The sequence below is a fragment of the Ranitomeya imitator genome, chromosome 1 (genome assembly GCF_032444005.1).
Source record: "Ranitomeya imitator isolate aRanImi1 chromosome 1, aRanImi1.pri, whole genome shotgun sequence".
NCBI lineage: Eukaryota > Metazoa > Chordata > Amphibia > Anura > Dendrobatidae > Ranitomeya > Ranitomeya imitator.
In genome coordinates, this window is record NC_091282.1 from 110,133,911 (window position 1) to 110,278,089 (window position 144,179).

The following is a 144,179-nucleotide window of genomic DNA, read 5'->3' on the forward strand; positions in this document are numbered from 1 at the left end:
GGTGGAACTTGCACTATTGCTGACTGACTAAATACTTTTTTGCCCCACTGTATATACAAGAGAAGACATACAGGTGTATACTATATATAAGGGAGATGACAAACATGTATATACTGAGGTGAAAATGAGGGGTGTGAGGTGAAAATGAAAAGGTGTGAGTGCAAAATGAAAGGAGTGAGGGAAAATAGTGGAGTGATCGGAAAATGACAGATGTGAGGTCGAAATGACAAGTGTTAGGGGGGAATGAGAGGAGTGAGGGGGAAAATAAGAGGAGTGAGGGGGAAAATGAGAGGTGTAAGGGAGAAAATGAGAGGTGTAAGGGAGAAAATGAGAGGCATGATGGGAAAATAAGAGACGTGAGGTGCTATAACTAACCACAGATATTTACAATGCCCAGGCAACGCCGGGCTCTTCAGCTAGTTACATTATAATAACCATAATGTCTAGATTATATGGGAGAAATATTGTAGTCAGTTCCGACCTCCAGTTTCTCCTCCACCATGGAGCTCCATCAGAATCAGAAAGAAAAGGAACAAAGGGGGAGAAAATGACGTCTCGCTAAAATAACTACAAAATTAACCATTTGATATCTTCTAGTTCTCCTATGTCAGGTTTAACAGGAAGTACAGGAACACATAATGCCCTATAGCTAAATGATAAGGAATGCAATGTATGCAATGGTAATTAGCATAGGGAACAAGGGCACATCTAAAGCACAAAATAACAAGTGCATGGCTAATTCAGCTCAGAATTTGTGCCTGTATCGCTTTTTGGGGGCGCCGCCTCCTCTCTGTTTTGTGCCGTCACCGGCGGCTGCGCTCTGCAATTATTTCTCGGGCATTCGCCGTGCGCGTTGCCCTAGAACTTATATCAAGTGATGTAAGTAGATCACGCCTGCCCATAGCGCCAGATTCCCAGCCCCGCAGTGTGAATACATCATAACACACTGCGGAGCGGGATCTCGGGCCTCCGCTACACGCAGGCGCGATATCAGTACATCAGCTGATGTGAGTTCCAGGGCAGCGCACACGGCGTATGCCCGAAAAAGGAGAGCACAGTGCAGGCGCCGGTGACGTGAGGAAACACAGAGGAGGCGGCGCCTGGTGCACTGAGTGGATGATGGACAGCTGTGAGGCGGCTGATTCAGGGGGCGAAAACGTACCTCCCGGACTCACTACAGGTATGGCGCGCAATTTATAAAAGTGAATATTTCAGCGTCATTAGGGAGCAAAAACATAAGAGCCACCTTCACAGAATTCAGCCTTAGTGCTGAAAAAGGTGGCTCAATTACCTTAATAGGCCCTGGGGGGGTGACAGGTTCCCATTAAGTGTCCACAGTATAAGTAGTGGGTAATGTTCAGATTGGAGGTGCAGATTGGAGGTCTTCTGCCCGCAGTCAGCATTTCTGGGAGTTCCGACAGTTTCAAACTAAATTCTCTAACCTGGACTACACCTGCAAACAGGGACTTACTATTTTGTGATTGGTGCTGGAATCTGTGGGTCAGCCGTTGTAACAATCAGAACATTTTTGCACTTGGCTGGCTTCGTGCACTGGTCCCCATCACTGACGGGTGTATAATAGGAATGTCGTTACACACACTATTCTCATCCATAAAATGAGCCCCAACCATGCATGCTGAGATTTTCCCCACATGGACCTCAAAATCTCAAGTGCACTAGCCCATACAATTAGTCCATTTTGCACATGATCAGCCCAGCTTGAGAAAACGTTTGTACATGAATAAGACTGCCTAGTGCAGTCGAAACGCGTCGAGGGTCATGTCGACCATGTAAATTTTTCTTTTGCATGCACCATATTTTCTTTTGAAAAAGAAAAGGAAATTCCAGTCCTGTTGAGCCAGACTCCAATTGTTTCTATTATCCTTACTCTATTTGCATATCTGACCATTGTATATGTTTAACGACTGTTTATATAGTGTAATGTTTAGTGTGCCCTTAAAGTGATTAAAGATATACTTTAACCTTGAGCTGCTATTTTATCTCCATCCACGAAGCCACGCGTCCATTTCTCGGTTTAATTTTCCACTGGTGCTACAGGTGCTGATTTCTGGGCGGATATAACCCTGTTAACGAACCAGGCGTATATCGAACGAGGAACTGGTGGCAGTCCTACCAGGCTGACCAGGCACTGTTTCACTGGTGCTAGTGAAAGGAGCCTCTCAGCCTGTCAGGGTTGTAGGCGAGTGTGATGCCACGTCAGTGTCTGCCTGGGTCATATCCTATCACTTCCCGTGCCATTGTCGACAGGCAGTGTCTATGTAAAACTGTACCAATCTGACCTTACGTGTCCCCAGGGGGTGAGGAACATCACGTTGGTACAAGTGGGGAAACCTTACCATATGATCTCGCTGATGTAATATTGACGTCATGCCAGTTGGCGAGGTGCAGATCATTCAGAATAATGCACCCCCACAGTCATCCGTAAAGTATAATGCACCCCATAATCATCCAAAAAGTATAATGCACCCCATAGTCATCCATAAAGTATAATGCACCCCATAATCATCCAAAAAGTATAATGCACCCCATAGTCATCCATAAAATATAATGCACCTCATAGTCATCCATAAACTATAATGCACCCCCACAGTCATCCATAAAGGATAATGCACCCCATAGTCCTCCATAAAGTGTAATGAACACTATAGTCATCCATGTACTAGTATGGCCACTGATTTAAATATATAAATATATAAATCCTCGCCTTCATTTTGCTCCCTTGCCACGCGGCATCCTCTTGCGATGATAGAGTATGTTGTCACTGCCATGTGCCCCATCACGTGCACGCCGACGCAAGAAGTGTAACGCACGGACCCGATATTTCTGTGCACCGCAATACACTTCAACTGGATATGGACGCAAATGCAATCGAAGCTTCTGCTGGCATCAGCAGGTCCCTGACCCGCCGAGCCCGGTCGCAGCAATGACTGCGGTCATTACACCCTGTATGCTCACAGCATGTGACACAAACATTGTATGTTACACACACATATGTATAGTGGGCATGGAAAGTATTCAGACCCCTTTAAATGTTTCACTCTTTGTTACATTGCAGCCATTTGATAAATTCAAACAAGATCATTTTTTCTCATTAATGTACACTCTGCACCCCATCTTGACTGAAGAAAAACAGAAATGTAGTAATTTTTGCAAATTTATTAAAAAAGAAAAACTGAACTATCACATGGTCATATGTATTCAGACCCTTTGCTCAGTATTGAGTAGAAGCACCCTTTTGAGCTAGTACAGCCATGAGTCTTCTTGGGAATGATGCAACAAGTTTTTCACACCTGGATTTGGGGATCCTCTGCCATTCTTCCTTGCTGATCCTCTCCAGTTCTGTCAGGATGGATGGTCAGTGTTGGTGGACAGACATTTTCAGGTCTCTCCAGAGATGTTCAATTGGGTTTAGGTCAGGGTTCTGGCTGGGCCAGTCAAGAATGGTCACAGAGTTGTTCTGAAGCCACTCCTTTGTTATTTTAGCTGTGTGCTTAGGGTCATTGTCTTGTTGGAAGGTGAACCTTCAGCCAAGTCTGAGGTCCTAAAACATAACATTTAATAGACCCATTAAAATGACATACTGTAGCACAACATAAAAGACAAAACATGTATATTAACCAACAATTAATCAAATATTTATCTGACTATAAGTCAAGAGACAAAAGATATCAATTTTAAACAGACTAGTTCACTGCACTCCCCTAGCTGCCAAGGATAGTGTCACTATCCAAAATAAGGCCCTCAATCTTTCGCAGTAGGTCTGTCGTGTCTCGCGTATATGAACTAAGAGCCAAAATGTCTTATGTTGGGAAGACGATTAGAGAATTGAGGAGGAGGGTCGGAGAACACCTTAAAGACATCATGAGGAAGAGAGACACACCATTAGCAAGACATATAAACTCTGTCCATGGAGGTAATTTGACTGCGGTGAAATTTATGGGCATTGAGAAGGTTACAAAACCATTAAGAGGTGGAGATTGGGACAAACTGATCTTTCAACATGAGACCAGATGGATATATAAAATGGGCTCTATTCATCCAGCGGGGTTAGAATGAACAACTCTCCTTTGTCCCTTTCCTTTAAAAGTGGTTGAGGGTGCGTGTAGGGTGTTCTAGTGAGGGTGAGCCGCCATTGAGTGGGGGCGCCACTGCGCAGGTTTAGGGTGCCAACCTCCGCTGTCAGGTAGGGCGCATTAAGTTTAGAAAAAATACCAGGGTAAACTGTAGGCTTTTTTGTCTCTTTGACGCTTTTTTTTCTGTTCTCAATAGTGGCGGTAAGATAAAATCCTGTTGGAGCGGTTGCCCAGGTTTCCTCAATTTAAATACACTGTATGAACCCTCCCTCTCAGGTGTCCTTGTTCTTCTATGGCCAATTTTGTCTGTTAATGTTATATATGGAAGACCAGTCAAAAATACTCCAATTAAACACTGGCTGTTTCAATCAGTGTTTTCTATATTCTGCGGTTTATTCATATTTTGGATGACTCCAGAGTATGTTTTTTATGGCACAACTATCTAATACCTCTCATTAACAGCCCGGTAGTGCTCTTTCCTCATACGTTTAAGTCATTATTTGAGTATAAGGCTATTAATATACCTGAACCTGATTAAGTATGGATGAAGAGTATAGGTTTGAGTGAATAATGTGCTCATTCTCTTAAGGTGTTATTTTCATACACTCTTTGCTCTAATGTTGTGCGGAGCACGCAGTTGGAGTGAATATGGAGCACACGGAAAATATATGAGCAACAGATCTGTCATGCGGCTGTAAGATGCATTATGTGCTAGCATATACATATACAGTCGGACATGAATACAATGTTTAGTATTTTACTCCCCTATACCTTCCATCATATGGCGCAAATGTGCGTGATCAATATCTAGAAATGTGAGGGGCAACAGGCCTGTCATGTGCCTATGATCTATGTAAAATAAAACACATTGGCATAAACTGGCTTTCACTCCCATAGTGAGCAGCGCTGTGCGCGCATGCGCGGTTGGGTACTTTGTGTGCAGCATGTGGGTGATGTGATAAAAGCAGTGTGTGCTGTGAAGCCTTGAAGCCTGACAGCTGGCCGCGCTGCGTGCGCATGCGCAATTGAGCTCTTCATGTGCGGGACATTTGTGAAGCGCTGTGATGCCTGAATCCCCGAGTTCTGAGCCGAAAAAACGGAAATAGTCATAGGTAGGGTATACGCCCCTTCCGGTTGCGGCCCAGGACGATCATCATGCGTTTCAAGGATGCAGGTCTCTGAGTCAATGTGAGACCTGAGTGGTAACCCGGAAGTACTGCGCGCACCTTCCTGTGGCGTGCGTTTCATTCTACACACAGCGTGTCAGTGAATCAATTCTCTGAGCCACCAATGAGGCGAGAGTAATTACTGGGCACCGGCTGGGACGCCAAGTGGTGATAGGTTGTGGACCAGCTGGTGCTTGATGAGTGAGTATTACCCCTGGCATGAGTTCTTTATTTAAGAGATGTTTTTGTGGGAACTGTATTAGAGGCTCTATGGAGATGCCAGAGATGGTGGAGCACTCTATCACTAAGACCACAGACTGACTGACCTGTCCCCTGATGATTCCCCCTTGGGATGAAACGCGTAGGGAGGTGGTCCTGATTATGAACAGTCTATGGAATCCGTTATGATCCATTGGTTTTTTGGTCTAAACACAATAAGAGGGTACAGCTTCCATGTGGCAATTTCATCAACTGGAGAGATCGTTCTAATTTTTATGTAGCCTTATTTGTGTTAGCATACTTGGAGTAATCTTCAGTGGTACTGATATCTTTTTATGTATGCTGGTATTTAACAGTAGCATGAATATCGTTATGGATTTATGCAATTGGTTTGTCTGCTATACTGTTGTGAATTCTGTTGTCAGGCTCCCTCCTGTGGTCATGAATGGTACTTCGGCTGGTTCTGTCCATGGACTTTCTCTGGTGCCTGTGGGTGTTTCTGAGGTTCCTTCCACAGGTGACGAGGCTAATTCGTTAGTGGGCTGCTCTATTTAACTCCACTTAGATCTTTGCCCCATGCCAGCTGTCAATGTTGTACTATGGCTCTAGTTCGCTCCTGGATCGTTCTGAGTTCCTGTTGCTCCAGCAGAAGCTAAGTTCCTCTGTGCTATTTTGCTTGTTTGCTATTTTTTCTGTCCAGCTTGCTTTTGTCAATATTGCCTTGCTTGCTGGAAGCTCTGGGACGCAGAGGGGCGCCTCCCGCACCATGAGTCGGTGCGGAAGGTATTTTTCCCTGCACTCTCTGCATGGTCTTTTGTATGTTTTTGTGCTGACCGCAAAGTAACCTTTCCTATCCTCGGTCTGTCAGTAAGTCGGCCTCACTTTGCTAAATCTATTTCATCTCTGTGTTTGTATTTTCGTCTTTACTCATAGTCATTATATGTGGGGGGCTGCCTTTTCCTTTGGGGAATTTCTCTGAGGCAAGGTAGGCTTTATTTTTCTATCTTCAGGGCTAGCTAGTTTCTTAGGCTGTGCCGAGTTGCATAGGGAGCGTTAGGCGCAATCCACGGCTATTTCTAGTGTGTTTTGATAGGTTTAGGGATTGCGGTCAGCAGAGTTCCCATGTCCCAGAGCTCGTCCATTATTTGTCCTAACCACCGGATCATAACACTATACCTGAGCAAGAATTCTTTTGTTCAAAGACTGCTAGGGGAGTGCAGTGAACTAGTCTGTTTAAAATTGATATATTTTGTCTCTTGACTTATAGTCAGAAAAATATTTGATTAATTGTTGGTTAATATACATGTTTCTCTTTTATGTTGTGCTATGTCATTTTAATGGGTCTATTAAATGTTATGTTTTAGGTCCCTTTTTGCTATTTTCAACTTAATTTTGGGGGGTACCATTTTTTTCTTATATACTTGAATGGTAATTAATCTTTGGCTACGTAATATCAAGTCTGAGGTCCAGAGCACTCTACAAGAGGTTAAGAGGTTTTCATCCAGGATATCTCTGTACTTGGCCACATTCATGTTTCCTTCAATGGCAACCAGTCATCCTGACCCTGCAGATGAAAAACACCCCCATAGCATGATCCTGCCACCATGTTTCACTGTTGGGATTGTATTGGGCAGGTGATGAGCAGTGCCTGATTTTCTCCACACGTACCACTTAGAGTTATCACCAAAAAGGTCTATCTTCATCTCATCAGACCAGAGAATCTTATTTCTCATAGTCTGGGAGTCCTTCATGTGTTTTTTAGAAAACTCTATGGGGGCTTTCATATGTCTTGCACTGAGGAGAGGCTTCTATCGGGCCACTCTGCCATAAAGGCCCGACTGGTGGAGGGCTGCAGTGATAATTGACTTTGTAGAACTTTTTCCTACCTCCCTACTGCATCTCTGGAGGTCAGCCACAGTGATCTTGGGGTTCTTCATTACCTCTCTCAACAAGGCTCTTCTCCCACGATTGCTCAGTTTGGCTGGAAGGTCAGGTCTGGGAAAACTTCTGGTGGTTCCAAACATCTTCCATTTAAGGATTATGGAGGCCACTGTGCTCTTCAGAACCTTGAGTACTGCAGAAATTCTGTTGTAACCTTGGCCAGATCTGTGCCTTGCCACAATTCTGTCTCTGAGCTCCTTGGCCAATTCCTTTGATCTCATGATTCTCATTTGGTCTGACATGCATTGTGAGCTGTGAGGTCTAAAGGTACCTTCACACTAAGCGACGCTGCAGCGATACCGACAACGATGTCGATCACTGCAGCGTCGCCGTTTGGTCGCTGGAGAGCTGTCACACAGACAGCTCTCCAGCGACCAACGATGCCGGTAACCAGGGTAAACATCGGGTTACTAAGCGCAGGGCCGCGCTTAGTAACCCGATGTTTACCCTGGTTACCATCGTAAAAGTAAAAAAAACAAACACTACATACTTACCTTCAGCTGTCTGTCCCTGGCGCTCTGCTTTCCTGCACTGACTGTGAGCACAGCGGCCGGAAAGCACAGCGGTGACGTCACCGCTCTGCTTTCTGGCTGGCCGACGCTGACACAGGATGCAGGCGGAGTTAAGAGAAGCACAGCGCTGGAGACAGACAGCTGAAGGTAAGTATGTAGTGTTTTTTTTTTTTACTTTTATGATGGTAACCAGGGTAAACATCGGGTTACTAAGCGCGGCCCTGCGCTTAGTAACCCGATGTTTACCCTGGTTTCCAGTGAAGACATCACTGAATCGGCGTCACACACGCCGATTCAGCGATGTCTGCAGGGAGTCCAGCGACGAAATAAAGTTCTGGACTTTCTGCAGCGACCAACGATGGCACAGCAGGATCCTGATCGCTGCTGCCTGTCAAACACAATGATATCGCTAGCCAGGACGCTGCAACGTCACGGATCGCTAGCGATATCGTTGTGAAGTTGTTTAGTGTGAAGGTACCATTACATAGACAGGTGTGTGCCTTTCCAAATCAAGTCCTATCAGTTTAATTAGACATAGCTGGACTCCAATGAAGGAGTAGAAGCATCTCAAGGAGGATCACAAGGAACTGGACAGCATGTGACTTAAATATAAGTGTCTGAGCAAAGGGTCTGAATACTTATATCCATGTGATATTTCAGTTTTTCTTTTTTAATAAATATGCAAAAATTTCTACAGGTGTGTTTTTTCCAGTCAAGATGGGGTGCAGATTGTACAGGGTGGAGCGCGGTAATTTGCTGATTTGGGAATGAAATAAAAAAATTATGATCATTAGAAAAATGTATTTTATATTTTAATTATACTGAACAGTAATGGAATTTTTAAATTACATGGTTTTAAATAGTGTATCTGGCAAATGTCGACCTTCGCTATCCACACACTGCTGCATACGTTTTCTGAAGTTTTCATGAACTCTAACAAGCATGTCCACTGGTATTCTGCCAATTTCAGCTTCAATATTGTTCCTTAGGTCTTCTAAGGTGTTGGGACGGTTGATATACACCTTAGACTTCAGGTAACCCCAAAGGAAAAAATCGCATGGGGCTAAATCTGGTGAGTGTGCTGGCCAGTTCACATCTCCCCTCAAAGAGATAAGCCGTCCAGGAAACATTTGCCTCAAACAATTCATGGTAACCCTCGCTGTGTGTGCAGTGGCACCATCCTGTTGGGACCATGTATCCTCTAGTTCCATTGCCTCAAGAGCCGGCTGAAAATAATCCTGTATCATAGACAAGTACCGTTCGGAGTTCACAGTTATAGCACGACCATTATCCTGAAAAAAGTAAGGACCAATGATGCCTACTCGTGATATGGCGCACCACACAGTGACGCGGTCCGAATGCAGAGGTCTCTCGTGAACTTCTCTGGGGTTTGTTTCACTCCAGTAACGCATATTTTGTTTGTTTACACACCCACTGAGGTGAAAATGTGCCTCATCAGAAAAAAACACAATTGCGTCACGGGGTATCGTTGCTAACATGTCTTCACAAGAGGTCCGCCGTGTCAAATAGTCCCATGCTGACAAATGTTGACATTTTATATGGGTGAAAATTCAGTTCATGAAGAATCCGGTGGAGAGAACGTCTTGAAATGCCAAGAGCAAATGATTGCTTCCGAGCAGAGCGTTTCGGAGATTGCAGTACTGCTGCTCTAACTCTCTCGATGTTTTGTGGTGTTGTAATCCTTCTCTCAGGTCCCCTTCGTACACATGACACATTCCCTGCTGTTCTGAATGCATTCACCCAATTTACAATTGATTGCCGTCCAGGAACACGTCCGCGTGGAGGAACAGCGAATTGTAAACGAAAAGCACTCTGCACTGCAATGATCGAGTGGGCATTTGAAAAATACGCTTCAACACAAAATGACCTTTCCTCACGTGTCCACTGCATGATGGCAACTGAAAGGCAGAGGAATACAAATCTCCCATCAGCCACTGTAAGCCACACCCACTCTCCCCTCTCTTCGACCGACAGTGCCGCCACAGCATGCAGTGCAAAAAAGCAAATTACCGCGCTCCACCCTGTACAATTAATGTGTAAAAAAGCAGTTACTTAGGCCTCTTTAACACTTCCGTTTTTTGCCATCCATCGCAATCCATCGTTTTGGTAAAAAAACGGATCCTGCAAATGTGCCCGCAGGGTGCGTTTTTTTGCCATAGACTTTTATTGACGACGGATTGCGACGGATGGCCACACGTCACATCCATCGTGCAACGGATGCGTCGTGTTTTTGCGGACCGTAGTGATGAAAAAACGTTCAAGGGAACGTTTTTTCGTCCGTCGGATCCGCCATTTCCGACCGTGCATGCGCGGCCGGAACTCCGCCCCCTCCTCCTGATAGTGCTTAAAGGGACACTGTCACCTGGATTTGGAGGGAACAATCTTCAGCCATAGAGGCGGGGTTTTCGGGTGTTTGATTCACCCTTTCCTTACCCGCTGGCTGCAATATTGGATTGAAGTTCATTCTCTGTCGTCCATAGTACACGCCTGCGCGAGGCAAGATTGCCTTGCGCAGGCGTGTACTACGGAGGACATAGAATGAACTTCAATCCAATATTGCGGCCAGCATGCAGCCAGCGGGTAAGGAAAGGGTGAATCAAACACCCGAAAACCACGCCTCTATGGCTGAAGATTGTTCCCTCCAAATCCAGGTGACAGTGTCCCTTTAAAAAAGGTGGAAGGTGAAGACCAAGTGGCAGCCATACAGATCTGTTGTATTGATACCCCTGACCTGTCAGCCCAGGAGGTTGCCACCGCTCTTGTAGAATGAGCCCTCAGATCCCTCCAGGGTGATACTCACACTAGACGAGCAGGCCAAGGCTATTGCATCTTTTATCCATCTCGCAAAGGAACTCTTGGAGGCTTTGAGTCCCTTTCTAGGCCCCTGAAAGCCTAGAGCCTTCCATCCTACACCCGTGGGTTGACTCTAGGTACTGAACCAGACATCTCCTAATGTCTAAAGTGTGGAATCTTTCCTCTTCCCTATTCTTAGGGTTAGAACAAAAGGATGGAAGGACTACCTCTTGGGATATGTGAAAACCAACTGTTGTGAGGGAGAGTTACCGCTCTTTTTATCTCTAGGTTCCCTGTCCCTGAAGGGTGGATCTCCTGTCTCCTTGGTGCTGTCATAGGGGAAGGAGAAAATAAACTTATTTGAATTTACCAAATAGCTGCAATGAAACCAAGAGTGAAAAATGTAAAGGCATCTAAATACTTTCCGTACCCACTGTACTTTATATGGTCATCCTGGCTTTCACCCAATGTGTATGGCCACGATTGTGGCCAATTTAGAAGTACCCTTAAACTACTCCAATTGACTAAGTACCAGCTAATGGACAGACATATATTTATTGTCCTATTGACACAGGTTGATAAGACGGTGGTGGGTTCAGAATGATTGCTAATACAATTGCTCTGTCCCTAAACAGTAAGTTATTGTCACAATGACATTTTTCCTGGTAGCCTAGCAGTTCTTAATAGGGCTTCTATGAATAGGTTTCTAGCCGCTCTTTATACCAAATCTCAGGGGTTGCCCTTTACGCTTTATCTCCTGTAAATGGATTTGGACTTACACAGAAGCCCATGGGTTGAGGCTACAGAGTAGGCTGCTGACTGGTGAAGCAAGCTGGTGGCAAGAAAGGTCATTATGTGGTGTAATTATTGATAGGTCAAGTCAGGGACAAAATAGGAAAGCATATGGGTGGTCGATATACAGGCAGGGGTCAGAAACCAGAATAATCAAAATAGCACCACAAAAGCAAAGGGCAGGGATGTGGACCAAGTTAAGTTGAACTTTAGTAACTGGCAAAGGGGAACAGACACTCAAGATCTTCAAAAGCCAGCAGCCCCACCCAGGATTAACAACAAGAATACAAGACAAAAGTTACCCTCAAGCTCCAGGCCAATATGGTACAAGTCCCAGAGTCACACCAGATCACCACTTTGTTACTCCACATCACCCACGACATAGTTTCGATGTGGCCTGGTGAAGAAGGAAGAAACAGGGGTTATGGGCACTGACACGGATGTCCTGTTTACATGGGTCGAAGTGCTGCTGATAATAATTTATATGTATACATTCATAAAAATCAACTCATCCAAAGAACGGGTGATTGCCGACCTGTGCAGTAAGGTCCCGAGTTAAAATAAAAATCATGTATACTCGCCTTCTGCAGTGGTGCGGTTTCAGCAAAGTCGGCACCACTGTTCCCGCAGGTAACGTGACTTGTTGAATCACGTGCAGCTAATGAGCGCTTACTCGTTTTCCGCAGCATCTACTATTTCAGCCAAGTGGACGTCCGCCCTGAGGGAATATTGATGAGATGCATCCAGTGACATAACTTGACGCTCGTGGACAGTGAGGACCAATACAAAAATTCCAACAGGGCCCCAACTATTACAGGCTTTTAATAGTAATGATGTTTTCATATGGAACTTTTGGGCCCCAGGGCAGCCCTTGCATCCCATAAGTTGGGGTTATCCCTCCCTCAGCCCGCAATCTACCAAAACTGTTGTGCATGCCCTCATCATCTCCCGCCTCGATTACTGCAACACCCTCCTCTGTGGCCTCCCCGCTAACTCTCATGCACCACTCCAGTCTGTCCTCAACTCTGCTGCCCGGCTCATCCACCTCTCTCCTCGCTACTCCCCTGTTTCTCCCCTCTGCAATCCCCTCCACTGGCGTCCAATTCCCCAATGAATCCAGTTCAAACTACTAACACTGATCTGCAAAGCCATCCATAACCTGTCCCCTCCCTATATCTCTGAACTAATCTCCCAATATCTTCCCTCACGTAATCTTCGATCCTCCCAAGACCTCCTGCTCTCCTCCACACCTTTTCGCTCCTCACACAACCGCCTACAAGATTTCTCCCGAATGTCCCCCATCCTCTGGAATTCCACGCCTCAACACGTCTGATTATCCACCACCCTTGGATCCTTCAGATGGAACCTGAAAACCCATCTCTTCAGGAAAGCCTACAGCCGTCAATAACCGAGCTGCTGCCTCACCACCACCCGAGCTGCCACCTCACCACCACCCAGGCTGCCGCCTCACCACCACCAGAGCTGCCGCCTCACCACCACCAGAGCTGCTGCCTCACCAACCACCCGAGCTGCCACGTCACCAACCACCCGAGCCGCCACGTCGCCACCGCCAGAGCTGCCGCCTCACCAACCACCCGAGCTGCCGCCTCACCACCACCCGAGCTGCCGCCTCACCACCACCAGAGCTGCCACACCCCCGACCTTCTGTCTCTTTCCCATTATCCCATAGAATGTAAGTCCGCAAGGACAGGGTACTCTCCCCTCTGTACCAATCTTTGTAAATTTGTGTAATGTAAACAATATCTATAAATCTGTACGTAACCCATTTATCATGCACAGCACCATGGAATTAATGGTGCTATATAAATAAATAATATAGTGGTGGACAACCACCTGAAGGCTGGAGCTACCTGACATCAAATGGCCTAAAATCAGTCTATGCTGTTGCTTAATCGCAGCATGATGCAAGTGATTGGGGTAGCACTCCAACCCCCAAGATACTGTGACCCCTCAGATCAGAGGCCCACCCTGTATACCCCAATCTTATACTCTATGGGCCCCTCAGATCAGAGGCCTCCCCCAGCATACCCCAATTTTATGCTCTATGGACCCCTCAGATCAGAGGCCCACCCTGTATACCCCAATCTTATACTCTATGGACCCCTCAGATCAGAGGCCTCCCCCCAGCATACCCCAATTTTATGCTCTATGGACCCTTCAGATCAGAGGCCCACCCTGTATACCCCAATCTTATGCTCTATGGACCCCTCAGATCAGAGTCCTCCCCCCCTGTATACCCCAATCTTATACTCTATGGACCCCTCAGATCAGAGGCCCACCCTGTATACCCCAATCTTATGCTCTATGGACCCCTCAGATCAGAGGCCCACCCTGTATACCCCAATCTTATGCTCTATGGACCCCTCGGATCAGAGGCCTCCCCCTGTATACCGCAATCTTATACTCTATGGGCCCCTCAGATCAGAGGCCCACCCTGTATACCCCAATCTTATACTCTATGGGCCCCTCAGATCAGAGGCCTCCCCCTGTATACCCCAATCTTATACTCTATGGACCCCTCGGATCAGAGGCCTCCCCCTGTATACCGCAATCTTATACTCTATGGGCCCCTCAGATCAGAGGCCCACCCTGTATACCCCAATCTTATACTCTATGGGCCCCTCAGATCAGAGACCTCCCCCTGTATACCCCAATCTTATACTCTATGGACCCCTCAGATCAGAGGCCTCCCCCTGTATACCCCAATCTTATGCTCTATGGACCCCTCAGATCAGAGGCCTCCCCCTGTATACCGCAATCTTATACTCTATGGGCCCCTCAGATCAGAGGCCTCCCCCTGTATACCCCAATCTTATACTCTATGGGCCCCTCAGATCAGAGGCCTCCCCCTGTATACCCCAATCTTATACTCTATGGACCCCTCAGATCAGAGGCCTCCCCCTGTATACCCCAATCTTATGCTCTATGGACCCCTAAGATCAGAGGGCTCCCCCTGTATACCCCAATCTTATACTCCATGGACCCCTCGGATCAGAGGCCTCAACCCCCCCCCCCGTATACCCCAATCTTATACTCTATGTACCCCTCAGATCAGAGGCCCACCCTGTATACCCCAATCTTATACTCTATGTACCCCTCAGATCAGAGGCCCACCCTGTATACCCCAATCTTATACTCTATGGACTCCTCAGATCAGAGGCCTCAACCCCCCCCCCCCGTATACCCCAATCTTATGCTCTATGGACCCCTCAGATCAGAGGCCTCCCCCTGTATACCCCAATCTTATACTCTATGGACCCCTCAGATCAGAGGCCCACCCTGTATACCCCAATCTTATACTCTATGGACCCCTCAGATCAGAGGCCTCCCCCTGTATACCCCAATCTTATACTCTATGGACCCCTAAGATCAGAGGCCCACCCTGTATACCCCAATCTTATACTCTATGTACCCCTCAGATCAGAGGCCCACCCTGTATACCCTAATCTTATACTCTATGGACTCCTCAGATCAGAGGCCTCCCCCCCTGTATACCCCAATCTCATACTCTATGGACCCCTCAGATCAGAGGCCCACCCTGTATACCCCAATCTTATGCTCTATGTACCCCTCAGATCAGAGGCCCACCCTGTATACCCCAATCTTATACTCTATGTACCCCTCAGATCAGAGGCCCACCCTGTATACCCCAATCTTATACTCTATGGACTCCTCAGATCAGAGGCCCACCCTGTATACCCCAATCTTATGCTCTATGGACCCCTCAGATCAGAGGCCCACCCTGTATACCCCAATCTTATGCTCTATGGACCCCTCAGATCAGAGGCCCACCCTGTATACCCCAATCTTATACTCTATGGACTCCTCAGATCAGAGGCCCACCCTGTATACCGCAATCTTATACTCTATGGACTCCTCAGATCAGAGGCCCACCCTGTATACCCCAATCTTATACTCTATGGACCCCTCAGATCAGAGGCCTCCCCCCAGCATACCCCAATTTTATGCTCTATGGACCCTTCAGATCAGAGGCCCACCCTGTATACCCCAATCTTATGCTCTATGGACCCCTCAGATCAGAGGCCCACCCTGTATACCCCAATCTTATACTCTATGGACTCCTCAGATCAGAGGCCCACCCTGTATACCGCAATCTTATACTCTATGGACTCCTCAGATCAGAGGCCCACCCTGTATACCCCAATCTTATACTCTATGGACTCCTCAGATCAGAGGCCCACCCTGTATACCCCAATCTTATGCTCTATGGACCCCTCAGATCAGAGTCCTCCCCCCCTGTATACCCCAATCTTATACTCTATGGACTCCTCAGATCAGAGGCCCACCCTGTATACCCCAATCTTATACTCTATGGACCCCTCAGATCAGAGGCCCACCCTGTATACCCCAATCTTATACTCTATGTACCCCTCAGATCAGAGGCCCACCCTGTATACCCCAATCTTATACTCTATGGACTCCTCAGATCAGAGGCCCACCCTGTATACCCCAATCTTATACTCTATGGACCCCTCAGATCAGAGGCCCACCCTGTATACCCCAATCTTATACTCTATGGACCCCTCAGATCAGAGGCCCACCCTGTATACCCCAATCTTATGCTCTATGGACCCCTCAGATCAGAGGCCCACCCTGTATACCCCAATCTCATACTCTATGGGCCCCTCAGATCAGAGGCCCACCCTGTATACCCCAATCTTATACTCTATGGACCCCTCAGATCAGAGGCCCACCCTGTATACCCCAATCTTATACTCTATGGACCCCTCAGATCAGAGGCCCACCCTGTATACCCCAATCTCATACTCTATGGGCCCCTCAGATCAGAGGCCCACCCTGTATACCCCAATCTTATACTCTATGGACTCCTCAGATCAGAGGCCTCCCCCTGTATACCCCAATCTTATACTCTATGGACTCCTCAGATCAGAGGCCCACCCTGTATACCCCAATCTTATACTCTATGGACCCCTCAGATAAGGGGCCCACCCTGTATACCCCAATCTTATACTCTATGGACTCCTCAGATCAGAGGCCCACCCTGTATACCCCAATCTTATACTCTATGGACCCCTCAGATCAGAGGCCCACCCTGTATACCCCAATCTTATACTCTATGGACCCCTCAGATCAGAGGCCCACCCTGTATACCCCAATCTTATGCTCTATGGACCCCTAAGATCAGAGGCCCACCCTGTATACCCCAATCTTATACTCTATGGACCCCTCAGATCAGAGGCCCACCCTGTATACCCCAATCTTATACTCTATGGACCCCTCAGATCAGAGGCCCACCCTGTATACCCCAATCTCATACTCTATGGGCCCCTCAGATCAGAGGCCCACCCTGTATACCCCAATCATGTCCTCCCTCTATCTGAAACTAAACCTGTCAAAAACTGAACTCCTCGTGTTTTCTCCCTCTACTAACCTACCTTTGCCTGACATTGCCATCTCCGTTTGCGGTTCCACCATTACTCCAAAGCAACATGCCCGCTGCCTTGGGGTCATCCTTGATTCTGACCTTTCATTCACCCCCCACATCCGATCACTGGCTCGCTCTTCTTACCTGCATCTCAAAAACATTTCTAGAATTCGCCCTTTTCTTACTTTCGACTCTGCAAAAACTCTTACTGTTTCACTTATTCATTCTCGTCTGGACTATTGTAACTCTCTACTAATCGGCCTCCCTCTTACCAAACTCTCCCCGCTCCAATCTGTCCTGAATGCTGCTGCCAGGATCATATTCCTCACCAACCGTTACACCGATGCCTCTACCTTGTGCCAGTCATTACACTGGTTACCCATCCACTCAAGAATCCAGTACAAAACTACTACCCTCATCCACAAAGCACTCCATGGCTCAGCACCACCCTACATCTCCTCCCTGGTATCAGTCTACCACCCTACCCGTGCCCTCCGCTCCGCTGATGACCTCAGGTTAGCATCCTCAATAATCAGAACCTCCCACTCCCGTCTCCAAGACTTTACACGTGCTGCGCCGATTCTTTGGAATTCACTACCTAGGTTAATACGATTAATCCCCAATCCCCACAGTTTTAAGCGTGCCCTAAAAACTCATTTGTTCAGACTGGCCTACCGCCTCAATGCATTAACCTAACGATCCCTGTGTGGCCTATATTAAAAAAAAAAAAAAAATTAACTGGTTCATGCAGCTTTACATGAACACCCAAGCCTTACACTATGGCTGGTCCGAATAACTATAGCAATTGTTACCATCCACCTCTCGTGTCTCCCCTTTTCCTCATAGTTTGTAAGCTTACGAGCAGGGCCCTCACTCCTCTTGGTATCTGTTTTGAACTGTATTTCTGTTATGCTGTAATGTCTATTGTATGTACAAGTCCCCTCTATAATTTGTAAAGCGCTGCGGAATATGTTGGCGCTATATAAATAAAAATTATTATTATTATTATATTATAATCTTATACTCTATGGACTCCTCAGATCAGAGGCCCACCCTGTATACCCCAATCTTATACTCTATGGACTCCTCAGATCAGAGGCCCACCCTGTATACCCCAAATCTTACACCCCATGTACGGTGTGACGCAGGGCGGCTTCAAACACTCCAGATTATATTACCACTCACAGCAAATGTTTTACAAAAGGTTTTAAATGTTCTAAATTGGAAAAAAAATTGAATACATTTGAACTAAAATGCCAATGTCTGCAGATGATGCATCACATAGGTGAAGAGGTGCTGCAGCTGCCCTCCGCCGGACCCCTGCATTCTGCAGCCCCTTCTTCGCCATGTTCGGGTCACCGCCCAGTGCACCTTGTCACCAGCAGTAACAGAAGGGCAGAACTTTAGCACCGCGCTGACTGAGCTCCGGACATGCAGCAAAGCGCTGAAATCTTCCCCTGGAAACTCACACGCACATGGCAACAAGCCTGCTGCCCATTTAAAAAATGGCTCCTGCGGTCCCTCCCCCTCCGTGACGTCGCATCTATCTCCACCAATCAGGAGTTAAGCAGTAGAACTACTGAATGACAGATGTGTAAAGCAGACAGATGCGCATGCGCACTGAGTGATCTAACCGCATCTGTACGGCCCTCACTCACTCCCGCCCACCCGGCTGGCTGGCTGGGTCTCCTCGCCCAGTGGTGTGAGCGGCTCCTGTGTGTGCAGCGGTGAGGAAGGAAGGAAGACGGAGGAGAAGGACGAGACTGAGAAATGAGAGCAAGCTCCGGCGCCTCCGACTCCAGGCAGTCCCCGGGCACCTTGGCTGTGTGAGCGCCGAGCGGCTCCTCATTGCACCGACAGTTTCTGCTTTTTGGCTTGTAGAAATCCGCGGCGGCGGCGGCAGCATGAGCGCGGAGGGATATCAGTACCGGGCCCTGTTCCCGTACAAAAAGGAGAGGGAAGAGGACATGGAGCTGCGGGTGGGGGACGTCCTCACCGTCAACCGGGGCTCCCTGCTGGCGCTGGGCTGCGGCGAGGGCAACGAGGCCAGACCGGAGCACATCGGCTGGCTGAACGGCTACAACGAGAGCACCGGGGAGAGGGGCGACTTCCCGGGCACCTACGTGGAGTACATCGGGCGCAGGAAGATTAACCCTCCAACCCCCAAGCCCAGGCCACCGAGACCCCTGCCCGTGGCCCCCGGGGCCGCCCGAGGAGAGGCGGGGGCAGAAGCGCAGGGTGAGTGTGTGCTCCCTGGTGTCAGCCCCTATGTGCTGCCTGCACCGCGCTTTACATCACGGCTCCTCTCACTCAGCTTCCGGTCTATTTATTTCCTGAATCCAGTGTTCAGCCTTCTTTATGCCTAAAAAATGCACCGGAAAATCCGAAAGTGACCTCGTGTTGCTAGATGGTGATGAGACAGGTTCTTGCTTTTAAATGCATAGATCTATGGTCCATTTCTGGCTGCAGAATGAGTTAAGGAAGGATCTGTCAGTGAGCTCCAGCAGGAGAGCTTGTCACTGCTACCTGTCTGTCTCTGAGCTCATTTGTCACCACAACATGCAACAACATTAAGGATTCTCCACTGGAGTATGGTGATGAGCACCAAACAGTGCAAACAGCTGTGATGGCAGGAGAGAGTTCTCCAGATCCAGGTGATTGGGAAGATCTGTGTTGATGGTTGTGCTAACCCCTCCAGGGTATGGGCGTCCCCCCTGATGTCAGATAGCCGCCTCACAGGCATGAGCATCTGTTCCCCCTTCCCAATGTCAGATAACCCCTCACGGGTATGAGCACCCCCCTGATGTCAGCCCCCTCACGGGTATGAGCACCCCCCCCGGATGTCAATAGCCGCCTCACAGGCATGAGTATCTGTTCCCCCTTCCCAATGTCAGATAACCCCTCACGGGTATGAGCACCCCCCTGATGTCAGCCCCCCTCACGGGTATGAGCACCCCCCTGATGTCAGCCCCCCTCACGGGTATGAGCACCCCCCTGATGTCAGCCCCCCTCACGGGTATGAGCACCCCCCTGATGTCAGCCCCCTCACGGGTATGAGCACCCCCTCAGATGTCAGCCCCCCTCACGGGTATGAGCACCCCCCCAGGTGTCAGCCCCCTCATCGGTATGAGCGCCCCCCCGATGTCAAATAACCCCCTCATCGGTATGAGCGCCCCCCCCCCCTCACAGGCATTTGCATCTGTACCACCCCCCTTCCCAATGTCAGGTAGCCCCCTCACAGGTATTAGCGCCCCCTGATGTCAGATTTCTAGGATCTTTCTAACACTTCTCTTCAGCGTTTTGCAGGGATTGGCGAAGTGTCAGACTGGGCTGCCGGGATGGGACCTGAGCAGATGGGGAAAAGTCCCAGAACTATGGGCTGTAGCTGCTCCAGGGATGGCTGGATGTCCTCTGTGGCCGCTTCTCTCCCTGCTGGCCCTTGTAGTGCCACACATGTTGCACCATGCAGTGCGATGATCAGCCCCACATTTCCCCATTTGGCAGTGTTTACAAACATGGTGGTATGTGCCAGTGATCATTGCGTGGCGGTCCGGTGCCATCTCTTCTTACAGAACTGCCACTAATAGATCTGACACATGACCCCCGCAGGCCCGAGCCCTGTGCACCCATTGTCCCCTCCTGTAATGTGCCCATTCTGTGCCCTCACTTTATCTCAGCCCATTAGTATTGAGTGCAGCATTTCCCCAGGAGCCATCATGTTCCTGCATTTATTGTCCTGGACATTCTTGAGTCAAAGTCAACTGTGAACGTGGAATGTGCTGGCAGTGCACAAAGAAGTCCAGTTCCTGTCCTCCACTATTGATTTTTTTTTCTTCCCCTTTCTTTCCTGTGCTGCATGGAGATCTGCAGGCTTTGTGTCCAGGACAATGGAGCAGAAGTGTTTCTGTACCCAGGCTCTGGATCTGCGGCCCCCACGCACCTGGACCCGCTATGTGGCATTGTCAGTCCTAGGACATGTTTGGTGGCCAGTAGATTAGCATAGAGGACAGCTGGATTTAGCCCTATGAGGGGCAGGGGGCCGTGCAATGTTCTGCATGGTGCTAAGCACACTGTTTACATACTAATGGGGCGGCTCGCGCACACATTGAAATATCTGCCATGTTTGTTTGCTTGAGTTCTAAATGTTTGTAAATTCCTTTCTAACTTTAGTTTCTCCGTCCTGGAGCTTTCTACAAACTATTAGAACGATCTGTAGTCTTAGTTTTTTGTGTTTTATTTATTGCTCTGCCATTAATATTTGGTTCGATGCTTGCTGTGATCAGGATTCTCGCCTTCACTGATACAGAACATATTGAAACGAAACAAAATTAATTTATTTTCTCACTTTCTAAGGACTGTTTTTTTTTTTTTTAACCACACTTCTAATGCATTTGCAATGTGACAAGAAGATGAATCCGGTGAAGTTGCTTTTTGAGATGCAAGTGCCATCTACTGGCCTGGAATAACATGGGAGAGTGTAGAGCTACATGGGAGCATGTTCGGGGCGAACGCAAAGTTCACTTTCCATGTGTTTTGTTTTGTTTTTTGATTTTTTTTTTTCCCCCCTCATTTGTTTTTGTGCAGTTTTTATATATTTGTGCTGCAAACGACTGCATTGTTGTAGACACCAAAGTTTTGGTGACATTTGTGCATCTTGAGAGAGAGAGAAGGCTTTTTGCACCATGTTGATGACTTTTTGCAGAAGTAAGGCCGGGTTCTGGCAAGCACACGGGGTTTCTTTCGGGATCGTGCAGTATGGGGTTCCAACTTTAGCCCCAACTGAGTCGCTGTGGACACTCTGACCTCCATCCTGGCAATATTCTTCTTTTTTTTTTTTTTTTTAGACCTGCATAGAAGTGTGGTCTGCTACACCCTGTCCACAGTGACTTCATTAAAGTGAATGGCTCTATAGGGGTTCTGTTCTGAATCTGGGGATGTTCTTTTCTAGATGCATTACTTCTAGAGGGCAATTTGGTGACTACAAAGCAGCACTTGACTTAGACCAGGGTTTGGCATACGGGAACATGGGTACGATTTGGGGCTATACATGGTCCATCCAAGCTATTTTGTGTAAAGACCCATTGCCTCTTCTGACACAGCTGTTTTGGCTTTCACAGAACTCAATTGTGTTGTTCCTCTGCTGTTTCCTTTATCTCTTAAAGGGGTTGTCCACCACTTTAACTTTGGCCTACCCTTAGGATAGGTCATCAATGTCTGATCAGTGGGTGTGGGACATCTGGCACCACAATGATTATCTGTTACAGGTGTTGACGGTGGCCAGAACTGCCCAGTTATGAAGCTATTGATTTGTATGGGGATGGATATGTAGTACCCGACTGCGTCGTGTCTGCCATTTCCAACAGCGCGGCCGGAACTCCGCCCCCTCCTCCCACGACCTTACAATGGGGCAGCGGATGCGTTGTAAAACTGCATCCGCTGCCCCCGTTGTGCTTTTACTTCACAGCATGCGTCGGCCCAACGCACTGAGACGGGCCCGTACCAGCGCTAGTGTGAAAGTAGCCTTACACGTGTCAGGAGAGATGACCGATCCTCTAAGGGTTTATGTACATGGGTTGTTGGTTTTTTTTTTGCTTTCTAATAATGACATTTTCTTTTTACCAATTGGAAATGCAGTCCCACTGTTATTACTTGTCCTTTGCCATGTCGGAGACCAGTCAGGAGCTTTGATCATTGGGAGTCTTGGTGCTGAGACGCCACCATTACTGATAGTGTTGGAGGAGAGCCGCATTTGGCTCAGAGCCTTTGCTCCTTCATTTTAGCATTTGGTTGTGGGTCTTTACACCCCCAGCCAAACCTTTTTATTATGACAAAATTTGTGTTTGGTTTTTTTAAAACAATAAGGCTACGTTCACACTAGCGTTGCGCCGCCCTGCGACGCAACGCGCGACGCACGGAAAAACGTTTTGCGACGCGTGCGTCGTTTTTTGACAAAATCGGACGCAAGAAAAATGCAACTTGTAGCGTTTTCTTGCGTCCGACGCTAGCGTCTAAAACGACGCACGTGTCGGAAAACGCGTGCAAAAAGACGCACGCGTCCCCTATGTTAAACATAGGGGCGCGTCGCCGACGCGACGCTAATGTGAACGTAGCTTAAGTGGAATGTCTCTTCACGACAGCCCCTTTTAGTCTGAATTTGGCCCAGTGTCCATTTAGTCCCCAAGCTTCACAATCTCTCTCCTTTTGGATGCAGTTTTTGTGTGGATTGCACAGCGGTTTACACCTGCTCCTCCCTAGGAATCCACACAAAAAATGCAGGAAATCCACAGGTTATCCACAATGCGTTTTACCTGCGGATTTTGCAAAAACTATGCAGAAAAATCCGCACACAAATCCGCAACGTGTGCGCATAGCCTTGTGGCCAACCGTATAATGCATGCACGGTCGAGTCCTTCAGCGCCTCTTTATGCGGCCATAGAAAAAGGAGTTGTCTTCATTAGCCAGCCCATTTGATACACGGCTCTTGTTCAGACTGTAAAGTCTCAGGCTGCTGCTGTTATGTTGCTTTATAGCTTATGATCTTTGCTTGGCGGCAATGGTGAACAGATACGGTACTTAAGCTTCAAAGCCTTAAGGGCCATTAAATGAAAAGATTTCACATTTTCAGGAACCGGGCATCTAGCGAAGATGTCTCCTGACATTTGGAGTTAAGCAGCGCATGCCGTGACATTTTGTGTGCAAGTACATGGGCCCATTATGAATCTCTATGCTTCGTACACTTGTATGTAGAAGTTTTAGGGATCTGCATAAGTTATTTGTATGAATCTGTAGTATTGGCGCCTGGCCGGCCCCTGACGCCGCACAGTAAGACCATCCTCCACCTGGATGTTGGTAGTCTACACCTCACAGCACATGACGGCCTTTTTTCCAGTGCCCGCTGGGATCCCAAAGTGGATGGACTATAAGCTCTTTGCTACTGGGTGATGGCGCCTATTTTGATACCTTGTGGCCCAGATTACTTATTTTGTAACGGTGCCATTGTGTAATTGCCAGTAATGAAGCCATGCGATATCCCCCTCCCCACTTAAAGGCTGATTACTTACTCCGCCAAATCTCCGATGAGCCCTTAACAGGCGTTAATGAGGATAAGAGCTAAAAGGACAGGAGTTTAATTGCTTGCTCCCTTCGTAATCCATATGCTTTCTAGATACATTAATCAAGACGTACTTGTGTATGGTTGCACTTGTGTCATCCAGTAAATATTTTCTCAACTGGTAAAAATTGTTCCCGTTTTTTTTAAATTATCCAAACTTTCATTTCCCAGACGGGTTCTAACCTGCGCCCCTCACCTGTAGCCTACATTGCTAGATGAGGGTTGCGTTCTGACACCTAATCTCCAGTAATCTCCACAGACTATGATATCATACTTGGCACACAGGTAGTGTCTTTTTTTCCAGAGATGTTTGGTTAGGGTAATGAATTGCTTCTTGGAAAATCATGGGAGCCTTTAAGTCAACAAAAGCTGGAGAAGCATCGGGTGCATCACGTCCTTCTTGGCGGTGCATCCATTGAATACACACTGCCAGGTGACACATCGGCCGTCCCGTTCCTCTGTGCTCCTCTAAGTCACTTTTGTAGATTTTTGCCTCGTTTATTGAAATGTCGCAGTTTTTTTTTATCCCCCTAATTTTAATATAATTTTTTTTTTTTTTTTTTTAAATTAAAGAGCAACGTTGCATTTCATCATCAAAATGAAACTGATGACATAAGATGTGAGGAGAAGCAGATGCGTTCACCAGGGCTGTGGAGTCGTAAGCCAAACCTCTGACTCCGACTCCTCTAAAATGGGCTCCTACTGCACGACGCTCCAGCCCTGACAGCGCTGTGCAGTCGGTAAGCCAAACCTCCGACTCCACCGCCACAGGTTTTCACCAAGCTATTTTCTGGCGGTCGGGGCATTCTAGGAGTAGTAGTTTCTCAACAGCTGGACAGCGACAGGTTGGAGACTGCTGATGTTTAGCGAACTCTGGTTGTATTGGATTACAACAGCGAAATCTGGTGTTGTATGGCTGCATTGGCAGATAAAGGGCTTAGGCCACGTTCACATGGTCAGTATTTTACATCAGTATTTGTGAGCCAAAACCAGTAGTTTTTGTTTAGTGTAGATCACTATAATTATATGAACCTAGCCTTAGATATTCATCTGACATATTTTTCCGACCTTGTGGCCCTGCTTTGCCCATACTATGCCCATACTATCGATTTAATCTATGGCACTCGCCCTTAAAACAGATCTGTCACCAGACTTCAAAAGACAAACCGCATACGTTTTTACACGGATCTTGGTCCCATTGATTCTCTTGTTCTTACTGTAAAAACCCATCTCTGTCTGTGTAATCCGAATATTTCCGTGAGCATTTTGTCAGATCAGCTATAGAATGAAGTAACCTGTGTATGCCGGCGCACCGCAGCTTGTACTGAGCAGTGTGAGATGGCAGCAGCGAGGACGGACACTGAGAAATTCAGTCAGGGTGCTCGATGATTGATTTAAACTTTTGTATATGATTATACGGCCATTTCTGACATGGTTTGTCAAAGTAAGTACACTAGCATCATTAGGTTTGAAAGCTCTAATGCCGGACGCTGGTCCTGCGGCCATGTTTTATAGTCCATGGCTCTAGGACCCGAGCACCTACAATACCCCGGGTGCCTCTTCCTTGTAGGACACAACGTGCATGATGTGCAAACTATGTCCTAACCTCATTGGTTACCACAGGCCAATGCTCCTTTTCCGTTTGCGCCAGTGTTGCTGAATCTCTCCCATTCTCCTCCATGCCGTACTGTCGGGGCGGTGCAGAGACCTGAGCGCTCGGCGTTGTGCTGCTCTCACTTCCACAGTTGTAGGGATAAGCTGCAGGCTGCGCCGTAACCGGATGCCAGAAGCAGCCCATCTGAGCCGGGGCAGTCCTGCTGGATCCGGAAATGGCTAATCCAGAGAATGATGCAAGACTGCTACAATATCACAACTTTTCTTTTTAGAAAAACTGAATTTGTCTGGTTCATTTGCAGAATTTCCTCCACTCATGAAAATTGGGTAAAATCGTTCCTTATGGAAAGTCCTTTTCAGCAGTTCAAATAATGTTATGTTGGATTTGTCTGGCAAAGTTAGGAACATTACCACCATGTTCCGACTTTTTATGCTCCTTCTTTCCTCCTCCCTTCTTTCAGTGTCTGCAACAGAAGCAGAACGGGGGCTTGTAACTTAAATCTGCAGTGTGGAGAGGGGTGCGAACATGTCTCAACGAGGGCGGAGATAGCAGGCTATTAAAAATGAGGAAAGCGCATGAAGCTAAAATAAGTAGACTATTAGAGCTATGATCATGCATGAAAGCAAGTAACGATGGCAGCCCCCTGGATACACACATCCAGCCTATATTACTTGGAGAGACACTCCAAGAGAAAAATCTGATTCTTGCATCAGGCTGAAAATAACCTGTTTGGGGTCTGAAAATGTGTAGCTAAAGGTAAACATGTAAAAATACGGTACTTTTTTTTTTTTTTTTCATGGTCTACCAGTTTCAATTTTCTTTTTTTTGTTTATCGTTCGAGTGGTGCCACTAATCTTACGTTTTCTGCACATAGTATAGGCTGCTAGGGCTGTGGGTCAGTAAACCTCCAGACTCCTCAATTTTCCTGACACTGACTCCACAGAACTGGTCACTACTGAGCATGTACATAAAGTGCAGCACAGATTCACCTCCACTGACTCCACAGCACTGGTCTCTACTGTGCATGTACAGGTCATTCTCAAAAAATTAGCATATAGTGTTAAATTTCATTATTTACCATAATGTAATGATTACAATTAAACTTTCATATATTATAGATTCATTATCCACCAACTGAAATTTGTCAGGTCTTTTATTGTTTTAATACTGATGATTTTGGCATACAACTCCTGATAACCCAAAAAACCTGTCTCAATAAATTAGCATATTTCACCCATCCAATCAAATAAAAGTGTTTTTTAATAACAAACAAAAAAACCAACAAATAATAATGTTCAGTTATGCACTCAATACTTGGTCGGGAATCCTTTGGCAGAAATGACTGCTTCAATGCGGCGTGGCATGGAGGCAATCAGCCTGTGACACTGCTGAGATGTTATGGAGGCCCAGGATGCTTCAATAGCGGCCTTAAGCTCATCCAGAGTGTTGGGTCTTGCGTCTCTCAACTTTCTCTTCACAATATCCCACAGATTCTCTATGGCGTTCAGGTCAGGAGAGTTGGCAGGCCAATTGAGCACAGTAATACCATGGTCAGTAAACCATTTACCAGTGGTTTTGGCACTGTGAGCAGGTGCCAGGTCGTGCTGAAAAATGAAATCTTCATCTCCATAAAGCATTTCAGCCGATGGAAGCATGAAGTGCTCCAAAATCTCCTGATAGCTAGCTGCATTGACCCTGCCCTTGATGAAACACAGTGGACCAACACCAGCAGCTGACATGGCACCCCACACCATCACTGACTGTGGGTACTTGACACTGGACTTCAGGCATTTTGGCATTTCCTTCTCCCCAGTCTTCCTCCAGACTCTGGCACCTTGATTTCCGAATGACATGCAAAATTTGCTTTCATCAGAAAAAAGTACTTGGGACCACTTAGCAACAGTCCAGTGCTGCTTCTCTGTAGCTCAAAAGTGGCTTTACCTGGGGAATGTGGCACCTGTAGCCCATTTCCTGCACACGCCTGTGCACGGTGGCTCTGGATGTTTCCACACCAGACTCAGTCCACTGCTTCCTCAGGTTCCCCAAGGTCTGGAATCGGTCCTTCTCCACAATCTTCCTCAGGGTCCGGTCTCCTCTTCTCGTTGTACAGCGTTTTCTGCCACATTGTTTCCTTCCAACAGACTTACCATTGAGGTGCCTTGATACAGCACTCTGGGAACAGCCTATTTGTTGAGAAATTTCTTTCTGGGTCTTACCCTCTTGCTTGAGGGTGTCAATGATGGCCTTTTTGACATCTGTCAGGTCGCTAGTCTTAAGGTACCGTCACACTTAGCGACGCTGCAGCGATACCGACAACGATCCGGATCGCTGCAGCGTCGCTGTTTGGTCGCTGGAGAGCTGTCACACAGACCGCTCTCCAGCGACCAACGATCCCGAGGTCTCCGGTAACCAGGGTAAACATCGGGTAACTAAGCGCAGGGCCGCGCTTAGTAACCCGATGTTTACCCTGGTTACCATCGTAAAAAACAAACAGTACATACTTACATTCAGCTGTCTGTCCCTTGCCGTCTGTTTGCTGCACTGACTGCTGGCCGCAAAGTGAAAGCAGAGCACAGCCACAGCGGTGAGTCACCGCTGTGTGACTCACCGCTGTGCTGTGCTTTCACTTTCACTTTGCGGCCAGCAGTCAGTGCAGGAAATAGACGGCAAGGGACAGACAGCTGAATGTAAGTATGTACTGTTTGTTTTTTACGATGGTAACCAGGGTAAACATCGGGTTACTAAGCGCGGCCCTGCGCTTAGTTACCCGATGTTTACCCTGGTTACCAGTGAAGACATCGCTGAATCGGTGTCACACACACCGATTCAGCGATGTCTGCGGGGAGTCCAGCGACGAAATAAAGTTCTGGACTTTCTTCCCCGACCAGCGACAGCACAGCAGGGGCCTGATCGCTGCTGCCTGTCACACTGGACGATATCGCTAGCGAGGACGCTGCAACGTCACGGATCGCTAGCGATATCGTCTAGTGTGACAGTACCTTAACCCATGATGGGGGTTTTGAGTAATGAACCAGGCAGGGAGTTTATAAAAGCCTCAGGTATCTTTTGCATGTGTTTAGAGTTAATTAGTTGATTCAGAAGATTAGGGTAATAGGTCGTTTAGAGAACCTTTTCTTGATATGCTAATTTATTGAGACAGGTTTTTTGAGTTATCAGGAGTTTTATGCCAAAATCATCAGTATTAAAACAATAAAAGACCTGACAAATTTCAGTTGGTGGATAATGAATCTATAATATATGAAAGTTTAATTGTAATCATTACATTATGGTAAATAATGAAATTTAACACTATATGCTAATTTTTTGAGAAGGACCTGTACATAAAGTGCAGCACAGAATCATCTCTGACTCCACAGCACTGGTCACTACTGAGCATGTGCATAAAGTGCAGCACAGATTCATCTCTGCTAAAAGCCGAGATCCTTAGATCAGGAACAGAACAGACATTTATAGGACATTTTATAACTTCCCCAAATTATTATGGAAACATTACAGCACATCGTGCACTGAACTACTGTACCCAATGTATTATATATTTTAGGAGTCAGTCTATTTTGTACCGACTCAACCAAAATTGACACTGCAACTCCACCACCCTTTCAGCTGCTGTCTTCTTTTGCTATCGGCGCCGCTCCAGTCGTCTTCTGCAGGTTACCTGGTGGATCGCTCCAGTGTTTGCTGAGTAAGCCGGAAGTCACAGCTCGGCGTAAGTGTACAAGAGACAGAACAAGGTTCTCGTAGACTTGCATTGAGAACTTGTGACAGTTACCTCTGACTTCCGGTCAGTCAAACAATGCGGTCAAAAGATGGCAGCGCTGGGAAGAGCAGAAGACTGCTGCTAGTAAATATAAGGCTATGTTCACACGTTGCGTTTTTAATGCAAATTAAAAGCTGCTTTTTACAGTACCTTCAAAAGCTGTGAGATTTCAGGAATCCCATACATACACATTGGTTATTTTTCTGACCACTTGCATTTGTGGCATCACTCCTATTCCAGTGTGCAGTAGGTATAATAATAATTTTCTTCTTATTAGCAAATACCTCCAGTTAGATAGATATGTAGTATAGTTTTTCTGATTCGCTGTGTTCTTCATGTACAGGCATTGCAGGACCTTAAATATCCATGGTTACGACTGCTAGCAACCAGCTGTCACTATATCAGTGGTCGTAACCAAGGATACTTAAGGCCCTGCAATGCCCTGGACATGAGGAAAGAGACATAGCGAATCAGAAAATCTATACTACATTTGTAATTGTAGGAATTTGCTAATATTATTACACCTACTACATATTGGGATGGGACCTTGGAGATGGGAATACACCATTAAGGATCAGATGGTTGGGTTCTTTGACTCACTGATTTGACTACAATATCTGACACAGTCCTTGGACCCCTTGGTAGTTTTCTTGCTTTGGACCAGTAGACTAGCGCTTCCTGCGCTGCTCCGCGTACAAGCTGACAAACCCATTATTCGCCTGCGGGATCTTCTATAAGAGCCCCCCATGATGCCAGATTGAATGGAGTCCAAATACCTCGATCAGGAGATGAAAGGCGTTTTATTATAGTCACTATAAATACTAAAATATCGCCCCGTGTCTTCACGCCAATGAAACCAGACCCGCGTTTGGCGCAGAATTTCGTGCCTGCGTGTAATTGATCCCATTCTGGGCCCTTGATCGGTGTATTATTATACCGCAGACAGTGACCTGAGATGCCTACGGCGTGCCTAACAAGAGCCTGGGGTCATCCCCTGAGATATGGCCACTTGGTTACTATGTGCGGAAAGTGTTGACCTTCTACAAATTGCACAGCGTAGCCGGTTATTCTGGCTGCGGAGTGCTACTTCAGAAATAAAGTGGCTATTGTTACCGTCCTTCCTAAACGCCACGTTGACCTGTGTGCTCCTAGAGGAGGTCTGGGATGGTTACTGGAAGGCTCTTGGATGTTATGAATTGCACTGCAAAGTTTTCCAAAATGTAATCCACGTGGCAGTAAGGAAGATTTTCTGGTTAAGCCGTAACCAATAGAAGAATTATTGCCGCTGTTTGGCTGGAAAATGCATTTGTCGTGAGCTGGTCCTGCAGCAGGAATGTTCCAGCCACAATCCCCGTTCTCCAGTTTCTAGTGCACTGACTTCTCTATTGACCTCCATGTAAATCCAGAACAGATGTCAGTAGTACAGGTGGCTGGGGAATCAATCACATATGCTGATCTGGTTTTGGCTGGAATCCATAGTCAATCTATAGGACTTGTTTAAGAAGGAAAAAAAAAAAAAGATCTGAGTCATTTCTCCTTGGGAACAGCCTTGCATCTTTATGGCACGTGTAAATTATAGGCTTTATGGTGGGAGAGGCTTCAAGAGAAATGCGACCTGTCCTGCAAAAAGTGCTGATGCAGATCTCTAATTGATGCGACCTGTCTTCTCTCCCTCCGTGCCGGTGTGACGAGGTTATGTGCAGATCTGAATCTGATCAGCATTAATCTCCAGTAATGTATAGCGTTACATGTCGCAGATGTCTCAATGTGTCTGCATTAATACTTTATATTTGCACATTTACAAAATGTATCTGACCATACATCTTGGATAAGAAGTGTCAGCCAGACACTTGTGCGGCTCAGTCTCCAGACTCCCCCCATACACATGAATGTTCAAGCAAACGTTCTTGTGTTTTCTATGGGGAGAGCAGAGTAAGTCAATGACAGACTCCTCTGGCAGCGGCTTATTTGTCTGCAGGACAAAAGTAATATTCGGTTACGTTCAAACCGTCAGATACTTCTCCCCCCAGCAAGAGTCCATAACTACCCCCCCTTCCCATGGTGAGGGTCTCTATCTCCCCCCCTCAGTAAGTGTCTCTATCTAACCCCCTGGTAAGGGTCCCTTACTACTACCCCCCCCCGTAAGGGTCCCTATCAAACCTCCCCATCCCTAGTAAGGGCCCCTATCTACTAACACCCTCCCCACCCGTTAAGGGTCCCTATCTACTACACACACACACCCGTAAGGGTACCTCTATCACCCCCCCACCCCATAAGCATCCCTACCTTCCTTCATAAGGGTCCCCTTACACAAAAAGGTGGTCTGCTGAAATAGCCCTGTTCAGGTATCTTTTATTTCTCTGATCGCCCATGACGGCACCACGGAGAGAGGGGATCCGCCCACCAAGGACAGGAAACCTACGGATAAAAAGGCGGTACCACTCCCCTGCATCAGTTGGTTTCCTGTCCTTGATGGGAGACCTACGGACTTACCAGTTCGTCGTTGGATCCGGGGCCAACCAGTCCGATTCAGGCAGCTGGGGTCCCTCTGCCTCGGCTAGGGTGGTGACCCGAAGCGCCACCGCTGGGAGCCAGTGGGCCGACAGGGTGTGCGGGGGAGGTGACAAGGAGTTCGCGGTCACCTCCCCAGGTAAGATGCAGCAGCGGCAACATCCAGGGGGGTCCCTCTGTGGTTGCGGGAGGTGCAGCACGACCCTCCCTAAATCAAGCGTCAGTCTGCACACTGCATCGCCATCAGGCGTGCAGGTATTGTGCTACTGGGGCTGCATAGGACCGGGGGTGCCGGTCAGCAGCGCATATCTGCTTCCGGGCGCTGCTTTGCGCAGGCCCGGTATCCAGCTGGGTCTCGCGAGGTCTGCAGAGCGCCGGTATGCGCAGGCGCCGGCGGTGCTTCCGGCCGGGCGCTTGGTGCGCTCTGCGCAGGCGCCGGCGTGGCTCCAGCCGGGCGCTTGGTGTACACTGCGTGGGCGCCGGCGGGGCTTCTGGCCGGGGCGCGCTCTGCGCAGGCGCCGGCGTGGCTCCAGCCGGGCGCTTGGTGTGCATTGCGCAGGCGCCGGGGGTGCTTCTGAAGCCGCCGGTATGTTTCGGCGGGGCGCTTGATGCGCACTGCGCAGGCGCCGGCGGGTCTTCCGATCGGATGGCGAGGATTACCGCTAGAGCGTGTTTTTTGAGTCGGATTACTGCGCAGGCGCCGACCGCTCCTCATATGATCAGTCGCTACTGCGCAGGTGCAGGGAAGCGGCGGGAGGGTTCAAATAGTAGAACCCTCATCCTCTTGGTGGCTCTGCAGTAATAGGCAGGAGCTTCAAGGGGAATAGGAGCGACAACTCAGCCGAGTTCAAGGCACGCAGACCAGCAGCAGTATGAGTGACCCAGCATCACCTCCGCCCGAATCACCTCCACCTGCAGTATCGCCGCAGCAGCAGCAAAAAAGGCGGCAGCAGAAAGTGCACCAGGACACCAGCAAAGAACGCCAAAGGTCTCAACACAGTAAGGAGTCCAGTACGGCGTCGGGGAGAAAGCCAGAGGCAGAGAACCCCCAATCGGTATTTATGGGTCCTGGAGGTGGTAAGTGGATCTTCGTGAATGTCAGAGACAGTAAGATTGTTATTTGTCTCTTTTTAGGGGAGGAAAAGCGTAGCTAAAACTAAACACAAAAGTTGCGCCATCTGTAGAGAGGACCTTCCACCTACATGTGATAAAAGACTATGCAATACTTGCATTCAACAAACTGTGTCTGAAAACCTTCCAGGGTTTGCTTCAGATCTTAAGAGCCTAATTAAAGAACAAGTAGAGGACACTTTTAGGTCACTAAAAAGTGGAAAAAAAAGGAGAAAGACCAGGCATAGGTCTCCATCTCCAGCCTCAAAATCCGAAAGTGGTAGTGAGAGTTCAGCGTCCTCCGTCTCCTCCGACTCATCCTCATCATCTACTTCTTCCTCGGGGGGACATAACTGTTTCCCACTAGAGGATACTGATGGCCTCATAAAGGCAGTAAGAAGCACCATGGGGTTGGTAGACTCCCATCCTAAAAAAACAGTACAAGACATTATGTTTGGAGGCCTAGAACAGAAAAAGAGGAGAGCTTTTCCGCTTAACGAAGCAATTGCAGCCCTAATTAAGAAGGAATGGAAAAAGCCCATGAGGAAGACTCTCTTAACTCCAAAAAGGAAATATCCCTTCGAGGAAGAATCGTGCTCCTTTTGGGAGAAGGCCCCGAAATTAGACGTGGCAATTGCTAAAGCCTCAAAGAAATTCGCCCTCCCGTTTGAGGACATGGGGGTTCTGAAGGACCCAATGGACAAAAAGGCAGATGCATTTCTCAAGGGCTCTTGGGAGGCAGCGGGAGGAGGCCTGAAGCCGGCAGTTGCAGCTGCATGCACTTCGCGCTCCCTGATGATCTGGCTGAACCAGCTAGAGGGTCAGTTAAAGGGGAAAACTTCCCGAGACTCAATTCTGGATACATTACCCGTAATGAGGGGGGCTGCGGCCTTCCTAGCCGATGCCTCGGCCGACTCCATCAGGCTATCCGCCAGAGCAGCAGTGTTTGCTAATGCGGCCAGGCGCGCCCTCTGGCTTAAGAATTGGCCAGGCGACCTACAAACGAAAACGAAACTCTGTACCATCCCCTGTGAAGGGGAGTTTCTGTTTGGGTCGACTCTAGACGACATCTTAGAGAAAGCCGGGGACAAGAAAAAGTCCTTCCCCTCTCTGGGTCTCCCCTCTTATCGGAAGCCCTTTCGGAACAAGAGGTTTTTCCGTAAGAACCCAGGGAAAGGCCAGGGGAAGTGGGACGATAAGAAAAATAAAAATAAAGGATTTATCTTCAATAAAAACCTCAATGACAGCAAGAAACCTCCACAATGAAGGTTCACCCCAGGTGGGAGGGAGATTATCTCTCTTTCTCCCAGCCTGGAAAAAGATCACCTCCAGTCATTGGATCCTAAACATCATAGAATCAGGACTGAGGTTAACATTCAAGAGGTACCCTCGTCCCTCCTTCAAGGTAACATCTACCAGATCCTCAGCAGAAGAACAGTTAACTCTAGAAAACGAGATTGTGGGGTTAGTAAAAAAAGGAGTACTCCTAGAAGTTCCCCCTCAAGAAAGAGGGCAAGGGTACTATTCCCCTCTATTCCTGAGGAAAAAAACAGATGGTTCCTTCAGGACCATTATCAATCTGAAGAATCTAAACAATTACTTAGAGGTTCAAGCATTCAAAATGGAAACGATAAAGTCATCAATCAAAATGCTGTTTCCTCAGTGTTTCATGGTGGTCCTGGACTTGAAGGACGCATATTATCACGTCCCAATACACAAGGATCACCAGAGATTCCTCAGAATGGCAATCCACATCAAGGGAGTCCTAAGACACTTCCAGTTTACAGCTCTTCCATTCGGCCTAGCAATAGCCCCGAGGGTTTTTACAAAGCTGGTCGCGGAGGTAATGGCTCACCTCAGGGAAGAAAACACCCTGATCGTTCCATATCTGGACGATTTCCTGGTGATAGGCTCCTCCCAGCAACATTGCAAGAATCAGCTAGATTTAGTGATTCAATCTCTAAAAAACCTGGGCTGGCTAATAAACCTAGAGAAATCCAAACTGGTGCCTTCTCAGGTTCAGGAGTACCTAGGTCTCACTCTAGACTCCAGAAAAATGGAATGCCGGCTCCCAGAGGGCAAATTACAAAAGATAAAAAGCTTAGCATCAAGAGTACAATCTCTCCCCTCTATAACTCTCCGACAGGGCATGTCACTGTTAGGCTCTATGACCTCTTGCATCCCGGCAGTCCAGTGGGCCCAACTACATTCCAGGGATCTCCAATGGCAGCTACTGTCCGAGCAAATCCGCCTAGGAGAGCATTTAGACGGGCGGTTAACATTGTCTCCTCGCACCAATCTCTCTCTAACTTGGTGGACATTGCAGGAAAATCTTTCACAGGGAGTTCCATGGGTAATCCCGATATCAAAGGTCCTAACAACGGACGCAAGCCCCTCAGGGTGGGGGGCTCATCTGGGCGACCTTGTAGCTCAGGGCATTTGGTCCCCGTCCCTTGCAAACAATTCCTCCAATATGAAGGAACTCCTGGCAGTAAAATTTGCCCTTCAGGAATTCCTGGGGGTCCTTCAATCTCACCATGTGAGGGTGATGTCGGACAATCAGGTGGTAGTATCGTATATAAACCATCAGGGGGGTACCCGTTCCAAAAGTCTAATGGAAGTGGCCAACTCGATCCTTCAGATAGCCGAAAACAACCTTCTATCCCTGACAAGTCTACACATAAAAGGGATAGACAATTACAAGGCAGACTTCCTCAGTCGTTCCAGCCTAAAACAGGGAGAATGGGAACTAAATCCAGGCATATTTACCCAGATCACTCAGAAATGGGGGGTTCCCAAAATAGATCTCTTCGCGAGCCATTTAAACAAAAAAGTAGCCGCCTTTTGCTCTCTATCTCCCATGGGGAACCCAGTAGCCCTGGATGCTTTCCTGATTTCTTGGGGTCACCATCTGGTCTATGCCTTTCCTCCTCTCATTTTGATTCCAGCAGTGCTGAGGAAGATTCGGGAGGACGGGGCGTTGGTCATATTAATTGCCCCGTTCTGGCCGAAGAGACCTTGGTTCTCATGGATGAGAAAGATGTCGATATCCGACCCTTGGGTATTGCCAGACCTACAGGATCTGTTGTCACAGGGCCCAATCTATCATCCGCGGGTCAAGAACTTACACTTGACAGCCTGGCTCTTGAGAGGAAAATATTAGAAAGCAGAGGGTTCTCTTCAGGGTTAATTTCAACTCTGTTGAAAAGTAGGAAGCCGGTTACAACAAAACAGTACGGCAAAATATGGAAAAAGTTCCTGTCCGTTTCAGGCGCTAAAATAGGGAAAGAAATTCCTATTAATGCCATTTTAGAGTTCTTGCAAAACGGGTTGGAAATGGGGTTAGCCACCAGTACCCTAAAAGTCCATGTGGCAGCATTAGGTGCTCTATTTAATTTTGACTTGGCTTCAAATAGGTGGGTCTCTAGATTCATTAGGGCGGCAGGAAGATCTAGGCCTCTGCCAGTAAAAGTGGTTCCTCAGTGGGACTTAAATTTGGTCCTTAAAGCCCTGACTAGTCCTCCATTTGAACCATTACATGAATCTACAATAAAAACGCTATCCCTCAAGACAGCTCTTTTAGTCGCCCTTACTTCTGCCCGTAGGGTCAGCGACTTGCAGGCCCTTTCAGCCAGGCCTCCTCACACACAATTTCTAGAGGATAGGGTTGTTTTAAAAACAGACCCAGCATATCTCCCGAAAGTGGCTTCAAAATTTCACAGGTCTCAAGAGATATCTCTTCCCTCCTTCTGTCCCAATCCTAAAAATGAGGAACAAAATCTACATACACTAGATGTAAGGAGATGTCTCTTACATTACCTAGAAGTCACTAGAGAGAGTAGGGAGGATTCCTCTCTGTTTGTGTGTTTCCAGGGTCCCCGGAAGGGGAAAAAAGCATCTAAAGCCACCATAGCAAGATGGATCACGGACGCCATCAGCCTAGCATACTCAGCAAGTGGGATGCCCGTTCCCGGGGAGGTTAAAGCTCACTCAACAAGGGCAGTAGCAACTTCCTGGGCGGAGAAGGCCGGAGCTTCCATAGACCAGATATGTAGAGCTGCTACCTGGTCCTCACCATCCACATTCTATAGGCACTATAGATTGGACCTAATCTCCTCTTCAGACCTTACTTTTGGTAAAAGGGTTCTGGAGGCAGTGGTCCCTCCCTGAATGTACTATCTATGTAATTCTCTCCGTGGTGCCGTCATGGGCGATCAGAGAAAAATATAGTTCTTACCGATAACGGTATTTCTCTGAGCCCATGACGGCACCCGTACATTCCCTCCCTTCACTTATGGGTGCACACATGGAATAGTGCCATAGTCTATTATAATTTAAAGTCACGCGGTATCTTGTTATGCTAAACAGTTAAAATTGTTACAAATGTCTTAGTAGTCTCCCATCATTATCTATGTAAACAACTGATGCAGGAGAGTGGTACCGCCTTTTTATCCGTAGGTTTCCTGTCCTTGGTGGGCGGATCCGCTCTCTCCGTGGTGCCGTCATGGGCTCAGAGAAATACCGTTATCGGTAAGAACTATATTTTTCACGTGTATGGCGCCCGTTTGGCCTGACTTGTTCTCTTTTCCTGGGAAATACATGTTAACATTTGTATCTGGGTTTTCTGGATGGAGAATCTGCGCTGTGCTATAATAGCAGTGCTATGTGTAAGATTTTAGGAAATGATGTGTACTTTATGGATAAGATCCACAGCAAAAACTGCTCGGCATTCCGGATGTGAAATCTGCAGAGGTGATTACCCTTTGCAGTACAGAGCAGCGGACGTGCTGCCAAAATCTGCTTACTGGAAGGGAAAACGCTGTGTAAAATAGGCATGGTTTTGTGAATGTTTCTTGATGAGTTTTTCCCCCCGCCCCATTCATTTGAATAGCTAAGAAATGCTGCTAAAAATCGCTGCAAGAATTGACGTCCTGCAGATGTGAAACCTGCAAGGAAAAAAATAAGCAGCAAGTGCATGAGATTAGAGATGCATAAAACGCTATGGATTTTTTTTTCCACATGTGAACAAGCCCTTAGACTTTTCATTTTCTTGGTGATGCAGTTGCTGCTGTAATACATTGGGAGCAGCCCTGTCTGGGCCGTATACATAGCTAGAAATGGTTGGAACTTTATAATTTTATTTACCTTTTTTCTTGAAATTTACATGTTGAAAATACAATTTATGCACATATAGAAGAGCCTAACACTTTTCCTACCTGTAAGTAGAGGTACGAGGTTGCACATGTTCATATCCCCGTGTGCCGATCACAGCGAGATGACAGAAGGGAAGACTCAATTACAGGCATTTATTCCTTGTACAGATGCCTCATGGTGACGCTGCCTTCTGTCTTCTGAAGTTCAATCTATAATTATCAGCATTTCCTTTGATCACGTCCAGGTATATAGTGAAATCTGCACTTTACAAGGTTACCTTTACAGTAATTACATGCATTTATGATCAGCTTGCGTGCTAGGTCTTAGCTGCTCCTATTGTCGCCAGTTTTACATGGCCGCCATTCATGACTAGGCGACACATGTATTTTACTCAAAATGGATGGAAAATCTGGGTTCCATACATCCAACGGGGGAAATGTATATGGTGTGTGAAAAAAGTGTGTATATATGTGTGTATGTATATGTATGTGTGTATATGTATGTGTGTGTATATATGTGTGTGTATATATATGTATATATGTACATATACCGTATATATACACACACACACACACACACACACACACACACACACACACACACACACACACACACACACACACACGTGTGTGTGTGTATATATATACACACACATACATACATACATACATACATACATACATACATACATACATACACAAAATCCGCAACGTGTGCTCATAGCCTAAGGATTTGTCCCATACTGAGTAATTCATTGCAGAAATCAGCAGGGCTGTGGAGTCGGTAAGCCAATACTCCGACTCCTCAATTTCCATGACACAGACTCCACCAAAATGGGCTCCGACTCCACAGCCCTAGAAATCAGTGTCAGGCTACGTGCACACAGAAAGTCCTGCGGATTTTTCCGGACTGATTTTGGTAAACCGCACTGCGGATTACTGAGGCTTTACCGTGTTTTTTGTGCAGATTCCACCTGCAGTTTTACACCTGCAGATTCCTCTTATGGAGCAGGTGTAAACCGCTGTGGAATCCGCACAAAGAATTGACATGCTGCGGAATAAACAACGCTATGTTTTTGCGCACTTTTTTTCTGCAGCATGTGCACTGCGGATTTTGTTTTCCATAGGTTTATATGGTACTGTAAACTCAAAGAAAACAGCTGCGGATCCGCAGCAGCCAATCCGCTTGGGATCCGCAGCGTGTGCACATAGCCTCAGCCTTGGGATTCTGCTTGGGAAATTAGAGGGGGAAAAAAAACCACATTGCATGTAGATCAACGTATAAACGCATGTTCACATTAGCTTTTATGCTATTTTTGATCAAAAACAGTTACTAAGAACCCTATGTTACTTAAATGCTCTCATGCTTTTTACTTAAGGTACCGTCACACTGAACGATATCGCTAGCGATCCGTGACGTTGCAGCGTCCTGGCTAGCAATGTCGTTCAGTTAGACACACAGCAGTGATCAGGCCCCTGCTGTGATGTCGTTGGTCGCAGCAGAAAGGCCAGAACTTTATTTCGTCGCTGGACTCCCGCAGACATCGCTGAATCAGCGTGTGTGACGCCGATTCAGCGATGTCTTCACTGGTAACCAGGGTAAACATCGGGTTACTAAGCGCAGGGCCGTGCTTAGTAACCTGATGTTTACCCTAGTTACCAGTGGAAATGTAAAAAAAACAACAAACACTACATACTTACCTTCCGCTGTCTGTCCTCCGGCGCTGTGCTTCTCTGCACTGTGAGCGCCAGCCAGCTGGAAAGCAGAGCGGTGACGTCACCGCTGTGCTTTCCGGCTGGCGCTCAGTCAGTGCAGAGAAGCACAGCGCCGGGGGACAGACACCGGAAGGTAAGTATGTAGTGTTTGGTTTTTTTTTACATTTACACTGGTAACCAGGGTAAACATCGGGTTACTAAGCGCAGCCCTGCGCTTAGTAACCCTATGTTTACCCTGGTTACCAGGGGACCGGCATCGCTGGTCGCTGGAGAGCGGTCTGTGTGACAGCTCTCCAGCGACCAAACAGCGACGCTGCAGCGATCGGGATTGTTGTCTGGATCGCTGCAGCGTCGCTAAATGTGACGGTACCTTTAGGTTACAGCAGGATTTAAGCTCATTTTGTTTCTTGTAAGTTTTGGGGACATTAGAGGTCGGGTTATATACAATGTTTGAATATGCACCAAGCCCAGACTCCTATATCAGTGTTGGTCCAAGATACCTGGACCGATGTGGGTCTCTTGACATGAACCAGACGGCCTCACCTCAGTTTATGAAGCTGTCGAGTTCGGGTCCGGACTCCCCCAGTCTGTCCATGCGCGGACCACAAAACACAAGTGTGAATTCGTCCTGTCACCACATCTCCGGGCCTTTCCTCAGCAGTAAGAGCCACTCAACGGGGTGACCTCAGATTAGTGTGGGCTTTCTGGCTTGGAGCATTATCCCTCCCTGCATGGAGTCCCCTGGTCCTGAGCTTAATCCTGAGCCGATACCACTGTCCCTTGTTTCATGGCTTCTATAGACACTTGCCGTCCCCAGAGACAATTGGAGACCCCCACTTACCTCCTCCTAAATTTTTACCTTCTCATATCTTTTAAACTTTGTCTTATTACCGCTCTGTATATTGTATATATCTTGCATGACGCGACATTGAAATCTGTTCCCGTTCCCCAGCAATGTTGTCTCTGCAGTGAGCCTGAGCACTTGGCAGTGTCTGGCGGCTCTTCTCCCGAGGGGGCTGTCAACTCCTTGTCTCTCCTGCTGTAATTAATACATAGTGGATGCTTTCCTGAAACGGAAAGTACTTGCAAGCAGCATAATACAAAGAATAGCAGGTTTACCCAGAATCCTTTGCAGTAGGCGGAGCTATGCAAATCATCTCTTTCCACCCCTGTCTAATCCACAGCGCTTGGAACCGCCAAGCGTGCAATGCTGCGGATTAGTTTCTAAATTTACACAGCCAACCAATTCCTACCTGTGGACACGTGTTTCGGGCTTTAGGCCCTCATCAGCACAGGGCTGGAATTGGTTGGCTGTATGGAGTGGGGCTCGGTGAGCAAGCGATACATATATGCTAGCCACCTTAGGGAGAGACCCAAGTTGGGCTAAATGTAGCGGGACGCTACATTTAGCCCAACTTGGGTCTCTCCCTAAGGTGGCTAGCATATATGTACTGCTGTAATTAAGACATTTTCCCCCTCTTGTTATAGAAACCGCTCCAGAATTTCTAGTTGTGTCTGAAGCAAGTAGTGCTTTCCGTCTTGCATTTCCTCGCTTGACTTGTGGACTAGTCGCTTGTGTTTTACCAGCCCAATTGGGCATGTCTGTTCTCGTCAAAGAATACAGCCTATTGTCTGCTGTCACCACAGCGTTGTGCCGGCCTTTGTGCCCTTTCTCACACTTAGCCTTCAAAAGGAATATAATGCCTCTAGCTCTGAGCAGTTACTTTGAGTTAAAGTTTCCATCTGCAACTTTTTTATTCCTTCTTTCTTTATTAAACCACTTGATCTTCCATTTGTATCCACCCAGACTTTCAGACACTTCACACATGGTGGTGTCCCTCCCAGTAATACATGCTGGATGTGAGGTCCAGGGTGTTTCCTTCACTAGCTTGACACAGAATGTTACGCTTTTTATCACCATTTATCCCCCAATACTCTCGGAAGAGTTGGCCATAGTTTCTCTGCACACTTATGCACAGTTGTGTAGTATAGGACGGTGTGTACTTTCCTCTCTATAGTTTGATACAGTTCAGCTTGTGCGATCTTCCCGCCATGAAGCCTTAGGCTTCTTTCACACTAGCGTCGGAATCTTCCCGTCGCAATGCGTCGGGGAGAGATTCCGACGCTAGCGTTTGCTGCATTGCACAATGGAGGCAGCGGATGCATTTTTCCGGCGCATCCGCTGCCCCATTGTAAGGTGCGGGGAGGTGGAGGCGGAGTTCCGGCCGCGCATGCGCGGTCGGAAAAAGCGGTCCGTCGGGAGAAAAAAACGTTACATGTAGGGTTTTTTTTCTTCCGACGGTCCGCCAAAGCACGACGCATCCGTCGCAAGACGGATGCGAAGTGTGCCAATCCGTCGCAAATGCGTCGTCAATAGAAGTCTATGGGGAAAAAACGCATCCTGCAAGCACTTTTGCAGGATGCGTTTTTTCTGCAAAACGACGCATTGTGACGGATTTAAAAAAAACGCTAGTGTGAAAGTACCCTTAGATGCTGTATCTCCTCTAATTACAGATCTGAAAATACTCTCCTTGTCTGATGCAATTGTTTAAGCCTGATTAAACAGTAATCTAACCCATCAATTTAGACCTGTTCGACCGACAGTCCTGTGCATGTTGGACCTGACTCTTTCTCTTCCCCCCCCTTCCCCGATAGATGATTGTGGAGCAGATAAGCATCTGGCATATCCGTTTTTTGTTATGGAGATGTTTGGAATCAGTGACAGTAGGTCTCATGAAAAAGACAGGAGAGGCAGGCATGTTGGAACCTTTGTTTGACGGTTATCTATGTTGTGTGCTGTCCGTTCACATCACATCCATTCATTGAAATATGAGTTGGACCTGCTCTGACTTGTTTTCTTTTTTTGGTCCAGTGTTGGAAAAAGTATATGTAAAAGCTTAGGTGTGCACAGGGCTGTGCAGTCGGTGTCTGTGTCCATTTGTTGGAGTCGGTATAAAATGCATTGACTCCTAAAATATATCGTAAATTTGGCTACAGTAATACAACGCAGGATATTCTGTAAATGTTTTCATAATTTGGGAAAGTTCTGAAATGTCCTATAAATGTCTGTTCTGTTCCTGTTCCAAGGATCTGGGCTTTTAGTTGAGATGAATCTGTGCTGCACTTTATGTACATGCTCAGTAGTGACCAGTGCTGTGGAGTCGTAGAGGAGATGAATCTGTGCTGCACTTTATGTACATGCTCAGTGGTGACCAGTGCTGTGGAGTCATAGAGGAGATGAATCTGTGCTGCACTTTATGTACATGCTCAGTAGTGACCAGTGCTGTGGAGTTGTAGATGAGATGAATCTGTGCTGCACTTTATGTACATGCTCAGTAGTGACCAGTGCTGTGGAGTTGTAGATGAGATGAATCTGTGCTGCACTTTATGTACATGCTCAGTAGTGACCAGTGCTGTGCAGTCAGAGGAGATGAATCTGTGCTGCACTTTATGCACATGTTCAGTGGTGACCAGTGCTGTGCAGTCAGGAAGTTGAGGAGTCAGTCTGAGTCGGTACACGAAAAGGAGGAGAGCAGACACAGCATCCTATATCGGTGTGCTTTTGGATTAACATCAGACTCAGAAGGACACCCATCTAGGTGAAGGGTTTAGAGAGGTGCTACAAAAGCAAAATGGTAGAATTTTATTTATTTATTTATTTATTTTAAAGATTTGGATGTTGTTTAATTTTGCATTTGAGAAATGAATTTGGTCTGAGGTGAAGTATCTGAGGCATGAGGCTTTGTGTACCTAATGTATCATTTCATACCAGTTCTTAGTGATTTAATGACTGGAATCTGATCCCACCATTAGGATAGGAATTTGTGGCAACCTCTGGGTCTCCAGCTGTTGCAGAACTACAAGTCCTGTCATGATGAATGGTGTGCAGTCTCTTCTACAGTGAGGGTCATTGTCCTTTTGCAATTATTAAGCATACAAGGCCACTTTCTGCAAGTCGTTTAATGAAGTGTATGGAAAGTAGTGTTTGTGTTGTACATTTGCTTTCCATGTCTTTCCTTCCCCTCCCTCCCCCTCATTAGGACTTGTACATTTTAACTGCTGGCACATTCCAAAACCAGATGGCTATAGAGAAAGAAAAAGTCTTCATCCCCGTCTGTATGGAGAGGGCTGATTTATAGCTCCCGGTGGTAAGGTCAGGGTTGCCAGTACACACAGTGAACCTCTGTGCCAGATATCTTGGTGACTGCGCTATTCAGGATTTCACTTGCAATTCCTGCTCTGTATTCTGGACACTTCTACTTCTCCTCTACGTGCTTTAAGATTTGTCTGTTTCATTTAATGACTCCAGCAGATCCAAGCTGTGATCTTTTGGAATCTACTGGCCACGATCCATCAGTGAAGACTTATGTCCCCACGATACAGCTGCCTGGCTTGGCAGTCCCTAGAATCATGATCATTCATTGCACAACACAAGCGATCCATGTGCCAGAATGACACCGAGCTGGTGTGCCGCAAGACCTGGGAACATGATGGAGATTGGGAATACACAAAGTTGGCTGTACAGTGATCAGCACAGAAAATGTAGATGACACTCCGCCTGTTGGGCGTTCATGTGCAGCTTTACTCTGTCCTCCTTGGTCTGTTTTCTAATTTATGGGCAATTTTGGCCCCTTTATGTTTAAAGCGAACCCACAAACTTCTCACCATTTTCAGAACTTATATAATATAATAATAATAATTTTTATTTATATAGCGCCAACATATTCCGCAGCGCTTTACAAATTATAGACGGCAATTGTACAGACAACTGTACTTATGATCAGCATTGAGAAAAACCCTGGGTGTGATTGTGCTGGTGGTGCCACATTAATACAGACCAGTGCTACCAGCAGATTGGGAGACGTGGCAGCGTTGGCCACAGAGGAGTAAGGGTACCGTCACACATAACGATATCGTTGCTTTTTGTGACGTAGCAACGATATCGTTAACTAAATCGTTATGTGTGACAGCGACCAACGATCAGGCCCCTGCTGGGAGATCGTTGGTCGCTGGGGAAAGTCCAGCACTTTATTTTGTCGCTGGATCTCCCGCTGACATCGCTGAATCAGCGTGTGTGACACCGATCCAGCGATGTCTTCACTGGTAACCAGGGTAAACATCGGGTTACTAAGCGCAGGGCCGCGCTTAGTAACCCGATGTTTACCCTGGTTACCGTTGTAAATGTAAAAAAACAAACACTACATACTCACATTCCCGGTGTCTGGTCATGTCCCTCGCCTTCAGCTTCCCGCACTGACTGAGCGCCGGCCGTAAAGCACAGCGGTGACGTCACCGCTGTGCTTTGCTTTACGGCCGGCCGGTGCTCACCAGTCAGTGCGGGAAGCTGAAGGCGAGGGACGTGACCAGACACCGGGAATGTAAGTATGTAGTGTTTGTTTTTTTACACTTACAACGGTAACCAGGGTAAACATTGGGTTACTAAGCGCGGCCCTGCGCTTAGTAACCCAATGTTTACCCTGGTTACCGGGGATCGTTGGTCGCTGGAGAGCTATGTGTGACAGCTCTCCAGCGACCAAACAGCGACGCTGCAGCGATCGACATCGTTGTCGGTATCGCTGCAGCGTCGCTTAGTGTGACAGTACCTTAAGGTGTTAACGGCATGCTTGGGATGTCTGAAATGCCTGGACATAAGCTCACAAGTCTAAAATATTTTTTATGATGCAAGTTCAAAATGGTGTATGCGCATCCTGATGGTACACGCTGCTAGGTAGCAGCAAATAAACGTGTTATCTGTGATTAAAAAAAGAAAACAGTTGTCGGATATTGAAAATTTTACTTCCTTAAATATCACATCGGTTTCGGGTAGGTGGGGGTCCGCCAGCCAAACGGGCCGAGTCACTAGTTTCAATGGAGTGAGTATCTATGGCACTGACGGGCATTGCCGGATACTCCGCTGTGGTTAGGTTATGTTTTCATTGTCTATGGAGTTTTTAGAGAATTCTGTACCACAAATTATTCCACCATCATGGCACTGCCATGCAGCAAAGGTGACGTTACCAAGTCGCATAACTGTGACTAGTGACCCCATGTTGCCCCTCGTGGTGTGCATTCCCCACCCCCGGATTCGTTTGGGCCTTTCTGGTGCTCCACAGAGGAGGGAGATTGGGACTTTTTGCAGCATTTGTGCATGTTGTTACCCTTTTTGCCGTGGATTATTTGTTTTGTGAAACCTGTAAGATGTTGTCGTCATGATGCTTTACATTGTGGTCAGCCACATGAGGCGAGACAAATGTGTTGCCAAATTATAAGAGTGCTAGGTGCATCCTGTAAAGCTGGTGTGCCGGGTACGGTCTGTCCAGATGTGAGCAACTCGGCAAGATCTTCACACGTAGTTCCGGAGAGTATCACCTCTATTGATTGGCTGCTGCTGGTTGCTTCAGGCCATGCGTTTTCTTAATTCCATGGCTAATACTTAGGGTATGTTTCCACGGGCAGAAACTGGCAGTGCCGCGTGTGTTCATTGAACTGTGCGGAATCACCACATCCAATACATTGTACGGGTGATATTTATCTTGTGGAGATGGAGTGTCTCTGCAAGATAAATAGACATGCTGCAGTCCAGAAAGACGCGCTGCATGTCCTTCTCCCAGGGAAACCAGAGACATCCTGCACGCATAGTGGACATGGGATTTCATGAAATCCACTGCGCTGTAACATCTGGCCGCTGCGGATTAGATGGTGCGACTGTATGCAGCGTCCAACCCGCAGCGTTTACGGACCATGGGAACATACCCTTGTTTTTCCATTTAGATAAGCTTGCACACTGTCACTTAATGACTTACGGTATGTTTTGAAGAAATGACTTAAGTCTTATGACATCCAATTATAAACTTTGGCTGAATGTATCAACAAGTGATACTTTATTCAATAAATCCAGTGTATGCAGATGCATATTCGTTTCGATCAAAGATCTTTTTCAAGAATTATCTGTCTATGCAGGGGTCTGAGTATGTGGATCTCCCCGTACCATAGAATCCATAGCGCCACTAGATCCACATTCTCAGAGCTCTCCGCGGACAGATAAATCTTGACAAAGATCACCTTTGATGGAAACGTTGAATATGCACCTGTCTGATTTATTGAATAATGCATCACTTCTTGATACATTCATTTTATTATTCTATTTGTCATCTGAAGTGGATTTCCCATCCCCCCCTTTGCTGCCGGTGGGCCCCTTTCTTTGTGGACTCATTTTCTCTACTATTAGATTTTTATCTTTTTGTTTTAAATAACAATTTTCCCTCTTCTGTAAATTAGCAAGAAAGATCACAGCCCTCACTACAATTTCCTACGACCAATCTTCATCCTTCCATTTTCTGAGCATCAAAGCGCTGTTCCTCGATGACGTGCGAGATCCTGGAGAGTCCTACAAGGTATAGATGGTTCTTCATGAGAACCAGGTAGTATCCAGTCTCCTACCAGTATCATATAATTGGATAGTAACAGGGGCTCGTGTTGTGGGTTCTCCAGACCCATCCTTACTATTGTGCTCATTGCGTTGTTACAGGACGTGGTTTTCTGTAGGTTCTCAGTGTGTTAATAATACTTGGTGGCGAGAGGTCCGGCCTTCACACTTTTGGTCAGCGACTCATTGCGCTACAACCATTGTGAAATGACCGCTCCGAGTGGGTTTGGCAGGATTTTCTGCATTAGGAAGAAAGGGGCCATGTTTTTCTAATCTTGTACGACACCTTTATGTCCAGCCCGAAAAGTAGTATGATATGCAGCCTGCTAACATGGACTCTCTCCTCTCCAGATACGAGCTTCGGTTCCCGGGAGCTCTTTCCTGTTTATTTTTTTTATTTTTTTTTTGAGGGGTAGGTAGTTACTTCAGCCGCCTTACCTGGCACATACATTCTAGGGGACTGCTTATAGCATGTGAATTGAACAGTCCGCCATACTGAATTTTTCTGAGTCGGAAGTGCAGCTTTCAGGATCAATACTGATACTGGAGATCATTGCATGTATTTTGGCCTAAAGTCACTTTTACTAACGTTTTTTATTATTATTATTTTTAACCCAATTTTAGTTTGCCTTTAGCTTTTTTTTGCTTTTCTTTGTCTATTGTTTGCTGCAGAATGAGTTATCAAAGAGCTTGTTAGTGATCTCTTTATGATGGAAAAGTTTAACGCCTCCACTTACATTGTAATACTGTTATGAGTCGGCATTCCCAGTAATGTTGATTTCACGGTAATCTTGCAGTGTAAATAGGTTGCCGATCACCCAATGAAGAATGATCGTTCATCGAGTGAAATGATCTTTTATGCTACACAAGAAATCGTGGCTCAGCAGCACATCGTCCTGTGTAAACAGGACTTGGGCTGCCGAACAGATGGGCAGCCTGTACGCACTGAGGGATTTATTACGTTGGAAGTGCAGACTGCCTGATAATCGAGCAATTATACGACTTATCGGTGTTCGATTGTACAGCTAATGACCACAAGCCACAGTAACGTTGAGCTGAACTTTCATAAACGGGCTGAGGAGCTCAGAAAAAGACAGATAAGAGTTATAGATGCTCCGATACAGCAAAGTGTAAGCAAATAAAAAGCCTTTAAGAGTTGAAAATACATGCATTTAAGTAAAAATTTGCACCCAAAGGTGTCCTTATTAGTGATGAGTGGACGTGCTTGGATAAGGTGTTATCTGAGTATGCTCGGGTGCTAACTGAGTGTCTCGGCGTGCTCGAAAAATATGTTCGAGTCACCGCAGCTGCATGTCTTGATAGGCAATCCCTGCATGTGTTGCGGCTGTCTAACAGCCCCGGGAATCGAACATATTATTCGAGCACGCCGAAAACACGCGGTCAGCGCCTGAGCATGCTCAGATAATTACTTATGCGACCACTTTCGCGCATCACCAGTGCCCATCCTTTTAAGGAGGTTGGATTTCTGCACGATGGCGCCAAGCCTGCAGTTTTATCTGGGTGTTGGGAGAGCTAGATGTATGCGAAGCTCTAATGCAGGGGTCCCCAACTCCAGTCCTCAAGGCCCACCAACAGGTCATGTTTTCAGGATTTCCTTTGCATTGCACAGGTGATGCAATTATTACCTGGGCAAGACTAAGGAAATCCTGAAAACATGACCTGTTGGTGGGCCTTGAGGACTGGAGTTGGGGACCCCTGCTCTAATGGATATAGTCTGCATTATGTCTAATAGGGCATAGAACAACTCCTCTATACCAAGCTTTAACACATCGGCTGTCTCATTTATCAAAACCGTCTAATAGAATATCTGGCTGCGTCGTCCGTTACAACCTATCATGTAGCAGCTATGCCAGTCCTTGCTGTTTTGATAAATGAGGCCCATTATGTCTTATTCCTTTCCCATTATTGCTGCTTTATTTCGCGTGAGGCAGTTGTCGGGTTATGTGATGGGGCTCAACCAGTAAAACCAGGTTAAATTGCTTCTGGAACTAGAAAGCCGATAGTCGGTTCTTCTAGATGGTGATATCAAGAAGGCAAGAGGGCGTATACGGCACTTATCCAGTTTAGCAACTGTCTGGCATCAAATGCTAAGCCTATAGGATTAACCTCCATGGAACGGATTTAGCGAATCAGTCAGCACAGAGGCAAGAGGGCAGTCTGGTACTCCAGCTCGGAGCAGTGCACTTCTTTCCTCCCTTTTCCCCCTTCTGCTTTTCGGTGCTACTTTTAGTCCGTAGAATGGCGAGGGAACGTTCCCCATCTCCTCCCCCCGGAGCGAGGATTGTGCAATGGTTTAGCTGAGTTTAAGAAGTTCTCATCTGTCAGATTCGTGCAAGCGAGTACATGTGCCTTTCATTATTTAATCGCCTGAGGAGACTGCTGCTTAAGTTGGCAAGTAGCTTTCTTTTTTTTTTTTTCTTATTACTTAAGAGGGAAAAAAAACAGCAAAGCCTGTCTGTTGGCGAGATGACAGGATGCCAGAGAGGATCGTCCAAGTGCTGAGGAGAATTCACCTCTTCTCCCTATCAAGACTGGGGGCAATATTCTGCCTCTTACCAAGGGTGGCGTGTGGGGGTCCTGCAAAATTCAGAGGAAAAAAAAGCGTGGGTCCAATATGGTTTCAATTTGTTGTTCTGGGCTTGAGATGATAGTGCTTCAGTAGTAAAATATGTACCGAGTTTATTTCCAGATCCAGTGATTGTGGAAAACAAGGCCGTCGCCGGCAGTGTTGTTGGCAGCCTCTTGGTGGCCATGATGATTTCACCTCCTTTTTGGTGTCAGCCTGGAATCCAATACTTTGCATGGCTGTGAGTGAAATTTAGAAGCGCCCCACTGTTTTTATGAGCTTGCAGGTTCACAAATCTCCCCCATTCTGCCCTCTGACAGAAGTGGAAACCACCGCGTGTTGTTCCCCGTGGCAGCAGGCGGCTGTACACGGCAGATACACGCTATCTTGTCATCCTTATCTCGTACAGGCAGACAAAGATTTAACGTGACGGTTTGTTCTGTGGTTGTGACATTGAAATGCGGCCTCTTGCTCGGCCTCAGGCCGTCCTCTAATCCCGGCGCTAGACCTAGAGACCGTATACTGCGAGCACCATTATAGGATTCTGGAAAAGGACAGTTTTCACCCACCAGTGATTGAAAGGGGGGTCTTACGATCAAGCTTTACCCCTCCTGATGACCAACGATAACTCTCAGACCTGATAAGCTCATTCAGATGAGCTCTTTGCTGAGCGGGTATGCAACCAACAAAAATGTAAACTGCATTGGTGGGTGTAGGACAATCTGTCACTGACTTCACATAAAACACCCTGTAGGTGTTTGATCTCTTGGAGTGTGTGCACAATGCGTTCATTTGAAGAGTTTTTGGATCAGAAGCTCTACAAATCCCCCCCTCCCCCCAAACTCCTCAAAAACTGAAAATTCTGCAAAAAGACTGCATATATCCTCAGAGTTCAATGTAGCATACACAGGGCTTCTCTTTAAATGGTGGCTACCTAATCCGCATTCTGCAGGACATCATGTACCTTTGTTAAAAATATTGCAGACAGTAGTTGCCCACCTCTGATCCATGCCAGCTGCTGCTCCGATGGACCCTTAATGGTGGCATCAGCAGTCCTGCAGCCATTTTTTGTGCAAATTTATTTTCATATCCTTTCTGACATAAGCGGATGGTGAGCTGTTTGGAGTATTGGCCAAGTGGAGACAGGCTACAAAAAAAGTGTTTCCCCCCTTCATGCTGTGCTTTCACATTGTATTGGGATTGTTTATAATTTTCAATGTTGGACCTCTCTCGCCCTTTGGGGGCACTGTAGGAGAAGTGAGCACAAGTATTTTCATTCCTCTTGCTGGTAGGTTTCGGTCTTGTGTTTTTTGTTTTTTTACAGGTGCAGTTTTCACAGTAATCTGCTCAGTTGTTTTGTTTTTGTACAGTTAATGTTAATTTATGAGGTAAAAGTATGACACAAAAGCAGAGCATCTTAGAAAGTACATGATTACAGACTAGTGAGATCACTATGGAAAACCCTTTGAGACGAGGTAACACGACGCAGAAAATCAAAATCGAGTGGAGGGCCTCGAGTGGAGCTGACCCGTTGGTGTTTGTCATTGCACCAGTTATTTTTATTGGGCTTCACTTTCTGCGCAGCACTCGGGTCACCTTCTCTTATCCCTGCTCATGACTGCTGGCCTGTGCTGCAGCGTTGGCATTTCAGAGAACAGATCTCCTGTCATCACCTTTTTAGGCAGCTCCTCAGATCTTTAGCAGGTAAAGAGAGATTCAGGAACGTTTCCACCGAATGTAATCCGAGGCTGGCACGTATGGGGCGGCTATAGAACCGGTATATTCCCGCTCCATGTACATAGCGAGGCCGGACAGTGCCGAAGACGCTACTCATGTGGTAACGCATTCCGAAGAACCAAAAGACCTCCAATCCTCCATTTCATCACACAGCCCCCAAACAAGGAGTTTTCTCAAATGGCTCCATTTATTGCCATTAACACTCCTATGGCTGTCTGCTATAATTTGATTGGCATAGGGCTATTTCTCGAACACCCTTATAGAAAGGAAAATACTTAGAATTGAGAGTCCTCAGTGGTTGATATCTCATAGAAAGGAGTGCTTGACTTGACCAAACTTTCACTTTTTTTTGGAAGGGGAAAGAAGAAAGCCATTGCCACAAATTTAACAGTAAGGATCGGATGCTGAAATTCCAAATCCCCGATGCTTCTCTCCCGCTACATAATATGTTGGGTGTCGGGGAAAACCATATACATCCTATGGTCGACCAATGCTGCCAAAATCAGCAGGTTTAGCTCACACTAGGTGCTGTGAGCTTCTGAGCGTCCTTCACATCCACTCCCAATGGACCTAGTTTACTATATTGGACATGATCAAGTTTCCATCATATTCCTGGGCAGAATCTTTCACCGCTCCTCTTTTTTTTTTTGTCTGACATTGTGTTCACATGGATGCTTCATTGCAAATTACAATCTAGTTTACATCAGCATCAACTTCTAGTCCTCATTAGTGCAAGATATGAGAGCCACAGTGGTTGAGGTTTTAGTTCAGCGATGAGTTCCTACTGTATAGTAAAATGTACACAGCGATTTTCTATTCTGGAGGTCTGTGATCTGTAGCCGGACCTCCCGATTGGGGCTTGTTGATGTCCATTTTTCTCCTATGGGGTCTTTGTGTTTTGTTCTAGGATGGCGCTGGTACTTCCTAAAGTGTATCGGGCTGTTCACTTGTCGGGTTATTTTTGCAGCCAAAATTATCCTGACAACAACACGGAGACACGTCCGATTTTAGATCAGAGTCTTGGATCAAACTCGTTAAAGCAAGCCTCGGTCTGTGAAAAACTGTCCACCTTCAGATGCCTTGTGTGGTGCCCGTCTGTCTTTTATGGACTGTTTTGTAGGAGAAGTTTGAGAAACCTCAATTTCATTTTTTCATCTTAGAAAAACTGATGACATTTTTGATAAAAACTGACCAAACGGAGTCTGAATGAGGCCATAGAGCAATACACCATGGGAACTTCACTTACATGTTACATGGCTGTTGTGACTTCTTGGCAGAAGTTGAGGTTTTCTCTCAGCTTTTCCAGTATATAGCCGACATTATGCTCCGTAGACGATCTGACAACGCAGGAGGTATAATCTACCAAATGTTAATATCGGACTGCGAATACAAAATCTGACGGTCATTCTGGTTCCCATACTCTGACAGCTGACTTGTCTCTTATCTTGCCGCGCGGCTGACATTATCGCAGACTCCTTACACTCATGATGTCCTTCACCAGCACGTCATGGTGGGAAACTTCTTCTGCGGAGACTTATGTTGGTTCTGTGCTGATAAATGAATTCTAGAAACCAAAATGACTTGTAAGGACTAATTAAAGGGTCTTCAAGTGTAGAAAGCCATGGCTAGTCAAAGTGTGCAAAGAACCTACGTAGAAAAAAGAGCGTGCATGACTTTTATTAGTCATCTTCACTCCCCCCTCTTCTTTTATATTAAATAGTATTTAGTTGGCACAGCCGCAGGCTTCGTAATGCTAAACAGACATGTAGGGGGCAGCTTTAATTCCTTGGGGCTTCTTTCCAGAAAGTGTCTCCGCTTTGACTGGAGCCAACAAAAGCCATCTGCTATCTTATTTATAGCTCCTATTTCTAAGAAGTATATTCTATAGCAGGTAAAGCGTGTCTGACAGGTCATAATTCACACGTTTACTGAGGCTTGGACTGTCGGGACATGATGTACAACGCCTCAAAGACCGTTCACCTGCATTGGCTAATTAGGAAAACAGCGGTTATCGGACTTTGTCAGCTGCTGTAGCATGCCGCGAGCTTGGTACCGGACTGTGCCGGGAGAGGTGTGCACACATGGGGGGAGCACATCACTTGTGCTACGTCTCATTGTAGAGAGTTGGGATGTCTGATCTATTTTATTTCTTTCTTGTACGTCAAGTAGAAAGTTAATTGTCAATGGTAAGGCCTTACTAAGTTCTGATATAGAATTGTGCCTCCTGTGATAGACTGGGTGGTGAATGTACAGACATTTCCATTTCCTGGGATAGCAATACCCACAAGTGCAGGTACCTGTCATGTAACACAAACACTGACATTAGACCGTCATCCGCAAGGAATTTGTGTTCTTCAGGGATTTTCTGATCCTCGATGGGGAAACCAGATCGGAAACTACTCGGGTCTGATACAGGCGATGCTTATCTCTCTGTTCGAACAAAAGGCACTACCTGCCGAGTTTAGGGCATGGTCACACAGTTATTTTATTTTATTTTTTTTTACTCTTGGATATTGTTGCATGCCTGCTTAAAAAAAAATCGCTTTTTTTTGTCTTTTTGCAAACATTTCCTAATGGTTTTAATGGGAAATACACGTTTGCTTTTCCATTTAGCAAGTTTTTAGAAGGGGCGAAAATGTCAGTCGGCGCAGGGTGGAGGGTAAAGGCAAATTGACAGGCCTTTGATGCAGAATTTTTGTGGAATCCGCTCCAGTTTTGACACCAGGAAGTCAAAAGGCTGCAAAACCTTTTTTTTTTTTTTTTTTTTTCCTTCAAAAACTGAAACTTTGTAAACATGTAAAAAAAAAAAAAATTTTATTTATTTTTTTTTTTTTCTAAACCGTATTTCATTTTTCCAGCTCGGTGAATACATACCCTTATATTTTTATATGCTCTAGCATGGTGCTACAAATCGAGTGGTGAAAATGGAGACCCTCGAGTTCATCCTGAGCATTGCTTAGGAGGACGTCACCACATTTCCTCCTTCCTTGAGTAAGGTGCAAGTTTTCAAGTGTAGGGTTTATCCATTTCCCAAAAATTGGAGCATGTCTGTGGCAGACTTCATCTACCCCCTAGGTACGGGTCACTGCACACAAGCCCATGTTCTCCAGAACCTTTTTTTCATCCAGCAGACAGAAGAAAAGCTCTTACTCCGGTATGTGTGTCTGGAACAAATCTAGACGCTATAAGTTTCCACTCGGCCGTGCCAGGTATTGGCTTTATAGTATATCTTTCTGCGGAGGACCTCTCCAAAAGGTGCAGCTGCGAGCCGGTTTCATCTTGCACTGTGCAGCAATGTTGGCACGGCCTTCAATGTAAGGTATGCTGTCGGCTCCAGCGTCGCTGTTCAGACCTGTCTCTGTTACCAAGACACAAGAGCCCGGGGATTGGAGGGCATCTCCAGCTATGGAGCCTACTGATTTGCTGCCGCTCCATGCAAGTAAAAATAGACTTGGTGGAAAATGCTGCGTGGGTGACATGTCACTGACAGGCTTCTTGTACTACCTGCCGGAGGTCCCACCGCTCACTCTCGCCCATGAGGAGCATCTGCTGGTGCTCGGACACTGACCTGAACGCCAAAGTCCGGCCAAGGGGGGACGAAAGATGATTGCGCTCAGCGAGAAACTGATTGAGGACTGTAGCAAGGGGATCAACAAGGTTGCCAAGTTTCTGAAAGGGGGATTCAGCGCTCCGAAGCTGCAGGCTGTCTTTCAGAACAGCTGCAAGAAAGCACACATTCTGGTGGCAGGTACAAAACATGTAATGGGGTCTCGTCTAGACACGAGGGGCTCTTTTCTGCCCCTGCCTTTCTTCTATGTTTGCATTACTCGGTGGCTTTAATCACTGGTAAGAGGTGGGCAGTGTGCGCTACCAGCCCATCCGGCTTCCTGCTTCTGCTCTGTGGACTTATTTATTCGTGCCGGGGACTTCTGCATTTTGATTTCCCCTCCTTTCCTTTCCTTTTTTTTTTTTTCCAAGCCTCGATCACACATCCTCTGCCACTGAAAATTTAGCAATTACTATTTCCTGTCTCCCTTCCTAAAATAAAAAGGGGCCATTCACCGTCCCGCCGCAGAGTTCAACATTTGCACTTTTCAGCTCCAAGCAGGAGGTAGAGGGGGTTGTTACTCCTTTCCCAGCTCAGAATGAACACGTCCACCATAACTGTGAAAGTTCCGTAATGGCACAGATGCCCGCTAGTCTGATCTGTGGCCAAGGAGACAGAGAGGGGGTGCACAAAATCAGTTCTGCTGAATCGGCATTTACCTTTTTATTTTACAGCTTTTTACATAGAAGTTATTGAAGCATATTCATTCTTGTGTATTTGGTGTGTATATCTTTTGTTCCCTGGTAGCAGCCATTCAAGGCTGAGTAGAGTCTGGAGCCTGTGCACTCCTCAGCATCTCCCGACTCCTCCAGCTGTTGTAAAACTACAACCCTCAGCATGCCCTGACACCATATGACACGCCACCTCTTCTAAATCCACAACCCTCATCATGCCCTGACATCATATCATACACTACACCTTCTAAAACGACAACCCTCAGCATGCCCTGACACAGTATGACACGCCACGTCTTGTAAAACTACAACCCTCAGCATGCCCTGACACCACATGACCCTCCATGTCTTGTAAAACTGCAACCCTCAGCATGCTCTCACCATATGACACTCCACGTCTTGTACAACTACAACCCTCAGCATGCTCTCACCATATGACACTCCACGTCTTGTACAACTACAACCCTCAGCATGCTCTCACCATATGACACTCCACGTCTTGTACAACTACAACCCTCAGCATGCTCTCACCATATGACACTCCACGTCTTGTAACCCTACAACCCTCAGCATGCTCTCACCATATGACACTCCACGTCTTGTACAACTACAACCCTCAGCATGCTCTCACCATATGACACTCCACGTCTTGTAACCCTACAACCCTCAGCATGCCCTGACACCGTATGACACTCCACGTCTTGTAACCCTACAACCCTCAGCATGCTCTCACCATATGACACGCCACGTCTTGTACAACTACAACCCTCAGCATGCTCTGACACCGTATGACACTCCACGTCTTGTAACCCTACAACCCTCAGCATGTCCTGACACCGTATGACACTCCACGTCTTGTAACCCTACAACCCTCAGCATGCTCTCACCATATGACACGCCACGTCTTGTACAACTACAACCCTCAGCATGCCCTGACACCGTATGACACTCCACGTCTTGTAACCCTACAACCCTCAGCATGCTCTGACACCGTATGACACTCCACGTCTTGTAACCCTACAACCCTCAGCATGCCCTGACACGTATGACACTCCACGTCTTGTACAACTACAACCCTCAGCATGTCCTGACACCGTATGACACTCCACGTCTTGTAACCCTACAACCCTCAGCATGCCCTGACACCATATGACACGCCACGTCTTGTAACCCTACAACCCTCAGCATGCTCTGACACCGTATGACACTCCACGTCTTGTAACCCTACAACCCTCAGCATGCTCTGACACCGTATGACACTCCACGTCTTGTAACCCTACAACCCTCAGCATGCCCTGACACCGTATGACACTCCACGTCTTGTAACCCTACAACCCTCAGCATGCCCTGACACCGTATGACACTCCACGTCTTGTAACCCTACAACCCTCAGCATGCTCTGACACCGTATGACACTCCACGTCTTGTAACCCTACAACCCTCAGCATGCCCTGACACGTATGACACTCCACGTCTTGTACAACTACAACCCTCAGCATGTCCTGACACCGTATGACACTCCACGTCTTGTAACCCTACAACCCTCAGCATGCCCTGACACCATATGACACGCCACGTCTTGTAACCCTACAACCCTCAGCATGCTCTGACACCGTATGACACTCCACGTCTTGTAACCCTACAACCCTCAGCATGCTCTGACACCGTATGACACTCCACGTCTTGTAACCCTACAACCCTCAGCATGCCCTGACACCGTATGACACTCCACGTCTTGTAACCCTACAACCCTCAGCATGCCCTGACACCGTATGACACTCCACGTCTTGTAACCCTACAACCCTCAGCATGCTCTGACACCGTATGACACTCCACATCTTGTAACCCTACAACCCTCAGCATGCCCTGACACCGTATGACACTCCACGTCTTGTAACCCTACAACCCTCAGCATGCCCTGACACCGTATGACACTCCACGTCTTGTAACCCTACAACCCTCAGCATGCTCTCACCATATGACACGCCACGTCTTGTACAACTACAACCCTCAGCATGCCCTGACACGTATGACACTCCACGTCTTGTACAACTACAACCCTCAGCATGCCCTGACACCATATGACACTCCACGTCTTGTAACCCTACAACCCTCAGCATGCCCTGACACCATATGACACTCCACGTCTTGTAACCCTACAACCCTCAGCATGCCCTGACACCATATGACACGCCACGTCTTGTAACCCTACAACCCTCAGCATGTCCTGACACCGTATGACACTCCACGTCTTGTACAACTACAACCCTCAGCATGCTCTGACAGACTCCAGTCGTTAGAAGACTAAACGTTTGGCATTCCCTGACAGCATGCGACACTCTCGCTGCTGTGAAACTACAACCCTCAGCATGCCCCGGCACACAAGCTGTTGTAAAACTACAGCTCTTAGCATGGCTGGACAGCATGAGACACTACAGCCCCCAGCATGCCCTGAGGATCCGCAGCGCTCCAGCTACCGTGAAGCTACAACTCCAATCAGGCTCTGATGGCATGTGACACGCCAGCTGTTGTGGGACCACAATCCCCAGCATGCCACGACGGCCTGCGGTGCTCCAGCTGCTGTGACACCATAACTCCCAGCATGTCCTGGCAGCGGCTACACTGCGCAGCTTGCTGACCCCTGTCCTAGACGTCGGTACCCTATTACTGACATGATAAATGAGTGTCCCCATATCTCCTGGGAGAGCCGGGTATGTAAAGCATGAGGGACAATCCCCGGATTTTTCTCTTTGGCCGACATCAAAGCTGAAGATTTTGCCGTCTCCTGGATAATCCATGAAATATCTGTGTGCGGAATTTCCAATCCATCATGTGGCGGCGATTAGCATCTCCTCCCGTGGTATTAATCTGGCAGCGTCGTGCCCGCACTTTGCCCTTCTCCTCCGCTGCTGATTGTGCAAGTCTACAAGAAGGGAGAGATTATGTGAGCGGCGGATTACGCGGGGTTACTCTTTAATTCCTGTAAGCGGAGGATTAATTGTTCTCTTGTCCCTGGCTGTAATGAAGGCTTTTTATATGGCGCTTTGCTTTTGTTTCATTCGGATGCCTAAACTATAAACCGGGCTACAGCGCAGGGAACGCCGGGCAGCGAGGGATAGTTTTAGCTGAGATTTCTTTTTATTTTTTTTTTACTTTTTTTTTTTCATAATAAGGCCATTGTTTGATTTTTGGGTGGGTTTTTCTGGATTGATTTTGCTTTGATTCCTGTAATGCTGACCGGAGGGGGTTAAAAATAGCCGATTTCTCCGCGTCCGAACCGAGCGCCCGAAACCGATCCTCTTATTTACATTCCTTGCCGGATAAATGCAGACTGGTTTTCCACCTGTGTGTGTGAAGTCCACTAATGGCGGCTTTTAAGGAAACGGTGCGGAGACCTCGCAGTAATCCTGGCCATCCGCACCCCCTGCCCTTGTTGCCACAGCTGTGCACTGCTTATAATGTCCCGTCTCGCCCTAAAAGCTTCCAGTGTGTGAGCCTTTCCTGCTCCCGCTATGTTATAGTTGGATCCGGCTCGTCAGCGCCTCTAAAATAAGCAAATGGAGCTGCACAAGCCGCTGAGAGTGCGACTTTCCTTTTTTTCTTTTGCCTGCTTAAATATGGCTGCTCTCATTCTCCACTCCTGCAGTGAAAAAAAATAAATCTCAGCCAGCTGCTGCCTTTTTTTTCCTTTTTTTTATTTTCTTTTTTCGCCTTGTAATTGTATTCTGGTATGCGTGTATGAGTATTTAATTAAGTTGAATATTTGTTAATATTCTCTAATTAAATACAGGATGGATATAAAACAGCCTGGGGTTTAGAATTGAGAACTTTTAACCTTTCCTGCTTTCCCCTCCCTATAATACCTGCAGAGACCTTGCCCCAAAAACGCAGCAGTGCGCAGACACTTCAGCATCGTCCATTACACCCTCATCTCTGGCTCCCCCTAGTGTCTTGAGGCTGTAAGCGCACCCTCACTTATGGCAGGTGATGACACCGCCTTGTCTCCCGTGGCCATCTCTGATTTATGGAACATTTGCTCAGACTTGTCAAATATAAAGTGTTTGCTCAGAGTTTAAACTTTAACTCTCTGGTTTCTAAGTAGCTGAGAACTAATGACTTTTTTTTTTTTTTTTTTCCTTTTTTTTTCTCTCCTGCAGCTTTCATGCTTCCTGATCTGGCCGAACAGTTCTCATCACCAGAGCCGGCCCCACCGGTCCTTGCCAAGCTGATCGAGACCATAGAAAGAAAAGGTATGTAGTGCATTCATCATCCTGACTCCCTCGATCACGGTGTATGCAGCATTGGTGTAGCGGACTGTGAAAAAGGCGGCAGAAAACGTATACAGTATATGTATTATGGCCACTAATGAGCTAGTATCGGGAGCATAGAAAATCCGACTCTGCGGCTGTAAAACAGGTTACGGTCATATAGGCGTCAGATGAGCAAAGTATCTGACCCGTAAAAATAAAAATCTTTCTGATCGGAGACTTGCGCCCAGTGTTGCTCATCGCTCTTTTTTCTTTCTTTCAGGCTTGGATTCCACATCATTGTACAGAACCCAGAGCGCCATCAGCGTGGCCGAGCTCCGCCAGAACATCGATTACGGTACAAAAAACAAAAGGATTATTGCATCTTCAGGACTTAAACCCAGGACTCCAGCGCTGCAAGGCTAGAGTGCTAACCACTGCGCCACCGTGCTGCCTGTAACCCCTTCATTACAGCATAATGCTACTCCATGGAATAGATGGAACATTCAATGTCCTCCTTTTCTGATGGGGGAAGATCTTTAATTTGAAGGGCTCATCCAGCTCCGTATGTTTTAGGATGCTATAAAAAAAAAGTCATAGACCATGAAAAACCCAAGAAATACCGGAATCGAAGTATTAGGGAATTTCTGTTTTTATATTTTTTTTATTTGTATAGTATTATTTTAAAACCTTTTATGTGGTGTGAAGAATGTTTCTGGATGTCCCCTTTACCCTATTTGCTAATGTCAGGCTGTCATGTGAAGAATGAATAGTTTCCAGTGTGATGTGAATGGGTGTGATCATGACCAGTTTAAATATTTCCGTCAGGCTGTTCCATTTTCTGCCAATAGATGGCGCCAGAAACCACACAATCCAGAATTCGCTCAGATTCCTTCAGGTTTTCCTATGTGTTCTAGTGAAAACTTCAGACTTACAAAATCTCGCCCACTGCTGAGTTTTTTTTTTTTCTGTAACCATTATTTTATTTATTTTTTTTAATATTCATTAAATTATTTTTTTAATCCATGTCTTAAAAAAAAAAAAAATAGCATAGGCATACTCCCCATTCAGAGCAGGCAGCTTCGGAGGTCTGCTCCGGTAGTGGGTTCTGCCCCATGCAGAAGTCACAGCGCAGAGATGTTTCTCCAATCATGTGTTCTTTTTAGTTGCCTGCGCTGGACCCACGGTTTAATATTTTTAATCAATCCATGGCTTTTAAAAAAAAAATAAATAAAAAATAATATTGCAGTCGGACAAACCCTTCTAATCACCTGCCTTCATTCTGCCCCCTCCACCCGCGGATGGAAAGAAGGCTCTGTATTTGCAGAAATCTGAAGCTCAATGTTTATTTTTTTTATATATATATATTTTCTGCTCACGTTTCATGAGCCTCCTGATTTTTTTTTTTTTTTCTTTTTTTTTTTTTGTGGTTCGCTTGCCTTACCCAGAGCCTTCCCCTCCCTTTAAAAAAAGCCGGTGTGTGTTTATACAAAAATATTGACAGGCAAAACACGGACTTGTTAAAATCGCCTTCTATAACCTTGTCGCCGGCTCCTTTACAGCCAGTATTGGGTCTCGGTGTCCTATGTCTGCAAACGATCATTCCGATCCAAGTGAAAAATCGAAGAAACGCTGGGTAGATTTACCCTTGAGCCCCTCCATTGTGATGCATGATGTGCTTATGGCAATCTCTGTATTTCATCCATTGATCTATTTTTTTTTTCTCTTTTTCAGATACAGCTCCGACCGATTATGAACATTTCGACGTCCCAACTCTGAGTGACGCTGTGAAGAGGTTCCTGTTGGATCTGCCGAACCCTGTCGTTCCCGCAGCCACCTACAATGAAATGCTCTCTGCCGTCAGAGGTGAGGATCCTGCCCGTCGCGGCTCTTTATTACATCCGGCGTCCGTATTGTGTTTTGTTTTTTTAAGCCTAAATTCTGAGGAGGCGGCGTGTAATGGTTAACGATACGAAGGTCTCCTCTGTCAGTGTGCAGAGAGAGGTAATTGTTAACCTTTATCAGCGCTGGCAAATGGTGTGTATTTGGGGAGGACGCGGTGTTCCAGGTTCTGGAGCCTCCGCAGGATTCGACACCTGCTGCTCGCTGCGACTCTTATCTTTTCACAAAGTCCATCCAGAGCAAATGTAAGGACGTTCTTGGTATCAATCCACAAACCTGGCGTTCTGTCACATGCGGCCGGACAGGATGTTGATCTGATAACCTCCGTAGAGGACAGGAGCTGTGGGTGTCGCTCCTCCTAACTCGTGTGGTCTATATAGTCGCAGTTTCAGGTCAACTTCTTCATCTTTGCCGGCGGCGCTCAGAATGCAGGAACTTGTGTGACTTTTGGACTAAACCTCCTCTTCTTTTTTATTAATTTACCTGCCAGCAGAATCGGTGAACTCTGACGACTACGCTCAGCTGCTGCGGAAGATCATCCAGTCTGCGAATGTGCCCCAACAGTACTGGCTCACCCTCCAGTACATGCTGAAACATTTCTTTTTACTTAGTCAAAGTTCCAGCAAGAACTTGTTAAGTGCAAAGCTACTGGCCGAAATCTTCAGCCCACTTCTCTTCAGAAACCAGCTAGGGAGGTAGGTAACAGCCTTACGGAAGGGCTCGGCGCCATTCTTACTGATGCTATAGGATCGACAAATGCCCGATGTAACACTGACTTTGCTTTCTGTGCTTTGTTGCAGCACGGACAGCCCTGAATACAGCACTCAGATCCTGGAAGTTCTTATTGCCAGTGAATGGAACGAGCAGCAAGCAGCGCCAGGTACGGCCATTCTTCTCTTGCCTACAAGATTGCAGTGAAATCTGCCTTTTGGGCTTCTGCTTGTAAAATTCTTAGAAAGATCATTGACTGCCAGAGGGGCCAGCAGCTGCACGATGCGGGTCCTTGTGGGTGTGGAATGGCTTGTGGCATACATCTGTGAACGCCGCATATAAGTGGAGTAGCTGTTTGTTCTCGCTTTTTGTGGCGGTTACTTTTTATTAATCCTGATGCTTAAGGGCATCAGACTTTTGGCTGAAAGGCATTTTTGGGTGTCTAAGGTTAGATGCGTTAAAGGGGCAATCCCACTTTGAACATTCACGGCAGATCCATAAACATCTGATAGCTGCAGCTTTCCACCACACACAATGTGAATGCGCACCTTGTGCTGGCTGGAGTGCTGCACTCTCCATACACTCACAATGTGAATGCGCACCTTGCATCTGCTGGAGTGCTGCACTCATCGTACACAATGTGAATGTGGGCTCACCTTGTGCCGGCTAGAGTGCTGGACTCACCATACACTCACAATGTGAATGCGCACCTTGCGTCTGCTGGAGTGCTGTACTCATCGTACACAATGTGAATGTGGGCTCACCTTGTGTCGGCTGGAGTGCTGCACTTATCGTACACCCACAATGTGAGTGCGGGCCCACCTTGTGCCGACTGGAGTGCTGCACTCAGCATACACTCACAATGTGAATGCGGGCTCACGTTGTGTCAGCTGGAGTGCTGCACTCTCCATACACAATGTGAATGCGGGCCCACCTTGTGCTGGCTGGAGTGCTGCACTCTCCATACACCCACAATGTGAATGCGGGCCCACCTTGTGCCGACTGGAGTGCTGCACTCACAATGTGAATGCGGGCTCATGTTGTGTCGGCTGGAGTGCTGCACTCGCCATACACAATGTGAATGCGGGCCCACCTTGTGCTGGCTGGAGTGCTGCACTCTCCATACACCCACAATGTGAATGCGGGCCCACGTTGTGCTGGCTGGAGTGCTGCACTCTCCATATACCCACAATGTGAATGCGGGCCCACGTTGTGCTGGCTGAAGTGCTGCACGCTCCATACACTACTATGAAAGTTCTGAAACTTCTTTAGTGCGTTACATAGCAATGCTGAGTTTGCCCATTGATAAGAGGTCACAGAGGTGGAATATGTCCCAGGTGTTAAAACCCCTTGACAACTAATGTAATCTTACAGCAGATTATCTTGTAGATTAAGAATTTGTAGCTAGGTGCTGGCTACATGTATGTGTGAGGCTCATTAGGCCAAATTCAGACATCCATGATGTAAGGACCGACCGCGGGTCTTCCTATCCGACTGCAACAGCCACGTCTAGTCTGGGTCAGGGGACACCCATGGCCGGTCCGTACTTCACCTGTGTCTTCACAGACATCTGAATGACGCCTTCAGCGCAGAGGATTTGGTTTTTACCGAATCTCAATTTGGTAGGCTCTTTTTCTGCTTCGCAATGTTTCACTGCTTGCACAAGTTGAGAATGAACTTTGATCTGTTCATGGAGCAGTACGTGGCGATGTCTGGCAGTCCTCCCAGGCCGCTTCTACTTTTTATGAAATAATTAGAGGCTCCCTGCTCCTCCGCAGACGTCTGTTCTCGTGCATCTTGTTAAATCCTGTGCACGTCACCAGAGAACGTGCAGAAGACCACATGGATTATTGCATGCGTGACTGCCAGTCTACAGCGCAGGGTGAAGTCAGCAGAGTAATGTGGGCAATAAATAGAATATACCGCATTACATTTTATCGTATTTTGGCTTTAGTTTTTGGGAGCTTTTTGGGGCTTTGTCTGTTAATCTCTGATCCCTGATGCCGGGAGGGTGATGTCTGGCGGCTTCTCTTTTTTTCTGACCTTTTCGGTGCAGCCCCTCCATCACTACTGGTCCTTTACACTGCTGGGTTTGCTTTCTCTATTCCTTTTTGTAAATCTTTTATTTTTAACTTTTTGCTTTTGCTGAAAGCAGAATTGATCCCGTTAGTCGGAAGTAAAAAAACAAAATAAGGAAATACAAGTGGCACGTAAAGTCCTATAGATCAGGTGGTGTGGTTTCTAAGGTGGATCATTGGGGTCTTGGGGTCTCGTTCTGCAATGTGTGCGGCATTGGCATATATACCCGTGTTATGTATGGGGGGTCTGGACTGTTGTGCTGGGAACAGCCCTCCATTGTCCTGGGTCGTTGTGGAATCTGGTAAGTTTTCGGAGACGAGCATTGTGACTCGTCGGAAACTTTGCGGCGGGCGTGGATGTTTATGGTGTCGCTGTTTGATAACACAGGCCGTGTTGTGCCTTCGTACTTCAGGCCAGTCAGCAGATGCACTTATATATTCTTAGTCCATATCATTTGCATCTATAATTGAGCTGTAAACCAAGACCTGTTTGTACATATTTTCTGTGTCGACCTGAGACGCGCCGTACCGCAGGGTGAAGCGTCCATCCATCTGTCCTCGGGTGCACCTCCGCCGAGTGGAGAGTGCCACAAGGTTATTTTCTTAGTCAAATATTCATTGTATAAGTCATCAGATACTTTCCTCACTTTTTTTTTTTTTCTTTCTACCCAAGATATATACTTAATTTTTTTTTTTCTTTTCTTTGCTTCGTCATCATTTTTTTTTTTTCTTTCATGTATGAACTTGTCTCAAAATGATCGCTTTTAATGTTTTTAAACCATGATGTTCAATATTCAAGTCATTTCTGTTTGTGATTTTGTACGCAATGCTCCGATTCTTATGTTTTTTGCACACTTTTTACAATGACGTCATTTCTAGATGCAGTTAGTTTATAAGTGCGACCAACTACTTGTACCGGTCATACTCTCTGTGACCACCAGAGGGAGCCCTTTAGTAAGTGTCGTCATGTTGGAGCCTTTGTTCTCAGGATGTGAAATCTTTTCCAGTCTCCATGATAGAACCGAGGCCGCCAGCTGCTGTCAGTCCCTGCTGCTTTATTAACTGCACAAATACCGTCACTTTAATTCTTTGCCGTAGAGGCTGCGGTTGGTTATGTAGTGCAATCATGTGTTTTTTTGGTTTTTTTTTAAATATGTATTAAAAAAAATGTACAGACGAGTTAACATCTTGGATTCGTTGGTGCCGTACATTGGGCATCTCAGTCGGCTGTTTTGTGAAAGTCTTGTCTCCTTGGTTGGTGACATCTTGGGCAATGTCTTACAATTCCCCATTCTCTGCCATGATCTGTGGCTTTTGCTTATGGGATACAGACATGTGGATGGACTTGTGACAGTGACTGTAGAAATCCAATATGGCGGATCAACTCTGCAACAGATCGGCTGCTGTCTGTTGTCACAACATCCAGGTTTTGTGACATACTGCGGTCACAGGCGTGAGGAGGATTGGGATCTATGTGGCAACCTCCATCTGCAGCGCTGTCGCGTGTGATATCCGTGTTTTATGGCGGGTCATTTATCGCAGCCCCGTCCTGGCAGCAGGTCAGTTAGGCCATCTGCCGGCGTTCAGCCCTGCCACAGATAATCGCTGCACATGGCGACACGAAAACCTTGTGACCGCTGATCTACATGGCAGATCCCTCATATTAATCTTGGTGGCATTTGTCCTTTGTCATAAGAAGATAGCAGCGCTATTATACGGCGGGATCTGCAGGATGCACAGAGCGGCTGGCACGTGATACGGGCATACGGGCAGAACAATGCACGTCTATGCTCCCGCAGTAAACTGATTAGTCACGGACGGCAGGAATAGCTGGGTGCCGGGCGGCAGTGCAGGGGTTAACCAGTCGCAGAGTACCTGTCCTTGCCTCTGGCTGGTTTCGCAGTGGGGGGGCGGAGATGTGTGCAGACTTGTCAGTCTTTCTTAGAAGCAATTTTTCGTTTGGCTACAGAACCAACTTCCTGAATGTGGTCGCTGTCAGTGTGCTGCCCTGCGCCGGAGCCCTGCGCTCGCAGTCAGCGACAGAGGCTATTTTCAGTCCCCGCACAATGGTCGTCTCAGTTACTGAGCTAAAAGCAGAGCTGCTCCCTGCACCAGCCACTTGTTAGCTGATGACAGCCCGGCCCGGTGATTGACAGCCTCTTCTCCGTCCTCCCCACCCCCCACCTCCCCAAATCCCTAGCTCAGCAAATATTTGAACCTGCTTGAGTTAATCATGAAACTGAGATCTTTATCTGTGAGAGACGTGCAAGCCAGAGTCTCTCCCCCTCCCCTCCTGGCAGCCAGCAGCGCTGCACCGAATTCGCCTTCACTTTTTAATCATTAACTGGAAATGAAGGACTAGATTCCAGCGCACCCGGCGCCCAGGTCTGATTTCTGAGCCGAGGGGAGCTGCCGCTGACACTCTGCCTGCGGGATCCTTCAAGGAATTGAACTTGGGATTATCCAAAGCACTTTTTATTTTATTCTTCCTGGAAATTGCTTGATTTTTTTTATTTATTTATTTTTATTTTTTTTCCTTTTTTTTCTGGATTATTTTTTTTCATTGTATTTTTTTGGGAGGACTGATAAAAGCCGAGGACCATGCACGATATCCTGAGTAAGTACGCTGCGCACCCCGATACTCGCTCTTTGTCTGCCCTCCTTCGTGCGTATGGCTCCTACTAGGCTGGAGAAGGGGTTAACCAGCAGTTCTGCGCCACCTGCGCCCATCACTTACCTGTCTCTTCCCTTGCCCAGCTTTTGAACACTTTCTAACAAGGAGTGCGTGCCTTCTCCCCGTTGTCGCCCCCTATAATCCTGGGCTGTTTTATTGAGGTTCAGGTTAGGATCCATACCTGGAGAATCGCTTAGTTTTCTAGGGACGTGAAGACTTTTGCAATTTCGCTAGTTTTAAGTTGCAGTCAAGTAGATTGTAGGGGAATGATGGCAATTGCAAATATTCCTGCACCTTTTTTTTTTTTCTCTTCTGTTCGGCCTTTGTCTTTGTCTCGCCTTCCGGGCTCTTGGCTGCCTGCGTGCAGCTGGGGCTCTGCTGGCCGTACATGTGCGAGAAGAAAGGAAAGTGTCAATGGTACGTGCCGCAGGAGATCAGCTCATCGGGCTGCCAGCCAACGGACCGTACCATGTCAGTCGTAAAAAATAGGGAATTGCATTTTGCAAGCGACGTTATCAGGTGCAGCAGCTACATTAAAAAAAAAAAGAAAAACTTTTATTACATGCGTGTTATTTTTTTTTATTTTTTTTATGGTGCTGTCAAATCTCCAGTGTAAAAATCTGCCTGCGAGAGACAGGAGTGGCCCATTACTGGTCCAATGGATTGGACGGCTCTGATGATGATGTAATGGGTTTCTGTGCAGCCCCTTAAAGGTTTTAAATGAATTCCAAGACACCATTTCATCGGAGGGCTCTGCTCTCCTTACAATGTGCAACGCTATGTGGAGCCTGGATGAAGGGGTCCCACAGTATGACAGCTCAGACTCGCAGTTTGGGGGCGAATTGATGTTTTACATAGAGATGGATGCTCCAGGTAATGGGTGCTGCACGTGCGGGTGGGTGTGCGCGCGCTAGTCCTCTATTGTGTCCTCTCTGATACAGTTCTTTGTTATACCGAGCGCTGCTGCACTTGTTCTCCTCGGCTCTGGCTCCCCTTTTGTCAGCCCTCCGCATAGGTCGGTCCTACGGAGCCTATTGTTCTGGGGTTAGGGAGCGATTTAGGGGTTAAACCCAGTGCTTTTTCGTTGCGTTCAGCTGCCGCGATGATACTGAGCCAGATTAAAGTGTCGTCTTTTATAGAGATTAGTGCCAGACGTATCTGGGTCACAGATTGAGGCTTTTATCAGCGTGACTCAGTGCAGTTATTATCAGTCATTTATTTATTTATTTGCATTTTTTTTTTCTTTTGTTCAGAAAGTACTACTTTCAGCCCCCGCGTTGTTCACCTGCTTTGCAATTCAATGAAGGCAGGATCTGCCTAGCAACGCGGATTTTATTCTGTCGCTTGTGGTATATTAGATCGTGACCTCGTTTTATTTAACATTATTTATTGTATTTTTTTTTAATCTTTTTCAGCACTGCCTCCAAAGCCTCCCAAATCCACCACTGCTGTAACAAATAACGGTACTAATCACAGCATGTCGCTGCAGGACGCTGAATGGTACTGGGGAGATATCTCAAGGTAATGCCAATCCCATTGTTTGCCGCTTTTGCCTGCATGGGCCCGTGCTAGGTCTAAAACTTGTAGAATCAAGCTCTGCACATCCTCGAGTCTTCTTAGAGGAAATGCAGTAATTAGTTGGGTCTCTAGACGTGTGGAGGCCACGAGCGGTGGCTGACAATACTTAGAAATGCTGTAAATATAAAAGTTTCCATGCAGCCACTCGGGATTCCAAGTAACACACACTTATGGGTTAAGTGTTGGGGTCCTTGACTGCCTTCAGGGTCCTTGACTGCCTCCACAGCCGGGGTCCTTGACTGCCTCCAGCTTCGAATGCTTTAAGTGAATAGTCAAAAATAGTTGTCAAAATGAGCATTGTGCTCAAATGGCACTATCCTATTGCAACGACCCTGTCTAGGTGTGTGACTAGTGTCTCCATTAATGCTTCTCTTCAGATTTCTAACTTAATAAATGTTTTTTACAGGGAGGAGGTAAATGAGAAACTTCGAGATACCACTGATGGTACCTACTTGGTACGAGATGCATCTACAAAAATGCTTGGGGATTACACACTTACACTAAGGTGAGGAGGATGTTGTGTGTGATGTCTCCTGGCATCATCTGATGTTTGGTCTTACTCATCTTTTCCATATCTATGGCTGACATTCATTCCTTTTTTTGTTTTTCAGGAAAGGGGGAAATAACAAACTAATTAAAATATTTCATCGAGATGGCAAATATGGCTTCTCTGACCCGCTGACGTTCAACTCAGTGGTCGAGCTGATCATCCACTACCGAAACGAGTCTTTGGCCCAGTACAACCCTAAACTAGATGTTAAGCTCTTGTATCCAGTATCCAGGTTTCAGCAGGTAAATATAGAAGTTGTGGCCGTCCACCTGAAGTTCCTTTTTGTTGAGAGCATAGAGAAGTCAACATTATCTCTTTTATTTTCTTTAAGGATCAAGTGGTGAAAGAAGACAGTATTGAAGCTGTTGGAAAGAAGTTGCACGAGTATCACCTCCAGTTCCAAGAGAAGAACCAGGAATATGATAGACTGTATGAGGACTATACAAGAACTTCTCAGGTAAGGCTGCACATTTTCTACAAGCTGCAACTTTTCATGGCCATTTCTTTGCTTTGGTTACCATGAAATATCCAGTTAAGAGTTCTGAGTTTTTTTTTTTTTGGTGTGGATTTTAAAGTGGATCCTCTTCAGAATCTACATCAAAAATTGAGTGAACGAAGGTTCAGCAGGTGATATATTTGCTAATGACCGAATCCGCTTTGGTTTTTCCAGGAAATCCAAATGAAAAGAACCGCCATCGAAGCATTTAACGAAACCATTAAAATATTTGAAGAACAGTGTCAAACCCAGGAGAAGTATAGCAAGGAGTACATCGAGAAGTTCAGACGGGAGGGAAATGAGAAGGAAATTCAAAGGTACGTTGCACAACAGAAGTAAAGTTTCTTCTTTGAGGGTTGTCTACAGACCATGAAGAACTGGAGAACAGAATTTTTCTTTCTTAATAATATCTTTGTTGATGCAGATTTCTGTCAAAAGTAACTTATTTTTTTTTCCCTTTCCTATTAGAATCCTTCATAATTACGAAAAATTAAAGTCTCGGATCAGCGAGATCGTCGACAGTAAACGAAGGCTGGAAGAAGATCTGAAGAAGCAAGCTGCCGAATACAGGGAGATAGATAAACGTATGAATAGTATAAAACCAGACCTGATACAGCTGAGGAAGACCAGAGACCAGTACTTACTGTAAGTCCTGCTTCACCTTTACCTTCACCTGTCTGCTCGCTGTGAATATAATAACCTCCGGTCTCTTGACTCATTTTTTTCCCCCCTTTTCTTTGTGCAATAGGTGGTTGACACAAAAAGGAGTAAGACAGAAGAAGCTGAACGAGTGGCTGGGCTCGGAAAATACAGAAGAGTAAGTGTCCTTAGGTTGTAATCATATGGGTAGGGGGCTGCTAGGCTTAGTTAATGTGCCCTTTCCGAAAATACATGACCAGCCAGCGAGGCCTAAAGTTTATTACCTTAGAAATGTCCAAATGAGGGCCCAGGATACGTTACCAATTGAGATTCTTTTCATTCTGATGACTGAAGATCATACCGAATACATTTTCTTAATGAGGGTGAAATACACCTGATGCAGGGATTTCCAACATGAGAACAGGTTTAGCCTTATAATACAGCCTGGGTTCATAGTCTGTCTAGAGGAATGATAAGAAACGTGTGCCTTTATCGAACAGCTCTGCCAGTCACCAGAACATGTCATTACACAATAGCTGGACAGCCAGTCCGGGAACACAGAGCCAGGGGTATATCGCGATGTACATGTCCTCCACTCTACCTGTGGATAGAGGGCCCAATGCCGACCACTGATGTCCACCTTTTGAAAGCCTTTTAATTAAATGAGTTGTTTTCTTCCCCATTTAGCAGTCAGTACTCCGTGGTGGAAGACGAGGATTTACCCCACCATGACGAAAGGACGTGGAACGTAGGGAATATTAACAGAAATCAAGCCGAGAGCCTGTTACGTGGAAAGCGAGATGGAACATTCCTTGTGCGGGAGAGCAGCAAGCAGGGGTGCTACGCCTGCTCTGTGGTGTACGTATCTCTTCACTACGCATCCCCAATACTGATGGATGCCCTTCGCGTACATCGCCCATTTGTACTCATGATGTCACTTTTTTTTTCCTATTGCAGAGCGGATTCGGAGGTCAAGCACTGCGTCATCAACAAAACCCTTACCGGCTTTGGATTTGCAGAACCGTACAACTTATATAATTCTCTGAAAGAACTGGTGCTACATTACCAACACACGTCACTCGTACAGCACAATGACTCTCTGAACGTCACACTAGCAATCCCAGTATATGCACAGCAGAGGCGATGAGCACCCAACAGACTCTGGAGTCTATTCTCGTGTCGACAAAGTTGATGCCAGTTTTCGGCAAAGGAAAAACAAACAAAAAAAAATCCTAAAAGCTCCCTCGTCCGCCTTCTTCACAAGATTGAGCTGCAGTATCAAAGCTACCTTCAGATGAGATAAGAGCTTTTTTTCGCCATGGAAGCAGGAGATGAGTGTTAAGCTGTGAATGTATGTTTCTAAGCTATCGTGCTTGCTTTGCAAGATCGAGAAGCACAGCGACAGAAAGATATGCTATTATAAGCCTATCTCCCGGCCTGCAGGTACCGCGAGGCCTTCACCATGGTGCTTGTTTACGTTCTATTGAAGCTTTACCAGCTTGAATGTTGGTCACCGCCGATCCAAGAAGCCAAGGTGTCTTTTTGCTAGAACAGTACTGTTGGGTGGTTTTTTTTTTTTTTTCTCTTTTCGTTTTTTTTCTTCTTTCTCGTCGGGGGGAAAATACCGTTCCATAACATCATTTTTCAAGGACCAGTGACATATTGCTAAGTGGATCTACCCACACAGCCTTGTGGATTGTTTCATTTTGTTTTGTCCCCCCTCCAAAAGATTACAAATGTAGCAGAACGGCACTTTGGGCGAAACTTTTGGATAAATGGAACTTTTTACAAACTTGCTTCAACCCAAGCAGAGTGCCAGGAAGTGTTTTTACTAAGACTTTATCGTCTAAAGAAATGATTTCTGTTCAGAAAACCTATTTAATATGGACGATGACAGGATGGAAACTGATAAATCGTATATATATAGATATATATATGTACATAGCAATGGGGACAAGCTATCGAGGAAAGAAAAAGAAACTTATCAATACCAAACTGTCTTTTTATTTTGCTGACTGCTGAATCCTTAATGCTATGCAACATCCGTTTTCTTTAAGCTGTTTTTTTTTTTTTTTATTATTATTTTATACGTACCAATAACATGAATTTTCTGTCCACGAAATGTTACTTTTTTTTTTTTGGTTAGTTTCTTTGTGTTTAGGAAATGTGCAGTATGTCGTTTAGGGGTGTAGAGGTGGAGATGGTAATAGCCGAGGTGAAGAGAAGTGACGGGAATTTAAACAAGAGCTATTTTACCGTGACCCTTGTATAGAGTAACTTGGCGTTGGGCCCAAGATTAAAGAAGAAGAAGATAACTCGGAATTCATTAAAGATATTTGATTAATGCGTTGTTGGGCAGTGCCTAATGAGCTTCAAAGCTGCTTTTTTAAGGAAAAAAAGAAAAGAGAGAAAATAAACCATAAAAATATATAAACATAATAAATCAGAGTTTGACAGTGTTTTATTATGGGTTGTTTCTATGGTACTTTGCGCTTCTGACGCGTTCTTGTCCTCTGTCCTTACTGTTTGTTACTAGGTAGAAAGCCCGCACAAAACTTTCTGCCTTCCGCTCAATATGAACGTGATAACCCCCCCCATCATTTCAATTGTGTAGCATGCTAACCCTGCCATACGTAACTTCACTGCATTGGTTTTAAATAAACTTTTTAAGGCTTTTAGGAGGAGGGGTGGGGCAAATTTGTAACTTTTTTTTTTTTTCCTCCTATTTTTTTTTTCTTTGTATGTAAATTTCTGCCCCGTTAAAGTCTTCTTGGAAAAGATTGCAAATGAGCATGGTAATACTGTGGGATACAAACGTCATCTTGCGTACCGTTTTTGTTATTTTCCTGGCACTTTTTCCACCGCTTGTTCACAGGCCAATTTGTGTTGTTTTTTTTAAGACACAATGGCTCTGGAAAATCGGTGACACGTACTGCTCCTCGAGTTTTGTATTCTATAGTATTTGCGATTGCCTGCCTTCGTAGTATTTGCTGACGTTATCCAGTCCGCCTAATGTGACCATCTTTACCATTTTGTCCACCCCCCTATACATTGCTTTTACCTTTTTCGACCAGGATGAATCGTGCTCGGTACTCTTCATCCAAGATCGTTGAATTGTCGGCCATCTCCAACTTTGTAATACTCGAGAGATGAGCTTTATTAATGACGTATTCTGAAAACCAAACTGTTCTTTAATAATAGCAGGTCTGACCTTTTTTTTTGTCCCAGATTCCGCGGAATTTTATAAACCTTTTGTTGTAGAGTCTAAGTCAACGTGATGTCGTCATGTTTAAAGCGTCATCAAATTTTTTTAATCTGCAGACTTCCTTGGAAATCATGCAGCCCGGTAATTGAGCTTGATAAGTTGCTCCATGGCTATGAACTATTTGGTACTTGGAATTTGCACCACGCGATTATTTTATGATTATAAGACTATTTCGTATGCAGTTGGGTTTTCTCCTTAAGTCTCCGGGATAAGTATAATTGACTTGTTTCCCATTCTAAGCCATATTTTTTTTTTCCATAACTCTGTTGTAGTTTTTATTATCTCTAGAAGAGGTTTTTTTTAAGATCTAAATTAAGTTTATGAATTGCACATGCACTATTCTTCAGATCCAAGGTACACCAGGCTGATTTTTTTTAAAGCACAAGAAAATGTAAATTCAATGTATAATATGTTTGGGTAAGTGTAGAGAAGGATTAATAGGCTGGAAGGGGTTTGTTTTGAAAAAAAAAAAGCCTCGAAACAGCACAACTACTGCTTGCGGGCTGTCTGGTATTACTGTTTAATCCCGCAGAGCTGTAATACCAGCTGCAGCCTCTTATGAGGAGTGGCGCTGTTGAGGAAGAAAAACGACCCTCTTTAAGAGAACATCATTATTATTATTATTCGTGCGGTAGGAATGATATCTGGGGCCACCAAATCTACAATACAAGTTGATTCAATGGGAAAAAAGGGCTTTTTTTTTTTTCCATTTTGTGGAGAACCTATGTAAATATCAGCCCTCGATCTAGAATACAAGAGCATTGTATATTGTTCTAATGTTGCATTTCTCGGTTTTCTTCGAAAGGCAACTTGTATTTTGCTTTGGTGGTCTTCTGGTAGAGACAACCTTCAGCACTCGAGACAGCGCTGAACTACGATCCTTTATGGTGCTCGCCTCAATGGTGCTGACCGCATGTAAAGCAATTAGTGGAGTGCCAAAGCTTACCTGTCCCCTACTGTGAATAGTCCTTTCAAACCCAATGTACCCAAAACCTCTACCCCTCTATATGGAGAGAACGGGCGGCGTCAGAACTTAAAATATCCGAACGAACTCACTGAATACAAAGCCATTGTGATCGTTATCCAGCCGTACGTTTCCAAAATGGCTGATTTTTTTGCAACGTTGCCTTTAACCCTGCTGTTGTCTTCGGTCAAAAACGACCGACCTTGAACTTCAATATTCTTTAAAATATTCAAGATGCGGCTCTGAAACCCGTGGCCGACCGACCCATCCTCATTTAAGTCAATCAACCACAAGTTTCAGAACCGCATCTTGAACACTCCAAAAATACCAAAGTTCAAAATCGGTCTCCCCAGACCGAAGACAACAGCAGGGTTAAGAAAGCCAAGAATCTTTCAGATATCTTCAGTTTTGGGAAGTTGCGGAAACATTTACATATATTGTATATATTTGTGAATGGCAATAGATGCTCCTTCATGTAAAGGCTTTTATCTTTTAGGTTACATTGAGCTAGAATTGTTGAAGTCTCTACTCATTTTCCAGTCTTGACAGATTGCTGCCCATGATATTGGCTTGGTCATGCGTGGTTGTCCAATTTTTTTCCTAATTTTTTTTTTTTTTATTTGGACAGACCTCTTTATGTGGTGTTCTGGATCTCTTTTAGAAATGGGTGGCAGTGTGCTCATTGCCTGGCAGAGGCGAAACATGCCAAATTTTCTATCCTGAAACAACGGCTTGATGCATCAATATTTGCGACTCGCTATGTCAATGACTTCATATTATTTGTCACCGTATGACTGCATTAGCTGCCCAATGTGCTGCTATTTTTTTTATTTTTATTCCTATTTCAGATGAAATTATGTTCATTGTTTATACAACATTAAAAAAAACAAAAATTATGACTTTGCTAAACATTAATTCTTTGGTCTTTTGTTGGGGAGGAAAAGGATGGTTAGTAGTTATTTGCCTTTACAAGGCAATTAATAAAGTTGTGCCTCTGAAACTTTTGAGCTATAGCTTTGATAAAGCTCCGTGTCTCGTTTTAAGTTGCTTTAAAACATTGTATTAGACCTTCAGACAAAATAAAGATTGTTTTGAAAACTAACTTTGGCTTGAACGACTTATTAATGCTGAGTTAGATTGTATCCAATGCTACGGATATCGTTTTGTAGGCAGCACTCCTGGAAATATTTATATTCAGATTTCCACCACCCACTTTTTTTTTTTTTTTTTTTAAATGTTTTATGTTTTCATGGGACAACACAGATGACACAATGATGCAATGTAAAGTAGTCAGTGTACAGCTTGTATAACAATGTGCTCTCTAAATAACCCAACACACAGCCATTAATGTCTAAATTGATGCAACAAAAGTGAGTACACCCCTAAGTGAAATGGCCAAATTGTGCCCAAAGTGTCACTAGTTTGTGTGGCCATCATTATATTCAAGCACTACCTTAACTCGCTTGGGCAGGGAGTTCACTAGAGCTTTGCAGGTTGTCACCGAAATCCTCTTCCACCCCTCCATGACGACATCATGGAGCTGGTGCGTGTTGGTCATCTTGCACTCCTCCACCTTCTGTTCAAGGATGCTCAATAGGGTTTAGGCCTGGAGACATGCTTGGCCAGTCCAGCACCTTTACCCTCAGTTTCTTTAGCAAGGCAGTGGTGGTCTTGGAGGTGTGTTGGGGTAAGTTATCATGTTGGGATGCTGCCTTGCAGACCAGTTTCTGTAGGGAGGGGGAATCATGCTCTGCTTCACTATTTCACAGTAGATGTTGGCGGTTAACTGTAGCTTCCCACGGCTGGCAGCACTCTTACAGCCCCAAACCATGACACTCCCACCACCATGCTTGACTGTAGGCAGGACACATTTGTCTTTGTACTCCTCACCTGGTTGCTGCCCCACACGCTTAACACCATGTGAACTAAAGTTTATCTTGGTCACATCAGACCACAGGACTTGGTTCCAGTAATCTGTGTCCTCAGTCTGCTTGTCTTCAGCATAGTGTTTGCGGGCTTTCTTGTGCAATATCTTTAAAAGAGGCTTCCTTCTGCGACAACAGCCATGCAGACCAGTTTGATGCAGTGTGCAGCGTATGGTATGTAATCGGAAATCACCGCACATTCTTGTTTAGGTGATGCAAGAAAATCAAATTTATTGAGTCAATGAAAACAGAAAAAAAAAAATGGGTAAAGCGCAGGAAATAATTGGAGCGACTACACTACGTTCAATTGCAGACGTTTCGACCCGTCCTTAGTCTCATTATGTTGCTGTAAGAAAGAAAGGTACATAAGTGACACGTTCACTCACAAAAAACATTAGATAGCAACGAAAAATATTCAGAACACTGGTCTACAATATAGAGTCCACCTGTCCCAAGTATTGTGAAGTAGGTGGATAGGTGGCAAACGTAGCCGACATGTAGTCATGAAGAATGCTTACTTGTATATTGTTGGGAGATAAGGTAACCGTGGTTTGTAAAGAGACGGTCCCCAGAATGGGAGATTGTGCGTGGAGAGCTGTAGGATTCAATGAGATGGATAATGTCACGCAATGAAATACCTGTATAGTCCTCAGTTCAGTGGGGATGTTGTAACATGCTGTAGGAGTAAGTAAATCTAGTTAGAGGATTATCCCTTTCTAACTATATGCTGTACTCCTACAGCATATTACAACATCCCCACTGAACTGAGGACGATACAGGTATTTCATTGCGTGACATTATCCATCTCATTGAATCCTACAGCTCTTACCTCTACAGCTCTCCACGCACAATCTTGCATTCTGTGGGCCGTCTCTTTACAAACTTATTTTTCTATTCGCCACGACAGCACCCACTAGAGAGAGGGGATCCGCCCCTAGGAACAGGAAACCTACAGAGAGATAAAAGGGGCGGCCCCCCCTCGCTCCTCAGTTGGTTTCCTGTTCCTAGAAGGGAACCCACAGAGAAGCTCTATGGTGCTAAGAGGCTGGCATCAGACATCATGGAATTATCAGAAGGTCATCTGCTATCACTGTCAGCTGTGCACATCAGGGGCACAGACAATTTTCGTGCAGATTTTCTGAGCAGTCACACCCTTCATCAAGGAGAATGGATGCTAAACAGAAAAATTTTCAAGATGATAACAGCTCGATGGGGTGTTCCTCAAATAGACTTGTTTGCCACAAGAGCCAACCGACAGGTCAGGGTGTTTGCCTCTCTAAACAGGGAGGACGAGCCGGACATACTCGATGCCCTCCAAGTACCATGGACTTTCGACCTGTCATATGCTTTTCCTCCATGGAATCTACTGCCTTTGGTAATAAGAAAAATAAGGGAAGAAAGAGCAAAAATTCTATTAATAGCCCCGTTCTGGCCCAAAAGGCCATGGTTCTCATGGCTGAGGGCGATGTCAGTGTCGGACCCGTGGATTCTGCCTCAGTCCAAGGACTTGCTCTCTCAGGGTCCGTTCCTTCATCCTCAGGCAAAGGGCATGAATTTAACTGCATGGAGTTTGAAAGGCGGTTACTAAATCTCAGGGGGTTTTCTAGTGGGTTAATAGATACTCTGATGAAAAGCAGAAAACCTTCAACTACCAGGATTTATGTTAGAATTTGGAGAAAATTTCTTCAATTTCATACTACACAACTTTCAGCTGAAATTCCTATATTTCCAATATTGGAATTTCTACAAAAAGGTCTGGAATTAGGTCTTTCCGTAAGCACTCTGAAGGTTCAGGTGTCAGCCTTAGGAGCTCTGTTTAATTATGATGTTGCAGGTAATAGATGGATATCTCGGTTTATATCTGCCTGTGAGAGATCAAAACCAATTAGCATACCTCGGGTTCCTCAGTGGGATCTATCGATAGTCCTAAATGCATTGACACAACCACCTTTTGAGCCTCTCCATGCAGCCTCACTAAAGAATATTTCTTTAAAAACGGTATTATTAGTGGCATTAGTTTCTGCTAGAAGAGTTAGTGATCTTCATGCATTATCTATAGATCCTCCCTTTTTGGTGGTAACATCAGATAGGATACTTTTAAAAACAGATCCGTGTTATCTCCCTAAGGTGGCCTCTACCTTTCATAGATCCCAAGAGATCTTGCTACCTACCTTTTATGAGAACCACTCAACTCCAGAAGAAGATAGACTTCACACCCTAGATGTAAAAAGGACTGTCTTAGCCTATTTAGAGAGAACTAGGGACTGGAGGAAGAGTAGGGCTCTCTGTGTCTTTCCAGGGTAAAACCAAGGGTGCCAGAGTGACAAAGAACACATTATCTCGCTGGATCAGAGAAGCCATAATCTTGGCGTATAAAGTGGGAGGAAAAGATCCTCCAATGCATGTAGGAGCGCACTCTACAAGAGCCTTGTCGACTTCCTGGGCAGAAAGGGCAAATGTACCAATAGACCTTATATGTAAGGCTGCAACTTGGTCTTCACCTAACACCTTCTATAAGCATTATAGATTAGATCTATCCTCTGCTTCTGACCTGACCTTCGGTGTATCGGTCCTTGACTCAGTAAACCCACCCAGTCTATAGTCTCTGTAATTCTCTCTAGTGGGTGCTGTCGTGGCGAATAGAAAATACCGGATTACTTACCGGTAATGCTCTTTTATAGAGCCCACGACAGCACCCGTTCACATCCCTCCCTTTTCTGTATATAGTTGCACATGGTGCTTTTTTGGTGAGGTGTAAATATTAGAAAGATGTAGTATGAGGTTGTAAATATGTATATATATATATATGTACAGTGGGGCAAAAAAGTATTTAGTCAATCAGCAATAGTGCAAGTTCCACCACTTAAAAAGATGACAGGCGTTTGTAATTTACATCATAGGTAGACCTCAACTATGGGAGACAAACTGAGAAAAAAAAATCCAGAAAATCACATTGTCTGTTTTTTTAACATTTTATTTGCATATTATGGTGGAAAATAAGTATTTGGTCAGAAACAAAATTTCATCTCAATACTTTGTAATATATCCTTTGTTGGCAATGACAGAGGTCAAACATTTTCTGTAAGTCTTCACAAGGTTGCCACACACTGTTGTTGGTATGTTGAACCATTCCTCCATGCAGATCTCCTCTAGAGCAGTGGTGTTTTTGGCTTTTCGCTTGGCAACACGGACTTTCAACTCCCTCCAAAGGTTTTCTATAGGGTTGAGATCTGGAGACTGGCTAGGCCACTCCAGGACCTTGAAATGCTTCTTACGAAGCCACTCCTTCGTTGCCCTGGCGGTGTGCTTTGGATCATTGTCATGTTGAAAGACCCAGCCACATTTCATCTTCAATGCCCTTGCTGATGGAAGGAGGTTTGCACTCAGAATCTCACGATACATGGCCCCATTCATTCTTTCATGTACCCGGATCAGTCGTCCTGGCCCCTTTGCAGAGAAACAGCCCAAAAGCATGATGTTTCCACCACCATGCTTTACAGTAGGTATGGTGTTTGATGGATGCAACTCAGCATTCTTTTTCCTCCAAACACGACAAGTTGTGTTTCTACCAAACAGTTCCAGTTTGGTTTCATCAGACCATAGGACATTCTCCCAAAACTCCTCTGGATCATCCAAATGCTCTCTAGCAAGCTTCAGATGGGCCCGGACATGTACTGGCTTAAGCAGTGGGACACGTCTGGCACTGCAGGATCTGAGTCCATGGTGGCGTAGTGTGTTACTTATGGTAGACCTTGTTACATTGGTCCCAGCTCTCTGCAGTTCATTCACTAGGTCCCCCCGCGTGGTTCTGGGATTTTTGCTCACCGTTCTTGTGATCATTCTGACCCCACGGGGTGGGATTTTGCGTGGAGCCCCAGATCGAGGGAGATTATCAGTGGTCTTGTATGTCTTCCATTTTCTAATTATTGCTCCCACTGTTGACTTCTTCACTCCAAGCTGGTTGGCTATTGCAGATTCAGTCTTCCCAGCCTGGTGCAGGGCTACAATTTTGTTTCTGGTGTCCTTTGACAGCTCTTTGGTCTTCACCATAGTGGAGTTTGGAGTCAGACTGTTTGAGGGTGTGCACAGGTGTCTTTTTATACTGATAACAAGTTTAAACAGGTGCCATTACTACAGGTAATGAGTGGAGGAAGGAGGAGACTCTTAAAGAAGAAGTTACAGGTCTGTGAGAGCCAGAAATCTTGATTATTTGTTTCTGACCAAATACTTATTTTCCACCATAATATGCAATAAAAATGTTAAAAAAACAGACAATGTGATTTTCTGGATTTTTTTTTCTCAGTTTGTCTCCCATAGTTGAGGTCTACCTATGATGTAAATTACAGACGCCTCTCATCTTTTTAAGTGGTGGAACTTGCACTATTGCTGACTGACTAAATACTTTTTTGCCCCACTGTATATACCTGAACCTGTTAACTAAAACCTGGCGGTTCCTCCTATTCTCTGTAAAACAACTGAGGAGCGAGGGGGGGCCGCCCCTTTTATCTCTCTGTAGGTTTCCTGTTCCTAGGGGCGGATCCCCTCTCTCTAGTGGGTGCTGTCGTGGGCTCTATAAAAGAGCATTACCGGTAAGTAATCCGGTATTTTCCCTCTTTTTACTGAGAAATCATTCATGTTTGTTCGAGCTGGTGTGTATGGGCAATATAGAGCAATGGTATTCGGCCAAACGAATATTCAGCCAACCACTGTCTGAGGGAAGGTATATGACCCCCTTTTCGCAGTTTCCCAAAAGGGATTCATTTTGTAAGTTGCTTTTTTTTTCTTTTTTTTTGTTAAAGGGTTTTCAAGCTTGGGGCTTCTTTTTTCTGGCATGGTAGGATGGCACAATTTACCAGTGTGTAAGATGAACACTGTTAGGATTCCGCTCTACTTGCCGATTCAAGCTGTCAACACATGACATGTGATTTGCTTACTTGTGCTGACTGGCTTCTCTACTAAGAGAAGCTAGCCGGCATATGACCACATATGAGCAGTCATGTCCAGGGATGTGATGACCCTCAAGCTGCCCAGCACTCTAATATTCACACTGTTACGATTCTGCTCTGTTATGATTCCGTATGTTACATTGTTGGATGAACATTAGCCTTGGTCTGGAAAACCCCTTTACAAACTGAAATAAATTATAATTTTATTTCTATAGCGTCACCATATTCCGCAGCACTTTACATTTATAACTTTTTATGGCTCAAATCATTATTATAAGTTGAGAATTAACATGATTTATTGGCTTTTCGATCGCACATCACCAGTGGAAATGGTAGAAGCAATTCACCAGGTTTGAGAGTGGGTTCAAGTGATTCACATTTTGGAGATGGGAGGAAGGCTAGAAGTTTTAGTGACGTGCTCATTTTTTTAATGACCAGTTGAACACTCCTAAGTTTTGAAGGACATGACCAGTTTTTACCTAGGAGACATCATACTAATGCAATGGTGTTGGCAGGGATTTCTGAACAGTGTCCTTCACCTGTTTGTCACATGAACTCCTGGCATGTAGGAAATCTTTCCTAATCCCATGAAATACATTCTAATTCACTAAATAAATACAGCAAGTGGAGTTTGGCTCAAACATGAAAAAATTACTGGAATCCAGGGAAGCTTCCAGATAAATCTGATGTAGAATTCAGTTAAGATATGTGGGTCAGAAACTCATCCCTATTGGAAATGTAAGAATATCGAATGAAGGTGTTAATTTTTTTTCCTCTCATTTTGGTTAGTTTCATAAAACGATTCACAAGGTGGAGAACACATACTTGGCTTAAGGCCTCTTTCACAAAACATGTTTTTTTTTCCAAGTACGAGAAAAAACGGACCGAGTTTCACCAGTGTTGAAAAAATGGCCGGAGTTTCATCAAAGTCTGATTTTTATCAATTTTTCTCGATTTGTGGGAAAAAAAAACCTTCACCTACTATGTGACAGTCTTTGAAAATTGGACCACACTCCGTTGATATCAGAGTGCGGTCTGATTTTTCTATGGACCTATAGACTTGCATTGTCAGTTAGGATTGGGCTGGTCTTGTTTTTGCAAGGAACGATTGTTCCCCGAAAAATCATGACGTGAACTATTCCATTCTCATGATGAGGTTTTGGTGCGTTTTTTTCACTGCATCTTACAGTTCCAGCATAGTGGAGTAGATTTATTGAAATTTCAATCCCCTGAGGCTAGCAGGACAAACCTCTGTAACAGTTCTTCCACTGCTTCTGGCTCCACCTCCTTTAGAGCCTTCACCTGTGTCCTCAACCTCTCCCTTAATCCAACACACGTTCCAACATTGCAGATACAATCACCCCCACCTCCATACTTGGCAGCCATGGCTCACCGCAATCAAGCAGTGTTTAAATTGAGTTATTTTTATTTATATAGCACCATTAATTCCATTGTGGTATACATGTGAAAAGGGGTTACATACAGGGTTATAGAACAAGAGTTATGGACAGCTATCTATACCGAGTTAGAGCAATGGCTGTCTCAACTGAACCTGGAGCCAGAGAAGGCCGTGTACGATATTGGTGCAAACCTGGTGGTGGCCCTACTCTGGTGCAACCTCATACACGCACATTGCATGGCTCACATCCTCAACTATCCCAGCCTGGATGCGCTACTGCAGTAAGCACGGTCACTGTGTGCTCACTTCTGTCAATCGCACCCCTCAGGTCATCTTTCGGCCTATTGGTTAACCGTTTGATTTGCGATGTTCCGACATGGTGGAATTCCCCTCTGCACATGTTGCTACGACTGGCAGCAGCGACGAGCCCTGGTGCAGTATATCCCTTTGCATAGCCTGGGCCAATGCAAAACGTACGTGGTGCAAATCACGCTTGTGTTGTGGGCACAGATGAAGGACCTCTACACCTTTCTGCACAGGTTCAAAATGGCTACTAAGATGGTTAGTGCTGACGATGCCATCATCAGCATCACTATTCCGATCATATAGATGCTGGAGCACACTTTGAATAGTCTGCATGAGGAGGTGGTGGTCTCAGAGGAAGAGACTATAAGGAAGGTGACGGGCACAAGAGGGCATTCTTTGCGTCTGGAGGAGAGAAGGTTTTTCCACCAACATAGAAGAGGATTCTTTACTGTTCGGGCAGTGAGAATCTGGAATTCCTTGCCTGAGGAGGTGGTGATGGCGAACTCAGTCGAGGGGTTCAAGAGAGGCCTGGATGTCTTCCTGGAGCAGAACAATATTGTATCATACAATTATTAGGTTCTGTAGAAGGACGTAGATCTGGGGATTTATTATGATGGAATATAGGCTGAACTGGATGGACAAATGTCTTTTTTCGGCCTTACTAACTATGTTACTATGTTACTATAGAGGAGAATGCAGAAGGGATAAAAATATCTCAATTTTCCAGACTCTGGTCGCACAGGCGGGTGCCATGGGAGAGTGGCTTACATCGATCGAGGCTCAGTTCTACACATCAAACCCGGGAACATCAGGGTGCCATCGCAAAAACAACAGCAGCAGTTTAAGTGGCATAAGCAATTTCTGTGAGTCGTTTCACACTTTAGTGGTGTGTGACACTAATTTTTCGAAATGTGGAGACTCCAAGTTGGGTCTCCATCTGGTGGGTTGCTTGCGGTGGAAGGTATGTCAGAGGTCTTTTATAATATTTCTACTCTGTAGAATTTGATGCCACTTTAGTGGTGTGTGACAATTATTTTTTTGAAATGTGGAGACTCCAAGTTGGGTCTCCATCTGGCCTGTGGTAGAAGGTGTGTCAGAGGCCTATTATACTGTTTCTGCTCTGGAAATTGAGGCTACTTTAGTGCTGTGTGACTGTAGTGCATCGGGGTTCGTGTCATGTGGCAGGCAGGGACCATAGGAAAGTTCACAGCAAATGTGTTTAATGTCCCAACAACTCACACAATGAACAGCACATGTATCCTCCGGATCGCAGCTGGGGCGTCACTACAGTCCATATATGAGACCTGTTTCCGAAGGCGACTGCACCACCGTTTCATGCTATTTGGTGCCAGACGTTAGCTGCTCTTGGCTCTGTTACCTCACACAGGCTGGACGCTGCAGAGCCATCTGTTCTGCCACTTGCAAACAAACACTGACACACCCAACCCTTTGCTGCAGGGTTTTTAAATAGAATCTGTGGCCATGGGCCACTTGTAAGACTCGGTCCATAGGAAGTGAACTGCCCCACCACCATCCTATAGTTTACTCCAAAAATATGAGCCCTTAACGGGTTTTCCTGAACATTGCCTTGGTCACTCGACCAGGTCCACACTTACTTTTATTTTGCACTGCAACCACAGCTATGCCTGTGCCCGCTGTGCACTCCAGAGGATTTAATATTCTATGCGCATCCTGGGAGATACATAGCGACCCTCGCATATAATACCTGTCACTGCCTTAGAGTGACAATAATGTTTTGAAATGTGGAGACTCCAAGTTGGGTCTCCATCTGGTGGGTTGCCTGTGTAAGTAGGGCTCCCAGACAGGCAGGCTTGTACTTACTTTCAGTCAACTACATGTGTTACTTTCATTACATTTGTCTACTGTATGAAACTGATGTTTGCCCCATCTGAGTTTGGCTGGAATAAAAAAAAAATTGGAGGTGTGAGGTCTCCCAGCTAAGAAGGCTTACACTGTTCTCTTAACCACCAGGTCCTCATTGAAACTTCAATTTCAAGCTGTTAATTCTGGGCCAGACCCTGATACCTCATGCATGGCCCATGGCTGACTGCTGCTGTGCCATTTGCAAATTTCTACTGTGGGTCAATTGTTACCACATTTCATGGTGTCTGCCCCTAATTTTAGTTGTTTGAGAACGTTTTTGTCACCCCTTAAGGTGATGTGTATATGTTTGGTTTGGCCTCCCATTGAATCAAATGGGTTTTGTGTACTTTCGCTGAATCTTTCGGCGAACATGTTCAGCAAATCGAACCGAACCAAACCTTGAAAGGTTTGCTCATCTCTAGTACCAGATACCACAGGACACTCTCCGAGTTCTTGTAAAGTCCACGTCCATGCCCAGGCAGGTCAACACTATTTTGGTAACATAAGTAGAAACCTCGCAATAACATACTATATATGGCAACATCTAATATATAAAGCTGAATGTGTGTGTGTATGTCCGGGATTGGCATCTGCACCGTCGCAGCTACAGCCACAAAATTTTGCACAGTCACACGTCTAGACCCTGAGAGTGTCATAGGCTACGTTGTGAGGCGAAATTTTAACCCCGCGCGATCCAATTCACCAAACAATTTGCCCCTATCTACATAATGGGGAAAAAGTGAAAGGAAAAGTGTTGGAGGCAAATTGACAGCTGCCAGATGTGAACAAGGGGGACTTAAAGAATGAGAGCGATGGCGCCAAAGAGTATATACCATACAGTTGCTAAGTTGGGGCCCCGACATGGGATACTCACCACACACGGGGATATGAACACACACAAAATGCGCCACACCCTACCACGTGCTTGAACACATATCACCCTCAGCACACATTTCACCACACATACACCAACCTCGCCACATAAAAGTCGAAACACAAAAGTCGCCGCTCAAAACTCGCCACATGCAAAACTAGGCTCACGCAAAACTGGCCACACGTGCAAAACTCACCTCATGGAAAACTCGCCACATGCAAAACTTGCACATGCGGAAAAATTGCCACATGCACAAAAGTTGCAATACATGCAAAAGTTGCCTCACACAAAACTTGCACATACTCAAAACGCACCACACATAAAACTCGCCACGCGCAAAACTCGCCATGCGCAAACTTTCTGCACACAACTTGCTATACTAACCTGTCACATGCAACTCGACACAAAAAGTCGCTACATGCATGTCGCCACATGCAACTCAACACACACAACTTGACACATGAAACTCGCCCTAAAATACACACAAGTCTGAGCAACAACTGTACCATATAGGAAATACGGCAGCTGTCAGTCACATGACCTGTCTATTATGTGTATGTGTGAGCTAATATATACTGCCAGGGCTTCCTGATGGCTGGGGATTTATCAGGCTGCCATTTTAGCTTACAAATTCTGAGGTAAAAATATTGAGCAAATAACGTGTGAACGAGGTCTAATACAGGAGGAGATGACACACAGATATATACTATATACAGGAGGAGATGACACACAGGTATATACTATATACAGGGGAGATGACACACAGGTATATACTATATACAGGAGGAGATGACATACAGGTACATACTATATACAGGGGATATGACACACAGATATATACTATATACAGGAGGAGATGACACAGATATATACTATATACAGGAGGAGATGACACACAGGTATATACTATATACAGGGGAGATGACACACCTATATACTATATACAGGAGGAGATGACACACAGGTATATGCTATATACAGGAGGAGATGACATAGGTATATACTATATATAGGGGACATGACACACCTATATACTATATACAGGAGGAGATGACACACAGATATATACTATATACAGGAGCCGATGACACACAGGTGTATACTATATACAGGAGGAGATGACACAGGTATATACTATATACAGGAGGAGATGACATACAGGTACATACAATACACAGGAGAAGATGACTTACAGGTATATACTATATACAGGAGAAGATGACTTACAGGTATATACTATATACAGGAGGAGATGACACACGTATATACTATATACAGGAGGAGATGACATACAGGTATATACTATATAAAAGAGGAGATGACCCATAGGTATATAGAGGAGGAGATGACATACAGCAGGTATATACTATATACAGGAGGAGATGACACACAGATATATACTATATACAGGAGCCGATGACACACAGGTGTATACTATATACAGGAGGAGATGACACAGGTATATACTATATACAGGAGGAGATGACATACAGGTACATACAATACACAGGAGAAGATGACTTACAGGTATATACTATATACAGGAGAAGATGACATACAGGTATATACTATATACAGGAGATGACATACAGGTATATACTAAATATAGGAGGAGATGACATACAGGTATATACTATGTACAGGAGGAGATGACATACAGCAGGTATATACTATTTACAGGGGAGATGACATACAGGTATATACTATATACAGGAGATGACACAGGTGTATGCTATATATAAGGGAGATGACAAACATGTATATACTGAGGGGAAAATGAGAGGTGTGAGGTGAAAATGAGGGGTGTGAGGTGAAAATGAAAAGGTGTGAGTGCAAAATGAGAGGAGTGAGGGAAAATAGTGGAGTGATCGGAAAATGACAGATGTGAGGTCGAAATGACAAGTGTTAGGGGGAATGAGAGGAGTGAGGGGGAAAATGAGAGGTGTGAGGGGGAAAATGAGAGGCGTGATGGGAAAATAAGAGAAGTGAGGTGTTATAACTAACCACAGATATTTTCTATGCCCAGGCAACGCCGGGCTCTTCAGCTTGTAAGTAATATAGTAGTACATTGTACTTTTAAAAGCCGTTGTCTCTACATATCAAGTCATCACCTATCTACAGGATAATTGATAACTTGCTGATGGTTGTAGGTCCCACTTCTGGGATCCACACTGATCCCAAGAATGGGCCTTTCAAATGCCATGCTGTAATAGAGTAATGGTTCCCCGTGCTTCCTCCAATGATCATCAAGCTGTAACCTATTCTGTGATCACTTGGCATGTTGCAACGACCCCTCTAAAGCCCACAGGTTACATTTAACACTTTGTGATGAGTAGCATTAAATGACTGCCGACTGTCAACATGTTTTTGCTGGTCAGTGGTCATTTAATAGCCTGTTTACACAGGATGATCTTTCTTTAGTTGCATACAGAGTGATCTGTACTAGATCTGTAACAGATCGCTCAGTGCGCATAGGCTGCCATTGTTCTCTGCAGCACAAATAATAATGTGCCGCTGAGAACGATGATATTTTGTGTAAACCAATAATCAATTCCCCTGATGAACAAGCGTTTTGCTCGTTCCTTGGCTGCATACACTGATTGGGAAATGAGCATTCCTAGGAGCATAAGTTCACGTACATCGTGCAGTATATATAGACCTTTATCAGGCACAATTAGGAGTGTTTATGAGATGACGCTGTGTTCGGGTTTCTGTACAGCAGGTTCAGTATGTGCTGTGTTATGTACATGCAGTCTAGACATTAACTTTATAACCGAGTTAACGTATGTGTACTGCCATATGGCAAATAAATTGCTTTACAATATTAGACTTAATTCCACTCATGCAATGTCTCAGGTGACTGTATATTGAGAAATACCTGCGTTCTGATATACAAAAGATAATTCAACAATCTCGACGGCAGTAGAGTGCCCTCCGCCTTATACGGGACAGCGTATTCTTAATAAAAGCTTTTTTTTTTTTGCCATGTTTAAACTGAAATAAATCGTTGCTCACCTCTCGCACCCGTGCCATTCCAGTGATGTCATCGCCTCAGTAAGATCGCGTGACTTTGTTATTTCACGTGAGCGCTGCAGCCAATCAGGGCCAGAAGTAGGCTGCAGCTGCCGTCCTCACACCGCCCCTAACGCCCGCGTTTCGTCTGAGGGAAGAGTGAGCGCTGTAGCCCATTAGCAGCTGCTAACAACGGGGCATAACAATGTCACACACGTGCTGGGAGGCCCGATGGCAGCATTCCTGAAATGCCGGCGGTTCAAGAGACAGCATTTAAAGGAGTTGCTCACTGCTAGGAAAAAGGGGAAATAAACAAAATATACTAATGTCCATTGGTTATTCCCAACACTAAAAGGTGTCACCTATCCTGTAATCTTTGGAGGTCCGTCTGCTGGGACCATCACTGATCCTGAGAATGGAATTCTGAAATATTCCGTTGGAATTGAACAGTAATCGTACATGCCCACTGTCAAGGATAACAGCCGGGGGATCGCGGAGATCCCACCACTGTCTCCACTTTGCCACAGATGACACCGGAGAGGTCACACAGAACCCAACTCTGTCACTCATATGTCAGGGGACGCAACTAGGCTGCCTCCAATCATCAGGGCAATTACACCATTGGCTGAGAAGTCATGAACAATGCCGCAGCTGCTTCCACTACTAGACTGATTATTGGGGAACCAACAGTGAACATGTGGTATATATACCTCCGATTCTAACGCATGGAATATATGTATATACCCCAGTGTGGTCACTGCCAGCTCCACAATAGCACAATAAAAGAACCACTACTAGGTGCCACCACCAATAGTATAAACAGGCCTATTAGACACCAATTACAGGTAGCGTGTGGCTTCAGGTGTGTGATTTACAGAGCTACTAAATTTTAGATATCTAATCTGGAAAAGTAGGCAAAGACTGAGACCCAAACTTTCATTTCGATTAGCTCAATGCTATGCCCACGTACTCTGCTTGATGAGCTCATGTGAGGGTTGATTGTGGGATTTGCTAGGTCTTTCCAAATTTTATGAGATCCCCAACTTTCAAGATATCTTTACCCCTGGAGGTCCAAGGCGGTAGATATTGTTGCCATGTTTCCTATTGCGATTTTATGTTTTTATAGAAATTAAACATGATATGGGTAGCACTTTCCCCAATGACACCCACCACCAATCCATTCATTGTCTCTGGGACGGAAGAGACAGTCGAGTATATAACTCGCCTGTTTTCCTGGAGTCCCACGGACAATGAATCCATGGAGTTCAAGATTATCGGACCCCCAATGATCACAAAGTTATCACATATCCTGCAGTTAAGTGATACTTTAATATTGGTGAGACAATATGTCATTAACCCCTTCCCGACTAGTACGGCTCTGTGGGAACTGCGTACCCGCAAACAGCAGTACTAGTACGGCGCACCAATTGCGCGGCCTCACGCTGAGCGCCGCGGCGATCAGGTGCAGGTGTCAGCTGTTTGCGACATATGGGATATCGGTGAACTCAGGAGAAATTGTACAACAAATTTTGGGGGCCATTGTGAAAATGCAATATTTGATGCAAAAAAAAAGATTTTTGTGGAAAATATGTGATTTTTTTTTTTTATTTTCATGGCTTATCGTTATAAACTTCCGTGAAGCACCTAGGTGCTCAATACACATCTAGATAAGTTCCCAACTATTTCACTTGTTGGGGGTTTCCACTATTTAGGCACATTGGGGGCTCTCCAAATGCAACATGGCGTCCGCTAATTATTCCAGCTAATTTTACAATCAAAAAGTCAAATGGTTTGTTGTTCTTGCCATCCATGGTATTGATAGCGTCCTTCCCCAGCACCACATTTCAAAGGCATCGATTCTTCTTCTGTCTTATTTCCTTATTGTCCATATGTTACCATGGAAAAGACGAGACTATGTACGAGCCCTTTTTTTTCATCACCAGTGAAATGTTCCTCGATTTGAAGACCTTGAAAAAATAAGGAAAAAATATATTCTTTTATTTTTTTTTTCATTTACAATTATATTTAAAGGGGAGTTTGTGAAATGATAGGGTTGCATTACGCCCACATTTTCTTGGATTCCTAAAAAGTTTCCCCGCACTAGTTACCCCATTGCTTTCTTTTTCTGCCTTAGGTTAATATAGGACAGCTGGAATCTGATCGCTCTAGGTAACACCTTTTTCTATTACCTCTCATAAATCTGTGTGATACCAGCTGAGCTGATAAGGAGGCCTCCCTGCTGTCCTGCCCACAGAGCGCAGATATTACTAGTATGTGTTTAATATCATATTACAGCCGGGACCAGACAAGTCTGGAATATTGAATTCATTTTCCTCTGGTGTCTCTGAAGGTTAATGCTTTCACTGAATGTAACACAGAAATAAACTGGATGACATAATCTTTTCTTTGAATGAATCATTGGCTTTATTTGCCTACTGTGAGATATCGAGTCATAAAACTGAGCACAAAAAAAAATTGTTTTACATGCTTATCACGGAAAGCTTTATATCCTCATCACTCCACTTGTTAGATAGACGGTGATATAAGCGGCGATATCTACTGCAGACATCCACTGGACTGGTTATAGGTGCTCCACCTATTATATATAGAATATATACAGTATATATATATGCATTCATATATTATTATTAGATACTGCAGTGCATTGGAATTGCGACTTGGCATTGGTCAATAGGCCCCTTAAAAAATAGTGAGGAAAGAATGGTTGTAGATGACGAGGAAAAAGCTAACATATTAAACACCATCTTCTCCACGGTATTCACGGTGGAAAATGAAATGCTAGGTGAAATCCCAAGAAACAATGAAAACCCTATATTAAGGGTCACCAATCTAACCCAAGAAGAGGTGCGAAACCGGCTAAATAAGATTAAAATAGATAAATCTCCGGGTCCGGATGGCATACATCCACGAGTACTAAGAGAACTAAGTAATGTAATAGATAAACCATTATTTCTTATTTTTAGGGACTCTATAGCGACAGGATCTGTTCCGCAGGACTGGCGCATAGCAAATGTGGTGCCAATATTCAAAAAGGGCTCTAAAAGTGAACCTGGAAATTATAGGCCAGTAAGTCTAACCTCTATTGTTGGTAAAATATTTGAAGGGTTTCTGAGGGATGTTATTCTGGATTATCTCAATGAGAATAACTGTTTAACTCCATATCAGCATGGGTTTATGAGAAATCGCTCCTGTCAAACCAATCTAATCAGTTTTTATGAAGAGGTAAGCTATAGGCTGGACCACGGTGAGTCATTGGACGTGGTATATCTCGATTTTTCCAAAGCGTTTGATACCGTGCCGCACAAGAGGTTGGTACACAAAATGAGAATGCTTGGTCTGGGGGAAATTGTGTGTAAATGGGTTAGTAACTGGCTTAGTGATAGAAAGCAAAGGGTGGTTATAAATGGTATAGTCTCTAACTGGGTCGCTGTGACCAGTGGGGTACCGCAGGGGTCAGTATTGGGACCTGTTCTCTTCAACATATTCATTAATGATCTGGTAGAAGGTTTACACAGTAAAATATCGATATTTGCAGATGATACAAAACTATGTAAAGCAGTTAATACAAGAGAAGATAGTATTCTGCTACAGATGGATCTGGATAAGTTGGAAACTTGGGCTGAAAGGTGGCAGATGAGGTTTAACAATGATAAATGTAAGGTTATACACATGGGAAGAAGGAATCAATATCACCATTACACACTGAATGGGAAACCACTGGGTAAATCTGACAGGGAGAAGGACTTGGGGATCCTAGTTAATGATAAACTTACCTGGAGCAGCCAGTGCCAGGCAGCAGCTGCCAAGGCAAACAGGATCATGGGGTGCATTAAAAGAGGTCTGGGTACACATGATGAGAGCATTATACTGCCTCTGTACAAATCCCTAGTTAGACCGCACATGGAGTACTGTGTCCAGTTTTGGGCACCGGTGCTCAGGAAGGATATAATGGAACTAGAGAGAGTACAAAGGAGGGCAACAAAATTAATAAAGGGGATGGGAGAACTACAATACCCAGATAGATTAGCGAAATTAGGATTATTTAGTCTAGAAAAAAGACGACTGAGGGGCGATCTAATAACCATGTATAAGTATATAAGGGGACAATACAAATATCTCGTTGAGGATCTGTTTATACCAAGGAAGGTGACGGGCACAAGGGGGCATTCTTTGCGTCTGGAGGAGAGAAGATTTTTCCACCAACATAGAAGAGGATTCTTTACTGTTAGGGCAGTGAGAATCTGAAATTGCTTGCCTGAGGAGGTGGTGATGGCGAACTCAGTCGAGGGGTTCAAGAGAGGCCTGGATGTCTTCCTGGAGCAGAACAATATTGTATCATACAATTATTAGGTTCTGTAGAAGGACGTAGATCTGGGTATTTATTATGATGGAATATAGGCTGAACTGGATGGACAAATGTCTTTTTTCGGCCTTACTAACTATGTTACTATGTTACTATGGCTGCTTTTCTTCTGTGAAGTTTTTTGATTTTTATGTTCTTTTCAGTCGTGGGAGATGAGTCCAGCAGCAGTTGAGGACTTGAGGTGCATGCATTGCTGTCAATGGACTCACATCTCTGGTAAAGTGCCAGCCAGTTTTGACAGGGGCATTGTTATGGATTGACCTGGTTTTGGAGTAGTGATATTGCAACCACTAGGGGCAGCATCGGGAGGTAGCGGAGTCAGGGATAGCCAAGGAGTCAATACACAGGAACAGCAATGTAGTTTGAAGGAATAGGCAGTAATTGTAGTTAGGAAAGACAGAGGTCGATATCAGGAACAGCAGTGTAGTTTGGAGGAATAAGCAGCAGGTGGAAGGAAGCTCAGCTAGAGGCTGGTAGCTCAATAATCACACAAGGAAATGAGAGCAAGGTCAGGTTTAAATAGGATGAGCCAATCAGGAACTCAGGGTGGTAACCGGCAGGAAACTCAGGGTGGAGACATCAGCAACAACATAGGTAGAAGTATTTGGGTTTGCAGCACTGAACTGTCTAGCGAGCTGAATAGCTCATTGGAAAGAGATGCCATCTTGTGCTGCTAGGTTCGAATCCTGACAGGCATGTTTGAAATTCCCTAGGTACCTAAAGGGTTATTCTCATCTCCAAGATCCTGATAAACGAGGGGCTGGGGGCAGAGACATTATACAAAGTTTACTTGATGTCTGTTATCAAGGAAAAGTAAAAGGCATGTATAGGGGCTATAAACACAAAGCATAGCTCATCTTTAATTTAGATTGGTTAAACAGGACTGTTGGGAACAATGCAGTCACATCTCGGCTCTGTTGGACTGGGAACTCAATAGGAAATGGTACGTGGGACCCTGTGTGATCCTCATATTGAGGATTGAAACATTGCTTATTCTTAAATTGAAGGGAAAAAGAGCTAACACTCCACATGACACCTGTTGAGATGCGGCCCCCTGTTGTGAAAAGGTAAGTAGGTTATCTGATGGAGAGCAGACGTAAAATCAGACACTTTCTTTGCCTGGGTAAATAAGTTTCCTTTCTTCAAAGCAAAACAGGCCAATGATCAAACGCTTTGTACAGGTGCCCTGTTATGAGTATTGCTTTTTTTGTGACAAGTCTAATAGATTCTATAGTTATGAGAATTATATTTTCAGCGTCGTGACAAAGTAGCAAACGTCATGCATTTAATTACATCAATGTGCGGTCTGAGCATCAGCCGCAAATTAATATCGGCCCTATGGATAGCGGTATGTATGCCATATTTCCTATCTATTGAAAGTTAAAATCATGATAGGAAATATGGCATTCATATTTTCTGCTTGGGACCTCCAGGGGAGGCAAATATCCTTAAAGGGAACCTGTCACCCCCCCCAGGCGTTTTTAACTAAAAGAGCAACCTTGTGCAGCACTAATGCTGCATTCTGTCAAGGTGGCTCTTTTAGTTCTGGTCCTTGCCACTGCTGCAATAATCGCTTTTATAATGTACTCCTCATACCTTGAAATCGCCAGGGGGGCAGGTCTTTCCCTCCTAACACAGACGCACCACAGCCGTCACTCATGGCCTCTGTGCGTCGGGCGCCACCTCCTCTTCTTTCATTAGCGTCCCCGGCGCCTGCGCTGTAAGTTTTTTTTTCGGGCATGCGCAGTTGTGCTGCCCTTCAAACTTACAGTGCAAGCGCCAGGGACGCTAATGAAGGAAGAAGAAGCGGCGCCCGACGCGCAGAGGCCATGAGTGATGGCTGTGGTGCGTCTGTGTTAGGAGAGAAAGACCTGCCCCCCTTGATAGTATGCAGCATTAGTGCGACACAAGGTGGCTCTTTTAGTTAAAAATGCCTGTGGGGGTGACAGGTTCCCTTTAAGGTTGGGGATGTGCTAATTTTTGGGGACCTGAGCCACATCCCATTGACCAGCTCCATATGAGGTCACCAAGGGGAGGTATGTGGGAGTGACACTTATGTGATAAAAGCAGATTTTATTGTTATTGTTTAGTGCTGGAAGACGCAGCTTGCTGTACGACTGTACCATATTCCGATTGGAGTGCTCTCCTCCATAAAGATCCGGCACCACTTCAATGACATCAGATCTAGTAGTTTTCTTTTGTTATCCCTTTTTATTTTATGTTAGTGTATGTATTGTATTGTATTTTGTCCCTTTTTGTAATATCTTTTGTATATTTTTATCAACACTGGCAAAAATTAAGAGGCCACCATATCAAAACCCTGTCATGGGCAGCCCAATCTCCAGACCTGAACCCCACTGAAAACCTCTGGAATGTAATCAAGAGGATGATGGATAGTCACAAGCCATCAAACAAAGAAGAACTGCTTACATTTTTGCGCCAGAAGCAGTGTGAAAGACTGGTGGAAAGCATGGCAAGACACATGAAAGCTGTGAATAAAAATCATGGTTATTCCACAAAATATTGATTTCTGAACTCTTCCTGAGTTAAAACATTAGTATCGCTGTTTCTAAATGATTATGAACCTGTTTTCTTTGCATTATTTGAGGTCTGAAAGCACTTGGTTTGATTTTTTAATTTTGACCATTTTTCATTGTCAGAAAAAAAAATGCAAAATTTATTGCTCGGAATTTCGAAGACATGTTGTCAGAAGTTTATAGAATAAAAGAACAATTTACATTTTTACTCAAATATACCTATAAAGAGAAAAATCAGACAAACTGAACATTCTGCAGTGGTCATTTTTTGCCAGAGCTGTATATATAGACATATACAGCAGATACACATACAGGTCCTTCTCAAAAAATTAGCATATAGTGTTAAATTTCATTATTTACCATAATGTAATGATTACAATTAAACTTTCATATATTATAGATTCATTATCCACCAACTGAAATTTGTCAGGTCTTTTATTGTTTTAATACTGATGATTTTGGCATACAACTCCTGATAACCCAAAAAAACTGTCTCAATAAATTAGCATATCAAGAAAAGGTTCTCTAAACGACCTATTACCCTAATCTTCTGAATCAACTAATTAACTCTAAACACATGCAAAAGATACCTGAGGCTTTTATAAACTCCCTGCCTGGTTCATTACTCAAAACCCCCATCATGGGTAAGACTAGCGACCTGACAGATGTCAAGAAGGCCATCATTGACACCCTCAAGCAAGAGGGTAAGACCCAGAAAGAAATTTCTCAACAAATAGGCTGTTCCCAGAGTGCTGTATCAAGGCACCTCAATGGTAAGTCTGTTGGAAGGAAACAATGTGGCAGAAAACGCTGTACAACGAGAAGAGGAGACCGGACCCTGAGGAAGATTGTGGAGAAGGACCGATTCCAGACCTTGGGGAACCTGAGGAAGCAGTGGACTGAGTCTGGTGTGGAAACATCCAGAGCCACCGTGCACAGGCGTGTGCAGGAAATGGGCTACAGGTGCCGCATTCCCCAGGTAAAGCCACTTTTGAGCTACAGAGAAGCAGCACTGGACTGTTGCTAAGTGGTCCCAAGTACTTTTTTCTGATGAAAGCAAATTTTGCATGTCATTCGGAAATCAAGGTGCCAGAGTCTGGAGGAAGACTGGGGAGAAGGAAATGCCAAAATGCCTGAAGTCCAGTGTCAAGTACCCACAGTCAGTGATGGTGTGGGGTGCCATGTCAGCTGCTGGTGTTGGTCCACTGTGTTTCATCAAGGGCAGGGTCAATGCAGCTAGCTATCAGGAGATTTTGGAGCACTTCATGCTTCCATCGGCTGAAATGCTTTATGGAGATGAAGATTTCATTTTTCAGCACGACCTGGCACCTGCTCACAGTGCCAAAACCACTGGTAAATGGTTTACTGACCATGGTATTACTGTGCTCAATTGGCCTGCCAACTCTCCTGACCTGAACCCCATAGAGAATCTGTGGGATATTGTGAAGAGAAAGTTGAGAGACGCAAGACCCAACACTCTGGATGAGCTTAAGGCCGCTATTGAAGCATCCTGGGCCTCCATAACATCTCAGCAGTGTCACAGGCTGATTGCCTCCATGCCACGCCGCATTGAAGCAGTCATTTCTGCCAAAGGATTCCCGACCAAGTATTGAGTGCATAACTGAACATTATTATTTGTTGGTTTTTTTGTTTGTTATTAAAAAACACTTTTATTTGATTGGATGGGTGAAATATGCTAATTTATTGAGACAGGTTTTTTGGGTTATCAGGAGTTGTATGCCAAAATCATCAGTATTAAAACAATAAAAGACCTGACAAATTTCAGTTGGTGGATAATGAATCTATAATATATGAAAGTTTAATTGTAATCATTACATTATGGTAAATAATGAAATTTAACACTATATGCTAATTTTTTGAGAAGGACCTGTATATATGTATATATATATGCAGTCAAGGTGAGGGCATTGGCCGCCAGATATTTACAGACTGTTGAGGTGATGATACACAATGGTAGACATTGCCCTGTCTCAACTTTTTTTATTCTTGTTAATTTCAAAGTTATTTTTTCTCAAACAAAATGGAAAAATGTTTAGCTTTCACATTCTGATGTGTTTTATGTTCTGTTGAGAATGAAATATAGCTTTAACCCCTTTTTGACATTAGACGTACTATCCCGTTGAGGTGGGGTGGGCCCGTATGACCACCGACGGGATAGTACTTCATATGCGATCGGCAGCGCTCACGGGGGAAGCGTGGCCGATCGCGGCCGGGTGTCAGCTGGCTATCGCAGCTGACATCCGGCACTATGTGCCAGGAGTGGTCACGGACCGCCCCCGGCACATTAACCCCCGGCACACCGCGATAAAACATGATCGCGATGTGCCGGCGGTATAAGGAAGCATCCGCATGGAGGGGGCTCCCTGCGGGCTTCCCTGAGACCCCCGCAGCAACGCAATGTGATTGCGTTGCTGCGAGAGTCTCCCTACCTCCCTCCCTGTAGCAGGCCGCGGCATCCGGGTCCTGCAGGGAGGGAGGTGGCTTACCAAGTGCCTGCTCAGAGCAGGCGCTTGGTAAGCCTGCAGCGCTGTAAGTCAGATCGCTGATCTGACAGAGTGCTATGCAAACTGTCAGATCACCGATCTGTGATGTCCCCCCCTGGGACAAAGTAAAAAAGTTAAAAAAAAATTTCCAAATGTGTAAAAAAAAATTTTAAAAAAAATTCCTAAATAATGAAAAAAAAAATTAAAATATTATTTCCATAAATACATTTCTTTATCTAAATAAAAAAAAACAATAGAAGTACACATATTTAGTATCGCCGCGTCCGTAACGACCCGACCTATAAAACTGGCACACTAGTTAACCCCTTCAGTAAACACCGTAAGAAAAAAAAAACGAGGCAAAAAACAACGCTTTATTATCATACCGCCGAACAAAAAGTGGAATAACACGCGATCAAAAAGACGGATATAAATAACCATGGTACCGCTGAAAATGTCATCTTGTCCCGCAAAAAACGAGCCACCATACAGCATCATCACCAAAAATTAAAAAAGTTATAGTCCTCAGAATAAAGCGATGCAAAAATAATTATTTTTTCTATAAAATAGTTTTTATCGTATAAAAGCGCCAAAACATAAAAAAATGATATAAATGATGTATCGCTGTAATCGTACTGACCCGAAGAATAAAACTTCATCAATTTTACCAAACGCAGAATGGTATAAACGCCTCCTCCAAAAGAAATTCATGAATAGCTGGTTTTTGGTCATTCTGCCTCACAAAAATCGGAATAAAAAGCGATCAAAAAATGTCACGTGCCCGAAAATTTTACCAATAAAAACATAAACTCGTCCCGCTAAAAAACAAGACCTCACATGACTCTGTGGACCAAAGTATAGAAAAATTATAGCTCTCAAAATGTGGTAACGCAAAAAATATTTTTTGCAATAAAAAGCGTCTTTCAGTGTGTGACGGCTGCCAATCATAAAAATCCGCTAAAAAACCTGCTATAAAAGTAAATCAAACCCCCCTTCATCACCCCCTTAGTTAGGGAAAAATTAAAAAAATGTATTTATTTCCATTTTCCCTTTAGGGCTAGGGTTAGGGTTAGGGCTAGGGTTAGGGTTAGGGATAGGGTTAGGGCTAGGGTTAGGGTTAGGGCTAGGGTTAGGGCTAGGGTTAAGACTACAGTTAGGGTTGGGGCTAAAGTTAGGGTTGGGGCAAAAGTTACGGTTAGGGTTTAGATTACATTTACGGTTGGGAATAGGGTTGGGGTTAAGATTAGGGGTGTGTCAGGGTTAGAGGTGTGGTTAGGATTACTGTTGGGATTAGGGTTAGGGGTGTGTTTGGATTAGGGTTTCAGTTATAATTTGGGGGGTTTCCACTGTTTAGGCACATAAGGGGCTCTCCAAACGCGACATGGCGTCCGATCTCAATTCCAGCCAATTCTGCGTTGAAAAAGTAAAACAGTGCTCCTTCCCTTTGAGCTCTCCCGTGTACCCAAACAGGGGTTTACCCCAACATATGGGGTATCAGCGTACTCAAGACAAATAGGACAACAACTTTTGGGGTCCAATTTCTCCTGTTACCATTGGGAAAATACAAAACTGGGGACTAAAAAATAATTTTGGGGGGAAAGTTTTATTTTTATTTTTTTACGGCTCTGCATTATAAACTTCTGTGAAGCCCTTGGTGGGTCAAAGCGCTCATCACACATCTAGATAAGTTCCTTAGGGGGTCTACTTTCCAAAATGGTGTCACTTGTGGGGGGTTTCTACTGTTTAGGTACATTAGGGGCTCTGCAAACGCAATGTGACACCTGCAGACCATTCCAACTAAGTCTGCATTCCAAAAGGCGCTCCTTCCCTTCCGAGCCCTCCCATGCGCCCAAACAGTGGTTCCCCCCACATATGGGGTATCAGCGCACTCAGGACAAAATGGACAACAACTTTTGGGGTCCAATTTCTCCTGTTACTCTCGGCAAAATACAAAACTGGGGGCTAAAAAATAATTTTTGTGGGAAAAAATTTTTGTTTTATTTTTACGGCTCTGCATTATAAACTTCTGTGAAGCCCTTGGTGGGTCAAAGCGCTCACCACACATCTAGATAAGTTCCTTAGGGGGTCTACTTTCCAAAATGGTGTCACTTGTGGGGGGTTTCTACTGTTTAGGTACATTAGGGGCTCTGCAAACGCAATGTGACACCTGCAGACCATTCCATCTAAGTCTGCATTCCAAATGGCGCTCTTTCCCTTCCTAGCCCTCCTATGCGCCCAAACAGTGATTCCCCCCCACATATGGGGTATCAGCGCACTCAGGACAAATTGGACAACAAATTTTGGGGTCCAATTTCTCCTGTTACCCTTGGGAAAATACAAAACTGGGGGCTAAAAATAATTTTTGTGGGAAAAATTTTTTGTTTTATTTTTATGGCTCTGCATTATAAACTTCTGTGAAGCCCTTGGTGGGTCAAAGCGCTCACCACACACCTAGATAAGTTTCTTAGGGGGTCTACTTTCCAAAATGGTGTCACTTGCAGGGGGTTTCAATGTTCAGGCACATCAGTGGCTCTCCAAACGCAACATGGCGTCCCATCTCAATTCCTGTCAATTTTGCATTGAAAAGTCAAACGGCGCTCCTTCCCTTCCGAGCTCTCCCATGCGCCCAAACAGTGGTTTACCCCCACATATGGGGTATCAGCGTACTCAGGACAAATAGTACAACAACTTTTGGGGTCCAATTTCTTCTCTTACCCTTGGGAAAATAAAAAATTGGGAGCGAAAAGATAATTTCTGTGAAAAAATATGATTTTTTATTTTTACGGTTCTGCATTATAAACTTCTGTGAAGCACTTGGTGGGTCAAAGTGCTCACCACACCTCTAGATAAGTTCCTTAGGGGGTCTACTTTCCAAAATGGTGTCACTTGTGGGGGGTTTCAATGTTTAGGCACATCAGTGGCTCTCCAAACGCAACATGGTGTCCCATCTCGATTCCAGTCAATTTTGCATTGAAAAGTCAAACGGCGCTCCTTCCCTTCCGAGCTCTCCCATGCACCCAAACAGTGGTTTACCCCCTCATATGGGGTATCAGCGTACTCAGGACAAATAGTACAACAACTTTTGGGGTCCAATTTCTTCTCTTACTCTTGGAAAAATAAAAAATTGGGGGCGAAAAGATAATTTTTGTGAAAAAATATGATTTTTTATTTTTACGGTTCTGCATTATAAACTTCTGTAAAGCACTTGGTGGGTCAAAGTGCTCACCACACCTCTAGATAAGTTCCTTAGGGGGTCTACTTTCCAAAATGGTGTCACTTGTGGGGGGTTTCAATGTTTAGGCACATCAGGGGCTCTCCAAACGCAACATGGTGTCCCATCTCGATTCCAGTCAATTTTGCATTGAAAAGTCAAATGGCACTCCTTCGCTTCCGAGCTCTGTCATGCGCCCAAACAGTGGTTTACCCCCACATATGGGGTATCGGTGTACTCAGGACAAATTGTACAACAACTTTTGGGGTCCATTTTCTCCTGTTACCCTTGGTAAAATAAAAGAAATTGGAGCTGAAGTAAATTTTTTGTGAAAAAAAGTTAAATGTTCATTTTTATTTAAACATTCCAAAAATTCCTGTGAAGCACCAGAAGGGTTAATAAACTTCTTGAATATGGGTTTGAGCACCTTGAGGGGTGCAGTTTTTAGAATAGTGTCACACTTGGGTATTTTCTATCATATAGACTCCTCAAAAATGTGGTCCCTAAAAAATATGGTGTTGTAAAAATGAGAAATTGCTGGTCATCTTTTAACCCTTATATATCTCTGTGATTTAATTGCATAAAAATTCAAAGTTGGAAAATTGCAAAATTTTAAAATTTTTTGCCAAATTTCCATTTTTTTCACAAATAAACGCAGGTAATATCAAAGAAATTTTACCACTATCATGAAGTACAATATGTCACGAGAAAACAATGTCAGAATCACCGGGATCCGTTGAAGCGTTCCAGAGTTATAACCTCATAAAGGGACAGTGGTCAGAATTGTAAAAATTGGCCCGGTCATTAACGTGCAAACCACCCTTGGGGGTAAAGGGGTTAAGAGATTTTCAAATAATTGCTTACTTATTTTATTTACAATGCACACAGCATTCCAACTTTATTTGCAAATGGGAATTTTATTTATAGACAGATACATTAAATTCAAACTAACGAATACAGCAGCCTCTGTAAGCGCTAAGATGTACACAAATATTGAATATATGAGATTTGGACTGCATTACTGTTAGACGGAATATACGTCTAAAATGAAGGCACTTAGGCCAATTTATGAGATAAGTACTTAAATTTTTATTAATGTATTTTAGATAACAGTTATGCAGTCCAAATTTCATGTATTGAATGCTTATGTAGCGCCGTTATCCCCTCCCATACTTCCTTCTTCTCCTCCTCTGGCTACTGCACAGCTCGCAGATACTCGGGAACTGTTCTTAGGGCTCTTAAAGGAACAGGGCGTGCCATCCTAAAGTGGCCCCAGCCAATGGATAGGAGACACTTATTATTTAAGACACCTCCACCTGATGGGAGGTGCCTGAGCAACATGGTTAATCTGTTCCTAGCACGCTTGCTAGTTCTCAGGTTTCCAGTTTGTTAGTATCGGCCAGTATCCGATAGTTCTGCTACTGTCTGCCCCCACCTGCCCATATCCGCTTGTTGTTGCCTGACTCCTTCCTGTCCATGCCTGTGTCTTACAGCATACCTGCCTGTGCCTGCCTGTATACTAGCCGTACCCACCTGTATACTAGCTGTTCCTGCCTACACCTGCTTGTGCCCACCTATATACTAGCTGTACCTGCATGCACCTTCCTGTGCCCACCTGTTTACCAGCCATACCCACCTGCACCTGCCTGTGTCCACCTGTATACCAGTCGTACCTGCTTATACCTGCTGTGCCCACCTGTATATCAGTCATACTTGCATACACTAGCGTGTGCCCACCTCTAAACCAGCAGTACCTGCCTGCACCTGCCTGTAAGCACCTATATACCAGCTGTACCCACCTGCACCTGCATACCAGCCGTACCTGCCTGTACCAGCCAGTGCCTGCCTGGCTACTAGCCGTGCTCACCTGTATCTGCGGTTCCTGCCGTGCCTGTAGGTACCAGCTGAACTTTCCTCCTTGGCCGTTTCAGTGTTCCTGTCCCCTAGGGGTCAGCTGCTGGGCATCTGAGGTCAGTCTGGGTGTAGCACATGGTTACACCACTCTAGGCTTTCCTCAGATCACAGCACAGTGGTGTCACCACTCCCGTTACAGTTTGCATACAGCTTACAGAGGCTGCTGGATACCTACCTTTGTATATTATGCACTGAGCAGTTTACACCTGTTCACACTTGCTTTATTCTGTTAGAAGGTGCTGAGAAACGTTGTCATGCCACATGGGCTAAATAAAGTCACTTGGTTTGGTAACTATTGGAGTGCTGCCTACTGCCTCTATTGTTAGATAGATAGATCATAAAGAAGGCCGCACTCCAATCAAAGACGATGAGATTGAAAAAAGTGGACTTTATTAAGCCCAAATGGCATTGTTTCTTTCTTGACTTGAGAAAGGTTCTATGAAGTGAAACGTTGCCATTTTGGGCTTAATAAAGTCCACTTTTTTCAATCTAATCTTCTTTGGAGTGCTGCCTTCTTTATTATCTATATTATGGAACAAATTGGACGTTTGTCTAGAGGCTTGGAACCAATTGTTAGTTGCTAAATAGTGCTGTTCCAAAATTCCCTGTTTAGATAGATAGATAGATAGATAGATAGATAGATAGATAGATAGATAGATAGATAGATAATATATTCTAGATAGATAGATAGATAGATAGATAGATAGATAGATAGATAGATAGATAGATAGATAGATAATAAATAGATGGATAATAGATAGCAGATAGATAGATAGATAGATAGATAGATAGATAGATAGATAGATAGATAGATAGATAGAATGATAGATAATAAATAGATGGATAGATGATAGATAGATAGATAGATAGATAGATAGATAGATAGATAGATAGATAGATAGGTAGAATGATAGATAGATAGATAGATAGATAGATAGATAGATAGATAGAATGATAGATAGATAATAAATAGATGGATAGATGATAGATAGATAGATAGATAGATGATAGATAGATAATAGATAGATAGATAGATACAGTAGATAGATAGATAGATAGATAGATAGAAAAAATGGAACAGCACTAAAAGTTAAAAGGGTGCAAAGTCTTCCAGCAATCAATCCATACTTGCCAACATATAGTAGTAAAAAACAGAGGCAGCATTCCAAAAAGTAGTTTCAAAATAAGGTGGACTTTATTAGGTCCATATGGCGTGGCTTGAAAAAGGCTTATAGCCGAAATGTCGCCACGCCATATGGACCTAATAAAGTCCACCTTATTTTGAAACGACTTTTTGGAATGCTGCCTCTGTTTTTTACTACTATCGATAGATAGATAGATAGATAGATAGATAGATAGAATTAGATAGATAGATAGTAGATAGATAGATAGTAGATAGATAGATAGTGGATAGATAGATAGATAGATAGATAGTAGATAGATAGATAGTAGATAGATAGATAGATAGATAATAGATAGATAGATAGATAGATAGATAGATAGATAGAATTAGATAGATAGATAGTAGATAGATAGATAGTAGATAGATAGATAGATAGTAGATAGATAGATAGTAGATAGATAATAGATAGATAGATAGATAGTAGATAGATAGATAGATAGATAGATAGATGATAGATAGATAGATAGATAGATAGATAGATAGATAGATAGATAGATAGAATTAGATAGATAGATAGATAGATAGATAGTAGATAGATAGATAGTAGATAGATAGATAGATAGTAGATAGATAGATAGTAGATAGATAATAGATAGATAGATAGTAGATAGATAGATAGATAGATAGATGATAGATAGATAGATAGATAGATAGATAGATAGATAGATAGATAGATAGATAGATAGATAGATAGATAGATAGTAGATAGATAGATAACACAGGTCAACAAAAAAAATTTTTTTTTCTGGTGTCCAAAATATTTTAATGAATTTGGGGTATTTTTGGGGTGCTGATTCTGAATATGCTATCAGTTTTGCCAGATTGGCTCAAGTTTTTGAGATTTTTGGTATCTTATTTATAGCACTTGTTGGTAAATGCGACGCATCATCTCATTAATTTCTTTGGATTAGTACTTGAACTGAGCAGTTCTCAATATAGTTTTGTGTTAATTAGTGTTCTAAAAGTTTGTTCATAGCTTGATTTTTGCACTAACTTTATGTTGTTGTCTGTTTTCCAGTGAAAAGCATGAACTCATCAAGAAGAAGTTGTCTTAACGATCCAGACTCATTCTGTTACATTTGTGGTGAATACACACTTCATCATCATCAGGTGGGGGAAGGTCAGGTAACATGGTAACCACAGGTACAGGCACATCTTCACAATGAGGGACAGGCCTTCTTGCAGATTCCATGTTAGGTTACTCCCATTTTCGTTTCTTATGCTTATTGAATCCTTGCACTTGCACTGCACAGAAATAACAGTCATCATGATGATTTTTTTGCTCTCTCCACACCATTGGAACACCAAATTTGAAGCTTTTTCTTTGTCCTTTGCTCCATTTTCGTAATAATTCGATACATGCTTTGCACACTATGTGTGGTGCCCAAAACTTGTCTTGGTCCCCAAGCATAACCCCAAAATAGGCAAAATACACTTTTTTTACGGAGTCTGTTATGTTTCTTCTATGTTTTGGCAGTGTGTATTCACCACAAATGTAACAGAATGAGTCTGGATCGTTAAGACAACTTCTACTTGATGAGTTCATGCTTTTCACTGGAAAACAGACAACAACATAAAGTTAGTGCAAAAATCAAGCTATGAACAAACTTACCCTAAATTCGATGAAATATCTTTGGCACCAAAAATGCTGTTGACCAGTGTATAATAGATAGATAGATAGATAGATAGATAGATAGATAGATAGATAGATAGATAGATAGTAGATAGATAGTAGATAGATAGATAGTAGATAGATAGATAGATAGATAGATAGATAGTAGATAGTAGATAGATAGATAGTAGATAGATAGATAGATAGATAGTAGATAGATAGATAGATAATAGATAGATAATAGATAGATAGATAGATAGATAGTAGATAGATAGATAGTAGATAGATAGATAGATAGTAGATAGATAGATAGATAATAGATAGATAATAGATAGATAGATAGTAGATAGATAGATAGTAGATAGATAGATGATAGATAGATAGATAGATAGATAGATAGTAGATAGATAGATAGTAGATAGATAGATAGATAGATAGATAGATAGATAGTAGATAGATAGATAGATAGTAGATAGATAGATAATAGATAGATAGATAGTAGATAGATAGATAGTAGATAGATAGATGATAGATAGATAGATAGATAGATAGTAGATAGATAGATAGTAGATAGATAGATAGATAGATAGATAGATAGTAGATAGTAGATAGATAGATAGTAGATAGATAGTAGATAGATAGATAGATAGATAGATAGATAGATAGTAGATAGTAGATAGATAGATAGTAGATAGATAGATAGATAGATAGATAATAGATAGATAGATAGATAGATAGATAGATAGATAGTGGATAGATAGATAGTAGATAGATAGATGATAGATAGATAGATAGATAGATAGTAGATAGATAGATAGTAGATAGATAGATAGATAGATAGATAGTAGATAGTAGATAGATAGATAGTAGATAGATAGTAGATAGATAGATAGATAGATAGTAGATAGTAGATAGATAGATAGTAGATAGATAGATAGATAGATAGATAGATAATAGATAGATAGATAGATAGATAGATAGATAGTGGATAGATAGATAGTAGATAGATAGATGATAGATAGATATATAGATAGATAGATAGTAGATAGATAGATGGATAGATAGATAGATGATAAATAGATAATAGATAGATAATAGACAGATAGATAGTAGATAGAGTTACGTGGTCTGTGGGACGCCTTTTTCTTATTCTTATGATATAGAAGCGCTTTACTGATGTCCGATGTACTTCACTTGACATCACTGTAAATAAATACGTGATCAGAGCCGATAAACACATATTTCCTTCCAGTTTTGGCAATCTCTGGGGTAACGTGTCAGCCGGATAGGTGGATGCTCTGCTTTTAACCATCCTTTTATATTATGGCGCACAGAAGTACATTCAGGTTCAATACTATCATGGCTATGACCGATTTGTCATCTCTGTTCCATTACGGTTGACAACCACATAATCCAAGATTTAGGGGCAAACTCTAACAATAAGTAGCTTTTTATTGTGTTGCCTACTTTTCTGCAGTGTACCACAAATCTCAGACAATTGGGTGATTTACTTTTATAAACTAGGGATGAACTAGAGGAGAACTGTAAAGACTCTAATTCATAACCTAGGCTGTGAAATCATGGCCCCCAGTGCTGATCGATATTATTATGCCATGTTTATGGGCACATACAGTACATAGTATTCAGCAGCGTTCAAGTTTCAAATGCCATATGGCAGGTAATAGTAAAGAAAGGAAAGTTTACAGAGACTACTACACCCATCATGCTACTATACCATATAGAAAAAGGTATTTTAAAGAATGTCTGAACCATAAAGTCTTCCGGCCCCATGTTATATCTGTACCAATGACTTTATTTCTTGTAAAAACTACAACTCCACCCAACTCCCACGGTGAGGAATCATTTAGCGTAACCTGAAGTACACGCAGAACGTTATTCAGGACCAATAGAAAGTCTATGGGTCATTAAACCTCTCTGTGTAAAGGGAATGGAACATGATCTAGTGTTTAAATCAAGTTTTCCTGTTAACTCATTTTTTTGGAGTGGGAGAAGGGGAAATAAATAACCCTGACATTTTCCCACTGGCCACTAGGGATATTTTAGACTTATACTTCCAGTCCTTAAAAGGGAACTGTCAGCAGTTGTTTTCTATGTAATCTGAGATCAACATAATGTAGGGGCTGAAACCCTGATTTTAGCGATTTTTCACTTATTTGGTTGCGTTTTGCTCTTTCAATACAATAAGTGTTTTATCACCTGGAGATTATCACTACAGGACTAGGTGTCTAGTGCCAACTGGTCCAACCCCGCCCCTGTTCTAATTAGCGGCTTCCTATCAGTATACAGTGTACACAAAAAGCTGCCAATCAGTGGTGTGGGCGGGGTTATACAGAGCTTAGCATTCAAGCACTGCAGCTGAGAAAACAGATCACAGCTGCTGCATCCGGAAAACTAAGTGACACATCACTGGAATCAGGGTCTCTGTCCCTACACCATGCTGCTTTTAGATTACATGGCAAAATACTGCTGACAGATTCCCTTTAAGGAAGACTTTTCACCAGTCTTCTTATCAACCCAGGCAGGATTACAATGATTGACAGATATTTTTAATTACATTAGGCCCTGCTCATTTCTCTATCTCACACTTGGGCAAATTTCGGAGGAATCCATTTCACCTATACCTGTTTTGCGTACCTCCCAAGGAACCATCCACTGCAATTACTACTTTGCATTGTACAAATCAGTTATGGGTGACTGATGGACTTCTCAGGAACATGGTGACATGTTCGTAGATTGGACTACACATGTTCCTCTGTAACCATCCATTATTTTGGTGTGTGAACATGGTGGGGGACCCTATAGTATGTGAATGTTACAATATAATTAATGACTAGCATGAGTACTATTGTGTGTTTTTTCACTTTCCACCACAGTCAGCCCTGCTGCGTGTTCTGTCTCTGTTGCTTGTTCTGTGACCACAGAGCCACAAATCATGAGTGATGACAGGACGGGATGCGATGTGATCTCCAGGGTGATGCACCGGCTGCGTTTCTACAAATCTGTAACCAGTTATAATAAGCTCTACCATGAAATGCTGAAAACACAGAAGTCTGAGCAGACCTCACAGACAGATAGACGGTGGGTCAGTCTGACCTTGGTTTATGTACTACATTAAATGGACAGCATCCAATAAATCTATAGTATGGGTTTTTCTTGGTTAAGATGACACATCTAGTACAATATCTGTCCTTTCGTAGTATTTATTTTTGGAAATACTAACATCTTATTATTATCGACTATGTGGAGGATGCAAAGACAGTTGCTTCACAATGGTCTTTGGGCGTGAAGAGGCCTGAAGGCCGTCCCCTTTGCCATAACTGATACCAGCATGATACACAGATTTGTAACAGAGTACTGTTAGTAGATGTCTTGCAGTTCTTTAAAGGACTTCCATGGACAGGCTTTTCACATTCCACTCCATCGTCAGCCTTTAAAACCTATACAGAAATCTAAAGTTATGTAGGGCACCATAGGTTGCGTCCCCAGAGTGACTGCTGGTCTGGTGGAGTAGGCTGACACAGGATAGTCAAAATGCCAAATCACAACCAGAAAGTCAAGATCAGGAAAAAATCAAGAGGCAGTCATGAAATCAAAGCACAAGCCGAGGTCAAGGAGAGGAATCGGTTGTGCAGTATCAAAGAAAAAGGAGTGAACCAGGGAAAGTAGAACTATAACTGGCAGCTAGTGGTAACTACTGGGAGATAAAATAATGGAGTGGCCAGCCCAAGACTGAAAGGAGGGAGCTGATTTCAACAGATAAACAACAACAAGACATGGACACCCTGTCTGGGTGAGACCACAGGTTCCAGACAGATTAATGTAACACAGGATTCAGCCACCACAGCCTTAACAGTTATTCAGAGCATCCACGTGCCGTTGACATTTTTGGTATAACTACATCCTCTTTTTAGAAGCCACACCCCATCTACACATCTGTTTCATGCCCTCTTTATCATCTGTATGCTTGTGAGGTTTCAGGAACCTGTTGATGTACCAGGAGATTTACCATCTTTTTGGGGATCCAAGAGGATTGACAAAAATAATGATAAATTACACATCTGTCACCTTTTGCTTAGGTTGTATTCAAAACCCTGCTCTGTGTTCAAAACATGTGTTATTCATTCTAGATTCATTATTTTTGAAATGTTGGTGTCAAACTATCATGTATAGCAATTGGTTCTACAAATTTTCCCTGCACTTAACCCTTTGTTATGTTCAATACTACTAAGATATTCCATTATAAAATGACCTATTAATAAAATCCAGTTTTACATCTCTCTGCACAATGACCTCTGCACAGATAAGAGAGCACACTCACAGCCAGCAATCCCATTGAACTGAGCAGCCATGCAGCTCTTCAGCTCTTGAGGCTTAGTAAGGCCCACAGCTCACACAGCTAAAAACTAATCAGTCCTTGAAGAATATTCCTTCTGTGCTCTCTGATGGAGTCCAAACACACTTACATACTGCAGCAGAGGAGCCCGAATGTATCTCCTTCTCTGGCCACAAGGTTGTCACTGTCGAGTGTTGATTCATTCTTCACGAACATAGCATCTTCAGAATTGAGGCCTTCTCACATAAAGAATAGATGCTCCACCAACAAGTCTTCATGTTGTGTAGACATACTACCCTGTGCTGTGCCACAAAATAGGGACAGGAAAGAGGGGTCAGCTGCATTTACTTACATCCTGTTTGGAGCATTTTTATTGTAAAAAAGAAGGCCACTCGAATGAATGCCAAAATACCTAATTATAATTAGATGGTGGCCCGATTCTAATGCATTGGGTATTCTAGAATATGTACAGTTAGGTCCATATATATTTGGACAAAAACAATATTTTTCTAATTTTCGTTATAGACATTACCACAATGAATTTTACACAAAACAATTCAGATGCAGTTGAAGTTCAGACTTTCAGCTTTCATTGAGGGCATCCACATTAAAATTGGATGAAGGGTTTAGAAGTTACAGCTCCTTAACATGTGCCGCCCTGTTTTTAAAGGTACCAAAAGTAATTGGACAGATTCAATAATTTTAAATAAAATGTTCATTTTTAGTACTTGGTTGAAAACCCTTTGTTGGCAATGACTGCCTGAAGTCTTGAACTCATGGACATCACCAGATGCTGCGTTTCCTCCTTTTTGATGCTCTGCCAGGCCTTCACTGCGGTGGTTTTCAGTTGCTGTTTGTGACCTTTTTGTCTGAAGTTTAGTCTTTAACAAGTGTAATGCATGCGCAATTGGGTTGAGATCAGGTGATTGACTTGGCCATTCAAGAATATTCCACTTCTTTGCTTTAATAAACTCCTGGGTTGCTTTGGCTTTATGTTTTGGGTCATTGTCCATCTGTAGTATGAAACGACGACCAATCTGTTTGGCTGCATTTGGCTGGATCTGTGCACACAGTATGTCTCTGAATACCTCAGAATTAATTTGGCTACTTCTGTCCTGTGTCACATCATCAATAAACACTAGTGACCCAGTGCCACTGGCAGGCATGCATGCCCAAGCCATCACACTGCCTCCGCCGTGTTTTACAGATGATGTGGTATGCTTTGGATCATGAGCTGTACCACGCCTTCGCCATACTTTTCTCTTTCCATCATTCTGGTAGAGGTTGATCTTGGTTTCATCTGTCCAAAGAATGTTCTTCCAGAACTGTGCTGGCTTTTTTAGATGTTGTTTAGCAAAGTCCAGTCTAGCCTTTTTATTCTTGATACTTATGAGTGGCTTGCACCGTGCAGTGAACCCTCTGTATTTACTTTCATGCAGTCTTCTCTTTATGGTAGATTTGGATATTGATACACCGACCTCCTGGAGAGTGTTGTTCACTTGGTTGGCTGTTGTGAAGGGATTTCTCTTCACTAGTGTTGAGCGATACCGTCCGATACTTGAAAGTATCGGTATCGGATAGTATCGGCCGATACCCGAAAAATATCGGATATCGCCGATACCGATATCCGATACCAATACAAGTCAATGGGACATCAAGTATCGGAAGGTATTCTCATGGTTCCCAGGGTCTGAAGGAGAGGAAACTCTCCTTCAGGCCCTGGGATCCATAGGGATGTGTAAAATAAAGAATTAAAATAAAAAATATTGATATATTTACCTCTCCGGCGGCCCCTGAACTCAGCGCGGGTAACCGGCAGGCTTCTTTGTTCAAAATCAGCGCTTTTAGGACCTGAGAATCACGTCCCGGCTTCTGATTGGTCGCGGGCCGCCCATGTGACCGCCACGCGACCAATCACAAGCCGCGACGTCACCGCAAGCTATTAGCGCGCTCATTTTTGAAAAATGAGCGCGTTAATGGCTTTCAAAGACGTAGCGGCTTGTGATTGGTCGCGTGGCCGCGACCAATCACAACCCGCTACGTCTTTGAAAGCCATTAACGCGCTCATTTTTAAAAATGAGCGCGTTAATAGCTTGCGGTGACGTCGCGGCTAGTGATTGGTCGCGGCCACGCGACCAATCACAAGCCGCTACGTCTTTGAAAGCCATTAACGCGCTCATTTTTAAAAATGAGCGCGTTAATAGCTTGCGGTGACGTCGCGGCTAGTGATTGGTCGCGGCCACGCGACCAATCACAAGCCGCTACGTCTTTGAAAGCCATTAACGCGCTCATTTTTAAAAATGAGCGCGTTAATAGCTTGCGGTGACGTCGCGGCTAGTGATTGGTCGCGGCCACGCGACCAATCACAAGCCGCTACGTCTTTGAAAGCCATTAACGCGCTCATTTTTAAAAATGAGCACGTTAATAGCTTGCGGTGACGTCGCGGCTTGTGATTGGTCGCGTGGCCGCGACCAATCACAAGCCGCTACGTCTTTGAAAGTCATTAACGCGCTCATTTTTCAAAAATGAGCGCGCTAATAGCTTGCGGTGACGTCGCGGCTTGTGATTGGTCGCGTGGCGGTCACATGGGCGGCCCGCGACCAATCAGAAGCCGGGACGTGATTCTCAGGTCCTAAAAGCGCTGATTTTGAACAACGAAGCCTGCCGGTTACCCGCGGACTCACCAGGGGCCGCCGGAGAGGTAAATATATCAATATTTTTTATTTTAATTCTTTATTTTACACATCTCTATGTATCCGATACCGATACCCGATACCACAAAAGTATCGGATCTCGGTATCGGAATTCCGATACCGCAAGTATCGGCCGATACCCGATACTTGCGGTATCGGAATGCTCAACACTACTCTTCACCATGGAGATTATTCTGCGATCATCCACCACTGGTGTATTCCGTGGGTGCACAGGTCTTTTTGCATTGATGAGTTCACCAGTGCTTTCTTTCTTTCTCAGGATGTACCAAACTGTAGATTTTGCCACTCCCAATATTGTAGCAATTTCTCGGATGGGTTTTTTCTGTTTTCGCAGCTTAAGGATGGCTTGCTTCACCTGCATGGAGAGCTCCTTTGACCACATGTTTACTTCACAGCAAAACCTTCCAAATGCAAGCACCACACCTCAAATCAACTCCAGGCCTTTTATCGGCTTAATTGAGAATGACATAACGAAGAGATTGCTCACACCTGTCCATGAAATAGCCTTGGAGTCAATTGTCCAATTACTTTTGGCCCCTTTAAAAACAGGGTGGCACATGTTAAGGAGCTGAAACTCCTAAACCCTTCATCCAATTTTAATGTGGATACCCTCAAATGAAAGCTGAAAGTCTGAACTTCAACTGCATCTGAATTGTTTTGTTTTAAAATTCATTGTGGTAATGTCTATAACCAAAATTAGAAAAATGTTGTCTCTGTCCAAATATATATGGACCTAACTGTATGTATGTATGTACATCATGCTGTGAGTGGGGGTTAAATTCCGCGCCAATATCGCTGATTGGTCGCGGCCGGCCGGATTTCCGTTACAGACAAACAGGCACGTAGACCCTTAGATGATTATATATATAGATACAGTATATACATACACATATAGGCTGTGCAGCCACTCGGACATATACAGAATATAGCTCTATCTGGCCGCGTAGTAGATAACACAGCCCACACAGTAGTATACAACACAGCCCACACAGTAGTATACAGCACAGCCCACACAGTAGTATACAGCACAGCCCACACTGTAGTATACAACACAACCCACACAGTAGTATACAGCACAACCTACACAGTAGTATACAGCACAGCCCAAACAGTAGTATACAGCATAGTCCACACAGTAGTATATAGCACAGCCCACACAGTAGTATACAGCACAGCCCAAACAGTAGTATACAGCACAGTCCACACAGTAGTATACAGCACAGCCCACACAGTAGTATACAGCACAGCCCACACAGTAGTTGCAGCGCCCCAGAGTCCTGGTCATTGCAGTAATGTCGCTCTGCCACTAAGGGGAGTGATGTTATGTCTGATTGCACTAAAGGAGTTCACCTGACCAGGTATCACAGTCACACATTACCCTTCACACTCCAGCCACCAAGGGGAGCAAAAGGCACTATGTATTAGGCCACTCCTCACACTCTGGTAAAACTGGGGGTTGGATAGGAAGTTAGAGAAAAAGCAGCCTGGGAGAGCTCCAGGGAGGACCTGTCAGGGGTGGGTTCCTGGCAGGTACCTAGCAGAAAGGACAGATCGTTACGGAGCCGCACCTGCACTACCTTGCGGCAGCATCCTAAGGAAGGACACAAAGCGGAGTATATTGTGGAGAAGTGAGAAACGAGATCACCGCACAAAGGAGATAGAACCAGTAGGAGTCATGCCCCGAGATCGGCAACATCCTACTGAGGCGCGTAGCCGGTGGCCGGAACGCCGAGGAAGTAACAGACTTCAAGCATTACTTCAAACAGAGGCAGGACAGTTGATTATAGGTTGGCTGTCTACCTTAAATCACCTAAGCAGACACAGGGGGCAATTGTGGGAGAGGGGCGTCTCTAGGGTCCCATAATAACTCCAGGCCTACCCGTCATACGGGTGCGTCCTAGCCAGATAAACTGGGGGACGGAGAAGAGAAAGAACAGATATGAAAGTTGTGAGAACTATCCCGTGGTGCTCAGCAGGGAAGGACTACAACACACAGGCGCTAGTTGGTAGACACTGATTTCCACCTGCAAAGGGAACTCTGGATGTGCCTTCGGACCGGCCGGTCTCAGCCAGCCCAGTTAGCAGTGCTCTGGATTGCAGACCCCAAAGCCTTCAGTAAAGAGGTAAAGAGACTGCAACCCTGTGTCCTCGTTATTAACTGCGCCTCACATCATCACTACCTACACTACTGGGAAGCCCTGGGGATATACTTCTCCTGTGGGAAGGTATACCATCTTGCTGCTATTACATCACCCCAGTGGACCCCTAAGCAGTGTCGGTCATCCTGACTGAATACCACAGGTGGTGTCACGAACTCCTGACAAACTTTCACCACCTTTCATTGGACGCCCCTTAGCAGGGTCACGGACCGGGTCTAGCCACCGTGACAACACCAGGACCGAGACAGAGAGGACCGGCACCGAGTACCCCACGGCCCTGCATCTGGGGGCGCTCCAGTAGTATACAGCACAGCCCACACAGTAGTATACAGCACAGCCCACATAGTAGTAAACAGCACAGCCCACATCTCTCCCTCCCTTCCTCCCCCTCCAAGAATGGCCCCACAGTCCAGTTAAAAAACAACACATTCCTCACCTCTCCTCGTGGCTGCGCTGCTCCCTGCTCATGTCTCGGCAGCTGCCGTTGCACTGCCTGGGACACAGTGAGTGCATGATGACATCATTGCGCACCCACAGTGTCAGAGGCAGAGTGGGGAATGATGGGAGAGGGAGCGTCAGGTGACGCTCTCTCCTCCATCATTGATTTGAACTGTACCGGCAGACGCCGGTATAGTTCAATGCGGCAGGGGAGTCGGGTTCATGACTCCCTCTCCCTGGAGCCCTGGCTCCCGTGCCCCAGCTCTCCGCACATGCAGAACTCCCGTACACAATAGGTCGCCACAGGCCGGCATCCTCGCAGCCCCCTCTGCCCTCCACTCTTTGCCCTCTCCCGGTCCCCAGCTTCCTCCCCGCCTCCCTCGCTCACCCGGGCCGGTACACACACTGTCCAAATGCCTCCATGTTCCCTCCTGGTCGGTACACTTTCCCGCTCCTCTCTCCTGTACAACAGCAGTGATGGTTGAGACCACACCCCTTCCTGGAAATTCCGCGTCGCTGATTGGTCGCGGCCGGCCTCAACCAATCAGCGACGTGGGATTTCCGTTACAGACAAACAGATGGAAATGGACCTTAGACAATTATATATATTGATGGGGTATTTCTGGCTCTGTTTGTGTTCATAGGACCAAGCCCTTTCTTGACGGAGTATGGCCCTAGCCTAACATTAATTATTCTACTGGCCACCTTCCATGAACATTGCCCACAACACCATCCAATAGAAGTCATTGGTCACCTTGAAACTACTGCTCATAGTCACTGCATCTGCTATAAAAGAGATCCCTGAATGTTGTTAACAGTTACTCAGGCAATAATGTAAAGAAAAAAGAATTAAAAATATACAATCAAGAAATGAATGGATTTATGAATATGTATGACTAGCTTGTATTGATAAATTAACAATAATATAGGTGACTAGGGATTAGCGGACCCGTAGATGTTTGGGTCCGTCAGATTGAAGCGAACTTTAGTCCAGAACTGTACCCGAACTTGAACGCAACCCCCACTGAAGGCAATGGTCATAGTAAGGGCTAGGGGGCTTCATAAGTCTCTCTCTGTATCTATCTCTCTGCTCAGCATCCGAACTCCAGGGGAAATCCGTGTTTGGTGTTCAGCACCAGACACTAGGTGTCCGGTACGAACCTCCAACTTTGCAGATTGGATTCGCTCATCTCTATAGGTGACACATTCTATTTAAATTACAAGATTCTAGCAGCCTGAAACAACCTCTAGATGGCACAAAGGAGCTTCCTGCATACTATATAGTATATTCAATGAATTAAGTTTGTGACTTTGCTCCTCCTAGTGGAGTCAATAAACAAAGGGTGGATATGCAGTTTCCACTTTGCAAAACTACTTTCACAAAATGACATAAGGAGGGAGTCAATGGAAAAGAATACTCTATTGAAGAAAAAAATACTGTTGGTTAATATGAATTTACAGCTTATCCAGGCTGTATATTTAGTAATAGCTATTCAATTTTCCAGGCCGAGAAACACTAATGATGATTTTTTTTTCTTCGCAGATGATAAATCATTAGAGCACATGGAAGAATCTCTTCTAATCTCTTGTTCTGTCAGATGATTATCTGCATGGAGGCCTCACACTTTCAGCATCCTGTGTACTTTAGGCTGCTTTTCACTGTTATATATATATATATATATATATATATATATATATATATATATATATATATATATACAGTATATATATATATATATATATATTTCAAAAGACTGACCGTCACATCCAAACATAGACTAAGTGTGAACAGGTGCTGAACCTAGAGTCGCCAACTCTTATATAGTCAATTAAATAAGGCAGCACACTGCAGCGCTAAAACATGCAAACGTGAAACACAAAAATTGAACTGCATTACTGCACTAGAAATATGAAAAATGAGAGCGTTTAGCACATAAAAATGGCCAATTTTATGTGTACCTGGTAGCCACTTTACGGTATCTCTCTTATACCGGGTCCTAAACTTGCCTTTCCTCGCTGAGAATAAACGTCTCCATCTGAATGGGTACCTGTGAAACCTCTTCTAAAATTCTCTCTCTCTATGGAGGGGTAATGGACCTGCTGTAATTAAAACACCTGTGACTAGGAGGCGGAGTGCTCAGTCAGAAGGCTAAAGAATACATTTCAAAAGACTGACCGTCACATCCAAACATAGACTAAGTGTGAACAGGTGCTGAACCTAGAGTCGCCAACTCATATATAGTTTTTATGCGCTAAACGCTCTCATTTTTCATATTTCTAGTGCAGTAATGCAGTTCAATTTTCGGGTTTCATGTTTGCATGTTTTAGCGCTGCAGTGTGCTGCCTTATTTACTTGACTATATATGAGTTGGCGACTCTAGGTTCAGCACCTTCTGACTGAGCACTCCGCCTCCTAGTCACAGGTGTTTTAATTACAGCAGCTCCATTACCCCTCCATAGAGCGAGGAGAGGCAAGTTTAGGACCTGGTATGAGAGATGCCGTAAAGTGGCTACCAGGTACACATAAAATTGGCTATTTTTATGCGCTAAACGCTCTCATTTTTCATATTTCTAGTGCAGTAATGCAGTTCAATTTTCGTGTTTCATGTTTGCATGTTTTAGCGCTGCAGTGTGCTGCCTTATTTACTTGACTATATATGAGTTGGCGACTCTAGGTTCAGCACCTGTTCACACTTAGTCTATGTTTGGATGTGACGGTCAGTCTTTTGAAATGTATTCTTTAGCCTTCTGACTGAGCACTTCGCCTCCTAGTCACAGGTGTTTTAATTACAGCAGGTCCATTACCCCTCCATAGAGAGAGAAAATTTTTGTCTAAGAAGAGGTTTCACAGGTACCCATTCAGATGGAGACGTTTATTCTCAGCGAGGAAAGGCAAGTTTAGGACCTGGAATAAGAGAGATGCCGTAAAGTGGCTACCAGGTACACATAAAATTGCCCATTTTTATGCTTGAAACGCTCTCATTTTTCATATTTCTAGTGCAGTAATGCAGTTCAATTTTCGTGTTTCATGTTTGCATGTTTTAGCGCTGCAGTGTGCTGCCTTATTTATTTGACTATATATATATATATATATATATATATATACTGTATATATGTTTTCACAAATATTTGAGCCCATGGATCCATTCTATGTCCATTTCGTACAGATGCCATACGGATGACATACAAATAATTTTTAGGGCTCATACTCACTTGCACGAAACTCGGATGAGTCTCGCATGGCAATACCTGGCACAGAGGAGCGGAGCGTGCGGCTGCATGTATTCCTATGTGGCCGCAAGCTCCGATCTGAGTGCCGGCAGCAGCATCGGGTATTAACATCCGAGTTTCGCGCAAGTGAGTATGAGCCCTTAGAGAAAAAATTGCATCCTCACGTTTAATACGGATCACTGTTCAGGAACTTTTCTGCGTATTACGCCTGTAAAAAACGGACCGTATTTCCCAACGCTAAGTGTGACGCCGGGCTTATTGTGATGATGGATTTTCGTACTGGTGACGATACACTCAGCTCTGGCCAGCCATTACATGGAGTCATAGACTTAGGGTATGTGCACACGTTGCTGATTTTGCTACGGATTTGCAGCTGTTTTCCATGAGTTTACAGTACCATGTAAACCTATGGAAAACAAAATCCGCAGTGCACATGCTGAGGAAAAAGCCACGCGGAAACGCAGCGTTGTGTATTCCACAGCATGTCAATTCTTTGTGCGGATTCCGCAGCGGTTTACACCTGCTCCATAATAGGAATCCACAGGTGTAAAACCACAGGTGGAATCCGCACAAAAACCACGAAAAAAACGCGAGAAATCCGCGGTAATTCCACAGGTAATCCGCTGTGCACTATAAGGCTATGTGCACACGTTGCGGATTAGGCTTAGGAATTTCTGGTGCGGATTCTGCCTCTCCTAGTAGAAAACGCACCTGCAGATTTGTTGCGTTTTTTGTGCGGTTCTGCAGCGTTTTTTGTGCGTTTTTGTTATGGTTTTCTTGCGGATTTGCTGCGTTTTTTACCCCTGCGGTTTTCTATAATGGAATGGGTACAAAAATGCTGCAGTTTTACAAAAAAGAAGCGACATGCTACTTCTTTTAAACCGCAGCGTTTCCGCAGCGGATTTTCCGCAAAGTGTGCACAGCATTTTTTTTCTCATTGATTTACATTGTACTGTAAATCAATTGCGGATCTGCAGCGTTTCTGCACCTCAAAAAACGCTGCAGATCCGCAGAGAATCCGCAACGTGTGCACATACCCTTAGATGTGCACAATGACAGCGCACTCTTTATTACCGGCTTAGAGCAGCAGTAACGAGTCGGCATCAGAGTGGTTTCAGAATATCCAGCATGCAGAGACCAGAGACATCACTTGTGGGAAGCGTGCTGGCCTCTGCATGGCAGGTGTTCTGACAAAGGTATGGCACCTATAGAAGGCAGCCACTAAAGGCATACCACTAAAAGTATTAGGGGGATTTTTTTTAATTTTTGGGAAGGGGATTATAGTTACAATCAATAAGGTGAGTAGTAAAACATAACAGAGTGGTCTCAAACTTGTTCAACTAAACAAGTAAGTAAGAAGTTATATCCAAAGAAGAATCAAGAGAGAAAAAAAAGGTCAGTGCAAGAGGAAAAGAATGTGGAAGAAAAGTTAGGAAAGGTAGAGGGGAAGGAAAGGGCATAGGAGAAGGTTGGATCAGAGAGAATATGCGGAGAATATGGACAAGGGAAAAGATCATCCTTATTGAAACAATATTTATAATAAAACAATTTTGAATTTGCTTCATTAAATATGTAATTGTACTTGTATTTCCATTTTCAAGACGTATTGTATCCTGTACAGTTTCAGCATGGAGTCCTATATTCTCCTATGGCAATCCTCATATCTGAAGAATGTTTAAACGGAGACAAAAACGTCATATGTTCACTGTGGATTGCAAATAACTCATCTTTTTTCCACACATTTGAGTGCCAAGCTCTTCATAGACACAAACTGAAGATATGTATATACAGATTATTGTCAAATTTGTTGAAAATTGCTAACTCAGAGCAAATGAAGAGAAGAGAAGATTTTTCTTTTCTTATTTTGCCAAGAGTGACGTGCGTGAACTTCTTTCAGGTCTTATGTCATCCAGTAATGATCAAATTACTCCCTCCCGACTGCAGGAGCAGCTTATCAATGTCACGCTTACAGGGCCTGCAGCTACTGTTTCTCCAGTGCACAGAAGCACAAAACCAGTGTGTGTCACAGTTTCATCCACTAGTCATAAAACAGATAAATTCCACCTGTCACATGTCCTCAGGTCCTAATGGGGTGATAAAAATGGAATAGAATATTAATTAGGTGAATCCACATTAGGGAGACTATACGGTTCACGGCTACCATGAAAAAAACTAAGTAATTGTCAGCCAATGTTCATTGATTTTAATTTAGTTCCCACTGCACAGCCATTTATTTATTGATTGTCAGCTCTCATCAATGTGGAAGAGGGGCAGGCACAATAGTGACCACAAAAATGTAAAGGTAATCCCATATGTGAGAGAGGAAAAACTCACTTTTTCTAACACGGTCCTTGTTTGAGAAGGCACATGAAGAGTCAATTATTTTGTGGAAGTTCAAAAGTGATGCTGATTGTGCGGCTCCAATTGGCAAAAAAAAAAAACGACAACTAGAGATAATCAGATTTTTCAAAATCAAATGTGCCGAGTCCGACTTTGCCAAACCTATTCCCCAAATTTGATTTGCGTCAAATAAATCTGTTTGAATCTCAATACAGGAAAGCTTGTAATTGCTCGGAATATGCCAGTGGGGAAGAGGAGAAATAAAGAGAACCCAGCTGACCAAAAGAACTTACACTTGAGGCCGGGATCACACATGCGAGAAATACGTCTGAGTCTCGCATGGTAATACCCGGCATTGCCGCCGTCGCTCTGGAGCAGAGCGTGAGGCTGCATGTATTGCTATGCGGCCGCACTCTCCACTCCTGAGTGACGGCGGCAATTGTTGTGAATTCTGTGGCAGAGCTTCCTCCTGTGGTCACAAGTGGTACTTCGGCTGATTCTCTCTGTGAGCTTCCGTTGGTGGAGGAAAGTGGTACTGCGGCTTCTGAGTTTCCTTCCTCAGGTGATGTGGTGAAGTCGTTAGGTGCTGCTCTATTTAACTCCACCTAGTGCTTTGATCCTGGCCTCCAGTCAATGTTCTAGTATTGGACCTATTTCCTCCTGGATCGTTCCTGTAGCCTGCTGCTCTGCATAGCTAAGTTCTGCTTTGCTATTTTGTTTGCTGTTTTTTTCTGTCCAGCTTGTCTATTTGTTTTTTCCTGCTTGCTGGAAGCTCTGGGACGCAGAGGGTGTACCTCCGTGCCGTTAGTTCGGTACGGAGGGTCTTTTTGCCCCCTTTGCGTGGTTTTTGTAGGGTTTTGTGTTGACCGCAAAGTTACCTTTCCTATCCTCGCTCTGTTCAGAAAGTCGGGCCTCACTTTGCTAAATCTATTTCATCTCTACGTTTGTCTTTTCATCTTAACTCACAGTCATTAAATGTGGGGGCTGCCTTTTCCTTTGGGGTATTTCTCTGAGGCAAGGTAGGCTTATTTTCTATCTTCAGGCTAGCTAGTTTCTCAGGCTGTGCCGAGTTGCATAGGGAGCGTTAGGCGCAATCCACGGCTGCCTCTAGTGTGGTTGGAGAGGATTAGGGATTGCGGTCAGCAGAGTTCCCACGTCTCAGAGCTCGTTCAATGTTTTTGGGTTATTGTCAGGTCACTGTATGTGCTCTGACCTCTATGTCCATTGTGGTACTGAATTGCCTTATCATAACAGGCAATGCCGGGTATTACCATGCGAGACTCGGACGTATTTCTCGCATGTGTGATCCCGGCCTTACAGGCGAGAGATAGAGAGAACCTCACCCCGCTGACCACAAGAGTTTTCACTCTATAGGTGAGAGAAAGGACTATGCGAACCTTAAGATCTTACACTCATCAGTAGAGAGGACTCCGCTGACCACAAGATCTTACACACTACAGAAGAGAGATTTACCCAGCGACTCTGGAGATGGAAACCGACTCTTCCGTATAACTCCACTTCTGATCTGTGATGGCCCAGGTACTGACCACCGCTGTACAAGGTATGATAATATGTAAGATATCATAGCCACAGGGTATTATAGGGAGGCCTGCACGGCAAAACAAAATGATGTTAGCCGTTCTGTGATGCTTTAACAGAGTAAGAAACGGTGCTGTGCAAGTTTTCTTCTTTCTAGTGAACACCAAATTAAATCTCAAAATGTTAAAATTCACGTTACACCATACATTTTAGGAAATTTAGCTCAAGCTTGTTCTCTAATGACAACCAAAAATCTTTTTTTCCAACAGACATAATAGAATATAATGCACCTTGTGTTTATCACCATTTCTTGTTTAAGCACTGAGCCGTCTCTGGCAGTTGTGACTTTAGTCATTGCTTGCAATGATTTAAGTAACTAAGACAAAGATAGAGTAGCCTTTCTTAACCCCTTCATGACCGGGGGATTTTTCGTTTTTCCGTGTTCGTTTTTCGCTCCCCTCCTTCCCAGAGCCATAACTTTTTTATTTTTCTGTCAATTTGGCCATGTGAGGGCTTATTTTTTGCGGGACGAGTTGTACTTTTGAACGACATCATTGGTTTTAGCATGTCGTGTACTAGAAAACGGGAAAAAAATTCCAAGTGCGGTGAAATTGCAAAAAAAGTGCAATCCCACATTGGTTTTTTGTTTGGCTTTTTTGCTAGGTTCACTAAATGCTAAAACTGACCTGCCATTATGATTCTCCAGGTCATTACGAGTTCATAGACACCAAACATGACTAGGTTATTTTTTATCTAAGTGGTGAAAAAAATTTCCAAACTTTGCTAAAAAAAAAAAAAAAAATTGCGCCATTTTCCGATACTCGTAGCGTCTCCATTTTTCATCATCTGGGGTCGGTTGAGGGCTTATTTTTTGCGTGCCGAGATGACGTTTTTAATGATAGCATTTCGGTGCAGATACGTTCTTTTGATCGCCCGTTATTGCATTTTAATGCAATGTCGCGGCGACCAAAAAAACGTAATTCTGGCATTTCGAATTTTTTTCCCGCTACGCTGTTTAGCGATCAGGTTAATACTTTTTTTTAATTGATAGATCGGGCGATTCTGAGCGCGGTGATACCAAATATGCGTAGATTTGATATTTTTTTTATTGATTTATTTTGATTGGGGCGAAAGGGGGGTGATTTAAACTTTTATGTTTTTTTTATTTTTTTCACATTTTTTTAAACTTTTTTTTTTAACTTTTGCCATGCTTCAATAGCCTCCATGAGAGGCTAGAAGCAGGCACAGCACGATCGGCTCTGCTACATAGCAGCAATCTGCTGATCGCTGCTATGTAGCAGAATTGCACGTGTGCTGTGAGCGCCGACCACAGGGTGGCGCTCACAGCGACGGGCAATCAGTAACCATAGAGGTCTCTAGGACCTCTATGGTTACAATGTACAAGCATCGCCGACCCCCGATCATGTGACGGGGTCGGCGATGACGTCATTTCCGGCCGCCCGGCCGGAAGCGGTAGTTAAATGCCGCCGTCTGCGTTTGACAGCGGCATTTAACTAGTTAATAGGTGCGGGCAGATCGCGATTCTGCCCGCGCCTATTACGGGCACATGTCAGCTGTTCAAAACAGCTGACATGTTCCGGCTTTGGTGCGGGCTCACCGCGGAGCCCTGCATCAAAGCAGGGGAGCCGGCATCGGACGGTATAGTACGTCCGATGCCGGTAAGGGGTTAAACCCCACCCTGACGGGCAGCCGCATGTTGAGGCCATCACGCCGCTAAGCTCATCAAAATGCTGCTGTCGCCAGCACCACAGTGTTAGTGAGGACACGGTAGGAAATTGTAAATGCCCCTTGGAGGAGCCGAAGAATAAATATCCTGTCTTTTATAGGAGGTGTGGGGGGATTGGTGTTGCCAAGACAGTTTATTATGGGGCAATGAGAGGAAAATTGTGAAGGGGCACAGTATACCCAGGCACAGTGGAGGTGGGGTAGACATTATGTAGAGGGGCAATGTGTTGGGATATTTTGGAAAGGGTCAGTGTGGGGAGAACATTATGGAAGGGATAGTGTGGGGGGATATTTTGGAGAGGTGCAGTGTGGGTAGATATTTTATAGAGGGCAATATATGAGAATATTATTGAGGGGCAGTGTTGGGGATATTATGTAGAGGAGCAGTGTGAAAGGACACTATAAAGAGAGGATGCGCTGGAGGATATTTTGGAGCGGGGAATCATAGTGGGACATTATTATGAGGGGGTATATTTTAGATAGTGCAAGTGAGTGGACACATTATTAAAAGTGGCAGTATGGGGGAAAGTATGTACAGGGGCAATCTGGAGGGGACATTATTGTGAGGAGCAGTGTGTGGGAGACATTATGGAGAGGAGCACTGTCAGGGAACATTATGGAGACGAGCAGTGTGAGGGGACATTATGAAGAGGGCCACTGTGGGGGAGTCATTATGGAGACGGCAGCCAGTGTGGTGGGGACATGATGGACAGGGGCAATGTGGAGGGGACATTATGGAGAGAGGCAGTGTACAGAAGACAATATAGAGAGGGGTAGTGTGGGAGAATGTTTTATTATGGAAGCACAGTGAGAGACAATTTTTTATTCAGTGAGGGGACATTATGGAGAGAGGCAGTGTTAGGGACATTATGGAGAAGGGCAATGTAGGGGAACATTATGAAGAGAAGCAGTGTGGGGGAGATTATGGAGAGGTTCAATGTGGGGAGGGACATTATGACAGGGGCAATGCAGAGGGAACATTATGGAGAGGTGCAGTGTGATGGGACATTATGGAGAGGGGCAGTGTAGGGAGGACATTTTGTTCAAGAAGCACAGTGAGGGGCAATTACTTATTGAGTGGCACATCATGGGAGATATTTTTATTCAAGGGGTATTATAATGATGCTTTTATGTTTAAGGGCACAATGTTGGGAAGTATGGCAGAAGACCGGAAAAGAGGAAAGTCTGGAGAGATGTGCTGTGGGCATGAAAACTTATCAGGGTGTCTGTACAATGACAAAGGGATGGGAACAACTTCAATCAGAAAATAATGTAACTGCAAGTAATTGTTAATTTGTGATACTGACTATGAATAATCAGTACTGTGGTTCCTGTATGGTACAGTCTGATGATAACTGGTAACAAAAATTCCCAGTCTCCTTACCATTGTTAAGGACATACTGGGAGCTGCAGGTTTACGTGAAAAAAGTGTATGACCTGACACTAAAATTGATTACTGCACTAAGCATTGTAATGCATTCCTGTACTGAAAATGGTTCTGGTGCTGTATTCATGTACTGATGTTGGTTCTGGTGCTACATTCATGTACTGACGGTGGTTTTGATCTTGTACACATGTAGCAATACAAAATGTGCTTCATCACTAGGTTAAACCTTAAAAATTTTCAAAACTTAGAGTTTTGAAGAAACGAGGAAGATTTGGTTCAGTTTCTGTTCAGTTTCTGCTCCAAAAACTCAGTGTAAGATTGATATGTTCACACTAATTTTTGGGGGGAGAAGAAACTGAGCACAAACGCTCCAAATCCTTCTCAATATACTGAAGTTGGTTTTGGTGATGTATTCACACTGGAACACCTTTAAGTTTTCTCTGGCCCTTGGGATTGGTTCAGTTTGACAATATGACCCTTGGATCAAAAAATCTAGTGTGCCTCTGCTGTAAGCCTTAAGTATTATTTAAATCTTATAAAGAGCTCATCAAACAGATGTGGCACCCCTAGGGGTATTTGCCACAAAAATAGTTACTGACACTAGACACAAATACTAAAATAGCAAAACTGCACTACCACCTCCGGCCAGAAGGGGGAGCTCCAGAGACTCCCCTTGATCCATTCTGGTCTGAGAGAAGAACTGGCAGTTGGGCAGTTGGGCTAAGGAGCTGAAAGTGAGAGGTCATACAGCTGAATTTCTAACAGCCCTATAACGGTTTCCAGGCCTAAATCACCGGCCTGAGGAGAAAAGGGACGGAGAAAAAGGACATTGTGAGAACCGGGTAGCATTAATTACTACCCAGAACAGGCGCAAAGACGGATACCGGATCCGTGGCTGTATTCATTATATATAATACAGCAACCGGAAAAACGTGAGGTGATATCAGCTTCACTAGGGCCGGACGCAGCAACAGACACAGAGTTCAGCGGTACTCCCGGAGGGGGTAAGCTGATAAAAGGACTCGGGTTGCCCGTCGAACCAGGACCCGGAGGGGACAGATTGGGCCGGCAGCCAGTTCGCATACAGCAGCAGGGCCACACAGAAATTGCGTACAATAAGAGGTGAAGACCCCGGCAGGGTCAAAGTAACTCAGAGTTCCCATACAGACTCCGGTGACAGGACTGGTTGTAAATCCCTTTATGTTAAAGTAAACTGGTTAAACGTTTCAGTGCCTCAGTCTTTCATTTGGACAATAGCCAATATCCAGGATCGGGATCATCGCCGCTGGTAGAACCTGCTGCTGATCAAGTAAGTGCCTGCTCCCTCACGATACCCCTTACACTGTGCATTGCCTGAGGCTACAGCACCGGGTCAAGCCACCCGTGACATCCCCCTTAAGAGACAGACCCCATTGTTCCGGTGCTGGGTATCCCGGTCTCCTGGGCGTCACAATTGGCGTCACGAACAGGATTCAGCCAGCCCGTATACCGGGTATTGTGTGCCGTGATTGGAGCCCAAAACTGTGAAAACTTGAATGAAAAATCTTGAAAATTGACTTTATTAAAGAAAATTCCATTTCCCATTAAAAACTATTGAAAGTGACTTTTCCCCATTGGTTATAATGGAGTAAAGATGGCCGCCATCACCTCATAACCGTTAGGCACGAGACTGTTAATTGAGCTACGCCATTACCTGAGCCCCAGTCTGACTGAAAAACTTCAGAATCCGCCATTACAGAGCGCGCGGCGGGCGGGAGCAGCAGGGGGCGTGTCATTGTGGGCGGCACCAAGCTGAGCGCTCTGACGTCAGAGCAAGGGGAAAACCAATCCTGCTGCGCAGCGGAACGAATCTACACTATCCCGACGGAAGCGGAGGACCGGAAGGGTCCGGATTAACTAAGGGGGCACAGTATGTCGCAGCACGGAGACGCCGCAGCACCCGGCGACGCTAATGCAGCTGAAAGACAGAGTGTCGATAGAGAGTCCGGTAGCGCAGCGGTGCAAGGAGTGGCGCCCATCATGCCGGTGCTGATGCCATATACCCCGGGTGGCCCGTGGCTTCCAATGTATGAAGGTGAGCCTAATACCCTTGACGATTTCAGAGAAAAGATGCTGGCCCATTTTGACATGTTCCCCGTGGGTGAAGTTCAGCGTGTTAGTCTCCTGATGATGCAGTTAAGTGGCCATGCTAAGCGAGAAGTCACAGCATGGGCAGCTGATCTAAAAGGCACTGTTGAACGCATATTTGCTGGATTAAAAGCTACATTTGAAACCACTGCCAGCAGCAAAGCTAAAGTACGATTCTTTAATTGCAAACAAAAAGTTAATGAGGGCATGAGAGACTTTGCCTTAAACCTGCAGGAAGCCCTTAAATCACTTACACTGGCTGAACCCATTTTTAACACCGGAGCGGATAAACTGCTAAGAGATCAATTTATTGAGGGACTCTACACCCCTTCTCACCGGGGGCATGTGAGCATGCTTGTTTTTAAGAACCCTGAATTGACATTTGCCCAATTAAAGGAGAGCGCTATACGTCTCCAGCTGGCAGAGGCACCTCGGGATCAGGAGCCTGCGCAACCCATGGCAGAGGCTCCTCAACAACAGGGAGTGCCAGTGACATCAGCTATGTCCGGGGCCATTGCTAAGCCCCTGGGGCCCAGTACTAATGAGGCTCTTCAACAACAGCTTGACTCTTTAACTGATGTTGTTGCTTCAATGGCTAAAACCATGCAGGAGATGAGAGGACACAAGATGGAGTTGGCAAACTGTAGAGAGGATGTTCCATGGATGAGACCCCGGAGATACCCGACATGGAGAGGACGACCCCACGACCGCTACCAACCGGATGGACAGCCCATTTGCCGCCGTTGCCAGCAGCCAGGCCACTTTGCACGAGATTGTGATTTAAACGGGAATCCCCTGGGAATGGGGGCCGCGTCGCAGGAATGAACTTTCAAGGCCCAACACCCTGGCACGACAGGTACATCGGAGAACGACCCATTATCCCTATCGTGCTGAACGGAATTCCCCTCAACGCTTTGCTGGACACAGGTTCCCAGATTTCATCTATACCGTATATCCTTTCTAAGAGGTACTGGGCTGATGCAGATATTGATAAAGGGCCCTCTGATGTTGAACTAGATATATGGGCCAGTAATGGTAAGTTGGTACCGAAACTAGGATTCAGGGAGATGACCATAAAGATTGGTAAAGTAGAATTGAAGAAACAGGGTATAATTGTTGTTGATGTTGACCGGCGGAACTGTGAACCAACTGTATTGATAGGAATGAATGTGTTAGAGAACTGCTTTGCCGAAGTTATTTCTGTCTTACAGCAAATTGCTGAAACTGCCCAATCCTACCAGCAGAGAGTTCTCCGGAGGGAAATAAAAGTATTGATGTTAAGGCAACAGGTAGAAGTTGCAGGTGGAGAAATCGGCAGTGTGAGGCTAAGTGATCCAACGTCTATTGTAATCCCACCAAAAACAGAAATGCTGGTATGGTGTAGAGCAGCCATTGGTACTAAGGGACGAGATTATCAAGCCTTAATAGAACCAGTGTACACCGACAGCAGGCCCACTATACTCACAGCACGAGGGGTAGTCGAGGTACACCGGGGACGAGTGCCGGTGCGACTTTTGAACTGTGGAGAGGAAGAGGTCACTTTGCCAAGGTATGCTACAGTGGCAAAGCTATATACTGTTGACAACAATGCCATCACAACCATTGAGCCCTTAGAACCAACCTGTCAGGTGGAAGGCAACGGCTCAGATGGAGAATTGGAGGATTGGTGCCAACAGCTACACGTGGGCATAAATTCAACACCTACCCATCAAAAACAAGGGGTGTATAGGCTAGTGACGGAATATGAACAAGTCTTCAGTAAACACCCATTGGACTTCGGACGGATAGAAGGGGTAGAACACACAATCCCCACCGGTGACCATCCCCCAATAAAAGAAAGATATAGACCCATACCGCCAGCTCACTATCAGTGTGCAAAAGATATGCTGAGGGAGATGAAACAGGCCGGGGTAATAAGAGACAGCTGTAGCCCCTGGGCGGCCCCTCTAGTGATTGTCAAAAAAAAGGACGGACCATGAGAATGTGCGTAGACTACCGGCGGATTAATAACATCACCCATAAAGACGCCTACCCCTTGCCTAGGATAGAAGAGTCCTTGACTGCTTTGAAATCTGCTAATTATTTTTCCACCTTAGACTTAACAAGCGGGTATTGGCAAGTCCCTGTGGCTGAGAGAGATAAGGAAAAGACGGCATTCACCACACCAATGGGTCTATGTGAATTTAATCGCATGCCATTCGGACTCTGCAACACATCCGGTACCTTCCAGCGGTTGATGGAATGCTGCCTCGGACACAAGAACTTCGAGACCGTCCTCCTGTACCTAGATGATGTGATCGTCTACTCAAAGACTTACGAACAACACTTAAAAGACCTGGCAGAAGTGTTCGAAGCCTTATCCAGGTATGGCATGAAAGTCAAGCCATCCAAATGTCACCTTCTCAAGCCAAAGGTACAGTACCTGGGACACATCGTGAGTTCGGAGGGAGTAGCACCAGATCCCGAGAAAATAAGCGCCATAAGGGATTGGCCAAGACCTACCAGCGCAAAAGAAGTGAGACAATTCCTGGGATTGGTGGGTTACTATCGCAGATTTATAAAAGGATTTACCAAGTTGGCAGCACCCTTGCAAGACACCTTGGTAGGGCAGACGAAGAAACCTTCAAACCGAAACCCTCCTTTTCAGTGGAACGACGAAAGGGAAGACTCCTTTGAACAACTAAAGAAGGCACTAACCGGAGAAGAGGTTCTGGCATACCCAGATTACCATCAACCTTTCATCCTCTACACCGATGCCAGTAATGTGGGACTAGGAGCGGTGCTGTCACAAAAGCAAGAAGGTCGGGAGAAAGTCATCGCCTTTGCAAGTAGAAAGCTCCGGCCTACTGAAAGAAATTCAGAAAATTACAGCTCCTTCAAATTGGAACTACTGGCAGTAGTTTGGGCTGTGACTGAACGTTTCAAACACTATTTGGCCGCTGCAGAATTTATTGTCTATACTGACAACAATCCGTTGACCCACCTGGACACAGCCAAATTAGGTGCGTTAGAACAGCGATGGATAGCCCGGTTATCTAATTACAACTTCATAATCAAGTATCGAGCAGGTCGCAAGAATGGAAATGCCGATGCCCTATCCCGGATGCCACACTTGAGAGATGTAGAAGAAGAAATGGGGGAGCTTGAAGAAATTGAACTACCAGCCTTCCATCATCCCAAGGCAAAACATCATCAGTCAAGTACCTATCAGAAACAACAAGAGGTGAATTTTAATCCGTTAGCACACCATAGATGGGCTGACACCCAAGACAGTAATCCGGCTGTGAAGTTGGTGAAGGAACTGTTAACTGAGCAAAGTGCATATCCCGATGAGGATGCCCCAGAAGAGACGCATCAACTCTGGAAAGAGAGAGGCAAAATGTTCCTGTATCAAGGGAAGCTCTGTAGAAGGTACACCAATCCGAAAACACATGAATTGGTTTGGCAGATTATCGTGCCTAAACAAGATGTGAAGATGGTCCTCGAAGCTTACCATAATGGTGCTGGTCACTTCGGTTGGAAAAAGTTAGAAGTACTTCTAAGAGAAAGATTTTATTGGGTCGGGATGAGAAAATCAATCGAACAGTGGTGCAGAAATTGTGGCCCGTGCAACCTCAGAAGAAACGATCAAAAGAACCAAAGAGCACCACTGCAGCCCATAATCACCAAACAACCACTTGAACTTGTAGCCATGGACCACGTGAAGTTGACACCAAGCCGGTCCGGCTATGTCTATGCCTTGACCATCGTGGACCATTATTCACGCTTCTTGGTAGTAGTACCCGTAAAAGATCTGACAGCAAAAACAGCAGCCAAAGCGTTCCAAACGTACTTTTGTAGACCCCATGGATATCCAGAATAGGTTCTCACAGACCAAGGTACAGCCTTTGAATCAGAGATCTTCAGAGAATTCTGTAATATGTATGGTTGCAAAAAGATCCGGACGACGGCCTATCATCCACAAACAAACGGCTTATGCGAGAAGATGAACCATATTGTAATAGACCTACTAAAGACTTTACCTGAGACAGAAAGGAATCAATGGCCAGAGAAATTGCCTGACTTGGTGGATCTGTATAATCATGTCCCGGTGAGCTCCACCAACTGCACCCCAGCTTACCTTATGCGTGCAAGACCCGGCCAATTACCAATCGATCTAGAAATGGGAATTCTGAAACCAGACGCAGAAGTTCAAGACTCCAATTGGGATATCATACGGCAAAAGCAGTATCGCCAAGTGCAAGAGAGTGTGGAAAGAAGCCTTCAGCAAACTAGAGAAAGACAAGAGCGATCTTTCAACCAGAATGCTCTAGCGACCCCATTAAGACCGGGTGACCAAGTGCTCAAGAGAAATCGTCGAACCAATAAACTAGACAATCAGTGGGAAGCCGTACCCTACACAGTTTTACCAACAAGAATGGATAATCCTAAAATGTGTCTCATTAGCAAAAACGGAGGCTTAACATCTGTACTAGTGTCAAGAGACAATCTTAAATTATGTCCGGAAGCATTGAAAGAGCCAGAAGTTGTCCAGCCAGAACCAGAAGTTATTCAACCCATACAGATTCAACCAGTAAAGGAAAAAGAAGAGGAAATGTATCACACCTGTATAGGAGACTTTCCCAAAACCCTACTAACATACCATGGTGCAGTAGTGGTTCCCATGGTGGCCTTTTACCCAACACCGAACCCAATACCAGAAGTCCCAAGACAGGAAGAGGCTGACCCCGTACTACGGGAGGTTCCAGGTCAGGAAGAACAGATTCCTGATCAGAGTAATCCCATTCACGCTGGACTTGCCAACTCCATAGTCGTGGAATTATCTTTAGCAGAGAGGGCAGATACTACATCCGCAGTAGACAGTAGTACACCACATGAAGAGACACCGCTATTACGTAGATCACAGCGTAGTACCCAGGGTCAATTACCGGCCAGGTATGCGGATTATCAACTATAAAACTATAGTCATTGTTATCATTCTGCAACGTTTAAGCCCAGTACCTACAGAGACTTGTCTTTATGAACTTATTGCATATTCTTGAACTTTTTATCAGCCCGGAGACACTAAATCAAAGCTCCGGAAAGACTGCTTTTTGAACTTTGCTTTTTGCTCTTTTTGAACTTTCTTTAGACTTTATATTGGTAACTCCGTTGGAAAAATGGAACTAAATTCCTGGACACAAAGTGCATTGCCTTTCCTAGTACCTTCAAGGATAGAACTGTATTAATGGACGCTATTTGAAGTGACTTTTTACAGAACTCTATTTTTGTTTCCTTGAGTGGTTTTTGTAACTTTTCATTTTTAAGACTCTGTACATATTAATTGTTATTTCAAAATGTTATCGTCCCACAGTCCCGGAGTACTGTTCTTAACTAAGGGGGAATGTGGCACCCCTAGAGGTATTTGCCACAAATATAGTTACTGACACTGAATACAAATACTAAAATAGCAAGACTGCACTACCACCTCCGGCCAGAAGGGGGAGCTCCAGAGACTCCCCTTAATCCATTCTGGTCTGAGAGAAGAACTGGCAGTTGGGCTAAGGAGCTGAAAGTGAGAGGTCATACAGCTGAATTTCTAACAGCCCTATAACGGTTTCCAGGCCTAAATCACCGGCCTGAGGAGAAAAGGGACGGAGAAAAAGGACATTGTGAGAACCGGGTAGCATTAATTACTACCCAGAACAGGCGCAAAGACGGATACCGGATCCGTGGCTGTATTCATTATATATAATACAGCAACCGGAAAAACGTGAGGTGATATCAGCTTCACTAGGGCCGGACGCAGCAACAGACACAGAGTTCAGCGGTACTCCCGGAGGGGGTAAGCTGATAAAAGGACTCGGGTTGCCCGTCGAACCAGGACCCGGAGGGGACAGATTGGGCCGGCAGCCAGTTCGCATACAGCAGCAGGGCCACACAGAAATTGCGTACAATAAGAGGTGAAGACCCCGGCAGGGTCAAAGTAACTCAGAGTTCCCATACAGACTCCGGTGACAGGACTGGTTGTAAATCCCTTTATGTTAAAGTAAACTGGTTAAACGTTTCAGTGCCTCAGTCTTTCATTTGGACAATAGCCAATATCCAGGATCGGGATCATCGCCGCTGGGAGAACCTGCTGCTGATCAAGTAAGTGCCTGCTCCCTCACGATACCCCTTACACTGTGCATTGCCTGAGGCTACAGCACCGGGTCAAGCCACCCGTGACATCCCCCTTAAGAGACAGACCCCATTGTTCCGGTGCTGGGTATCCCGGTCTCCTGGGCGTCACACAGACAATAGACAAGGAGGAATGCACATGAAGAGGTTGGTCACAGAGTTGTTCTGAAGCTACTCCTTTGTTATTTTAGATGTGTGCTTAGGGACATTGTCTTGTTGGAAGGTGAACCTTTGGCCAAGTCTGAGGTCCAGAGCACTCTGGAAGAGATTTTCATCCAGGAAAGCTCTGTACTTGGCCGCATTCATGTTTCCTTCAATGGCAACCAGTCGTCCTGTCCCTGCAGCTGAAAAACACCCCCATAGCATGATGCTGCCACCACCATGTTTCACAATTGGGATTGTATTGGGCAGGTGATGAGCAGTGCCTGGCTTTCTCCACACATGCTGCTTAGAATTATCACCAAAAATGTCTACAGTATCTTTATCTCATCAGACCAGAGAATCTTATTTCTCATAGTCTGGGAGTCCTTCATGTGTTTTTTAGCAAACTCTACGCAGGCTTTCATACAGTACCTTATGAAAGTATTCGGCTCCCTGGAACTTTTCAACGTTTTCACACATCATGCTTCAAACATAAAGATTCCAAATGTAAATTTTTGGTGAAGAATCAACAACAAGTGGAACACAATTGTGAAGTTGAACGAAATTTATTGGTTATTTTACATTTTTGTAGAAAATCAAAAACTGAAAAGTGGGGCGCGCAATACTATTTGGCCCCTTTAACTTAATACTTTTGCTGCGATTACAGCTGCAAATCACTTGGGGTATGTCTGTATCAGTTTTGTACATCGAGAGACAGAAATTCTTGCCCATTCTTCATTGGCAAACAGCTTGAGCTCAGTGAGGTTTGATTGAGATCGTTTGTGAACAGAAGTTTTCATCTCTTTCCACAGATTCTCGATTGGATTGAGGTCTGGACTTTGACTTGGCCATTCTAACACCTGGATATGTTTATTTGTGAACCATTCCATTGTAGATTTTGCTTTATATTACTTTATGTTTGGGATCATTGTCTTGTTGGAAGACAAATCTCCATCCCAGTCTCAGGTCTTTTGCAGACTCCAATAGGTTTTCTTCAAGAATGGTCCTGTATTTGCCTCCATCCATCCATCTTCCCATCAATTTTTACCATCTTCCCTGTCCCTGATGAAGAAAAAGCAGGCGCAAACCATGAAGCTGCCACCACCATGTTTGACAGCGGGGATGGTGTGTTCAGGGTGATGAGCTGTGTTGCCTTTATGCCAAACATATCGTTTGGCATTGTTGCCAAAAAGTTCGATTTTGGTTTCTTCTGACCAGAGCACCTTATTCCACATGTTTGGTGTGTTTCCCAGGTTGCTTGTTGCAAACATTAAACAACACTTTTTATGGATATCTTTGAGAAATGGCTTTCTTTTTGCCACTCTTCCATAAAGGCCAGATTTGTGCAGTGTACGACTGATTGTTGTCCTATGGACAGACTGTCCCACCTCAGCTGTAGATCTCTGCAGTTCATTCAGAGTGATCATGGGCCTCTTGGCTGCATCTCTGATCAATCTTCTCCTTGTTTAAGATGAAAGTTTAGAGGGACGGCCGGGTCTTGGTAGATTTGCAGTGGTATGATTCTCCTACTTCAATATGATTGCTTGCACAGTGCTCCTTGGGATGTTTAAAGTTTTGGAAATCATTTTGTATCCAAATCCAGCGTTAAACATCTCCACAATAGTATCATGGACCTGCCTGTTGTGTTCCTTGGTGTTCATGATGCTCTCTGTGCTTCAAACAGAACCCTGAGACTATCACAGAGCAGGTGCATTTATACGGAGACTTGATTACACACAGGTGGATTATATTTATCATCATTAGGCATTTAGGACAACATTGGATCATTCAGAGATCCACAAGGAACTTCTGGAGTCATTTTGCTGCACTGAAAGTAAAGAGGCCGAATAATTTTGCATGCCCCATTTTTCAGTTTTTGAATTTCCACAAAAATGTAAAATAACTAGTGATGAATGAATATACTCGTTACTCGAGATTTCCCGAGCACGCTCGTGTGACCTCCGAGTAAATTTTAGTGCTCGGAGATTTAGTTTCCTCACCTCAGCTGAATGATTTACATCTCTTAACCAGCTTGATTACATGTAGGGAGTCCCTAGCAACCAGGCAATCCCCACATGTACTTATGCTGGCTAACAGATGTAAATCATTCAGCTGCGGCGATGAAAACTAAATCTCCGAGCACTAAAAAAATACTCAGAGGACACCCGAACGTGCTCGGGAAATCTCGAGTAACGAGTATATTCGCTCATCACTAAAAATAACCAATACATTTTGTTCAACTTCACAATTGTGTTCCACTTGTGGATTCTTCACCAAAAAATTATAGAGAAAATATAGAATTTATAGAGAAAATAGACAATATCCGTCAGGAAATCCGCTCCCAATCACCAAGTTCAGTGATTCCCATCCCTCCCTGCATCTCCCCTGGCTCACGCTCCACATTCGATCCCATCACAGAAGAAGAAGTCTCCAGGCTCCTCTCCTCTTCTCGTCCGACTACATGCACCACCGACCCCATTCCCTTACAGCTCCTCCAGTCTCTCTCTCCAGTTGTCACAACTCATCTAACTACAATCTTTAATTTCTCCCTCTCCTCTGGCATTTTCCCCTCCTCCTTCAAACACTTTATCATTACTCCATTACTAAAGAAACCCGCTCTCGACCCATCCTGCACAAACAACTACAGACCACTCTCCAATCTCCCCTTCATCTCTAAACTCTTGGAGCGCCTGATATACTCCCGCCTTACCTGTTACCTCTCCACTCACTCCCTCCTAGACCCTTCACACCCGGTTTCCGCCCCCTACATTTGACAGAAACTGCACTCATCAAAGTGACCTATGACCTTCTGACAGCAAAACGTAACAGTCACCACTCTCTGCTCATTCTTCTCGACCATTCTGCAGCTTTCGACACTGTTGACCACACTCTCCTACTCTCTAGGCTCCAGTCACTAGGCATTAAGGACACTGCTCTCTCCTGGTTCTCTTCCTATCTTTCTGACCGCTCCTTCAGTGTTCTGTTCTCTGGCTCCACTTCATCTCCTCTTCCTCTCACTGTCGGGGTACCTCAGGGCTCAGTCCTTAGCCCCCTTCTCTTCTCCCTCTACACAGCCCCAATTGGACAGACCATCAGCAGATTTGGCTTTCAGTACCATCTTTATGCTGATGACACACAATTATACACGTCATCCCTTGTCCTTACTCACGCTGTACTACAGAACGCCACTGACTGTCTGTCTGCAGTCTCCAACATCATGTCTGCTCTCTATCTGAAACCCAACCTCTCCAAAACTGAACTTCTTCTGCTCCCGCCATCTACTAACCTCCCTAAATCTGACATTCCCCTCTCCGTGGGTGTTATGCTTGACTCCGATCTCTCCTTCACATCCCATATACAATCTCTTGCTCGCTCGTGCCGCATACATCTAAAGAACATCTCTAAAATCCGCCCTTTTCTCACCATGGAAACAACAAAAACCCTCACTGTCGCCCTGATCCACTCCCGCCTGGACTACTATAATGCTCTACTAATTGGCCTCCCCCTCACTTGACTTTCCCCTTTCCAGTCCATCCTTAATGCAGCAGCCAGGGTCGTCCATCTGACTAATCATTACTCGGACGCCTCCGCTCTTCGACAGTCGTTTCACTGGCTGCCCATTCATTACAGGATACAATTCAAAGTAATTGTTCTCACCCACAAAGCTCTCCACAGTGCGGCACCCCCATAATTATCCTCCCTCATTTCTGTCTATCAGCCTAACCGCTTTGCGCTCTGCAAATGATTTTCGACTAACCTCTGCACTAATCCGTACCTCCCAATCCAGTCTCCAAGTCTTCTCCCGTGCTGCGCCAATCCTCTGGAATGCTCTACCCCAAGATATTAGGACCATCCACAATTTGCATAGCTTTAGGCGTTCGCTCAAAACACATTTGTTCAGAGCCGCCTACCAGGTTCACTAATCAAACTCATTTTATGTTTGTGTGTGTGTGTAGCCCATTCACTATCTCCATCTATCCCCCACCCCCTGAAGATAGCTGGACCATCATTGTAAATACATCATTGTAAATACACACCTGTACTTTGTATCTCCCCCACCTCATAGTAGATTGTAAGCTCTCACGAGCAGGGTCGTCTTATTTCTCTTTAATTATTGTATTATTGTTAACGTTGTTACTTATGACTGTTGTGTTTGAAACTGTTAAACTGTAAAGCGCTGTGGAATATTTTGGCGCTATATAAATAAAGATTATTATTATTATTATTATTATTATTATCTTTATGTTTGAAGCATGATATGTGGGAAAAGGTTGAAAAGTTCCAGGGAGCCGAATACTTTTGCAAGGCACTGTATGTCTTGCACTGAGGAGAGACTTCCGTCTTGCCACTCTTCCATAAAGGCCCGACTGGTGGAGGGCTGCAGTGATAGTTGACTTTGTCGAACTTTCTCCCATCTCTCTACTGCATCTCTGGAGCTCAGCCACAGTGATATTGGGGTTAATGTGTGCAAATTGTAAAGCGCTGCGGAATATGTTAGCGCTATATAAAAATAAAGATTATTATTATTATTCTTCTTTACCTCTCTCACCAAGGCTCTTCTCCTACTATTGCTCAATTTGACTGGACGGCCAGGTCTAGGAAGACTTCTGGTGGTCCCAAACTTCTTCCATTTAAGGATTATGGAGGCCACTGTACTCTTAGGAACCTTGAGTACTGCAGAAATTCTGTTGTAACCTTGGCCAGATCTGTGCCTTGCCAAAATTCTGTCTCTGAGCTCCTTGGCCAGTTCCTTTGACCTTATGATTCTCATTTGGTCTGACATGCAGGCTGCCACCACACTCGCAGTATTTGGTCAGGATTTTACATCAGTATTTGTAAGCCAAAACCAGGAGTGGGTGATAAATGCAGAAGTGGTGCATATGTTTCTATTATACTTTTCCTCTAATTGTTCCACTCCTGGCTTTGGCCTTCAAATACTGATGTAAAATACTGACCAAATACTGCTAGTGTGACGGCAGCCGCACTGTCAGCTGTGAGGTCTTATATAAACAGGTGTGCGCCATCAAGTCCTATCAGTTTAATTAAACACAGCTGGACTCCAATGAAGGAGTAGAACCATCTTGAGGATCAGAAGGAAATGGATAACATGTGACTTAGGCTACTTTCACACTTCCGTCTTTCAGCTTCCGTTACAATCCGTCGATTTTTGAGAATGCAGAATCCTGCATTTTCCCATAGACTTGTATTAGCGACGGATTGTGACGAATGGCCATCCGTTTCATCCATTGTGCACTGGATCAGTCGGAAAATAGCGGTCCGTCGTGCGGAGAAAACGGTCATAGGAGCGTTTTTTCTGCATGTTGGAAAATCGGTCAGCGACGCATCCTGCGCTGCCCGTCATCAGCTATAATGGAAGCCTATGGAAGCAGGATCCGTCGCAGACCGTCACACACAGGAATCCAGCGACGTATCACGTTTTTCCCCTCTGAGCATGCCCGGAAGGATTTTTAAATCTGGGAAAAAGTCTCTCTCTCTCTCTCATTCCCTGAAATGTCTCCATTGAAATTGTGGCAACAACACAAACGACACATCCGTCTTTACACTGGATGCGTCACACACGTTTTTGACTATTTTCATAACGTCCGTCGATACGTCATTTTACTGGACAGCGACGCACAGCAGACGACACAAGTGTGAAAGAAGCCTAAAGTATGAGTGTTTGAGGAAAGGGTCTGAATAATTATGATCATGTGATATTTCAATTTTGCTTTTTTAATTAAAATGCTAGAATATCTACATTTCTGGGTTTTTTTCAGTCAAGGTGGGGTGCAGAGTGCACATTAATGAGAAAAAAATGAACTTTTTTTGAATTTACCAAATGGCTGCAAAGAAACAAAAAGTGTGAAAAATTTAAAAGGGTCTGAATACTTTCCGTACCCTCTCTATCTCCTATTATAAGTGATGAGTGTCTGATTATATTGGACAGTTGCACATTTTCTTAAAAATTGTGTATCTTAATAATTCACACAATGGTCTGATGTTAGCCAAAGCATATAAATCCTATATTATGCATGTTATCCTATTTTAATATCCAATGTCCAGAAAAACAACAAAATACAAGACAATTAGCAGATGCCTTAAGACATATTCCTATTCAAAAGTGCTGCAACCTCCTCTTGGTGAAAGTGATACTTCACAATGGACAGGCTTTTCCACTTCTGGATTTTTGTTCGACATTATTTAGTTCCTTCAGTGATTTCCATTACCCGGTGTTTTGCACTCTTGGGACGTTTACATCTATTGGGTAATGGAATTTAAATATTGGATTGTGACACTGAAAGCCATTAGCAAGACAAAGGCGATCAGGATTCCTATCTGCAGGATCTGCGGTGAGTTTCTACATACATGTCATATCTGCATCAATATTATCCTTGTCTAATTCACAATGTGAAGGTTGAGGAATGGAACAGACCAAGTCGATGCTCATGAAGCATATTGATTCATTGTCCAGTGTTTCCAGTCATCGCTGGCTTGAATTTCAGTTTTATATACATCAAAATCCCTCCATTTGAAATCCTTTTATGTTGCCCACACTAGTACGTATCAGCACATTGTACAGCATCATAAAGAAAAAAAACTGGAGCCAATGAATTATAAAGCTGATCATCTATCTATTGGAGACGAGACAATCAATTTAATTCAAATCAAATTTGTGACAAATTTTTAAGCAAATTCGAACAATTCACAATTCTGTTTTTATAAAAAAACAGCAAAAAAGCTGCCGCCATTTTGCACATTGCAGTGATTGCTCTTCCCTATAATGCCTTGCTGCTCTCACATTACATGCTATAGAACAGCTAACCAGGAGGGCTGTCATAGCCTGTATAAAAGCATAGGCAATGAATGCAGCATCTATTTTGTAGTGAATCTGGATAGTGATAAGACATCACATTTCACAATTGAAAGACCCCTCCCATGAACATCAACCAATGCCAACGCTTTTGTCACACAGTCTAATGTGTATCGGGGCCCCGATTCTCCATTTATCAGGTATACACATACATGCAACACAGTTCTGACTCCAGGCCAGAAGGGGGAGCTCTGAACCGGGTTTCAGGGGAGCTTCCCTGTATATAAATATACAGTTAGGGCCAGAAATATTTGGACAGTGACACAATTTTCGCGAGTTGGGCTCTGCATGCCACCACATTGGATTTGAAATTAAACCTCTACAACAGAATTCAAGTGCAGATTGTAACGTTTAATTTGAAGGGTTGAACAAAAATATCTGATAGAAAATGTAGGAATTGTACACATTTCTTTACAAACACTCCACATTTTAGGAGGTCAAAAGTAATTGGACAAATAAACATAACCCAAACAAAATATTTTTATTTTCAATATTTTGTTGCAAATCCTTTGGAGGCAATCACTGCCTTAAGTCTGGAACCCATGGACATCACCAAACGCTGGGTTTCCTCCTTCTTAATGCTTTGCCAGGCCTTTACAGCCGCAGCCTTCAGGTCTTGCTTGTTTGTGGGTCTTTCCGTCTTAAGTCTGGATTTGAGCAAGTGAAATGCATGCTCAATTGGGTTTAGATCTGGAGATTGACTTGGCCATTGCAGAATGTTCCACTTTTTGGCACTCATGAACTCCTGGGTAGCTTTGGATGTATGCTTGGGGTCATTGTCCATCCGTACTATGAAGCGCCGTCCAATCAACTTTGCAGCATTTGGCTGAATCTGGGCTGAAAGTATATCCCGGTACACTTCAGAATTCATCCGGCTACTCTTGTCTGCTCTTATGTCATCAATAAACACAAGTGACCCAGTGCCATTGAAAGCCATGCATGCCCATGCCATCACGTTGCCTCCACCATGTTTTACAGAGGATGTGGTGTGCCTTGGATCATGTGCCGTTCCCTTTCTTCTCCAAACTTTTTTCTTCCCATCATTCTGGTACAGGTTGATCTTTGTCTCATCTGTCCATAGAATACTTTTCCAGAACTGAGCTGGCTTCTTGAGGTGTTTTTCTGCAAATTTAACTCTGGCCTGTCTATTTTTGGTATTGATGAATGGTTTGCATCTAGATGTGAACCCTTTGTATTTACTGTCATGGAGTCTTCTCTTTACTGTTGACTTAGAGACAGATACACCTACTTCACTGAGAGTGTTCTGGACTTCAGTTGATGTTGTGAACGGGTTCTTCTTCACCAAATTAAGTATGCGGCGATCATCCACCACTGTTGTCATCCGTGGACGCCCAGGCCTTTTTGAGTTCCCAAGCTCACCAGTCAATTCCTTTTTTCTCAGAATGTACCCAACTGTTGATTTTGCTATTCCAAGCATGTCTGCTATCTCTCTGATGGATTTTTTCTTTTTTTTCAGCCTCAGGATGTTCTGCTTCACCTCAATTGAGAGTTCCTTTGACCGCATGTTGTCTGCTCACAGCAACAGCTTCCAAATGCAAAACCACACACCTGGAATCCACCCCTGACCTTTTAACTACTTCATTGATTACAGGTTAACGAGGGAGACGCCTTCAGAGTTAATTGCAGCCCTTAGAGTCCATTGTCCAATTACTTTTGATCCCTTGAAAAAGAGGACGCTATGCATTACAGAGCTATGATTCCTAAACCCTTTCTCCGATTTGGATGTGGAAACTATCATATTGCAGCTGGGAGTGTGCACTTTCAGCCCATATTATATATATAATTGTATTTCTGAACATGTTTTTGTAAACAGCTAAAATAACAAAACTTGTGTCACTGTCCAAATATTTCTGGCCCTAACTGTATATTCTGGTCTGGGGGAGGAGATAGGCAGTCTGTCAGAGGGACAGAGCAGAGAGGAAGCAGATGGTGAGAGTCTGAGAGAGAAAGAGGGGACCGTATGAGAGGTGCTGCAGCTCCTAGAAGGAACGAGAACAGAACAGTTTGTAGAGACAGTGAAGTAGGGAAAGGAGCAAAGGAGAGTTAAGAGCTGGAGAGAGAAACTGGGCTTCCTCCACGCTGAGCGCAGATACCGTAGCCGGAAGATCGAGGTTGTGGGGGTAACTATGCCCCACGGCAGAAACCGTGGATTGCAAGTTATCTGTC

The 144,179-nt window shown here is 44.7% G+C and overlaps 1 protein-coding gene across 6 annotated transcripts; it reads left to right on the forward strand.

The window, feature by feature from the left end:
- The first annotated feature begins 18,622 nt into the window (after positions 1 to 18,622).
- On the forward strand, positions 18,623 to 76,197 carry PIK3R1 (phosphoinositide-3-kinase regulatory subunit 1). 6 transcript variants are annotated; one of them, XM_069749664.1, is made up of 15 exons: positions 18,623 to 19,204; positions 60,149 to 60,241; positions 60,522 to 60,596; positions 61,973 to 62,104; positions 62,631 to 62,835; positions 62,941 to 63,020; positions 69,019 to 69,124; positions 69,588 to 69,686; positions 69,793 to 69,973; positions 70,063 to 70,188; positions 70,402 to 70,544; positions 70,696 to 70,872; positions 70,976 to 71,044; positions 71,554 to 71,724; positions 71,824 to 76,197. In XM_069749664.1, exons 1-15 carry the CDS (start codon positions 18,871 to 18,873, stop codon positions 72,011 to 72,013), a joined length of 2,181 nt encoding a protein of 726 aa, XP_069605765.1. In that variant the 5' UTR covers positions 18,623 to 18,870; the 3' UTR covers positions 72,014 to 76,197. The 6 variants fall into 6 exon arrangements, with proteins under 6 accessions (XP_069605765.1, XP_069605772.1, XP_069605780.1 ...); XM_069749671.1 differs by having other exon boundaries at positions 62,634 to 62,835; XM_069749679.1 differs by lacking the exon at positions 18,623 to 19,204 and adding an exon at positions 55,198 to 55,458.
- The last annotated feature ends 67,982 nt before the right edge of the window (positions 76,198 to 144,179 follow it).

Bases quoted from the DNA above. Each gene is read 5' to 3' on its own strand.
- PIK3R1 (XM_069749664.1), top strand. From the start codon at position 18,871: ATGAGCGCGGAGGGATATCAGTACCGGGCCCTGTTCCCGTACAAAAAG. The intron at 63,021-69,018 runs GTACGGCCATTC...AATCTTTTTCAG, and splicing joins CGAGCAGCAAGCAGCGCCAG to CACTGCCTCCAAAGCCTCCC. The intron at 71,045-71,553 runs GTAAGTGTCCTT...TTCCCCATTTAG, and splicing joins GGCTCGGAAAATACAGAAGA to CAGTCAGTACTCCGTGGTGG.